This window comes from Rhinolophus ferrumequinum, chromosome 13 (assembly GCF_004115265.2).
Source record: "Rhinolophus ferrumequinum isolate MPI-CBG mRhiFer1 chromosome 13, mRhiFer1_v1.p, whole genome shotgun sequence".
NCBI classification, from domain to species: domain Eukaryota; kingdom Metazoa; phylum Chordata; class Mammalia; order Chiroptera; family Rhinolophidae; genus Rhinolophus; species Rhinolophus ferrumequinum.
This window is the reverse complement of record NC_046296.1, coordinates 45,268,083-45,412,261: the sequence shown is the minus strand read 5'-3', so window position 1 is coordinate 45,412,261 and position 144,179 is coordinate 45,268,083. Positions and strand designations below refer to the sequence as shown.

Genomic DNA, 144,179 nt, shown 5'->3' with positions numbered 1-144,179 from the left:
TTTCTACACTGTTGGCAGGAGTCTGAATTGGTATGATTACTTTGGAAAAAAATAAGCTGAACATTCACATACTTTATAGCTTAGCAGGTCTACCCTACAGAAGCTCTTGTACACATGCCCAAGGGTCATGTGACTCGACTTTTAAGTAGAAGCCCCACCGCAGCTCCTGGCCGGTGTTTATGTTAGGAACATTCACAGCCACAGCATAAAAACAACTGGATCCCAACCCAAGTGGCCTGGGAATAAATAAAAAATTATTCCTATTCACACAGTAAAACGTTATATACAGTAGCAAAAACAATGAACTATATGCCACATGGATGAATCTTAGAAACATAATACTGAGTGAAAAAAAGCAAGTGAAAAGAAGACTGGATATGTATAACACTATTTTTATAAAGCAAACAAAATTAAATAATATATTAGTTGATGTTGTATATATATATGTGCTAACTTATTCTTTAAAACAAGGGGTTTATAGAAATAAAATTCAGAATGCTAGTGACTTCTACGGGTATGCCAGGCACGATGTAAGAAAGAAGCCCCTCAGTTGAAGCAATAATATTGTCCGCGCTTTCTAAGCAATGCTCACAGATATTCCTGTTGTTATTATGCTTCATCATTACCTGTATGATATTCACATTCTTTTGCGTATATCAAGTATTGCACAATAATAATGAAAGGAAAAATCAGGTGGCCGGGCTTTTCTGAGAACACAGGAACAAGACCCTTCCAGTTATTCATGATTCTGCCTGTGTCACAGACACGCCAACATCTAGTGTTAGAGGTAGGTGGGACAGCGAGGTCACGTAGGTCCATCACTAAATTTACAAATGAGGAGACTGAGCCTCTGTGCCCATAGGCAACTGTTCTGTGATCATCTGTCTAGCAGAGCCTGGAGCCAAATCCAGTTATTCTGACACTTCTTCCCTTGGACCAAGTTCCCAGGCCACGCCCTCCAGTCTGGTGGATAATAAAAAGAAAACTCTAACCTTCTTTATCTTTGTGTCTCTGAGACCTGGCAGAAGGCCTGACAATTTGTTGGCCTTCAAATTGTTTGTTAACTGTATATTATGGAATTCTTGATTATCCACAAGGTGTCTCCAAAGTGGCAAAAAGTAGTTTTCTCTCCTGGTTAGATGGTTTTGAACCAAAAAGAAGAAGAAGAAGATTCATTTCCTGGAAGCAAAACAGAAGAAACTATCCATCATTTCATTAATGGGCATTCCCAGAACTCATACATATGGGCACATGGGAGGACAGATCTGAGAGAAGCGGGTAGAGATCTCTGCAGTGGCCATGAGTATATTTTCCAGCTGGTCCCGGCAGGCTAGCCTTGCGTGACTGACTTCTTTTGCTTAAGGTGTAGAACTCAAAAGAAATGAGCCAAGCTCTATGAATATGTCTTTGTTGCCTCTGAGGCGAGAAGTTGTCTGGATCTGTGGTTTGGCTGTGGAAAGAGCAGTGAAAGCACTTTCTCTTCATTATATCTGCATAACAGGTTGGCTGTCCCACATTGTGTTAGTAAGTTCCCGAAAAGGCAAGTGGTTTCCATCTTACTTCATTGATGGCTTCCCTGAACTTCAGGTTTCTCCAGTCTCTGGTTCTGTGTAGTGACAGTCCCCTCAGGTATCATTCTTCCTCCCTTGGTTTTCCCAGACCTTCCCTATCACCACAAGGCTGAGCTAGGATGTTCATTTGTGGGGAATGTGCAGCCAGCCTCCTTTCTGCATCTTCTGCTGGAAGTATGCTCAGCAAAGGCTCTTAAAGCAGAGCTGTGGACTTGACCTCCCTGGAGGGATGCTAGACCTAAGGTCTCTCAATGTGTCCAGGTTTTCCCAGGTACAATTAACAGTGGCCAAGATCTCCGATTTTACCCCAACTCTCTGGAGTGCACTGTGTCGACAGACCACGAATTTCAAGTCCTTCCATCCAGAAACAAACATATCTCTCCCTTTACTCAAGTCTTTTATATCCCTCAATAAAATTTCTTGTTTTCTTCACCAAATCTTGTACATTTCTCAATAACTATATTCACAGGTATATTCTATTTTAGGTAACTTGTGACAAAAATCTGAAAAAAAAACTAACAAATAAAAGAAAAACCAAGATAACAGGCTGCTTCTGCACTGAGACACCTGCTGGCTGCTGGGAGTTCTAATGACGACTTTAGCCAGGATGGCACCATTCACTTTCTGAAAACAAACCACTTCTCTCCCATGAAGAAGCACTACCTTCCTGCAGGTTGTGTGAAGACCAGATGCTCATTTGTAATCTCTGGTTTGTACAGGCCTTCCCCAAGGGTCTGTAGAGAAGGCAGTATTCACCATAGTGGAAGCCTGGGCATGCATGGTTCCCCACACTCTAATTAAATGCCAAGAGCAGGTGTGGCTGATTCAGCTGGTCACTGTCCTTGGCTCAGGCTGCCTTACTTACTGCACATACAAGGGGCTGTGGGCAGATGACAGGAAATGCTTTATTCTCAGCTGAGCCCACTGGGTACCTGTTCTGAGGAATGTCAGCTCCAGCCACAGTTGTATAAGGCCTGATTTATAGGTTATGCGTATGTTCGTATTCTTTGCTAAATTGAGTTTTTAATTTCTAGCACTGTTGCCACGCAGTAGCCTACCCGTCTGTCTCCATGTACCTGCCCCTAAAGAAAGGAGAGTCTGTGAGACGGATCCTTTCAGGGACTTTGCTTCACCTTTGTGCTTACACCTTATTTCTCCCTGTTTGGCCCCAGAAAGATGGCTGGTCAGCCAATGACGAGTCAGATTCCCCGGGGATGGGGTGGGGGACAACTCAAGCCAGTGATATTCATTTTTTTTGCTCTTTTCCTTCTCTCTTCATGTAACATCTTTATATATTACAAAATTATGCAATGGTTTCTTTTGTGTTTTTTCATAGAAACAAGTTGTATTTTCCTGTATCAGTTTTTTGCTTTCTTATTCCAGTTACTTCCCTGTGTTAGTCAACCACTTATGCTAAAAATGGTGACATAAAAGGAAAGGGAAATGACAACTCATAATTCCTTTTCATTTCAGTCCTTCCTTACTCACCAGGAAGCCAAAGATAGAGAGTATAGGCAGAATATGTGCATATCAAGAAGTAAAGTGAAAGCAGCTGAGTTAGTTGTGTGCAGTGTTTCCACTGTTCAGGTAAAAAATAAATTATATGTGCATGTGCATGCTATAAAATATGAATTGTGTAATCTCAATGATTATGTATATGACTTAAATGCTCTTATATTTAATAATTTAAAGCTGGCATGGCATAATATAAAGGTGAAGGGTAAAATGCATGTTAATTAATATTAAATATTAACTTTACCTGGAACATTAAATAGCAAAGAAACATCATGACAAATCAAGAGAGAGAGAGACCACCAGAGAATGGAAAAAGTCTTTATTTTAGGACTTTTAAAGCACTTTTTGCCTGATTTTTGAACAAGGGCCTTGAATTTTCATTTTGCACTGGGCCCAACAAATTAGGTAGCAGCCTTACAAAGGAGATTAGCACTGAAAAGACCTTAAAGATTATCTAGCTCAATCCCTTCATCAGACAAGAAAGATGTGTCCCTGAAAGGAGAAATGACATCTTTTTAGGAAATCAAAAGTGAAGAGCAAGATAGAAGGAACTTCCTCCATCTTCAGACCTTGAGGAATGAACTAGGATTTCACTGAAACACACTAAATCTGCAGGGACCCACACTTCTTTGATTTGTCCCTGTCTAGGTTTGCTAGCGCTCACACCCTCCCCTGATGATCCCCTGGTTCCCAAAGCCAGCCTTATCTCCAGGGTTTGTGGGGAGTGGAACCAAGCTCCCAGCATTCTTTGCAGCTGCTGCATATTTTGGCCCCATCCCCACCATCCTAGAATCTCCTGCTACTCATCACTCACAAATCAACAGCCAGGCAAGAACTTATACCACCACTATAGCCTGCCAGTCCTGGGTGCCTGGGGACGTTCAATGGACATGTTCTATTCTTAAGAACATTTGGCTTCTAATAAATCCACAAAGCCTTTAAAATTTTAGGAAATGCATCGTTAGAGGTGGAATTTAGGGGAGAACAGAGAGTCCTGAATTTGCCTCCCTTGGACAAATTTCTTCCTTCCTATGAAGATAATATGGAAGGGAAAAAGAAGAGAATGCTACAGGGATGATGTAGATGCCTGATCACTGCACTGTACACCTGAAACTGAAGCTGGTCGATAATGAATGTCAACTACAATTTTATATATATATATATATATATATATATATATATACACACACACACACATATATACATATATGTATATATGTATGTATGTATGTATATATGTGTATATATATATTTACAAGAAGTGAGGTTCAGCATTAGGAATAGAGACAGTGGAAATGTAACAGCTGTGTGCGATGTCAGAGGGGTAGTAGATGGGGGGAGTGGGGTTATCACTGTGTGAGGGATTAAATGATAAATGTCTAAGTATTACATTGTTTTGTGCACCTGAAACTAATTTTTTTTAAAAGAGCTGAAAAAAAAAAAAGAAGAGAATGCTAGAACTGAATTGGGAAAGAGGTAATGTCTTTTTCTACTGCTCTGCTAAAATCCTTGCTATGAAGCTTAGAAATGTTGATTTTAAAAGATTTAACAATGTTTTCCAAGGCAACTGACTGAATGACACATATAACAAGAGTTTTTTATCAAATGTCATGTCATCTGATATTCTAGCCAGCACCACACACACACACACACACACACACACACACACACACGCACGCACACACACATGCACACTTTATTTTCCCTTCTTCAGGGAATGAGAAGAAAACGGACACTTTTTCTCAAATTACAGTGAGACAATTTTACCCTCCTTACAGTCGTAGAGCCCAGAGCATTCCCAAAACACAGCAGTGTTTGAAAGGACACCATGGACCATTTCATGATTTTGAACTCTACCCTGCCGTCCCTTCACCTATATTAAAACTCTAGAAGGACATTTTCTTAGAATAACGTTTTCTGGGACTACTTTGTGCTGCCTGAAAAGTACTTCTTTCCGAATGAAATCATTGGCACAGCCCACAGCCAGCTGTGGAATGGTAATGGGATTGGGACTGTGGTTTGGAGTAGGGGGAGAAGGACCTCCCATCCAGGGACCATCACACCCTCTTTCAGCTTTCAGGCTGCTCAAGCTTTCTTGGGGAACGTCCTTTCCAGCCACCAGAACCCCAGGTTTTACATAGCCTCTGGCTTCTGAGCTGTGGGGGCAGCTTCAGCCTCCGTCCCCTAACCCTCTGGCCCTGCCTGGACCCCACCCCTCACACACTGCGCCCCCAACAGATGTTTCACATTGGTTGGATTCTCTCTTTCCACTGGTTCCTGGGTGCTAGATTTTGAGGTTCTCATTTGCTCCCTGAGATGTCTCGCCAGGACTCAGAATTTCAGTCCTCCTGCCCAGTTTTCCTCCTACTCTTGCAAAAACCAGATCCAATGCCCCCACCCAGGCCCTCCTCACCACTCTGAGGCCCGTCCTAGAGCATTGAAGTAAGGTCTGGATTCTAGCACGTGATCTTGCTTTTGTGTTTGCTTCTCCCACTGAATTAGAACTCAGAGACAATGACTTATTTTCCTATGCTACCTTCTTCCACCGAAAGACCTTGTGCAGAACTGGTATATAGGCACACAGTAGGTGTACAGTAACGATTGGCTGTCTACATGAAAAGTTCTCTGCTACAAGCACAGCACTCTTTGTTAACACAGCTGCGAAAGACTCAGTAAACATATGTGGTGGTGACTTGGATTTCTGTTGAATACATGTCTTCCAGTTGTGTCCCCTGAGCCCCTCCTCCGTCACTGCAAGGGCCTTGGGAAGGTTGTCACACTGCTGAGATCTGAAACATCTCATGGGCTGCTTGCCCAGCTGTGGGGCACTAGGGGCTGTTGCTGAGCTTTGAACAAATCTCCTAGGGTTATTTATAATTGAAAATCAGACTCCGAGAGTCCTTAGAGCCATGAAGGAGTTTGTTATTCTCCACCACCACGTGCTTTCCCTCTGTCTTCTTGCCTTGCTCTCTGGCCTGAAATCCTGCCACACTCACAGCAGGCTCTCCAGCTCTCTCAGGCCTCAGAGCACCTGTGCTCGGCAAGAGGCATTTTCCTGCAGGGTTCATTCCAGGAGTCAAGAATCCCAGACCACCCAGCACGCCATACTTACCCTTCTGACTGGGCTAGAGCATCAAAGAGTGAGAATGGTCAGCTGAGGTGGAAACTGGACATGACTGACTGACTTATTCCAGTCTTAGCTCAGCAGGAGCCTACAAAAGTCAGGAGAAGGAATTGAGGCCGCTGTGAGTGTCTTGGTGGGAGCTTAGTCCTGTTTTCAACCCACAGGACCACTTCTCCCTCCGCCCCCCACCTCCTCCACGTTCTTGGCCTGAGCCTTCCCCTCTGCGAACACGGCACATTCTTAGGCCTCTAACGGGCACAAGCCAAGGCCAGGTGAAAAGAAAAAGGAATAATAAGCTGGAGAGCTTGGAAAAGATCTTCGAAGCTAGTGAATGTAAAACTGTTTTAGCTGTACAGCCCTTTCTTCAAAAGAGCCTTACCAGAAAATTCAATGAGCAAAACTGATAAAAACCAGAAAGAACAACCCACACCTGTCCTCTCTGGTTTTGCTTCTACCGGGCCAAGGTGTTTCATTTCACTTTCCTTCCTTAGCTCCCTTCCATCCCAGAGCCCAGCTATGGTGTGCCACCAGGCAGACTTCTCTTGTCCATCTAGGAATGGTGTTTACGGAAAGTTGTAGAAGACAGGCACACTGATGAGTGCAGTAGCCAGAATATCCTTTCTTGAAATTAGTAGAAGCCCAATACAAACAAGCTTAATTAACATGGGGCTTTATTTGAAGGATACTGGAGCATCCACACACATATCTGGGCTCTCAGTGCCTAGAATTGGGCCTCCATGCTGTGAAGACCCCTCTCTCTCTGTCTCTCTTCTCTCTTTACCTCCAGTTGGTTTTATTCTCTCTGACAGAGATGGGTTTTCTCTGTGTGGCTGATAACACAGCCTCTGGAGCCCTAGATTCCCACCCTTCCTTCCAATCTCCCTGAGGTAAGACGCCTTCACCACTAGCTCTTAGAACAATCCTTAGAAAGTCCTCTATGATTGGCCCACATTATGTCATCCCTGAACCAATCTCTGTAGCCCAAGGGACACGTGCCTACCCCATGGCCAAGAGCATGGAGTTTTGGGATTGACAGCCCCTCAGAATCACAAGGACGGGACACTGGGAAAAGTAGTGCCCTTAAGAAAGAGGAGCTCCTGTTAGGTTAAGGATGATGAACAGCACAGGTTCTTAATATTTTGACAAAGACTGTCTTGAAAACAATGCCCTAACCCAAGGGAATGCCCTCATGAGTTCAACTTTAAGAATTAGAGACCAGACAAGGAGAACCTTGCAGAGCCCCTCAGACAACCTACAGAGGGAGCCATCCACACTCTCTCTCTACACAACCAGAGCTAAACCCAAGCATTAGCTGGGAGCATGTGTGTTGCTTTTCCTTTCAAATTTAATTCAACTTGAAAGGCCTCTTCATCTTCTCTTGTGCGAGTGGGCAAGGGAGAGTGTGTTCGTTCAGTGGTGCAATAAATAACCTCTCATTATGAGAAATGTGATGCCTCAGTCCACTAAGCCATTTGGTAACCATAATCTGACATTACAGAAGCTTTTCTTGTGAGACCAGAGATATCTGAGCCACTTCCCTTTTCAAACAACTTCAGCTAATGGCTTTCCCTGCTATTAGTGGAATGAGTCCAAGCTATCTTTGATTTGTGGTCACTTGATTGGGTCCTGAAAGGGGAGGCTTAGCTTTGCCAGGAGGCATAATTGCCTGGGAACATTGCAGAGTGATACAGTTCCTGTGGAGCTGGAGGGACCACGAACTTGGAGAAACTTAACTCCTCTGGGGAGACGAAAATATTCGTAAAGGCTTCTCCCTCCCATGCTCGCCCCTTCTTCACTCTGACAGCTCACTTCAACGCTCTCTGTCTCTCCAATTTTCCTGACGCTGGGAATATTTTCTTAGAAAGGGGGGGAGGGGTGGTCTTCTCGGATCTTACTACACAAAGCCAGAAGCCATTTAGAAGATGACCGAGCGGTACAGCCCGGCTAACAGATCAAACCACCATATTCTTGGGCAAAGCGTCAGTCCTCGCCTGCACCTGAAACTCTGCCTATGAACTTCAAACTGACCCCAGCCGCTATAGCGCGATTAGAGTGGGAGGGCAACACTGTGTGTGCGGATAATAAACAGACCTTTTAACTCATAGGAGGAGAGACACGATTTGGTACAGTGAACTGGCATGGCCACACGCTCCTGGGCTAACCTGTGGGCTGTTTTAGGAGTCTTTGGTACCATTGCATCTAAAAGAGAACGACAGCAGCCCTCAACACTGTGCTAAGCGAGCTTCACAGGTTGGGAGAAAGACCACCAAAGGCCAGCATTGTTTTGACATTGGAAACCTGGCTTCATTCTCAGAATCCTAACAACCAAAGGTTATCTCAGGCTCGGAAGGGACTTTTTCTTTTTAATAAACTTTTGATTTGGGACTAATTTCAGATTCACAGAAAAGTTGCAAATCTAGTACAGAGTTCCCATACCCCCTTCACCCAGTTTCCACTAATGTTAAAATCTCTCATTACTGTGCTGCGTTGGTCAAAATTAGGAAATGAACACTGGTACTGTACCATGAACTAAACTCCAGACATAATGCAGATTTCACCAATTTTTCCACGAATGTTCCAGGATCCCACCTGGCATTTTAGTCATCGTGTCTCCCAGTCTCCTCTGATGTGTCACAATTTTTCCGTCTTCCCTTGTTTATCATGACTTTGACGATTTTGAAGAGTTCTGGTCAGTCATTTCATAGATTATCCCTCAATTTGGGTTGTCTGATGTTGTCTCAGAATAGACCAAGGTTATGGATTTTGAGGAAGAATACCCAGAAGGGAAGTGCCTGGGAGGGATTTTTTTTTTCAAAAAAAAAAGAACAAATAGCTCAGAAGTTACAAACAGACCTGCCTTCAAACCAACTCGTGTTTTGTTTGTTCTATCTGTATTTTGGACAAACTTTGTGCCAATTTAGTGATTTTTTTCAATTCAAATTTCCAACTTCTCTAAAAATATAAAGAGCTGGTGGCTGCAGGCTTCTACAGCAGTCTGAGGCAGCCTCTGAGAAGTTGATTTTCTTATAGCAAAGAGGTGTCTTCTGTGTTTCTATCACAATAGAAATGAACCCAGATGGCCCCATGCTTCAAGAGAAAGAAAGCAAGAGAAGAAATGGGATGAGCTGAATCTCAAGGAAACTGCATTTACCCTCATAACAGGAAAGGGTATGAATGCACACTCTGAAAACTGCATGTGATTCTCGGTGATTATTGTTCACATGACACGGCCCTCACTGCTTATCTGGCAGCAGAAAGGAAGGTTGTGAGTCAAGAGGGAAACCGATTAAAGGGGAGAGGATGAGCAAAGGGATAGGATGGTGGAAGCTTCACCTGCCCTGACTTCCTTCCAAGACCCTTCCCCAGGCCAAATTTATGTCACTACCCAGGGATGGCCCTGTCACTTATCTGGACACAGGCATCCAGTAAGTTCTGCACAGATGGACAGGAATTTCTAATACTGGCAATTCCACCTCAGAAGAGGACGTGCAAGAAGAGCAGAGACAGGGTCTTCCACGTTTTTCGTATCCTCCCTAACTTTCAGGCCTGCCAGAGGCAGTGAGGGTCTGATTTCTCCTCTACGCCCCACCCCTGCTTTCTGTGAGTCAGGCACCCCCTGTCACGTGAGCTAGAATTCTGAGTCCCAGCCTCCCCCACCCCAGGCCAAGTGATGACAGGTTCCTTAGCTTCTCCTCATCTTCATCCTCCTCCCCTTTCCTATCCCACCTCATCACCCCAGCCTCGAAGGCTTTAGGATCTATAGAATGTGACCACACCAGGTTTTGAGGTGGTGACCAAATCAAGTCTCCAAGTCTCTAAGCACCCTACTAATGTGACGAGTCCTACCCAGTGCATCCCAAGAGCAAACCCAAGGAAAAGAGTAAGCATTGGGCCAGGCGTCATAGCTTCTGAATCCAGTGTTGATTCCAGTGCTGTGTGGTGTCAGGCAAATCACCTGGCCCCTCTGAGCCTGAATTATCTCAGCTATCAAATCAGATGACATTTTTACCTGCCTTGCCAATCTCCTGATTTCTATGATGTGTAAAGATGATCAAGCCACTGAATAAGCTTCCTGACTTGCTCCCTTCACTCTCAAGCCTGAGTTATATCCTTCCCTATATGTCTATAGTAGCCCAACTTTCTCCATCAGTGCATTTATGTCACATTCCCTGTTTATTTGTTAATGCTGCATCTGTATTCCTAATAGAATTGCCTTGAGAACAACATACGCCTATTGGAACATAGGGCCTAGTACAGTGATATCTACTGCAGTACTTGGTATAGGGCATGTCAATAAATGTTTGTTGAATGAATAAATTAATCAAGCAAGCAAGAAGATAACACAGTGCATGTAAAAGCGCTTTGTAAACTATTCAGGCTTTATCTAAACATGAAGGGTAGGATTGGTACCTGGCTAGTTCCTGGGTAGCTGACCTAACCTAACCAACCATCCTCTCAGAATGCCTATTACCTGACCCTGTCTCTGGTCAAAGCTGATTGGACCACAGGTTGACACCTGACTTAAATCTGTCAATCTATTGGCTGACAAGCCACCAATCAGACTCTTCCATTCTTTGAACTGTCACAGATATTAAAAAAAAAAAAATCATGAGATAAATGTTTCATGAGATGAAACGTTATGTAGAGCCATGACTGGGGCAGCCACGTTGGTTCATTAAAAGCACCAGAAGCCACCAGAAAGAGAGAGTAGAGAAATAGAGAATATTATTTGTCATAATATTACAAAACACTGAGGAGATGGAGAAATAGAGATGAGAGAGATCATCTGGGCCTTAGAATTGGAGAGGGCAATCTTAGTTCCCAACGTTCCAGTTGCATTTCCAATCTGGCTGTACTTTGTGTCTTGTGCTTGGATGTCTGAGAGATTTTCCCTTGAAATTGTATAATAAATCCCTCTTTGCTTACGCTGTGGGTAGGGTGGAGGTTGGAATATCTGTTTCATATGTCCAAATAATCTCATTTCGGCCTTGAACAAAAAGGACAGTGCCTTATTAACAAGTACAAACTTATCTACTCGGAGACGGAAAAGAACCCCCGTAGGGGCTGAGGCATGGACAGTTATCTGAGGCAGAGATAAGTCAGAGGGCTCTCCTGCAGTCCAGGACAGACACTGAATCCCACAGTTGATGATGGGAATGGAAACTCCCTGAGGAGACTCAAAGAGACTTCTCTCAGATGAGCAGAGGAGGCTGAGCCATAGGCCCAAAAGAGTTCCAAAGAACCAAAGGCTTCAGCCTGGCATGTTATTGCTGGAGCTGAGGGCCAAGAGTTAGTGGCCAGACCAAGAGGCATCCCAGGACCCTCTGTGGAGATTGGTTGACTCATGCAAGAAGGCCAATCTCAGTAAGCAAAAGTGCAAACAAATCTCATGAGCCAAGTGACAAAACCAGGAGAAGGAAAACATAGCTAATTTTGGGCCTGCCAGTGGGATCCTAGTAAGAAACATTCCTCATCCACAAACTGTAAGTAACTCGAATGGTGTTTGTCATAATATTACAAAACACTGCGGAACTTGTGGTTCCTGTAATTTGCCTGCCTCAGAGGAGCTAATGTTTATTAATGTTCTTCTGTAAGAGTCAGACTTTTCAATTTGGTTTGCCAATATTGAAAGTTCTCAGGTTTCTGGAAGAAACTTGAACCAAAAGACTTGAAATAGTCATCACTGTATTGGTTTTATTCGTAATCACAAAGAGTGCTGTAGTAGCTTTCACAAACATCCAAAGTCTTATTCTTTTTCAAATCCTCAAAAGTTAAAAATGATGGAAGAAAATGAGCGTTTATTGAATACCGAACATGTATCAGGCACTGAGCTAGGCCCTTTTACAAGACAGCAGTGAATTTAATCCTTGCAGGACGTCCAAAAATTATTATACTCGTTCACTGAAGAGAAACTGAAATTTAAAGAAATTAAATAGCTTTCCCAAAGTCCCACAGCTAATGTGGAGCCAAATAGATTCTGATCCATGTCTGTCTGTCTCAAATTCCTTGTCTTTCTGTGGCACATATTGTCGATCTGTGACAGGTTTCCCCTGCGACCTTAGGAAGTAAAGAAAAATACTTTGGCTTATTGTTGAGTTCCCACTCCTGACCCCTCAGCTTTATGTGACAGTCATGGGGCAGGAATGAGAGGAAATATTGAAACTCAAATTTTTATTAATATTTTCTTTTTAGACTCATAACATGAATCCATCTGGAATTTAGTTTTGAGTAGCGTGTGGATTAGCGGTCTAGCTTTGTTTTGGTCTTTATAGGTACCCCTGTATACCAGTACAATTAATTTTCTTAAGCATCCTTTTCCCACTGAATTGAAAATATCACTCATTTTGTTTTCCTTTTCACCGTGTGCTCTCCTGACTGTCTTCTTTCCATCTATCTATTCCAGCACCCGTTCCCTACTGTCTGACTCTCGTAGGTTTGTTTAAAGTTTTACTACCTGGTAAAGCAAGTCACTCTTCTTAACTTCTCTCAGATATGGATTCTCCCATAGGAATATTAACATCTTTTAGTGTATTTCCCTCCATCTACTCAAAATAAGCATGTTTATATTAAATATGTATGTTATAGACTATTAATGAGGATTGACATTGTAAATCAATATTATGTTGCAGAAACATAGTTTGTATCTCCATTTATTCAGTCTTGCCTTCTGTCCCTTACCACAACTATTATATACACATGTATGTTATATTATGTATGTTTCCTACCCCTCTCATCAGATTTATTCCTAAGAGTTTCGTAATTTTTGTTTCTATCAAGAATGAGATTTATTTTTATTTTTATTTCTAACTATATATGCTCCTTTAGAAAAGCTATTGACTTTTTTATGTGTATCATATTCAGCCACCTTACCAAATTCTCCTCTTCATTCTAGTAGGTTATTATTCGTCACTAAATTTTGAATGTAGTATATTTTACGTCTGCAAAAAAAAGAGATAAATGACTTGCTTTTTCTCCAACAGTTTACATATTTTATTACCTTATTGCGCTATTTAAAACATCCAAAACTATATACTAAATACTGGAAATAGCAGTCAATACTATTTGTTCTCAATTTTTAAATGGTTTCATTATTTCATAGTTTGATATTGTCATGTTAAAAAGGTTTTATTCTAACCCTGTTTTACATGGAGTTTTTATTAGTAGCTGTTGCTAGATTTTCATCAAATGCCTTTTACCATCAGCCGTTATAATACAGTTTTTTCTCTTTTCATCTAACATAGTAAAATTTTTTGATAAATTTCCAAATCTTGAACTACATTTATGTACCTGAAATAACATGTATTAATTTCCTTTCATTCTTTTTATAATTTTATACTGGATTTTGCTTACTATCAAGTTTTAATATTAATATTATTTGGGCACTATTTTCACCTTTTTCTATGGCCTAGCCTAGTGTAAATAATAATCCGCTACAGTTTCATGGGTGCTGGCACAAAACCCCTGAATCAGAGACAAAAGACAGTTCATTACTCACAGCAATAGCTGAGAGATCAGGATTTTTGTGCTGATTTCCTAAACTTCATTCCCACTAGGCAACGTGAAGAGGACCAGATGACACCTGCACAGACAGTGGTTGGATTACAGGAGAGAAACCCTGAGTTTACAGCACCCAATTATTTTATAATGGTCACTACCCACACCTGCTCTTTGCTCCATAGCGAGACACATTCTCTACCTTCCAAGGTTGTAAGAAACCTTCCCTTAACTCTGCAGGGAACTACTATTTCTATCATTCACCATTGTTTACTATACAAACATCTTTGAAAAGACAGTCCAGAAGAAGGAATAGTCAGTAATTCACTCACAAATGTACAAAAAGGTAAGAAACCCACTGAGAATTATTTCCCAACAATAAAGAGCTAAGGCAAAAAGGTCAAAACATTATTTGTTGTTAATTCTTAGTGCGTATATGAATATTTCCTCTGCATTTTATCATATTCATAGGTGGACCAGAAACAGATGATTGGAAATCACACACACACACACACACACACACACACACACACTCTTCCCAAACAACTCATGGCTAGGATTATCCATGTCTTAATCTTTTTGGTCTTTTTTTAAATAAGTTCAATGGGAGGACTGTTATTTATGCTCTGAAAGCATTGGTCTATGAAATATGTCACGGGCACAGGAAACTCAGTGGTGAGCTAGATAAATATGACCCTGTTCCACAGAACTTACTATCTAGTGGGGAAGATAAATAATTCAACAAAATAATAAGATGTGATTGGCATTCAGATTCACTAGAAATTGATTTAGTCGCCTCCCCTTCCACATCTACTCAACCAATAGCTTTCTGGGAAGCCATCACCAGAGAGTTGGTGAGATTTTCCTGTGTTTGTCCCACAGAGAGTAATAAAACAGGAAGGCCAGGGAAACCATAGTTTAATGAAAGATCCAACAAAATACTGCTTGACGAAAGATGTCTGCTCAGGTAACTCTCTTGTCTCTAGTTCAGATTCTCCTTTCATAAGAAATTCCAGTACCTAGCTTCATATCCCTCAAATGGGTACTGATTGCTTTAAAGCACCCAGAAAGTCTTATATCACATTAAAAAGTCCAAAATTAAAATATTCTCTTGAGGTCTTTGCCCAAAATGCGACACCCCACATCCCTGGTCCTTTCCTCTCTCTTGTCCCTACGATACCATTCTCATGGCGAAAGTAATATGTCACACACACACACAGCATTTGCTTTCTCATCATTTCTAAAATTTCCTCTTATTTTTCCTGAAAGGCTGAGGCTGTAGGAGGGGCAACAACGGCTGAAGCAGAAACAAGATTAGCTAACGAGCATCAGTCTCTTTTACCCATCCTCTCAGCAGCAATAAGAACTCAGCCACAGTTCAATTTAGGCGAACACCTAAATGAAAATTCAGATTTACAGAAAATATTAAATTAACATTAACATTAAATCTGTTGAATAGTCTTTTTGAAAGCATTCAGAGTAGAATTCCTTTACTTCACAAGCTTCCCTCACAACTGTTCCAGAGGAATCTGGCTTTTTCACAGATTTGATACCCTAAAGTCAGATAAGAAATGAGCAAAATGCAAAACCAGCTTCTAGTTCCCTTCCAAAGCTGAACTAAGTGACAGTTTTAATCTGCTACATCTGAAATGCTAGGCTGCTACAAATGATTTTGAAATATGGACTTCATCTGCCCCCTGCTGTATTCTAGGTAAATGACAAGACTTCCTAATTTAGCCTCAGGAGATAGAGCAAATTTGGCCCAGACAAGCATCCCTTTCTAGAATATAAAGGCTAGGTCAAAAGGGATGGCATGTAGCATTGTTGGAATATAGCAGGTACTCAGTGTACCTGTGCTGAATGACTGAACACACAGGTAAGGAAGGTGTGCTCTCATACTCTCTTTGCACAGGTGTAATACCAAAAGCATATAAGCCCAAGAAAGAAAACAATACAAATGTTTTGCAATTCTTAGTTCACAAGAGTTTGAAGTAAATCAGTGGCCATTGGGTATGTCTGACATCCTCTAATAATTCCACGGGGCTAAAAAATGAATAATAAAATTGGAATATTCAGACCTAAGGATAAAAGTGGATTTTCTAAATATTACTGCCAAGAAATAAGTCTTTGAGAGTTTAGGATCTATAAAGCCATGAGGTTAAAACAAACAAACAAACAAAAATATATGTATATATATATACACATATATATATGATTGTCTCCAAAGTGGCAGAACTAGTTGAGATATCATCAAGTTTTCCACATCATCTTTCATCCCTGTCTCCAAAGACCCCTGCTGCTCCCTCCCCTTCCATGACTATCTTTATATCTCTCAAGGATTAGTAGAGGCAATGTTGGGAAAGATAGACCTGGTCTTTAGCTGGGGGTGGATTTATTGAGTATGAAAGAAGCCACGTCAGGGCTAAGATTTCGACGTTTGATTTATCTATGCACCTACCCGGGAGAAGCTTCACTGTGAGTCAACAAAAAAGTACGTGCAAAGCAATTCTAAAGGGAAGAGAATTAATTGCCAATGGATGCGATATAGAAAATGCCCACGACATGTTCCCACCAGGGGAACCTTTTTACCACTTGAAACTGGCAGTCTCTTACACCACAACTCAACAAGCAAATGAAGCAGGGGAATCGGGAGAGAGTGTTTACCAGTTTAGCTGAGGTAATTGATCCTGGGTATCAAGGAATTAATTAGGATTGGCGCTACATGAGACAGGTAGGCAGGAATGTACTGCCCTGTTTAGTGGTGAAAGGTAACAGAGGACTGGAGCAGCCCTGGAGAAGTAGAGGGCCGCCCTGGGCTCTACTCCCTCAGGAATAAAGACTTGGGTCGCTCCACCGGGTAAAGCCAGACGGAGTTGTGGCTGAGGGCACAGGGAACATGGAATGGGTAAATATCAACTAAGGCCTTATTTTTCTCCTTCCTTGGTGAGTTTTGTGTGTAAGTATGTATACGAATTCTCTTTTTTTTCCCCTCTCCCTTCTTCAACTATTCAATATAGCGTCTGTTGATTCAATTTACAATTTATCCATAGTTTACAGGGTATTAAGATGACACTGTGTTTAAATTAAAATGAACATCACACCCAAATCCTGAATTTAGAACTGACTGCAATACACTGAAATTTCAGGCTTCCTCTTTTGAAGAGAGAGTAGCGTATTTTGTAGAAAGGATACTTGCATTGTGTTAGGCAGACTGGAGCTATAAGGATGGAAGGCGGCTGTGTGCTGACGTTGGGCAGCGAGAGGGGAAACATTTGTCCCCATCCCGAATCTTCCAAACACCCTCCCTCACTGATAATTCCCCCAAGTATAAATCCTACTTCCCTCACGTAGAATAACATTGTTTTTGTGGTGGGAAGAAAGGGAGGGTGTCAAGAGGGTTCTTTTATTTGTTGATACTAAAAATGCCCTGATTGATAAAACCTAGAGTGACTCATTCTAGATGTGCAATTCTGAAATGATTAAAACGTAGGGAAAATGGATCACTCTTAACTTTTGAGGAAACAAGTGATATCTAGAGTATGTGCCACACAACAGGGCAACGCCCATGAATAGTCAGTGCAGATTCTCATAGTGGGTGCTCAGGGACCTTGGCTGTAGCATGAAGACATTTATAAGACAACTCGGGAAATTTGGATGCTTACTGGATATTTTATATTGAGTAATATTTTATTCTTTTAGAAGTGATAAGAGTATTGTGATTGCTAAAATTAAGAGTCCTAATGTTTTAGAGATGCACAGTGAGGTATTTATAGTTGAAACGATATAATATCTGAGATTTTCCTCAAAATACTTGAGTTGGGGTGGGGAAAGAGGAATGGGGGTGTGTAGATGAAACCAGATTGGCTATGTGGTGATAATTATTTAAGTTGGGCGAGGGGTACACGGCAGTTCATTATACTATTTTCTCTACTTTCATATTTAAAAATCTTCATAATCATGTCTTTAAACATTCTAGTAAGGGCTTTTTCATTAAGTCCTCATGTGATCTAAACCTGGCACTACACCTGCTAAATCAAGAAAAACACAATCCATAGGTACACACATACACTGACACCACAAACAGTCCAGAGATGAGATCCTGACATTTACTCAACATTATGGCTGTTTGCAGACACCTGAGAGTCAACTTCCACAGGAAATGCCACTGTGGCAAACTGATGGAAGCTCACCTGAGTTCTGCCTCCTTCATTTCTTTCTCCTCCCTCCGCTCCTGCTTCACCCATTCTTCTCCACTACTCTATCGATATTGGCCTTGAAAGATTTGAAAGAGTTTCACTTAATGTATAGACAGTAGGATATCTGCCAAATATTTTAGGTAAGTATAGTTGATGTAAGACTGTTCTTTTCAATATTAATTCATTTTAATCACTTACTTCTCAGGGCCCCTCCAAGTTCGTGACATGGGGATGTTTACATGACTATGTACTGTGGCAGAGAGATATGTAATTATTTCATCTAATAGCTCTATCAAACAACTTAAATATATGTTTAAAAGGAGTGTTTACAGTTCGGACAATTCAGGAATAGGATTGTGTTCTGACTCTACCAGGTACCGTTCTAAGAGCTACAAACATGACAGTGAACAAAGAGAATTCGTGCCCTTTAGAAACCAACGTACTAATACAGGAAGACACATAATAATATGTAAATAAAGAAAATATCAGGTACTGAGAAGAAGATGCTGGAATAGGGTAATCAATAGAGCCACTGGGGCAATGGCAAGAGCTGTTTTAACTAGCATGGTTAGGAGAGGTCTATCTGAGGAGGTAACATTTGAGGTGAGATCTGAACAATAAGAAGGAAGATCTGGTGGAAGAATGTTCCTAGAGGAATAAACAATGAGCACAGAAGCCCTGGAGTAGGCTCAGTGTGTTTAAGGGAAGGGTCAGTGTGGCTGGACTACAGTGAATGAGAGAAAAGGAAGATGAGATCATAGAGAAATGCAAGGGCCACCTTCTCCACCATGGTAAAGAGTCTGAGTTTCACTCTGGTAGCAAGGGAAAATCACTGGAGAATTTGAAGCATCAAAGATGTATGCTTGATTTATTCTTTAGAGTAAGAGCATTCTGGCCACTTTGGAGAAGACGGACAGTAAGAGGGTAAGCAGACCGATTTGGTCTGATGAGAGATGATAGTGTATGAGGCCAGTGTTGGCCCAGGGAGCTACTGGGAAGTCAGTTTCAGGATATGTTCTGAAAGAGAACCAGTGGGTTTAAGTGATGGCTTGAATGTGGGTATGACAGAAAAAGAAGGATCGAAGATTACTCCTAGATTTTTGACTGAGACAAAGAAAGCTCGTGAGTATACTGAATTTGGGCTAAGAATCAGTAGTTCTGTTCTGGCATAAGTTTGAAATGTACATACAAATGGAAATATCATATAGATACAGAAGTCTGGGTGGGAGATATAAATGTAATAGGCATTGGTGTAAAGGTGGTGTTTATGGGTCATCCAACAAAGGACACTGAGTAGGAGAGAGGGATCAGTGAGGTAAGGAAAAAATGAGGGTGTGGTCAAATACATCTAATGCTTCTGAGACTGAGTGAGATATGACGTTGACCTGTAGCTTTGAAGATGTCAGTCTCTTGTGACTCTAATAAGAACTGTTTCTGTAAAGTGATGGAGACAAGCTAGGTTGGAATCAGATCAGGTGAGAAAATAGAGACAGTGTGTATATATAAAACTTTTAGAAATTTTTGCTCCGAAAGGAAACAAAGGAATAGAACTATAGCTGGAAGAGAATAAACCAACCAAGGAAAGTGTTTTGTTTTGTTTGAAGTTGGATGATATTAAGGAATGTCTGTAAGCCAAAAGAAATGATCCAATAGAAGAGAATTTGAAGATGCAGAGAGAGGGATGCAGAGAAAAAGGCTATTTATAGGATCAAAGTCCTCAAGAGGATGGATTCCAGAGCATGCAAGGGAGAGTCAGCATGAGTATGAGCGGGGATGCAATCCATTGTAACTGCGAGGAATACAGAAGCGCATGGGCACACTTGGCGTTGCACCTATAGAACAATGACGCAGGATAAAAGAACTCTTGTCTTATCATGTGCGTTTTTCTCTATGAGTTTATAAGGTGAAAGCATCAGGGCAGAATCTGAGCAGAAAAAGGATTTTAACAATCCAATGAGAAAGAAGCCATAAAATAGCCCCTCAACTTACCAGAGAAATGTGGTAGAGTTGTTTGGCAGAGCTACTTCAGATTTGTGGTAATGCAATTTAAGGTACTTTAGTCAACAGGATTCTGTTCTTTTTTTCTATTCCTCTCTTGGATTATAGGTGCAAGTAATCAGAGGTAGGCTTATAAACAGAGTTGAAGTTTTTCCAGGTGAGTACCACAGAAGGGCCAAGGATATGTATAAAGGAATGGTTGTAGTGCTGACCACTGCATCTAAACTGAGTAAAAAGGGAACTGAGATGGGGTGGGGTGGGGGTGGGGGTGACATGTATGAAAAAGTAGTAGGGCTAAAGGATGAGGTATTGATAAGATTAGAGAATTGCTTGAAAAAGAATACTAGAGTAAATGAGTGAAAAAGATAAAAGTGATAGCTGTCGAAAATCTAGATTTGGAAGGGTATGACATAAGTAGGTGGACATAGAATGGAAAAAATGTCACTGGAGGTGAAAAAAAATTCAAGGGATGGGTCACGGTCATTTATGTGGAGTCAAGGTTGCCAAGAACACCACAGGAGGAGCAAAAGGAAAAAGACGGTAAGCCACGTGTTACGGTGATCAATGAAGGAGGGGAAAGCCACAAGATCAGCGGATTGCTCACAGTTAAGTTGGGATGATGACTCTAAAGAAGCTGTTTTGTCTGTTTAATACCAAAAAATTTTGAAATCAGCAATGGAACCCCAGGACATCCAACACTCTGTTAAGACCAGAAGAACGTAAGATGTGGAAGAAAACCAGCCTTGAGAGGACTGCAGTAGAGACACTCTACCTGGGGAGTGGAAGACGACACCAGGTTTCAGCTAAGGTGAGAAATGAAGAGAAAACACAGAGGGAGATAACGTTTTAGGCCCATTTGCTAATACCAGAAAGTAGATGGTAGAGACCACAGAGGGAGGGGTGGAATGGCAGAGAAGGGTTGAAGATGGAGTTCGAGTAGGTAGTGGTTTTCAGACCCAGGTGTACAAGAGAATCACCATTTTAAAATACTGAGGCAGGGGCCCAGAATACCTGAAACACAATCTCCAGGGTTGCCGGAGGTGCTGTGATCCTTATACACAGAGTTGAGAACCCCCAGATTAAGTGATATACGAAGCAGAATGGAGATAAGTGGCTTAGTTTTCTGATGGTGAATGCGTGAAAGGAGTTGTGAGGCATGATGGGATTGGTCCTAGAAGCACTGTTGGTGAAACAGTATTCTAAAGTACTGTTAAAGAAGGTGGAGGTACAAGACTTCCGGAGGGCAGTGATTCTACTTCTAGGAGTTTAACCTATCTCCTGGTTATTAACAGAGATGTGCATAAAGATGTAGTTAGTTACAAGGTTATCCATTGCTGCATTATTAACACGTCAAAAGTGGAAATGTCAAATATTCAGCATTATGAAATTAGATAATTATAACAAAATTAATGCAGCCATTAAAAAACTTAAAATATGACTTAATATCATGAAAAAAGGCTCACGATATATTAAATTAAAAATACAAGTTAAGAAAACATGCATAGCACAGTACCAAACTCAAATAATATACTTAATTTTACACACTAACACAGGTAACAGACTGGAAGGAAATTTTAAAAATAGATATCAGTGTTCATCTTTGACAAGTTCAAAGAACTAAGGGTGACGGTTTTTATACTTGAAAAAATTTTTGCACTCATTTTATATTGTGGGACAGATTTTTGCAGGGTTTTTTTTGGGGGGTGTAGGGTGCTTATTTTAAAGAAAGGGATTTATAATACAGTCCCAATTCCCACTGTTTACACGTGGAATTTAGGATGTCTGGCCCAATCTGTTTCTAGCGATAGGAGCATGATATGGGCTTTGAAGTATTAAGAAAAATTATCCAAAACTTGGAAATAAGCAAAAGACAGTAGAGTATGTCCTTTCAAAGTCATACTGAGGCATTAACATGCCTGCCAAGGATATCTCTTAATTCAGGGCAGTGGATTACTCAAAATGTAATCCAAAGATTCCTGGGAGTTCCCAAGACACTTGGGCGATCCTGTAAAGTACTCCCTTTCCAAGTAGGTACATAACTGTGTGAGGCCAGATTGTCTTCATATACTTCAACGGAAACAATATGTTGTAACATATGAATGTAGAAACTGATATGAGAATCCAGCTGTCCTCTGATAAGCCAAATAAGTGTTCTATTGGCAAAACTGTAAAACAATGCCTATTCTCAAAATATGTGTATCTGAAGTTATTTCTCATTAAAAATGTTGACATGTATAATGGGGGTTATTTTTAAACTAATATTTAAACATTCTGTTTTAATTTCTAATAACGTAACTATTGATAGACCATTTGAGGTCCTCAGTTTTTAAGTGTAAAGGGGTCCTGAGACCAGAAGTGTGAGACTCGCTGATCTAGGTATGTTTGACTGCTGTTTACTGTAAAGGGCTCAGATCACTCCGCATACTCCTTTCAAAACGACCTTCCTGGTGGATTACATAACTCCTGTCTCCTCCAATTCGCTTTGAACCAGCTTTGCCACCTTATTGGTTTCCTCATTAAGGAGGCGAATAAATTTGGTTAATGTACATTTGTATGATGGTTGTTTTTTTGAAGATTCTACTTTGACAGGAGGTATAATCCCTGCTGATCTATAGATATATAAACTTAGCCCTAAATTTCTTTTCTCTGCATTCAAAGGCGGGTGAAAAAACAAGGAACACTACGAAAAGTCTCATAATTTTTAAACATTTCCCTAATGAAATTAAGTAAGATTGCAATGATCAGCTGTGCCTAACTAGTTTGTTCCTCAAGGAAAGTATTTTCTTTTTCCTTTTTAAAGTAATTTGATTTAATTTACTTAAGTAAACTTAACATTATATTGGTAAACAAAGGAATAAACAAATCCCAAACATACAAAATCTTTGATAATTTAGTTAGGCATTGAAAGCAAGACTATTATACAGATTGCATCATGTCATATATACTGAAGCTTACACAGTTATATTTTATTTTTAAAATGTTCAACGGAAAATCATGTTTAAAATATTAGTCCCCACATGCTTCTATTTTTATACTAATTCTTTCATAGTACACCACCTACTCTAAAGTCTTTAACAAATATAGTTAATGGAATTAGGAACCAATATTCACCACTTTTTTTCATTTATCTTTTTATGTCCTATAGGATATATAAATGTGGGCCCCCCTCAATATTTCCAATGCAAAATAGAGAAACCAAATTCATTCTGTTCTCTGACAAAAGTGTTGAAATTTTTCCTTTTCTCTATAGCAGTAAACTTGAAACCATCTCTGTTCTTCCGTTTTCAAGGAAAGTATTTTAAAGGACAGAATCAGTCCAAAGCTTGTGAAGCTGAGTGGCAGTTTTCAAAGAATGTCTAAGGTTAAAAATGGGGCTGTAAATTTGGGAGACAATATTCACTTTAATATGGAAGAGTATATTTTTCATCTATTGTCAACATCTGTCCTTCCCAACACAGGCTCCACCTTCCTCTCAGGTAAAAAAATGCAACACAAAAATTTCAGCTCTCTGCAGAAAGCTTTCCTAGTCAGAAAGGTATAAAAACAGCAGGAGAAATCCATAATCCTCTTACCTACTAGAAATGTGCCTTTTAAGACATGCACTCCAGGTGATTCTGGTTAAAAAAATAAAACCACATTTTGAGAAACTCTCCCAGATTACTAAGATTACTGCTTAACTGTTTGTTCTCTTCCATTTTTCTAAGGATCATCCATACATGAATCCTTAACATCTAAAAGCCAAGTAAGGCACTTCACAGTCTCACTGGTCTGTCTTCACAACTTTCTCTCCCACCAACCACATCCATCTCTGCCCTACAACCACCCTACATACACTGGAGCCAGAACTGGGCCACCTCTGCGGTCCTCCTTATTGACCCCCTTCCCTCTTCCTTCCTCTGACTGGATAGGACTATTTATTCTTCACAGCAGCGTAATAGGGCATGTGAGATATGCCTACGTGGACTCTAAAGCCAGTAGACCTGGGTTCCAATCCCAGAGGGCATTCCCTTTTGTAGACGGGACAAACCGCCTAAGCATCAGCTGACTCCTCTATTAAAACTAAGGTAAAAGTGCCCACCCCAAGGGTCTTGCACCAGCATTGGCAGCATCTAGTCTAGATGTTAAATGCATTCATTTGAGGGGGGAGAGGTTCTCCTGTAAAACTTTAATTCTTCCCAGAATTCACTGCTCTCTCTTCTGTTCTAAGCAATGGTAGCATTCTTAGAGATACACAAATGAATATAGTAAGAACTTCTCTTACTATACAAGCCTGTGAGTCCAATTCTGAAAGAACTTAAGAGCAGATACTTAAGAAACTGCATCAGATCAAATCAGTAGTTCTAAAGATAATCCAGATCCACAAGGGTAGCCTACTCTCACTCTAGCCATTATTCTTCCAGATATATTTTTGGTTAATGATCATGTTCGTTAGCATTTTGAAGCCAAGGGGAGAAAAATGAAACACTGATATTTAGGAGCCCGCCAAATCACCGTCTAAGTCACCTACAGTAGATGGTCTATGTCTAAGTATGGAAGATGGGTGAAGTTGACCATTCCAGCCTATGTTAAAGTACTTTTTTCATGCATTTATCATGCACAAAAATATTAGGTAAAGTGAAAGATTTAAAAATGCATAAAGTATATATTTTATCTTTCCAAGGAGCTTACTTCAGTTAAAAAACTTAGTGACACACCGATTTTTTTCCAGACAAAACATCAATGACCACCACCCTCCAAAATTCATTTATTCTTTTCAGGAAGCAAAGGATGTAAAATTAAAAGTAGGAACGAGTTGGAAGATAGATGCATTTTTCACAAATATCACCCCCATAAAAGGGATTCAAAGGAATGTCTACCAGAGTTTAGATAAACATTCTCATCCCATCCTCCTAACAACCCGAGATAGATGTTATCTCCCTTTTATATATAAAGAAACTAAGGCTTAGCTGTTGCATAAATGCTTGGCCAAGTTAACAAAGCTTGGAAGTGGTGGTGCTGGGATCAAAGCTCAGTTTTAACTCCAATGTCCATCTCCTTTTCCCAGAATTGAAATTTAAGTATTCTTCCAGTTCTAGGTTACACAAGTTTTTACATAGTCTTCACATTTTGTGACTGGGAAGTCTAAACTGACATTTTGTTGACCTCTTTCTCGCTGTGAGTGGCTATAGATGCATTTTCCTCCAAAATAACTATGTTGTTTACCATATAAATTTATTCCTTAGAAAGCTAAAACATTTTCTGTAACCCACCCTCCTGTCCCTCCCAACCCCACCCCACCCCACCCCATCCCACCCCAGTTATGGACAAGCTTCAGAAAGTAGTTATCAGATTATCAGCCAAATAGAGCTAGTAAATAGAGTCTTAAGACTAGCAAAATTGAAAACACAAATTTTCTATTCCGGTACCTGCTTCTCAAACACTTTCACATTTTATAATCTGATTCTCTCACCAATCCCATTGTAGGGGGGAAATTGTCATTAAAAAAAAAAAAAAGAAAGAAAACTTAGCAATGATCCAAGGTCTAGTGCCCTCTCCTCAAAACCTCATCTACCCTCAGAAGTATCAAAGCAAACATGTGAGCATTAAGGAATTACTTAATGTCCTAGAAAAATGTCCATATGAAGAAAATACCACGTACAGAGTAATCCTATTTTGTGTAAGATAGAAGAGTATCTTACACTTTTATACATATATCGACATGTCAATAAGCACAGGAAAGATTTCAATAGCACACACACCAAATAATAGTTACCTCTGAGGTGTACAATCAAAAGGGCTGGCAAATTGTCACTGCTTGCTTCAACAGAATTTGTTTTTAATGTAATATTATGGGTGATTCTCACCTTCTCTCAGCATTAACGAAGCACGGTTTTCTCCAGCTTTTAGTGGTTTTGAGAATGCAGCCAAGACAGAGTTTTCATCTTGAGTTAGGGACATTACTCGTCTTTGTCTGAAACTTCATCTGATTCAAACCCCTGGGAGGTGTGTGGCAGATAGAGTCCTGGGTTTGCAAGCTTGAGATACTTGAGACATCTTTTTTGGATAAAATAGTTTCCTACCTATCTCACAGGGATGTTGTATGAAAAGTGCTAATATATGTGGAAATGCTTTACTGAGCTACACAAAGGCTGTAATTCCCTAAACCTTTTTATACACACCTTTAGGTATTTCTGACCTGGTCTGCTAGCTTTGACTCTGAGGAGCCCCCATCACAAACCGACAAGAACAGGAGTTTGTATTGCACTCAAGTATGTCAAGGGTAGATCAATTCCTTAGTCTAAACTCCAGCAAACTGCAAATCTGAAGGAAAGGAACAATTCCTAGGACTTGTTCTAAGACTTAGGAAGAAAAAAGTGACAATTCTCTCTCCCCTGTTTGGAGAAGCCCTAATTTAGCTTTGTTTGTCCAGAAGCCAACTGGAAGATTCTTCAAAGTTAAGTTCTATGACAGAGGTTCCAGACTGGATCTAAGTAACAATCATTTAATTAGTAAACCTTGGCCAAGTGAGAAGATGGCTACCAGAAGCACAGCTGCCAGCTCTCCAAGCTGATTTTAATTATCACTCACAACTATGACAAAACAGGGAGAAAAACTTAGGTGCACAGAATCAATTCTGGTCAAAGTATTGGAATTCAGGCCATGAATGAAAAACTGCTGAAACCTAAAAGTATGTGCAACAGATGCAAGCAACCTGTGCTAGCATACCGTGTTTCCCCGAAAATAAGACCTAGACAGACCATCAGCTCTAATGCGTCTTTTGGAGCAAAAAATTAACATAAGACTCGGTATATTATATTATATTATATTAATTATATTATATTATACTATAAGACTAGGTCTTATATTATATTGAAATAAGACTGAGTCATATTAATTTTTGCTCCAAAAGACACATTAGAGCTGATGGTCTGACTGGGTCTTATTTTTGGGGAAACATAGTACAAGCAAAGCAGCTAGTCTAAAAGGCCCAATTCCCTAGTTAAAAGACTATGCAACTGCTTAAAAAGACCTTCTGAAAGGCCATTTTGCATATGTGTATAGGGGATCACTAACCGCAACATCATAGCATTTTCTGAAATTTTATGGTATATTTTTAATAGGTCCTTAACCAAGACAAAATTTTAAAATCCCATAATAATGAAACAATGTAACTAATACTAAAGCACTCACACCTACAGCAAAGGTGAAGTCCCTAGACGTAAAATAACTAAAGCTAGCCCAGCTCAAAGTTCTCTAAAAATATAACCCTTGAAAGTGAAATACTGCTGAGCGTCCATATCCCGGGTTTTGTGGAGGCATTTAGGATTGTTAAGTGCTATGGGACGCGGGCTCCGTGAACCCTAGCGACAGTCTGGGCATGTACTGCGGACAGTCAAGGGGACACTTCCGCTCCAATGTGGGGGTGGTTAGGCTATCACCCCATGTGCTCTGGGGCAAGGATCTGCGGGCACCAGACCAAGCTCAGCCATTGCCTTAGGATCTTCCAGACAGTATAAGGATTTACAAAACTTATTTATAAATAACAGGAGAGTTCCAGTCAAAATGGCGCAGTAGGTAAATGGTGTGCTTACCTTCTGTCACGGCCATATCAAAATTACAACTATAAAAACGGCATCATTGAGAATCACCTAAAATCTTGCTGAACCGAAGCCCTACAACTAAGGACTTGCAAAAGAAGCCACCTCAAAATGGGTAGGATGGGCAGAGACCGGAATGGGCTGGTCCCACACCCACGTTTGACCAATAAAAATCAGGAGGGGTATCTCAGCTGTGGAGGTCCCCCCCAGACGAGCGAGAGGTCCCAGCCTCACCCCAGCCCAGTGTTCCAGTGCCAGGGAGAGGTCTCCATAATTTCTGGTTGTGAAAAGCAGCAGATTGTGACTGAGTGACACAGAGAAGTCCCAGCTGCTCCTCCTAAAAGGACCGCACAAGAACTTATTCATTGGCAGAATCACTGGCTCTGAGCTCCAGCACTGGGGCAGCAGCTGGAAAAGTGGCAGGAACAAACAGTGGGGATCTGAGTTGTCTGGCTTGGGACAGCGGCTGGACAGGCAGCTTTCTGCTGGACGGATGAACTGGCAGAGGCCATTGTTTGAGCCCTCCCTCTCATGCATATGCAGGCAGCCGCCATATCCGAGTCTCAGCAGTTCATTCACCACACCCTGGTGAGCCCCTGACCTGCCCACTTTTCAGGCACACCGAAGCTGCTTCACATGGCTTTTTTATACAAACCACCTGCCTTAGCTCATGCTGCAGAATTACCTAGGGCCTCTCAAAGGTTCTCGGAACCCAGACAAGCAGCACCTGGCTTGAGCATGTCCTGTACCTCTGGCTGAGCAGCCCTAAGCTTGGTACTAGCCACAACCAGCCTTGGTTCACAGCTTGGCCTCTTGAAACACTTACAAGCATGGCACAGGCAGCAGCAATCTGCAGATTTTTTTGTGGCTCCTGCCAGGTAGCCCTGGGTGGGGCACGGGCTGCAGCTGAACTTGATCTGCAGCGGATCCCCTCCAAGGTGGTCCTCGGGCTGGAGCCCCCAGTGGCTAGCTTAGAAACGAGCCAGAGCATCACCGAGCCGCCTCGAAGAACACACCCAAGGGCCAGATTGGGCAGGCACCAGAGCCCTGCTGAAGCAGATCCTGCTCTTTAGGCTCAGCCCCTGCACAACTCCTCCACCTCAGTCACAGCCAGTCCTCATAACCAATGAGCCCAAGGATCAATCTCTCCCATTGATGTGCAAATAGCAATCAAGGCTCAGCTACAAGAAGTTACACGCAACCCACACAAGGGACACATCTGGAGTGCGAGGCTCAGATGATCAGAAAGACTGCGCCAATAAGCCCCACAGCACACCTACTACATAAGGCCACTCTATTAAGACCAGGAGACCTAGCAACCCTCCCTGAGTTTGTTATATAGAAACAAACTCAGGGAAGCAGCCAAAATGGGGAGACAAAGAAACATGTCCCAAATAAAAGAACAAAGCTCCAGAAAAAGAACTAAACAAAAGGGAGACAAGCAAAGTACCAGACGCAGAGTTCCAAACCACTGGTTATAAGGATGCTCAATGATCTCAGGGAGAACTTCACCAAGATATAGAAAACAAAAATAGAGATAAAAAACATAGTTAAGAACCAGTCAGAAATAAAGTATACCATAATGGAAATGAAGAATACATTATAGGGAATCAACAGATTAGATGAAGCAGAGGATTGAAATTAGCAATGTAGAAGATAAGGTAGCAGAAAACACCCAATCAGAAGAGCAAAAAGAAAAAAGGATCCGAAAAGAATCTCAGAATCCAATTGAGGAGAGTTTAAGGGGCTTCTGGGACAACATCAAGTGTACCAACATTCAGATCATAGGGGTACCAGAAGGAGGAGAGAGAGAGCAAGGAATTGGAAACCTATTTGAAGAAACAATGACGTTAAACTTCCCTAACCTGACAAAGGAAATAGATACACAAGCCCAGGAAGCACAGAATCCCAAACAAGATGAATCCAAAGAGGCAAACACCGATACATTGTAATTAAAGTGCCAAAGGTTAAAGACAAAGAGAGAATCTTAAAAGCAGCAAGAGAAAAGCAGTTAGTTACCTACAAGGCTGTCAGCTGATTTCTCAACAGAAACTTTGTAGGCCAGAAGGAATTGGCAAGAAATATTCAAAGTCATGAAAAGTAAGGACCTATCTATCGAAACTATCATTTAGAATCGAAACACAGAATGAGCTTCCCGGAAAAAGCTGAAGGAGTTCACCACCACCAAACCAATATTACAAGGAATCTGAGGGACTTAAGATGAAGAAAAAATCAAAAATATGAATAAAATGGCAATAACTACATATCTGTGAAAAATTACTTTCAATGTGAAGGGATTAAATGCTCCAATTAAGATACGAGGGCTCAATGGATAAGAAAACAAGGCCCACACATATGTTGCCTACAAGAGACGCACTTCAGATCGAAAGTGCATCTTAAAAGTCTCGGTCTTATATTAATTTTTGCTCCAAAAGACACACTAGAATTGATTGCCCGGCTATGTCTTATTTTCAGCGAAACACGGTATACAATGGAATATTACTCAGCCATAAAAAATGAATTTTTTTCCATCTGTGACAACATGGATGGACCTAGAAGGTACTATGCTGAGTGTAGTGAGTCAGACAGCGAAAGACGAATGTCATATTTCACTTATAAGTGGAATCTAAAAAACACAATAAACATGAAACAGAAATCAACTCATCGATAGGGATTAAGTACAAATTGATTGCTACACAGTCATGGGGATGTAGGATATAGCATAAGGAATATAGTCAATAATATTGTAATAACTATGTGTGGTGTCGGACGGGTACTAGATCTATGGGGTGATAGGAAGGTTTGGGGGATGGCGAAAAAGGGGAAGGGATTAAGAAATACAAATTGGTAGCTACAAAATAGTCATGGGTATATAAAGTATAGGGAATATAATCAATAACATGGTAACTATGTATAGTGCCAGGTGAGTACTAGTCAGGGGGATCACTTCCTAAATTATATAAATGTCTAACCATTATGACATACACTTGAAACTAATATAAAATAATATTGAATGTCAACTCTAATTGAAAAATGTAAAAAGGGAGGAAGATCAATATTATGATAGCAAGGTGCAGTGTCAGATGCTTGCTGGACTTACCATGGTGATCACTTCTTTAGCACAGGGAATACAATAAATAATGTGGTAATAACTCTGTATAGTGCTAGGTGTGTACTGCTGAATAACTGATGTACACCTGAAACTAATATAACATTGTATGTTAGCTGTGTTTTAATAAAAACCTTTCAAAACAAAGTGAAATACTGCTATTCTGTTCTACAAATAAATAAGAGTATGTTCACTGAAGCAAGGATGACTAGCTGTCTTCATGAGAAATACATAAGGAATGCTCAACAGCAGGGTCACAAATGGTTGTCCCTTCCACAAAAGTAAATTATTTAATTAGGAAAATAAATCGTTTGCCATTGAGTATTTCTTTTTAAAAACCTACCTTGTAACACAAATGACTAAAATATTGTACCACAAAAAATATACTAACACCAAAGTTATTCAGTCAACAGTTTTGAGTTTGTCTTTAATCCCCTTTTATTGCTTCTTGCTTAACAATGTACAGAATCTTCCAGCTGAAACCTAAGTGCTTTCTTGGAATCCTTTATAGAAGTACATCTTCTCTGGAGAAAACTCACTCTTTCCAACAAGAAATACTAAGAAATCCAACGGTCTAGATTTCACAACTCTTTAGTTAAAAAAAAAAAAAGTAAGCTATGTTTTTAATTTCAGAAAAATTGCTATTATACAACAAACTTTTTATTTTTTCATTCATAAAAACAGTCCACAGCATTCATAAACAGGGTGGTAGAAGAAATAAAAAGACACACTTTTCAGGTGGATTTTTTAAGTTTAAGAACAGATGAGTCGGTAGCAATTTAATACAGATGGAAACAAATACAATCCATATAAAAACAGGAGTTGAAAGGGGGAAAAGAGGTATATCAACCAAAGTAAATTTAGAGCTTTCAGGCATGCAACTCAACATCTGAATTTTCTTCACTTAAAAACCAAACCAGGTGCTTTAATAGGTGTTCAAAAAGAAAGCTACAAAAGTATTGCAAAAATGTTAGCCTTACATATACCACACACATAAAAAGAAAGAAATTAATAAATCCCCAGCTATACCTAGGCTAATCACAAGTTTTCCCTAACAAAGACAGACAAAGAAAAATAACTTTTTACAAGCTTAGCTATGAGGTACAATACCTTAGAGCTCTTACTTGGATGTTTCCTGCTCATGCTCTTTTCAGTATAAACAAATATGATTTATGTAATGAAATACATACTTGAAGAATTCCTTAAAAAAGAATCACAAGTTTCATTGTATATATACAACAAATTTTTAATTATGTACTGAAAATAAATTACAGGAAATAAAAACTTTAAAATGCAACAGAGGACAAAGTCACGATAAACATTCCCATTGGATTCCCTTGGGGGGTGAGATTGCAGTGTTCAAGATAAATATCACAAATATATCAAAAACTTCAAATTGTCTATGCATTCACACACTGACATGAGCCACAAACATTCCTTCACAGGGACTGTACTTATTAGCCTACCACAGAACCAGATTTTGCCATAAACTACAAAACTTTTAATACAAAATTGTTATTTATATATTTATAATTCATATACATGCCCTATCTGTGATTTTAGAAAATAAAAACTACACAATGTACAGACACTCTTAACTCATAGCTGTAGGCAACAATTTTGGATGGAATTTCTCCCCCAATAAAATTAATGGCATATTTTATGTACACGAAGGCTAAACTGCATAATGACAGTTCAGTTTCCCAGATATGCATCTCCTTTTAGGGCAGGTTTATAAATTTGAAAAGGCAAGACAAATGTACACCTCAGAATCACTTTCTTAGCTACAAGAGTTGTCCTGTGATTTCTGTGAAGTTTCTGACACATGCATTTATGTAATACTGGTATTGAAGGCAGTAAAGCAATATATACTTTAAATGTAGTGGCTCAATAAAGGCTTCATTGTCATTCCAATCTGATTCTTGATACAGTGATTCATACCTTCTCCAAAAATTAAAATTTCAATGGGACACTGTGTTAGCGATTCTAAATAGATTTCTTAAAATATATCCCTGAAATATCCTTTTACATAAGACAAATTTCACTAACATTAGATTAAAAAGGAAAAAAAAAAAGAATTAAACATGGCACAAATGTGCATGATAAACTAATGCTCCTTAGCCAATCTTCATGCCTTAGGAGCCGTGAACAGAAATCTTAAAACCAACAAACAATTTTCACACTCTGTGGCAGCCATCTGTGAAGCCAGTTATACTAAACTACTTCTACAGTTGATTGTAAACTTTGGTTTATTTTTATTTGAGTTCTCATTGTACAGCAAGCATGAAAAAAAGGGAGAGTGGAGTCCATGAGGAGATGAACTGTCAGTCTGTCTTTAATCGGGCATGATGAGACACCTGGTCAGTCAGGCCTGCTTTGATAGAGTTTGTTACAGACTGCCTTATGTTTTCCTCCATCAAATTATCACCCAGGGGCTTCAATACCTGTGGTATGAGAAATGTGCAAAACAAATAAAAACATGAGGTAAAAAAAGAGTTACATATAAAAATAGATATAAAAATTCAATTCAAAGCAATGAAGAAAATAACCAGGAATGTGGGAAATAAAAAGACGCTTCTCCCAAAAAATGTTATGATGCTACAAATAATGCAGTTAAGACATTTTAAATGCAACAAAAATCACTTTCCTCTTATTCAAACCATTTACAATTCCTATGAGATGGATGTGCAATTCCATACCCTATATGCAGCATCAAATCTGGTATGTATACAGCATTTATGCAGACCGGCCCAGACGGTCCTGCTTATTGTCCTACATGTATAAGTGTGAACACTTCAGATAGAGAAAAAGTTTAAAATACTGTCTAATTTTTCTTCTTGTTATTGTTGGATGACAGTCTCTGTCGCTGTGCTGATGAAAGAGCACGATGAACCATTCGACGTCTAGTAACTTCAAACAGTTTGGAAAACACCTAAAACATGGAGTGATTTGTTAGGAGAATGACTCAGAGTGCTTGAAGTTAAAAGAGTTTAAGACTACAAGAATTTGAGACTTTGTAGGTTTCTCACCTTCCTGGGACTCCTCTGAAGCAAAAGAAAAGAGAAATGCAAAAAAATTTAGACAAGGTTTGTTGACACAGCACAGATCTTCTCTGACTAGTGACCATCTTACCTCAACTATACTGAAAATAACTTGACACACTTAGTGTCTTCCACTTAATGGTTTTGTAATAATGGAACCTCTAAAATCCTAGAATCAATGCTGCACAGGAGATGACTGATTTTCAGAAGAAGACATCACAAAATTATTGAAATTCATGTTGCAGAAAATCAGTAATAGTCCAAAATTTTAAAGTGGATAATATTTTTTTAAAGTGAGGTTGTGATAGCTTTTAATCCACCTTCTATTAGAAGATATCAAAGGAATATGAAGAGTATGAATTTTGAGATAAAAATTTAACAAATATCCAAACACAAGCTTCCAAATCAGATCTGGACAAATAAGCATTTCTCTAAAGAATATGTACAAAATCCAAATTAATATAGTGTGCGTCACTTTGTAAAATAACAATGACATTATTATAAGAAAAGTCAACATCCAATTAACTTTCTTTAAAAAATGGCTAACTTCATCAGTCTTTGAATTTAAAACCCAAACCAACATGAACTTGCATATTCTACATGGTCAAATAAGCCCAAAACTTCATGGGCCCAGAATGGTATCTGAAAATGCCTATAATGCTGTCCATCAGTAATAAACTGTAGCTTTCATTCTGGTCCTTGACATGATGTTCAAGTATTTCACGATGATCATTTAATGACAACTCCTTAAATGGAATTTTCTGAACACAGGCAATTAATTCCAACACACACAGTTGGCCAATATACAACATGGCTTTCCTTAGTAGATTACTTATCAGGCCCGACTTTTGATTTCTGGTTTGAGGTAAAAGATTATGATGTGAATTCTGGTTGAAGTAAAAGAGCATGATTAAGAGAAGTTAGTTCTGTTTGTAGCACTTTGCTTTGTTCATTAGCATTTCCATAGTACAGAGGTCAAACCAAATTTTTTTGCTGTAAGCAATCCTTCTAGGATTGTTCCTTGTAGTTCGTACAACAGTAAATCACTACTATCTTCACAGAAGACAACGATCACCCGAATACCACCTAATATATAAGCATGCATCGCTTCTTGCCAATATTAGTAAGAAACTTCTTTTGCTTTTCTAAAGCACCGCACTTCTGATCTTCTTTTCCTTACCTTTGTAACTTTCACCGATCTTTTCTTCTCTTAAAGAAAAATAATCCTTAGAGACTTGCCCTGCCCATTGTCTGGTATGGTCAGACCTATGATTAAGAATCTATCTAAAGGATATTACAGATTTAAGCCAATCAAAGCACTCTATAATTACGATTTTAAAGAAAAAACACTCTCCTGTTCATACTTTATATCCAGATTATACATCCAAACAAAACAGAAAACATCCTTTTGACATTCCTCATATAAAGGAAAAGTAGGTGTGCAAATACTGTGTGCAGAGAGGGGACCTCAGGGATGAAATTAGTCACTGAAAAACCAAAAGATAGATACCAACCTGTTCCCATAGTGTTTCAGCAATCTGATCAATCATTGTTCCAATTTCTCTGAACTCCCCAGAGTATTTAACATATGCCCAAGTACAAAGAGAAGTCAGTGCCAACCCCATGACAAGGTTACACAAGACGGCTATAGAGTTCAGGCCGATGAAGCCAGTCAGTCCTGAGATTATATACATAGCAAACATGACTGCAAACAGCGTGGCAGGGGTACGAGCAGCATAGAAGATATTTTTGCCATCATTGTGCTTTATAAAATTTGCATAGGTTTCTTCGATTTCAGCCTCCAGCTGGTCCTGATAACGACGGCAGAATTCATCTCCACCCATTTTTTTTACTGAACGAAACTGTTTAATCGCCACTTCCTTGAGATCCAGGTGTTTTCGCTCCAGATCCGAAGGCGCAATGTAAGGCTTGTCCCCACCACATACCTGTACAGACACGATTACAGTAGGACAGATTACATGCTAGAAATAACTGTCACTCAAAAGCTCCCTTCTCTTCTCATAGTTTTCAGTCTAAAAAAGTCAAACCACTAATGGTTCAGTTTTAAACTTGTTCATAATACCTCACACATAATTATAACCTATTTATTTCTTGTATGTTTAACTGACTCAGGCAAAATAAATTTCCAAATATGACTAATACAAGTAAAGACAAAAAAATTACACTGCAATCTGTACCTGACTTCACTTGACCCATCAATACATCGTAAGAGTACAAAAGACTGCTGGCTAGAGAGTGAGTAAAAGATAACATAAAAAAGGTACTTTGATGTTCAAGTTAGCAAACTCAGCATAGAAATTGCTACTGGCATTGACCTAATGTTATTTACATCAGAAGCTACTAATAACAGCTCAATCATGTGTCAGAAAATATTTCAGTATGGCTTGTATAATAACATACCACTCATATCCTGCACTCTATGTGAATTATTTTCTTACTTTATTGCCAGCAGATATGATAAACAGAAATCAGGGAATGATGTAACATAACAGTACATAAGGAGCACAAATTAGTTCACTTATTTTAAATATAAAAATCTTCTATCTTACTCTAGTGTCAAATTTAAGCTTTATTTACAAACCTGTTCCATACTTTTGCAATAAATCTCTCTTGCTCCTGCTACTGCAGCAAGATTATTAGCTTCAGCTGTTGCCTAAAAAATAAAATATGTACCAATTTTATGCAAAACAATACCTGATGACTCTATAAATTCTGATTAAAACAATAAGTTAATGTACAATGAACAAGTCCGAAAATGAACCAGAGAATATATTACCAATTTCCAGCTCTCCTTTCCAATGGGAGGGAATACCAGTACAAAGGATATAAAAATTGCTTCTAATAGGACTGCCTGCCTAATTTTGCTTTGCTTAGGTTTGTTAAAATGGGTTTGCAGAAAATACCACATATGCTCAGGAAATTACAGAGAATTAAATAGATACCATCCTAAAACATCTCCAGATGTAAAGAATCAAGAATTATCCATATGATTCTCTTTCTCATAATAAGTATTACACAAGAGACATTTTTAAAACCACAAAACAGCTTACTGGGTGAGATTTATGTGAAAATACTGCTTAATCCACTATAAACCTGAGAAATTGCCCAATGTGACAAATCTCTTAAAACATGAACTAGGCTAAAATAACACTGTCCCAAAAAAACATATTTTTTAAAAAGAAAGAACCCATATTCATTAGGAGCAGCTCTAAATCATTAATACCAAGGTAAAATCAGCCTTATTTCAAATAATATACACTGTTAAAGACTCAGAGAACAGAAGAAGCTTGGTTCAGAGAGGCCCATATTAAGCTATCTTCTGCAAAGAAGTTTTCCTACACTTTTCGAACAACTGAAGAGAAGGTACTGAGGATTCTTATTTCTTCTGGTGGTCTATATGTTTGCAAGGTCTGTAATCTATAGTTACAAAACAAATCATATAAAAAGTTCAGACCCATGATATGCTTTGCCTTAAATATCTAAAATGTATTCACATGCAAAGAAGCACCCCATTTCCAGCATTTATCTCTAAAGCAAAGATTTTTCTCCTTCATAAATAAATATATGTACAATGCACACACTACCTGAAGCATGGACTTTGGATGTGGAAGTTCCTCTCCTTGATAAATTTTAATGTAAGCCTAAAAATACAGAAGACTCATTAGATTGACAGGTTATGCAATTTGGCTCTACATCCCCAAAGAAAAAACAATCATCAAATATAAAAATGATTCACACTATTAGAAGGAAAGTCTAGGCTTTAAAAATCATCTACTTTCATGCCAACAAAATTAACCCTAAACTCAATTATTATTAAATGTGTGTTACCAAATAGTGCCCTACAGAAACAATTCTAAATATAATCCCAACTTGCATAAAAGTTGTACCTCATATTTAGAAGTCATATATAAAATGTCATCTACTTTATGAAAAGAAATCCATACTTCTCCCCTACTGCCAAGGTTTCAACTAAATGTTACAAAACATTTTAATTCAGTATTTTACTTTGACCAGTTTAAATTATATTTCAGTTCAAGAAAAAAATTACATAATTGTGATTTAAGAGTAAGATGGCAAGGTGGGAGTTTTTAGTAAGTCCATATAGGAACTTTTCAGCCGAACTTTCTCCTGACTCTAAATTAATTCATAACTAAACAAAGATAGTATGAAAATAACCAAGTGTCCTTAAAATGACCAAAAACACATTCCTGGTTAACTGTATTTTCCCTTCTACCTATCTATAACTACAATGAATAAATATAATCTTCCATAAGGGTCTTGCTCTGGCAATCAAACTATTAAGACTAGAGAAGAGCAGAGGAAAAAACATGTATGAATAATTTACTTGAGCTCAGAAACCAGTTTTGATACTTTTAGCTGCTCTTATCAAGTCCTCAGAACTCTGAGAGAAGGCTTTTGTAAGAATCAAACATGCAGAATTATGATCCCAATACCTATTATCGTTCACAAATGATAGAGCTGTATTACAATAATACGGTAAATGGTTTTTCTTTCCATATGAGAGCTGGAGAACAAGTAGGATAATTCTGTAAACAAATAAAATCACTGTCTAGAAGATACAAGTTGTCTGCTAATCTTAAATACCCTTAAATATCGATACACCCTATTTGAGGCAGAAAAATAAATCATAAATTTTACTCTTTTGCTTTAGATAAGAAACTTCTTGCACATATACATGAGTTTTAAGTCACCTATATTTCTAACTTAGACAGTCATTTAATATAAGAGATTTCCTACCTTAAAGTATTCTACAAGATCTCTACAAGTGACTTTAGATCCACTTATCTCTTTTTCTACCAAATTTTCAGGGGCAAGCAACAATGGAACCAGATTTCGAAGCTCTCGTTTAAAGTCTTCATCAATATCTAGTGGACACGAAATTAGTCAACATATTAGTCAAAAAAAAAAAAAAAGGAAAAGAAGTCCCCATTGGTAAGAGTTCATAAAATTCTGTTTCATGAAATAAGAGTTCACAACATCTATTACTAAAGTAGATTCATTTTAAAAATGTATCCAAACACGTGATTATCTCCTAGAAAAACATACATCCCCCCTCCACTCTACTACCCCATTTCTCCTTATCCCCCAAGAATCCTCTTCACTCAAATAATAAATAAAACAAATTGTGGACTACCCAAACAAATCCCACGTTAAGTATTAACTAACCCACCCTTTTCAGATGGCAAATAATTCATGAAATTGTATTAAATTTTAATACTAGATTTTGTTTTTTCAGCCATACTGTAAATTTCATCAAACCCCAAGCCTTTTACCACCATGCTCTAAATAATCCGAAAACATACACAAAACATTATACTATCACCCCTGAAACAGAGGCTTAAATCTGATTACATCAATAAAATAATTGGTAAAGCTTTTCAGCAGAAAGTAATCAGATGAAACATTGAAATGTTCAGAATTTTTAAGACATTGGTGCTGAGCAGCAGACCACATTAGAAGACATTAATCAATATGCTAGCTGTTTGGGGAAAAAAAAACAATGAAAAACGAGAAAGACCAGAGAGCTTTACAATCACAGCATTAACAATGCATCTAAATGTCTCCAGTACAAGACAGAAAATGTAAGGAATCATGTATTTTTTTTAAAAACTTTCAGCCCCTAAAAAATAAGTTCTGATTTTAGCAAGAATGGGAATTCCCACCTTTCAATCTCCCATCAAAACTAGGATTAGTTGCAACTTTAAGACCAGGATGTGGTAAAAGGAAGCAACCAAGATTTGAGAAACAATTGTGAATGTGCTTCCTTACATTCTGCAGTTCTTCGTGTTGATTTTGTTTTACCTGAGGGCAGAAGGAGACAGAGTGAAGGTGCAAACAGGAGAAAAAAAATTTTAAAAAAACATACACACACTCATATGCATACACACTTCACTCAAATGCTATTCCAGATAGGTGTTTTTTGACAATATAAATTTTTACTCAAGACCCATTTCTGACCATTTTGGTAAGACCCCACTTTGTCTTAACCCAGAAAAGATGTCCATTACCATGTTAGCTGCCAAGGATATGAAAAAATAATAATTAATAATCTCAATAACTAACACCAAAATAACAAGTTGTGATTGTTATTTATAAACCAGATAATAAATTAAGAATTTGCCTTTAAAGTACTTATAATGATGAAGAGAAAAACAAAGTATTAATTTGCCTACAAATAAAAAGGTCAGCGCCTGAGCAAAATAACAAAGTGAAACACTCCAGTGCAGTTCAAAGAACCTTAGAATTTATTAGGATTTTAGCACTCACTCCAAATGATTATTTGTGATTAAATTATGTAGTTATCAGTGTTTTGGGAAGAGGGATTGCTATGTATTTTTGGAAGAAAACCCTAAATTTAGATTTTTAATAACTACTTATCCCAATATACTCTCTCAAAGACTCTTCGCAAAAAATATTCTAAAAACACACATGCAAAACATACACCATTCATAATCAACAAAACCTGGAAACTACCTAAATCTCCATCAAGAGTAGAAAGGAAAAATTGTCTACTCACACAATGGAATACTGCATAGCAATAAGAATAAAAAAAAGCTACATGCAACAATATGGATTAATCTCAGAAACATAATATTGGGCAAAAGAAGCTAGACACAAACAAGTACGTACTGTAATTTCTTTCATAAAAAATACAAAAACAAACAAAGTCTGTCAGAGGTCAGGATAACAGCAGAGGGTTTATGGGGTGGGAAGGGTCAGTGGATGGAGGGTGGTGCTTCTGGGTGCCTCACGACTGTTTGTACAAATTCATCAAGCTGCACACTTATGATTTGAGCACTTTTCTGTATCACTTCAATAAGACATTAAAAAACCTTCTTGTCTTTGCAGTACATAATTCCGAGTTTAGTCTATGACTGATGTGCTTTATGCTAATTTCTTCTAAAGAAACCAGAGAAAACTCTTGATGACTGAAATTATCTCTGACAGCAGGGTCGAGAAATGCCTTTCAAATAATCCAAGAATGAGGAATTGGTTTTAATCTTATTTTAGGAATAGTAAAATTATATTGTACCCCAACTCTTTGAACATGGTTGAAAAACTAAATGCATCATTGCACAGGCAAACAAAATTTTCTTAACCAAAAGACAGAGCCCTCTTACTTATGCGTAAAGGGACCTTTATGTTTCTTTTGTGCATGTGAGTTGGATGCCTGGTATCTGACCTGAGTGTTCCCCAAGTACTTCTATGGGAGGGTGCCTTTAGTAATGTAGGATCATGTTGGTGAGATTATTTCCCAGGAATGTCTGGTGTGGCATATTGCATGAGACTGGAGTCTAGATATTTGGGTTCTAGTCCCAGTTATCAATAATTAGTTAAGTGACCAAAATGCAAGTCATTTTTCTTGGTTCCAGTGTCACTGTATGTACCTAAGACTGAACTAGATGATGTTTAAGATCCCTTTCCTAGCTCTAATGCTGTCATTCTGAGAGAGTATTCCGTGGAGAGAGGGTCTCACATCATCCAAAGCATGCACACCGTATTTATTATCCTGGCTCTCCCAAACGCTCAGAAGCTCAGCTGGGCCAGAAAGAGACATGCACACCATCTATGTAGGTCCAAAAGGTCAGTCTCCTTCAAACTTTTATCCTTTGAATATTGATTTACTGAGGGGGGCAGTTGACTCTGGAGAGAAATATTTGTCCCTTCATTTCTATTTAAGGGCTTTGTCCTCTTTGGCAGGAGTGCTACCAATTTACTTTTCATCAATTATGTATGGAGTCATCTGGGCTACTTGGGATACTCAATTTATTCCAATGACAGAGAATGGTAGTCTACGTAGCAGGGAAGGCAGCCCACTCCTTTACCTGGCTTGATGCTTATGCTCTCTTCTCTAAGAAATGGGGGCTTACCTGCAATCTCTTTTCAAGGAATTGTTTTCCACCTTCCAAACCATATGCATGTTCATAAGGATAACTCCAATCTCGAATCAAAAACATTAATGTCTATACACAGAAAAAAAATCATTTCTTATAAAATTTTACAAAAAAATCACTACTTGAACAATTAAAGCCTCTCTAACTCCCCTAAACAATCTTTATCAAAAGATATAGTAAAAAATGGTTAATATTGTTCATAGCTATATCAAGGGCCTACCTAAACCAACAACACCCCCAACCCCTATACCAAGCAATTGCCTCCATTTGCAAACCTCACTATGTATAAAGCGTCATCACAAGAATACAGAACTTTTTTTTTAATAAACAAAAGGCATATCAGGGCATACACATCACAATTTTAAGTCAAAATTGTATAACTAGAAGACCAACTAACCTAATTTTCACAGAATTTTTTGTTCCTATATCCTTAGGTGTCTCAACCGCAGCCCTGCTGACATTATGGTACTTGTGCATGGCTGCCCTGTGCACTGTTGGATGCTGAACAGCCCTACTGGCACATTAGATGCCAGCAGCATTAACCTCTCCCCACCCCCAAAACTGTGACAGACAAAACTGTCTCCAGACATTGGCAAAAGTCCTCTTAGGGACAGAATTACCCCAGTTCAGAAAAACTAAAATAGGCCAAGTAGAATATATTTCACCCTTATACACAAAAATGAAGCCATAACCTGCCCAAATATTTCATAAAAGTGATCCTTTGAGCCCGATAAGACTGAGGCAGAATCAATGCAAACCCATTCATACTAAAAATCACCAGCAATGCTATCACACAGGAAGGACTTCACACTGACTAGCAAACAGGGTGGAGTCTTTCTCACCTACTGTAACACAACTGACCAAATAGCACTAATGTCAACTGATAAATTAGCTTTGTTCTTTTAATCTGTCATGAAAGGACTCCAAGAAGCAAGCAAAGCTTCTAAAGTAACTCCACCCAGGTTAATTTCTGACTTTATATTCTATACCTAGCATTTAAAAGGAATAAAAACCATGGGGATAGAGGGGTTGGAGAAGGAGGAGAGATATAATAAATTCTGGAACTTTCTATATGAAACCAAAGTAAAGAATAACAGGACTAACCTCAACTTGTAATATACCATAAAAAAGCTAATTTTGAAGTAGTTTATCATGTTAAAAGAAATTTAAGTGACTGTCTTGTTTTGGAATTAAATAACATCTAATTAAGAGAAACATTATTAACCTCTTAATCTAAGTATTAAGCATCAATACATATTCATTTGTTCTATCTCCTATCCTGTGAGCCTACTACTGATAAGTTGGTGATGACATTACCATAAATTAGTATCAACTAAATTAGCATTCAGCTAATTTCACTGAATCTGTTGCTAAAAATGAGTTTACTATAATATCCTCGTGTCTTCAGCTACAAGATGAGGTGGTGTGATAACTTTGCACAGGTAACTTTTAAAAAAATGATAAAATATTTATTTACCTGAAATGGTTTCTGGTAGATTTCTTCCATTGCAAGTCTGCCGTACTCTGTAAATAACTATTAAATCAAGTTATTTAAAATAATGGCCCCAGAGAGATTGAAAGACATCTGTAAAACTGTTCCATATCAGACTACTAGATGTCAGAGCCTTCAAAATCATTTGAAAGGCAAGCATTAATTTTTCTAACTGACTGGGTATATATTAAAATTTAATTAATAATAAGTTTAATAAAAAGTTAAGTCATATCAGTTTGAAATCATACAATATTCAATCTTAGTATAGGCTTCTAGATATAAAGTCAAAATAAAGTAGGAATTAAATTTTCAATACTTTGATATACATTCTTTGAGACGTTCGTACCTGCAAGTGTTGAAGATCATCTTCTTGAATATTCTGAGACAAATTATATACCTGTTAAAACAAAACGTCAAAAAACAAAAATTTTTATTAGCATTTTATTTTCAATACCCAGCTATGTATAACTTTACTTGTGGAAATACTGGCCATTTTATACCTCAGCAGAAATGAATCACTTAGCCACTATCTTAAACAATGGTACAAGAAAAGGATACTTTTTTTTTCCTTAACAGCCAGGATAAAATATTAAGAGGGAAGCAGTGGTGGTAAACTGTAAAAATCATGAATACAAACATATGGAGTGGCAGACGTTAAGAAAAAAAGTGTATTATGTAATTTGCTTTTCTCCTTCTCAAAGTTACTTTAATGTTAATGAAATGGTCACTTTTTTTAAAAAGTGAAGTTTCCACAATTATTTTTCTAAGTCAATGAATGTGAGGAGCATAGCTTTAGAAGATAAATTCCTTCCTGATACAATCACAGTATATACTGGGGGCGCCAAAAAAATGTATACACATGACTTGTATTCATCTTTTGTTACCTGTATATATCGAGTATTACAATTTTAACAGTTTTTTCCTTTCTTAAAATGTGTGTACATTTTTTTGGCACGCTCTATATAGTTATTCAGTGAGGGGCTCGACTACCATCAATTCTAATATGGTTCTCTTTTCAGTTAAGTAAACTCATCAGTCTAAATAATTTAACATGGAAATTTTAATGGCCTGTGGTAATTGAAAAAAAATAACGGTAGGTGGCACTCTTGCCCTTTCCAGAATTTTTAATGAAGCTTTCCAAGGCACAAACACCAGAGCTGATAATGTAAAGACTAAGTACTCTCAAGAAAGGAAAATTGGAGGAAAGATTCACTGGGTCCAGTTCTTGATTCAGGTCTTCAAAAGGTGACCTGGGCCTTCAAAAGTGGGTGTCCACAGATGTCACCTCTACTAAGAAATAACTTACGTCTAAGAAAATAGGGTTATTCCAAAGATAGAACAATTTGTTCTAATAGCAAATAAGTGTTAATCTAGCTGAATCACTAGGTCAAGAATATAAACAGCCAATATAGGTCAACAAAATTAAAATGATATTCTCAGCTGACTAACTCTAAAAAGGGTACTTAAAAAGTAATTAATGACTGAAGTGATAGAACTCTAGATTTAAACTTAAAACCTGAAAGCACAACTAATCTATTTTTACCCACATGGGCCCTAGTTTTTAGAAGAGGTCCAGATCCTTTCATTGTCAAGGCCAGGTTGCAAACAGCAATGAGAGAAGACGATTTGTTTATTTAGACCATTAGTAGTATTTAGCATACTGTGTTGTACTAATAGATGGTCAATAATTATTTGTTGAAAAAAATAAATGACAAGGATCAATTTGTCATTGATCTATCAGCCAGATAGCTTATATAAGGAAGGTGTAAGAAATCTAGCCTCAAAGATCAGGAAGAAAGCAATAAATTAAATATATATACACCGATATACATACATTTAAATTTTTTATTATTTATAGTTTACCAAGTACTTTTTTAAGCAATTATCTCATTTAGAGCTCATATCTGACTGCACACCACAACCACAAGTGAGAAAGGCAAAATAGATAAACCCCTCATTTTATAGATAAGAAAATAGCTGAGTGGCCTTAAGTGGTTGTCCAAACCTACTTCTCCTACTATCCAAAACCAGGCCTCCTACTATCACAAACTTGAATAAACAAAAGAACACCAAGGTACAAGTTTTAGGACAGAGCACTCCCACATTATAATTTAAGGCAAGCCACAGAGCTAGCTGATCTGAAGGGCTATAATGCGATGATATAAACACAAAGACATGGCTTCTGCTTGCCTTAAGAGAACGGCAGTTCTGCCACCTTGTAAGATCAGAGAAAAAGAGGTAGAACAAAATGGAAAAACGAGACTTTGAGAGTCCCCAATCACATCATTTAATTGACAGTGACAGATATCCCAGCTCTACAATAAACAGAAGCCAGGCTGAAAGTACTCTCCTTTTATCTCCTAATATCCCAAACTTCTTTCCACTCTGATAGCTAGATATCTCAAATTGAGCAAGGATGGGAATGGGAACTTAACAGAGACTGGTCATATGTTCCAGAAATTACTGGAAAGCATTACAAAACTTCCAAAACACTGTGACAGTATCACTTATAATCCACCACCAAGAAGAAACATTTCTTAATGTCAGGAAGAGCACATACTTTTTTTTACATTTGCAAATATACTTCTGGATACATCATCACCAGCTGGGCCTAACCATCATACTTCAATAATTCATTTTTCATCCAGAAGTATTAACCACAGATAATCTCAGAAAAAAGAAAGTAAAGAAATTTAAAAAATGAAATGTGTTTTAATTCAGTCAGATTATCAACATTATACAGAAAAGAAATGGCCTACCCTGAAAAGAGTAGAACTTCATTGAACACCAGACACAATTAGATAAGGTATAAAACAAGTGGAAAACAGAAAGGATTTTACCCTTTTCTAAATGAAACAGGTGTTATAAGTCCTTAGTTTATTATAAAAACATCACTTAGGTTTCCAAAGTTAAATATGAATTGATTCTTAATTCTTACTATAATTAATTCTTATAAATTAATATTTAACTCTACCTCCATTAATTCAAATAATCAAGTACTCATTGTCATACACATCAAGTAGAAAACTAATTACTTGGATTTTTTTGTTTGTTTTGTTGGTTGGTTGGTTGGTTGGTTTAGCCAAAAACAAAGATATATTCTACCCCTTACTGTATCTGGCAACCACATGACTAAATTCAATTGAGGATAACATGCAATAATACCTTTTCCTTTTTTAAAAAAAGCATTAGATGCTATGATGAAAAACCAAAGGAACTGGCTATTGGTTTATTGCTTCCTTGGTAAGCATTCAAAGTACAAAATTTCACATTGTGAGCCAGAACAACAAGCATGAAATATAAATGACCAATAAGAAATGTAAATAGCTCTAATTTTATCCTTTTCTTCCTTCAATCAAAAGCCATTTTGAGAAAGAACGGAGGTATTAGGTTTATCTGAACTGATCATGCCAGTCATCTCGTTATCTCACCTGGACGGAGCTGGTCATAGTGCTGAGAGCAAACACTGTTGCACAGTCTTTGATAGTTGACTGGCTATCAAAGGCACCCTGGGTATCCATTAGCAGCACAGCCACCTAGGAATAAAAGTTTAAAATACTTAGTAAAATATTCTCCAATAGTGACTAAAAACATCAAATGTAAAATGATAAATGTCAAAATTAGTAATTAAGTCATGAAAAGTACTCTAAGTGCAATATCTCAAACATTTTGACATAATAATCTATATACCGTGTTTCCTCAAAAATAAGACCTAGCCGAACCATCAGCTCTAATGCATCTTTTGGAGCAAAAATTAATATAAGATCCAGTATTATTTTAATATAATACCAGGTATAATATAATATAACATAATATAATATAATATAATACCAGGTCTTATATTAATTTTTGCTCCAAAAGACGCATTAGAGCTGATGGTCTGGCTGGGTCTTATTTTCAAGGAAACATGGTATGTTAAAGTTATCAGACATTAATAGTTCTATGTTGTTTTGATCTTTAACATCAGAAAATAGCTCAAGAACAAATACGGGAGAAAAACACAGTAAAAAAAGTACAAAGAGAATTTTACTTTTGTTCCATTAGGTCTGTCGATCACAAACACTTCATTCCAGACTTGTATGCCTGTGGTTTCTCTTTCACAACCGCCTCGCCATGTAAAGCCAGTCAATGGTTCATTGTTTCCACCAATCCAACCTTGAGAATCCTGTTAAAGTCAAGCATGAAAGTAAAATAAAACACAAATAATTAAAAACAACAAACAATGTAAGAAATCACCCACTCTTCATTTTACAGATGAGGAAGGTTAAGTGGAGAGAGATAAAATACACTAACATTACACAATTACACAAACAGTTCTAAATCCCATCAGAGGTGGTTTGTCTTAGATGTACTCTCTGCTACGGACCTGAACCTTCTCTATTCTGCTCATATTTTCACTCTGTGTACTTCTAGATATGCTTCCACTTTTCCCCATTTTGGAAAAATTTCCTGTTTTAAAATCATAAAAAATAGATACCATCTATTTTGACATCTCTTATACAGATAAGCAAAACTAAGTTCCAAACAGAATGGCTGTCAAAAACAGCACTGCTCTTTTAGAATATCTTATACTAAAATGTGTTCCCACTGTCTTAATTTTTTAAAAAAATATCGACTTTAAAATAACCACAAGACTTGTCGGGAATCTGATTCAAACCATCCAACTGTAAAAAAAGTATTTTGCAAAACCAAAAGGGAAATCTGAACCCAGAGTGGGTATATGAGATGCTGTTAAATCAGGATCAAGTTGATCGTTGGTGTGATAACGGTATTGCGGTTGTGTTAAAAATAATAATGAGTCCTTATCTGTTAAATACGCAAGTATTTATGGTGAAAAGATATGCCTGGCATTTGCTTAAAAATACTCCAAATATATGGTGATGGAAGGAGAACTGACTCTGGGTAGTGAGCACACAATGTGATATATAGATGATGTATTACAGAATTGTACACCTGAAATCTATGTAATTTTACTAACCACTGTCACCCCAATAAACTTTAATTAAAAAAATAAACTCCAGTGTGGGGGATGAGGGAGAATAAAAGAGCAATGAGGAAAACAGATGAAACAAGATGTTGACAGGTACACTGCGGTTCATTATACTATGCTATTTTGAGGTATGTTTAAAATTTTCCATAATTAAATGTTTTAACTAAAACCACAAGGCTAAATTGCTACAATTAAATGTTATTAAATAACATAAAAGTACATATACCATAAGGTAATATATCTAGAAAATTAAATCTGGGATAAAATAAATGAGCAACTGACAAACATCAAGATCCCTATACTTCAGTACGCTTAAAGCCCACATGCCCTTTACTCAAAGTATTTCATAGGAAAAATTCCTATGTTTCAGAAAGACTTCTAATAAGCTTGGATGTATAGTCCAAAACAGGTAACAAAGCTCAAATCAGGGGTGGAGGAAAGATGTTAGGGTAGGCGCAGTGAGAGATGAAACAATTTATGAAAAGAAGGTATAAGGGAGGGAAAGGTGTGGCCCAGACCATCACCTAATGTGAAGATCAGCTTTACACTTCAAACCATCTATTATAATTATTGTTCCACAGAACTCCCATCCCCAGGAGGTTACCAGTCCTATCAATTACAACATTCTCTTGGAAGCGCTTCTACGGAGGCCCTCATCTCTCTATTGGTCACAGGCTGACACATGGCACAACTCCAGTCACACTACATACTATGCACTTGTGCGTCAGTAGGCACCCTTCACAGGGTCTAGAAAATCAGTGGTACCTAGATAAGCCCAATGGTGGTCCTGCCTCTGAACTGTATTTCGGATGCGCCACATAGATCCCTCTAAACCTCCCTTCCCATAGTCACTTAATTTTCTCAACCAGAAATGGAATCATGCCACTGTCATGCCAAAAAGTCACCCGTGGCTCCCTATAACCTGTAGGACCATCTGAAGAGCCGCTGCATATAATCGACCTTTAATTTACTTTTCCTGTCTCTGCTCCTGATATTCTCTGTCAGTCTCCCCCGTCACCACCACACAACTTCCTGTTTCTCCATACCCAAAAGTCACTACTGCTCTATACATATGTTGTTCAGCATATCAGTATCTATACCTTCGTTCCACCTGTTCTCTGCACAGACTGAGCCAGCAGTCAAGAAACTCCAACTTTTCTGAACTCTTAAAGCATATCACTGACCCCGCAGGTGGCTATCTCTATATAGCTTTGTACTGCAGTTGTGTGAGTCTTCAGCGCACCAGCTGCAAACTCCATCTTTGTTTACCAAATTGCTCCACGAAAGTGCCTTGCTCTCGCATGTGACAATTCATTCCCCAACAATGTCAGAGTTGTATTTAATGAACTAATTATTTGTAAAGGGTCCAACCTACACAAATAATTTTTTAAAACCTACCCTGTTAATCTGTTTTTAGTCTACATTTTACTTATGTTGTTTCTCTATCTCTTCAGTTCCATGAAGAATTGTTTTATTTTTTACTCAGAAAACAGACTAGTGCCTGGCTTGTAGTAGGCAGTCACAATATTTATTCATTAAATTAATACCTTTAAATTTCATTATTAGCTTTTTTTTTTTTTTGATTGCCACTTTTTTTTTTAACAGGACTTTATTGGGAAACAAGTGTGTACTTCCAGGACTTTTTTCCAAGTCAAGTTGTTGTCCTTTCAGTCTTAGTTGTGGAGGGCGCAGCTCAGCTCCAGGTCCAGTTGCCCATTGTTCGTTTCAGGGGGCGCAGCCCACCATCATCCCTTGTGGGAGTCAAACTGGCAACCTTGTGGTTGAGAGAACGCGCTCCAACCAACTGAGCCATCCGGGAGCTCAGCGGCAGCTCAGCTCAAGGTGCCGTGTGTTCAATCTTAGTTGCAGGGGGTGCTGCCCACCATCCCTTGCGGGACTCGAGGAATTGAACTGGCAACCTTGTGGTTGAGAGCCCACTGGTTCATGTGGGAATCGAACTGGCAGCTTTCGGAGTTAGAAGCATGGAACTCCAACCGCCTGAGCCACCGGGCCGGCCCTAAATTTCATTATTAAGCTTCACTGTGTTCCCTTTTGAGCATGGGTAAGAGATACGGAAACAATACGATCCTTTTTATTATTCCTAGAAATAACACAATTACACGGACAGAAAAAATAAATTTTTTAAAGTATAGATTACTGAAATCATAGGCTAGCATGTTTGTTAATCTTACCCTCTCCAAAAGAAACTTTAAAAAAAAATGGTATCTCATTAAAAAAAAAAAAATCTATAGATCATCTCTTCTTATTTACCCTGTAAGGGAAATGTTTAAAAAACACTAAATTGATTAGTCAATAAAAGGATGAAAAGGTAAATCAGAGAAACTAGCTAATCAAAACTAGTAAGTTTTGATATTTCAAAACTTGAAGAAGTCTGCTATTTCTCTAACAATGAATACTAATTAACTTTTATAAAATACATTCACATTCATTCAACAAATATTTATTGAAGCCCTACCATGTGCCAGCTACTGTTCTAGGTTCTAAGGACATAGCAGAGAACAAGAACAAACATTCCTGGGCAGCAGGATGGCTCAGTTGGTTAGAGTGCGAGCTCTTAACAATAGGGCTGCTGGTTCAATTCCCACATGGGATGATGGGCTGCGCCCCCTGCAACTAACAATTGAAAACGGCGACTGGACTTGGAGTTGATCTGTGCCCTCCACAGCTAGACTGAAGAACAACTACTTGACTTGCAGCTGATGGGCCCTGGAGAAACACACTGCTCCCCAATATTCCCCAATAAAAAAATTTTAAAAAAGAATGAACATTCTTGCCACATTCTTGCCCTCAAAGAGCATTCTAGGGAATTCTAGAAGCAGCCTCACTGTAACAGATACTGTTTACTGTCATAAGTTACTAAAAGCAAACCTAGAACTTGAAAAACAGTAATCTGGTATTATTGTGGGGACCAAAAAAGGCCTTAAAAGGTGAAATTCCAAAAATAACCTTATTTCTCCAGTAAAATAAAAAGGGAAAGAGAAGACTGTTATAGAATAAATTTCAATTACAAAGGCAACCGATAATACCTAAAATTTAAATGTAGCCAAATACTATAGTAAATAAACATAAGCTTACTAATGTAATACAACTGCCAACAATAAATAACCCCTATCTACTCTAAATAATAAGAAATTCTTATTTCACCAAAGGAAAGATAACATTCCCTAGAAACAAAGTGAAACAAGAGCTAGGTACACTTTAAACACAGAGCTGGTGGTCCAGCCGGGTCTCATCTCCATGTATCAAAGCACACGGAGCTCCCCGCTTATAGGCCTCCTGACTCCAACAACGGGCAGGCTAGAAAAATAAAGGCCCATCCAGAAGCCATAACAACTCATCACGGCTAGGAGGAAAGAAACAAAAAGTATGAAATTAAAGATCCAAGCAACACTATAATAAAAGAGAGCATTCATAGTTGTGAGGCATTCCCCACAAAAATACCACAGATGAAGAAATTCAGCCTGTATAAAACTAGTACCTAATTCAGGAGGTAGATTATTAACACTCAATACCCAAATTCATGGATAGAATGAGTGGTATACACATTCTGACCACCAAGCAAAATGCAGTGTTTTCATCTGAATATGTATATACTCTGCAAGTCCTAGAACAAATTAAGAAACATTAGACTCTTAAAAACAGTTTGAAACTGCCTAACATCTTACAAATCCCGTTCAACTCTTCCCTTTTGAGACTAGACAAATAGATGCCTAACATGACTAACTTACCAAGCCACAAGCTCAGACAAAGGACAACTCTATTAACTAAGATACACACTAAAAAAGAATAATTTTTTTAACGGTTCTGTTTAAAAGGTGTCCTTGACTTGAAGACATTACTAAGTCAAATGAGCCAGACACAAAATAACACCTATTGCATGATTCTATTTACATGAGGTACCTAAAGTAGTCGAACTCATAGAGACTGAGGGAATGGGGGAGGTGGGGAGTTTAACGGGTACAGACTTTCAGTTTGGAAAGACGGAAACGTTCTGGAATACACTGGGGAAGATGGCCGCACAATAATATGAATACACTTAATGCCACTAAACTATATCCCTAAAAACGGATAAAATCATAAGTTTTGTTATGCATTTTTTAACCACAATTTTTTTCAAAAAGTGTAGTTGAGTGCTACCAGAACAAAAAGGGGAAATACCTCCAGTGATTTAAATAAAGATTTGACATGGAGATTTGACTTGATAGTCTTCTACTGGACACTACAGCTTCAATTATCCCAGGTCAAAATCCAACAATCACTCCCTTCCTCACAAGAAAAAAGCTGACTGAAAATGAATGACTTCTCTTTCTTAGTTCAGAGACTGAGGTCACAGCACAAATTGTCACCCCCAAAATCTGGAGACATGGATGAATACAAAGAATAACAAGTTGGGGCGGACGGGTGGCTTAGTTGGTTAGAGCGCAAGCTCTAGGCAACGGGGCTGCCGGTTCAATTCCCACATGGGCCAGCGAGCCGCGCCCTCCGCAACTAAGACTGAAAGGACAACTTGACTCGGAATAAGTCCCGGAAGCACAAACTGTTCCCTAATAAAAGTCCTGTTCCCCTTCCCCAATAAATTCTTTAAAAAAAAAAAAAAAAAGTTTAATAAAAAAGAAGAATCACAAGCTGAGGTCGTTTACCAGTAACAAGCTGCTAGACCAACTGGTAAGAACACTTAAATGGTAAACTGGACAAACTGCTGGAAGCTGAGAGAAGACTAGTGTGACAGTTAAGAACTCCTGGAGGCTCAATCTTAGAAAGCCCCTACTTTCCTGGGTTTTACCTCTAAATGCTCCCTAAAGTTCTCAAGGTAAAGATATGAGAAAACTTCTCTCAGAACTTCTCTCATTCCCTTCTCTCAGGTAGGGAATGGGCAACAAAAACCATTTTTAAATACAACCAGGAGAGGAAAAGAACCACTTTGAATTATATACACCCAGAGCAGTCCCCATAACAAAGGCCTTCCCTCCAAGGCAAACTACCTTTCCAGAGCTTTATCTGACCCTCGGGAAGGGCACTTCACCAACTGGAATCCCCTCTAGCCTTCCTGTCTCTGTAAGGCGGAGGGGGGTGGGGAGTTAAGAAACACTTCTGAAGATCATTGCCTGGGGACTTAGAACCACTTTAAAAACTGCGATTTAACCATAAAATGACATAATGCTTCCTTTTCCCCACATCTGACCACCACACGAATAGGGATCCAATAGGGATCCAATATGACGATGATGGATTACAACTGGGAAAGCTGCAAGACATAGGTGCTATTTAAGAAGTTCTTAAGGAAACCCAAAGATAATGGGGAATGAGAGGAAACTGAAGTCTCTGGGACCTACAGCTACAGAAAACATTAAACGCAACTCATCTCCTCCCTAGAGTAATATAAAATCTCACACTAAAAGTCTAATTCTTCAGTTCCTATTAACTGATAGTTTGTGTCCGGCTTTCAACAACAACAAAATGACAAGCCATGCCAAGAAGCAGAAAAAAACACACTGATGAGACAAAGCAAGCATCAGAAGCAGACTCAGATGAGATGCAAATTTTGGAATATAAGATAGTAATTTTAATATAACTAGGAATAATATGCTAAGGGCTCTAATGAAAAAAGTAGACAATATGCAAAAACAGGTAATGCAAACAGATGGAAACTCTAAAAAATAATCAAAAGAAAATGCTAGATTTCAAAAACACAGTAATACAAATTAAAAATGCCTTTGATGCACTTACCCACAGACTGGACACACCCAAGAAAGAAACAGTGAACTTGAGGATATGTCAATGAAAACTTCCCCAAATAAAATGCATTAAGAAAGAAGGATAAGAATAACAGAATAGACCATCCAAGAACTGTGGAACAATTACAAAAGGCATCTATAGGTGTAATGGAAATATCAGGAGAAAAGAGAAGGGAATAAAAGAAACATCAGAAGTGATAATGGCTGAGAATTTTCTAAAATTAATGACAGATACCAAACAACAGATCCAAGGTCAGAGAATACCAAAAGGACAAATACCAGAAAATCTACACCAGGCATTATCAGTATAGCTGCAAAATTAACAAAGACAAAAAGGAAATCCTGAAAGAGGACAGAGACAAAAAACACTTCACCTATAGAAGAACAAAGATAAGAATTACTTTGGACTTCTCACCAGAAACCACGCAAACAGGAAGAAAGTGGAGTGAAATATTTAAAGTGCTGAAAGGAAAAAAGCCACCAACCTAAAATTCTGTATCCTGTGAAGTTATCCTACAAACGTGAAGAAGAAAAAAAGACTTCCTCACACAAAAACTGAGGGAGACAGTCACCAGTACACCTGCCTTGCAAGAAATGTTAAAAGTTCTTCAAAGAGAAAGAAAATAATACAAGTTCAGAAACTCAAGACATACATATATAGAGTGTCAGAGAAGGACTAGAAGGTAAAATAAAACCTTTTATTCAACTGTGTGTTCAAAGTACTAATAGCAATAATGTACTGGGTGATTATGGTATATAGATAGGGGAAATGAAACGACAGCAGTGTTGCAAGGGACAGGAAGGATGCCCCGGGAACACTCCATCACAAGGTACCTGTACTAGTATTTTAGAATAGTATTATTCTAAGGTAAACTTAGATTAGTTGTAACTGTATGTTGCAAACCCCAGGACCACTAAAAACAATTTTTAAAGAAGTATAATGGATATAGTCAGAGATGATAGAAGATGAAATCATGTAAAATGCTGAATTAAAGCTATAGATGGCAAAAAAAGAGAACAAGATAAAAAAAAAAGAAACAAAGAACAGGTACAACAAATAAAGTAGATGCAAATGTGGGAGATATTAATCCAACTATATCAATAATCAATTTAGATGTGCATGATCTAAATAAACCAATTAAAAGACAGAAACTGTCACGTAGATTACAAAAAAAAAAGACCCAACTATTTGTTGTCCACAAAAAAAAGTTTAAATAAAGACACATGGGTCAAAGAATAGTCTCAATAGAAATTTTTAAGTATTTTTGAATAAAAGAAAACAAAAATACAACTTATGAAAATGGGTGAAATGCAATAAAAACAGTGCTTAGAGGAGAATAGCATTGGGTGCGCACAGCAGGAAAGAAGGAAGGTCTAAAACCAGTCATCTAAATTTCCACCTTAGCAAACTAGAAATGAACAGCAATATAACTTAAAGCAAGCAGAACTAGAGCAGAAACAAATAAGACTGAAAAGAAGAAAACAGAACATCAATAGGGGGGAAAAAATCAATGAAACCAAAAGCTGGTCCTCTGAAAAGATCAATGAAACTAATTTGAGAGAGAAAAGATGAATTAATAATATTGGAAATCAAAGAGGAGACAAAACTACCAATTCCATGGACACCAAAAAGATAGTAAAGAAATATTAAGAACAACTCTATGCCCACAATTTTGATAACTTAGTTGGACTGGACCAATTCTTTGAAAGACACAAACTAGCAAACACAAATCCCAAAAAAGGAGATCATCTAAACAGGCTATATCTACTAAAGAAATTTAATCAATAATTAATAACCTTCTAAAAAAGACTGAATCAAGCCCAGAGTTTCACCAGTGAATTCTACCAAACACTTAAGGAAGAAATAACACCATTTCTCTATAAGCTCTTCCAGGAAGTAGAAGCAGAGGGACTTCCTAACTCACTCTATGGTATTATCTGAATAACAAAATCAGCTAAAGATATTACAGGTAAGAAAAACTACAGACCAACTTCTCATGAACACAGGTGCAAAAATATTAGCAAATTAAAATCAGCAATGTATAAAAAGAATTATACACCACAACTAATTGGGATTTATTCCAGGATGCAAGGCTGACAATATTTTTTTAAAAAATGAATAACATAATCCATCACATCAACAGGCTAAAGAAAAATCACATGATCATACCAAAAGATGCAAAAAAAAATTTGACAAAATCCAACATCAATTCACAATTTAAAAACAAACAACAAAAAAAACCTCCCAGTACACTAGAAATAGAGAAGAACTTCCTGGCTTCCTGAATTTGATTTTAAAATATCTACCAAAACTTCTACAGCTAACATCATACATAGTGGTGAAAACCCTGATGCTTTCTCCCCTAAAAATCAGGAAAAAGAATGTCTGCTCTTATCACTCAACACTGTGTACTAGAGACACCAGGACAACTAGCCAAGAAAAAGAGAGAAAAGGTACTCAGACTGGAAAAGAAGTAAAACTATCACCCTTTGCAGATGACATGATTCTGTATATAGAAAACTCTAAATAATCCATTAAAAAGCTACTGAAACTAATAAATGAGTTGAACAGGCTGCAGGACACAAGATCAATATACAAAAATCAATTGTATTTCTGCAAATTTCCAATGAACAATCTGAAAATGAAATTAAGAAAACTTCGTTTATAATATCATTAAAAAAATAAATTTAACAAAAGTGTAAAACATTATGCAAACTACAAAACATTTGAGAGAAATTAAAAGATATAAGTAAATGGGGAAAAACCCCATGTTCCTGGATTGGAATATTTAACATTAAGATGGCAATACTCCTCAAATGAACTTTCAGATTCAACCCAATCACCAACAAAATCCCAGTTAACCTCCCATAGAAACTGACAAGCCAAATCTAAAATTCCTATGAAATTTCAAGAATCTAGAACAGACAATCTTGAAATAAGAGGGCTCTCACTTCCTGATTTGAAAACTAGCAACAAAGCAACAGTCATCAAAACAGTCTGGTACTAGCTTAAGAATAGACATATAGATCACTGAAACAGAACTGCGAGTCGAGAAGTAAATGCATACATCTATGACCAGCTAATTTTCAACAAGGGAGCCAAGACCATTCAATGGGGAAAGAATAGTCTTCCCAACAAATGGTCTGGGACATTTGGATAGGCACGTACAAAAGAATGAAGCTAGACCCTTACTTACTTCATACAATTATTATATATACATCATGTATTATTATATATGTATTCATGTATTATTATATACAATTAGTGAATATATTATAAATTATATTAATATAATTATAGCATTATTCATAAGCTGAAAAGTGGAACAACCCAAATGTCCATTAACCAATGAACAAATAAAATCTGGAATGTTATTGTCCTAAAAAGGAATGAGGTACTGATAATGCTACAATATATATGACCCTTTAAAATATGCTAAGTGAAAGAAGCCTGTCACAAAAGACCACATATTATATCATCTCCTATCTTCTTCAGCTAGCGTTCCACCTTTGTAGGTATATAGGTTAATGAAATAAATCCAAAACTATCCCATTGTTATTTCTCCTTTTTTTATCTCCTAGGAAAAGCATGACCCACCACTAAATTAGTAGAGGCACGTTATTCCCAAAAACCAGACGCTGTTTTATACAATTTTCAATTAAGAAAACAATACTACTTATATCTGGAATTCTATATGGAAACCTTATGAATGAAAAGTAATGAAGGCATTTCAACTTACGCGTATAGGCCTCTAACTAGGTGTGTAACCTCACGCAGGCCCTCATAACCTTTCTGTGGCTTCAGTGTCTCCCCCAGAGAGAGGGACTCTGTTAGCTCAGAAACTGCAAATACGTGACACATGTGTGGGCTGCCACTCCCCCTCTGAACAGCCACTACTAATTGATCGCAGATGGAATCAGAAATGGCACCAGGGGTAGAACTTATCTGTCACTACTAGACGTGATCTAAGCTTTCTTCTTCTTCTAACATTCTACTGTCTGTAACCTACTTGGAATCAAATACATTTGCAGTGAACAGCTCAAAACAGATAGATACAATATACGCAAGCTAACTTAAGGAGTTAGAACCTCAAAATGCAGGAATTCTTTACCATCTTTAAAGGTACAATATTCTTTTAAAAGAATTTGCCACTATTTATACATTTCTCTACTTCAGATGTAAAACTCTGGGGAGAAAAAAATCAAGCCCAAATGGAAAAACTTTAAAATACTATTATCTTTCTCAATTTCCTATATATGTACAATAGTGTTCTTTAATATGAACTGCATTCTTGATATACAAGCATAATTAAACATGCCTGAAAAGATCCCTATGAAAATAATTTTTTTGAAAAGCTTCCTGGAAAACCAACTGGGAATGTTTACTTTATTACTTAACTCAAGGCAGATGCATACGCAGTTACAGGTTTACGTAGAACTCATAGAGGTGAACACCCTGACAGATGTTTAGACAATGACATAATTCTGTCAAAGTGTTATTTCTAGCATCTTCACGTGGCTTCTAAAAGTCAAACGCCCCCTGGAAAGCCCTTCCCACTAAGTGCTCCATTCCAAATTTCCAGTTCCTTCTTGGTCCCTATCAAACTCCCACTCCTTCAGACTTTCGAACTGTTAGAAAAACATTCAGATTCAAGTGGAAAAAAAAATGTGCTTTTTTTTTTTTCAGGGAAAAAAAGTCAGTCAGAGAGGAGGAAGGGCCTAACAATTGTCTGCTACCATTAAAAAGTGATAATGTGTCGAGAGAGGAACATTCATTGGCCAAAATAGAAAATAAGTGTTTACTACAGGCCAACTATTGTGATAGGTGCAGGAGAGATGGTAATCAAGATAAGGCCTACTCCCCACAGAGGTTAAACTAGCCAGAAAAAATAAGCAACTAAAGGAGCATCAAAAAAAAAAAAAAAAAAAAGAGTAGTATCAATGAAACACGAGCGGTACCATGAGAGCAGGGAGGACATGACATAGTCTTAGACATCAGGGAAGACCTCCTGTGTAAAGATAAGCCAAAGTACAGCAACATCTGAGAAATAACATGACACACTTGAGGAATTACAAAAACTATAGTATAACTGACAAACAAAGGCAAGAAATGAGGCAAAGAGAACATGGAAGGCCGAGGAAGCCACTGTAAGGAACTGGACTTTATCTCTGAAAATAAGAGTCACGGAAGGTGACTTAATTGAGGAGCATAGGTGTAATTTTGCAAAAGTCTCTATCAGTCTACTTCACCTATTGTAAAGGGGAAGGTGTGAGGAAATAACAGAAAGGGAGAGACGAACCGTACTTCAGAGACTTTAGAGAACACTCAGACATCTTGGATGAGAGCTACAATGCCTGGGACACAGATGCTCCATCACGTGCACTGACAGGTACTATACGCAAAAAGGAATTACGGAAATGAAGAATCAAGAGCTCAAACAAATACACTACTGTCTTAACTGAGAACTATCAAGAACTATATTTTTATAAAATTAAAGATAGAGCTCTTACTGCTTTTTGTCTATTTTTTTAAATAAGATTAGTTGGTTGGTGGTTTCGTGTTTCTAACTGGGTTCAATTTAAAAGACACTATTCACCTTGTTATACATATATCTAAGCATGAAGTCCAGCAGAAATGATTTCCCTTTACGAAAAGCTCCTGCCACGGATACCACTACAATGTTAAGGTCACGAATGTGCTCCTGTAGCAATATCTGCTCCAAAGCTTCTTCATCAAGCTCAAAGTTATGGTCATCTTCATGAGCAAGAACAATCTGTACTGGACATGGTTTCTTCATAACCTCATTAGAGTTTACGAGTTCATCATCTTCATAATTCTCATCTAGAATTAAAAAAAGAAACGTATTTTAATTCCTGCATTACAAACTTATCCTAAAGGGTCACATCTAAAAATAAATTTCAAATAGCTTCCCACACCACCTCTCCACCCGCCTTATGATCACTTGAAAACTGTTACAAGTGATGTTCAAGTACATGTTAGATTTCTCATTCTCTCTATAATAGGATCAAGAACACTGGTAGGATTTCCCACAATATATATACAGATAAGCAGCAACACTAAGTATGGCCTGTATTTCAGTGAAGTCTTTGAGAGCTAAATGTGAACAGTAGCTGTTCCTGAGAACTGCATTATTCTACAACAACTTTTGCTGCTATATGCACACAAAAACTAGTTGGAGGTGGGGGAGGAGGATCAATTTCACCTAACAATTCATATTCCAATTTCCCTTGTAGGCATCACTTAGAAATTACTCCAAGTTACAAAGATTAGAACACATATGAAACGTCAACATTATTTTTCATTCTGAAACTTAAAGGGCTAAGCTAAGGTCCTAGAAGTCTCCAAAAATGACACTTCTGATAAAGCTAATGAGTCCCTAATTAATAAGAGTAACCCAATAGTACAACTTCCCATTTTAAAGCAAAGCACAAGATTAATGACTGTTTCAGTGGAAGACACAAGAATGGTCTGTGAGGCGCAGAGTTATAACTTTGGTTAAAGTTTCATGTGCCTCTGGGGCTCTTTTTAATCAAACACCTCAGCCACCATTTCAAAATTACATAGCTCCCAAAACAGCTACATAAACGCTTCCTTTGTTCACCCAGCACACCAGATAACATTTGCAGAACTTTACTGTTCAGTGATGAAGAAGTAACTATAGAATGTGTAACAGCCGAGACAAATTTTTAAAGCTGAAGTTTCTGTTCTTTTTTTTTTAAAAAAAAAATCTAATAGCTAGTTTTAGAGGCTATGTAGCATGTCTGGCTTTTTTCCTTTCTTGATCCCATGTAGCAAGAAGTAATTCCTGGGGGACTTCTCGTCTCCCACATTTTTAGTATTTATCAACATTTTAAAGAGACTCCCCTTGAGCCTGTCTACTAAGTGTCAGTTTCCAATCTAAGAAACATACAGTACCCACAGTGTTCAATGCAATGGGAGTCCCTCCTCTCCAGGGAGACAGCAGGTCCACTGAACAGTAGGTGGTACATTAGTCAACAGTGTGACAATACCTTATCCAGATTACCACTATTCTCAGAGCAAAGATTACATACCTACATTAACGAATTTTTAATCTCTTCACAGAAAAAAAGTCTAGCTTATTTGATTTGCAGAGCCTTTACCTCCACATCACAAGGCACATTTGACTGTACATAGCAAAAACAACACTAATTCACAATGTGCTGCAAACAGTGAAAAATACAATATAAAGAGCAAGCAATTTCATAAGAGAATCTCTGAACATAAAAGCAATCAGTATTTAATTAAATAGGATATTATTACTGCCTTCTTCAAAGGTATACAGATATAGCTAGGTATGCTATTTGAATGGACAAAAAAGTAAACTTTCCAGGAAAGGAGCAACACGGTTAAATTCCAATTTAATGTATCACTAGATGAATCCAGATAAATAACAAAATAATTTTATTATTTTATTAACCCAATATATCCAACATATTGTCACTTCAACTCATAATCAATACTTCAAAATTAAGATATTTATATTTACATTCTTCTCAGTGTCTTTAAAAGCCACTGTATATTTTATACTTTTAGAACATTTCAATTCAGATACTAAATATTTATCAAAAAACACTGATCACTTAGATTTCATAAAATTTACAGTTGAAAACATAGATTCACATATACAAATTGTTCCAAACATAGTTTTCCAAAAACTGAATCAAATATCAAAATTCATTTTCCATTCATATTTACATCCATACTGAAAAAACTACTTTAGCTTTTCTAAATATAAGTTAACTAAATTTTAAAATTCAGTTCTTTAGTCACACTCTATAGCTCTAAAGATCATTTGAGGATTAGGAACAGAATTTACTGGCACTGAAATTCAGTGAGAAGTATTAAATGCCATTACAAATGCACTGAAGAATTTTCCAATAATGTTACCTGAAAGTTGAGAAGAAATTACTATTCGAGATCACTGTCAATAACACAAAATTTTTCAAAAAGCGAATGCATTAGTAAAACCAATAAAGAAAGAGCAATGCATAATTTCAGAGCAAACTTGACCTAATTGTTAGAATTTCAAACTAGTTCAGCAACAAAGCACTTTAAAAGTGGAAAAGGAATCACTGAAGAAAAACTCTTCTCTAGCATTTGTTATTCAGTTTTAGACCATCAACAAGGAAAACATGAACTAGACAATAACTTAGGATATAATTTTAAGGTCTTTAAAATAATATACCATATTTCCCCCAAAATAAGACTGGGTCTTATATTTTTTGCTCCAAAAGACGCATTAGGGCTTATTTTCATGGGATATCTTATTTTTTCATGTACAACAATCTACATTTACTCATTTATTCATGTACAAAAATCCACATTTATTCAAATACAGTCATGTCATTTTCTGGAACATTGTCATAACTCTCCAAACCTCGAATTCCGGCTTGAATTTCTTGCAACTCCATTTCCTGTAGAACCATTGGCCTCAATCTCTCATGTCCAGCAATGAAGCTCTCCTTAAATGAGCACTTCTTGTCCATGTAGCCTGCTCGTAGTGAACTGGCAACACAGTTGTCAGTGATTTTATCCCATGAATTCTTCACCCAAGTCACGACCTCTTGCAGGCTAGGCTTCACAAGTTTCCACGCTGATTTCTCTCCATTGTATTTTCAATGTAGTCATTGATTTCCATGCGCAAATGGTCCTTGAATGGCTTGTTTACTGCAATATCAAGAGTCTGGAGATAGGCAGTCATTGATGATAGGCAGTCGTTGATTCCGTGCAGGAATCATTATTTGATCTTCTACTCTCTGCAAGGAAGTTCTTCATGTCTTTAGCACAGTGAGTGCTGGCTGAATCCCAGACTAGCAGACCTCTTTGGCCACCTCACAAAACAAGTGGCAGCATTAAATCGACCTACTTCCTTATAACTGCTTGTGTGCACCAGGCTTTTTCGGTTTCAAAAACATAAATGCCTGAAACACGTTCACCTTCTCTTTCTTGCCCTTAGTGATGATTAGAGGTGGGGCTTTCTTTCCATCCAGAAGAACTGCCAAAATACCGGTAACACGTGCACTTTCGTAACCAGTGGAGGGAATGCAGATTGACGAGGCACCCCTCTGATCAACTGTCGTTTGAGATCCTTGGCCCATAAACACTGCAGTTTCATCCGTAGCAATCATGTTGGAGAGCTGGAATTTAGAAAAGTCGATGCTATCAACAAAGGACTTGAATGCAAGTGCACGTTTAATAACTTCACTATCTTCCAGATTGAACAGTGTTGTCGATCTTACGGACAGTTCATATCGCTGAAGGAACCCATCTCATCAGTGTTGTGATGCTCTGAATTCTCCTGGGGGACATTTCTAACTGTGGTACCAATGCAAGGGCAAATGCTTGAATATCAGCCCTGCGCACAACCAAAGCCTTTGCGCTCCCATCAGCAATCCATTCACAGATGATGTCTTCTGACTCAGGAAATAATTGTTGCCGACCTGATCCTCATTTGTGCTTCTTAGCATTTCCCTCCTCCACCTGTTGACTGAGGTTATCGTACTCTGCTTGCCATTTTCGGACCATTCCGAGATCCACCTTCTTCTCTTTGTAGAAAGCCGTAAGATTCTTGCTCTGGGAATCCTCCACGATTCCTTTCTTGTAACTCAACGGAATAGCTCTTTTAGCACTCATCTTGTCTGGGGGTCAAAACAGTATTCTCTTTAAATCTACCATTAAATCAAGTGTTAATTGAAGACTTACAAGACAGGAGTGGCAACAAAAATGATGACAGATAAGAATGATGGTCCACACAAAAGCAACAAAAAATTGCAGGCACCAAAATACAGAAAATGTTTCTTTATTTCACAAAAGTGCATTAAGTACATCCGTTATAACACACGACGTATTGAATTATGAAGATTCATATTAGACACAACCATGTCCATTCATTATCAAGTGCGCACATTATTCGTGCGTTGAGTCTGTACTCCGATTGGTCATTCGGCAATAAGTCTTGAGTTCATCTGTTCACACAGGCATTTACCTCTCGTCCAACGGCGTCTGCTTGGGTATTTACAAGTACTTAATTATAATTTATATTATCATTTATTTGAAGTATGTCAATATTATACACTTGTATTTAATCATATATTATTTTATAATTCAATACGTCCATCGTGTGTTGCAACGGACGTACTAAATGCATCCATCTGGCTAACAATCTTAACTGGGTCTTATTTTTGTGGTAGGGCTTATATTACGAGCATCCTTAAAAATAATGTTACAGCTTATTTTCCAGTTAGGTCTTGTTTTCAGGAAAATACGGTAGACCTCCGATGCTTGCTAAAAGCAAATTCTACCAGGGAAAGGGAATATCCTGACTTGCCGCTTTATTTTGCTCTTAGAAGAGCCTTAGAAGAAGCTCTAAGAAGGCTCAATTAATTCAGCCAACCTAGTTCATGAAAAAAATTCCTCTATGTACAGTGTCAGATACGTATTAGACTTGTTGGGGTTATCACTTTGTGAGAGGTATAAATGCCTAATCATTATGTTGTTTTGTACATCTGAAACTAATAATAAAAGAAAGAAAAATCCTTAAAAGGTTGTATTGGTATTAAGTATATAATCATTAATAAATAACAATATATTTATATGGGATATCTAGTTTATGTTCTTAAGTGTCTGTAAAATATTTGTCCAATTTTTATTTATTTTCAAGATCAAGTATGATATAGAATGAAAGATTTCCTAAAACAAAATCCCAATTAGAAATAACATACTTACAAGAACTAACGATCTGACTTAAGACTGTTTACCCAGGAATTAGTTAAGAAGTATCTAACCAGGTAGTCTTCACTTCCTAAAATTCAGGACTTCAAAAAGGCAGCAATGCACAATGATTAGTAAGACTACTGGGTGAAAAGCTGATGGGACAGATATAAGGGATAGATCAAACCCCTAAGCCCCAATCAATCTTAACATTACAAAGAGACAATCAGACATTTTGTGGCTCCTGAGGTGATGTATCAGGAAGCACAGGACACCACTAATAATGTATTTCTGAAGAAGACATTTTTAAAACGTTAACCTGTTCAAGCCTCTAGATCCAACATCAGGGAAGCAAACATAGGAGACACGTCCCCCTCCATCACAGAGACGGAGTCAGAAAACTCCAGAACACGGGAAATTCCACTGGACAAACAAACCTGAACAAATAAATTGCAAAAGCAAAGGGGAAAAAAAGAGAACCTATAGAAAAAAGATGTACCGTGTTTCCCCTAAAATAAGACCTAACTGGAAAACAAGCCCTAGCATGATTTTTCGGGATGACATCCCCTGAACATAAGCCCTAATGCGTCTTTTGGGGCACAACTTAATGTAAGAACCCGTCTTATTTTTGGGGAAACACGCTAAGAGGCACATCAACCAAATGCACTCCGTGGTCCCTGTTTAAGCAAATCAACTATAAAAATTTTGAAACAATCAGGGAAATATGAACTCTGAATATTTGATATCAAGAACTTATTTTTCTAGTGTGATAATGGTACCATGCTATGTTTTTTAAAATCTTTAATATTTTAAAGACATAAAACACTTATAAAATCCGCTATCTGCTTCAAAATAATCAAGCAGGAGGCTGGCTATGGGAGAATAGATAAAAGAAAGTGGCCATTATATTGACAATCATTGAATCTGGGAGATGTGTCTACCTGGTTCCTTATGTTGTTCTCTTCACTTATGCACATATTTGAAAATTTCCATAACAGGAAGTTTTTTAAGTAGTGAGGCTAATAAAGAGGCTACCCTAAGAAACTCATTATATAATCAGTTGGCCAACTAAAAGAAAACTGAAAAGGTTTCCATTTTATACCTTTTTTAGGTTTAAAAATAAAATCCATTAAACACCTTACAAAGAAAACTTTGAGCCCAGATGGATTCACTGGTGAATTCCACCAAATATTTAAGGAAGAAATTAAACCAATTCTGGGACGGCCTGGTGGCCCAGGTGGTTTGGATTGCTGTGCTCCTGGCACCAAGGTCACCGGTTTGATTCCCGCATGGGCCAGTGAGCTGCGCCCTCTACAGCTAAGATTGTGAATAGCGGCTCTCTCTGGAGCTGGGCTGCCATGAGCAGCCAGAGGTCAGCATGGGCTGCTGAGTGTTGCCGCGGGGCTGCTGTGTGCTGCCAGGAGTGGCCGGTGGCCAGTGTGAGTGGCCGGCAACCATCGTGAACTACCGTGGGCTCTTGTGTGCTGCCATGAGCGGCCAGTGGCCAGGGTGAGTGGCCGGCGGGCCAGCGTGAGAGCTGCTGTGAGCTGCTGTGGGCGGCTGACCGTGGACTGGTAACCAACTGCCTCAGTCGGGGGAGCGCAAGGCTCATAATACCAATGGGCCAGGGACCTGTGTCCTACACAACTAGACTGAGAAACAATGGCTTGAACCAGAGTGGGGGGAAGGGAGGCAGAAAAAAGGGGGGGGGAATTATACCAATTCTACACAGACTCTTACAGAAAAAAGGGAACATTTCCCAATTCATTTTGTGAAGCCAGTATTATCCTAATATCAAAACCAGACAAAGATTACATGAAAACAAAACTACTGACCAACATCCCTCATGACAGACATAAAAATCATTAATCAAAACACAGTATTCAGTATAAAGAACTCCTGCAACTCAGTAAGAACAATTCCATTTTAAAATGGGCAAAAGATTTTAACAGATACTTCAAAGAAGATACATGAATGGTCAATAAGCACATGATAATATACTCAACACCATCAGATGTTAGGGAAATATAAATTACCATAGTACCACAATGAGATACCACTACATACTCACCAGAATAGCTAAAATGTGTAAGACTGACGAAAGAGTTTGTGGGGAACAACTGGCACATACAGTATTTTGGGTAAAAGTATAAAATTATATACCCACTTTGAAAAACTTTTGGGCAATATCCTATATACAAGTTAAACATACACTTATCATACAATCAGCAATCACACTCCTAGGTACTTAAAAGAGAAATTAAATATATGACAACAAAAGCCCTGAACACAAATGTTCACAGCAGCTTTATTCATAATGGCCATAAAGTAGAAACCTAAATGTTCATTTATTGGAAAATTAATACACTGTGTTAAATCCACATAATGGATTACTACATGGCAATGAAAAGAAATAAATTACTGAAATACACAGTCTAAAAAACATTCTACTAAGTGAAAGAAGCCTCACGGAAAATATTGTACTGTGATTCGATCTTAAAAAAAGGCAAATCTACAGTAACAGAAAGCAGATCAGTGATTGCCAGGAGCTGAAGATAAAGGAAGAGAACTGACTAGTATTATGTATGTGTCCCCCAAATTTGTATGTTGCAGCCCTAATCTCCAAGGTGATGGTATTGGAGGTGGTGCCTTTGGGGGATGATTAGGTCCTGAAGGTGGAACCTCACGTGTGGGATTACTATAGTAAGAGACTTGAGAGAGATTCTCTCTCTCTACCATATGAGGATACAGCAAGAAGACAGTCATCTGCAAAACAGGAACAGGGCTCTCACCAGACACCAAATCTGCTGATACCTTGATCTTGGACTTCCCGGTCTCCATAACTGAGAAATACATGTCTGTTTAAGCAATCCAGTCTGTGGTAATGTGTTATAGCAGCCCAAACTAAGACAACTATAAAGGCGTACAAGAGATCTTTGTGAAATGATGGAAATGTTCTTGTGGTGGTGGTGGTGGTGGTTACAAAATTATGCATTTGTCAAAACTCATCAAACTGTACTAAAAAATCAGTGGACTTCATGTAAATTATTTCAGTAAGGCAGATTTTGAAAAAATCAAATCCAACCTACTCCTCTTGACACTTTCATTTGTTAAATGAGAGGATAAAGCAATACAACCAAATTATTAATCATTTTCCAGAAAGAAATATATATTCTAATCACTATTGTCCCCTTGAAGGATAATTGTCCATGAAGGTTATATTCCAATGTGATGAAAAACTGGGGCTGTCTATCAATTCTCACACTATTCAAATTCAATTTAAAATATTATCACTTAACCTGAATTCAGGACCTGCAAAACATAATTTTGAGTGTCTCCAATAGTAACAAATTTACTCCTTTGTGAATGATTTCCTATGAATCCAGTATGTACTTCACCTGTCAAAGTATTTTGCTTAAAAAATGAAAAGGTATTATAAATTTACTAATACTTTTTTCTTAAAGTACTCAAGAGACAGCCTTTTATATTGGGGAGGGATTTTTTTTTTATTCCCCAAGTGTTTTAAGATTAAGCATCAATTAAAGATGCATATGCTCCCTAGACAACATACATGTGTCAAGACATGAGGGCATTCAAGTTCTGGTACAGTAAGGCCTCGCTCAATATTGTTTCATTTAACATCATTTCATTATAATGTTGATGAGGAAAAAAAATATATCCATTCCAGATCGGGGCCACTATGTGGAGTTTGCCCGTTCTCCCCATGTCTGTATGGGCTTTCTCCGGGTATTCGGGTCTCCTCACACGACCCAAAGATGTGAATGTTAGGTGAACTGGCGTGCCTACACTGTCCCAGTCTGACTTGAGTTTGGTTGTTTGTGAGTGTGCCCTGCGATGGAAGGGCATTCTGTCCAGGGTTGGTTCACGCCTTGTGCCCTGAGTTGCCGGGATAAATTCCAGCCACCATCGACCCTGAACCAGAATGAGCAGCTTGGAAAATAATAATCTTGTTTTTATTACTTTTTTAAATGTATATATAGCTCACATCTATTTCAATGTTTAATATTAGAAGTGTTTCTTTAGAAATGTGGTGATGTTTTTGTGACCAGAAATATGCTGTAGGAACTTAACTCATTTATATCAATTAGTCTATGGTGAACGTGGTTTCACTACGTCATTTCACTGCAGTTCCAAGAACCTATCAACATTAAATGAGGACTTATTGTACTTAAAATTAAATCTAATATATCACTCACAGGGGTTTTGGACATTATGCAGCAAAACTCACTCATTTTAAAGATAAGGAAAACACATAACTAGACAGACCACTGTTGAATTGGCCAGGCCTTCTTATTTAGTGTTATTTTCTCCATAGCAGTGCTTCTTATACTTTTTTTAACATGCATATGAATGATCTGAGGATCTTGTTACAATGCGTATTCTGATTCAGTAAATTCAAGATGGTGCCTGAAACTGCACATTTCTAACTCCAAAATATCAACACTGCTGGTCCTCAGAAAATAACCGAGTACCAAGGATCACAATATTTTACAGGTGTTTCATATGTAAATATCATTTTATTTTATTTCATGTAGTTTCTAGGATGTTAGTTTTCACAGAAGAAAAAAGTTCTCAAGCTAAATTATAACCCTACACTGTTCCTAGGAGACTGCTAATACTCTGATACAACAAACCAATCCATTCTAGCTACTGAGGATTCTGAAAACAGGCAGTGTACATACACATCACTACTTTAAAAATGTAAATGTAAAAAAATGTTTTAATATGTTGACACGATATATAGCTAGGGTTGAAAATTACTGGTCTGGAGTCATCAGTCACCTGGGAGAGTTTTATAGCAGTGCTGGGCTTCCCTCCCCATGCCCGACAGATGCAGGCTGGAATAAGAATATTGACAAACACACCAACTTGGACTTCGATCAAATATTTTTTTTTCAAATATTTTTTTGAAGGAGTTATTAGCTAATCATGTACTACAAAAAAAGTTTTAACTATTTGCTACTACAAAATAATGTTAAGAACTTATAAAAAGATTAAAAAGAGAAAAAACAAAAGAAAAAAAAGAACTCATAAAGCTAAACTTATCTCATATAAAATTGGAACCACAGTGCAATGCAAAATAAAAACTTAAAAGACTCCTGAAGAGGGTATTAACAATGTCAGATATCAGATATGTGGGGAAGGAAGAAATTTTACTCTACCCCTCTAGGTTCTTTCTTGTGGTCCAATAATTAAATCAACATGAGAGATTAACAAGAGAAAATAACTAAATTTAATTATATGTTCATTTATCATGTGCCTGAGAGGTTCAGAGACAGAAAGGTAAAATGAGGTATACATGGCATCCTGAGGCAAGGAACGATGCCCTGGGGCTTCAGAGCGGAGGAAGGTCATTGGCAGGATAAAAAGAACAGAAGTTCAGTAAATAGAAGTTTGTCCTGCCCTATAGACAGGTTATAAAATGCTGTCTCTGGTAATAACTCTTATTATGCATGGGCAAGGACTCCAATGTAGATTCTTCTACATAGTTAAGAAGGGGCAGAAGTTTCTCCTGAACCTAAAGGGTCTCGAATGCCTTCAACTTTGGCTCAAAATAATCCTCAGACCAAAGTGGCACATCTTGGGGAGGCCTGTTCTGAATCCCTTCAGACACCTTCCCCCATTAGCTTTGCCACTTTGGCCAACAGGACCATCCTACATCACCACACTTTAAAACTGCTTTTTAAGAGTATATAATGTAGTTCATCTCCTTCCTTCGTTGCTATCAAATCAGAAGCTAAACAAAGTTGTTTTCCTATAAGATTTACATATTATTTTCCACTTGAAATCTACTGTTTCCATAGTAACCAGCACTGATGTTTTAATAGAATTTTTGCTATTCCCATTTAAAGAACTGAGTCATAAAAATGCCTTTATGCAGTTGTCTAAATGGATGAAGAAAAATGTAAAATAGATTACAAATGTATACACTCAAAGTATTTTCCCAAAGCTTAACATCAAATATTAACCAGTTATCTTAGCACACACTTGAATATAAGTGTACTTGGAGATAAAACATTTTCAACCGAAGTAATTTAAATTAGATATTTAAATGAGGTTGGAGTTTATGAAGTCAATTTTGTTGGCTAGTTAAGAGATGCTGAAATGAATAATAGCTCAGAGGACTCTAAGCAACAAGATAGAAATTCAGAAAAATTCTATTAGACCCTGCAACTTAAGAGTCCACAAAAAGGTTCTTCTTTTTTTAATTTATTGGGGAATATTGGGGAACAGTGTGTTTTTTCCAGGACCCAACAGCTCCATGTCAACTCATTGTCTTTCTAGTTGTGGGGGTGTGGCACAGCTCAAGTCAAGTCATAGGGTTTTGTTTTCTGGTTTGTTTGTTTTTTTTCAACCTAGTTGTGGAGAGCACAGCTCACTGGCTCATGTGGGAATCACTGGTGACCTTGGTCTTATGAGCACTGCACTCTAACCACTAAACAAACCGGCCACCCCTCTCTCTTCTCTTCTAAAGGGAAGTCTTGCAGAAAATCTCACCCAAGTCACACAAGGGTCTTGCATCTGCTCGTAAAGTACTTTTTTTTTTTTGGGGGTGGTGGTGGGGATATACTTTTGTTCTGTAGTCCAAACATTTAAAGAATTAAGAATACACAGTACTGAAACTTTTTCAATTTTTAGGTAACTTGTTTACATGCTCGAGGAATTCTTACACATGTGCACAGGAAGAAAAGAGCCAAGGCTCCTTATTCACTGAAGTATTGTTTGTAACTGCAAAAAAAAATTTGGAACCTAAATATCCATGGATAAATAAACCCAGAAATAGAGAACCAAAATTAACGAATAAGATCTAAGTATGCACACATGGATAAACTTCAAAACCGATGTCAAATGGAAAAAAAAAAAGCCAAAAATACATAGGTTTAAGCCACTTACTTAAAAAATGTATTTTTAATTAAGTTTATTGGGGTGACAATGGTTAGTAAAATTATACAGGTTTCAAGTGTACAGTTCGATAATACATCATCTATATATCACATTGTGTGCTCACCACCCAGAGTCAGTTTTCCTTCCATCACCATATATTTGACCCCCTTTACCCTCGTCTACCAATTTTAATACAGCACGATACTAAATATTTTTATGAAAAAAATACAGATATGACTACTTAAAAACCAGGAAATATTTATACCACTTCAAGATAGGTGTATATCTATGGAGGGAGGGAAGATAAAAAGAGAAAGCTGTTGGGAGAACCCTTCAACTGTACAGTAACATTATTTCTCTTTAGAAAAGATGCTAATAAAGATGGTAAATAGTATGTATTAGATGTATAAAATGGATACTTGGGTATCTATTATATTTTTCTGTCATTTTTAAAGTTGGAAGCCATAAAGGGTGACTCAAATCAGTCTACATTTTTGAACGATGCTTATCACTTAAAATAAATCCCTGGTATCTGTTCATCTATTCTTATGAGCAAAAACTGGTAAGTACAGATTACGTGCGGGTTTAAAGGGTTTGACTTTGGGAGAAGTAGACTGATAAACATTTAGTATTTGAGATTTCTAGATCCTTAAAGCTCGGAATTAAACTGGATTTTTTAACAAAAACCAGAATAACCAAAATAATCAAAAATTACAGATCTACATAACTCTTCCTTGACAGATCAACCGGGGAAAAATCTATTTGCTACAGAATGGTCAATTCATCTGTAATTTTAATTATACATGGATCTACACCTGAGTTACACGGTCAATATTTAGCCACAGCCCCACCATAACACAGTGAGAACCACCTGAGTGGATTGTTTAGCGTACATATTCTTGGACCTCACCTCCAGAGCTGATAGAGCTGATCAGGTGTGTGGGATCCAGTAAGCTACATCTGTAACAAACATCCCATTAATAACCACCAAGGTAATTTTGATCCAAGGGATGAAAGGACTACAAGTAGAGGTGAATAAGCCTTTATTCCTTCAATAAATATTCACTGAACACCTACAACATGGTTCTAAGAACTGCAAATTCAGTAGGAAACAAACAAAACAATCCTGCCCTTAGGAGTTCATTACATCCCAACAGCGAGGAAATAGGAAACAAATATATGACATCAGCTGGTGTTAAGTGCTACAGAGAAAAAATAAAGCAGGTTAACAGGGGGTTGGAAGCAGGGGGTGCCATTTTATAAAAGAATGGTCAGTCTAGCAAGGCTTTCTACAAGACATTTGAGCAGAGAACTGAAAGAAGTGGATATCTGGGAAAAGAGGTAAAGACATTATTAGCAACTTTCTGATTCCTGAAAATAAATATGAAATCATTTCAGCTGTTGTACCTTTCACTATAGAAGAAGAAAAAAACACTTATTTAGTTGTGTTACTTAGAGTGCCTACTCTGTGCTAATAACCACATACTATCTCTTTAATCCTCAAAATCACTTCTTGGAGTACCAATGCATTTTCTTGTTTGTATAAAGGAGGACAGTGAGGCTCAGATTAAGCAACTCGCAAGGACATACATTTCGTAAGTAATCAAATAAGGATGCACAGCCAGGTCTCTGTAATAGTCAAAAATCCACCATCTCCCAGCTATGCCAAATGAGCACGTTTGTTGAATAAATTCAAAGCTGAATTTCTATGTGTTCAAGATTTCCAGAAAACTAAAAGTTACCAAAAATACAAGTTGTTAACAAAAAGGAGTATATTTCTCATCTTTGTAACAAATCTTGGCATACGGCTATTTTTCCCTTTACTTCTCCCAAAAATTTCCTTGTCAAAACTTATTTATACAGTCAGTGTATCATTTATACAATCAATCCCCCAACATTTGGGAAACAATTTTTGTTCTTCATAATCTTTCTTGAAGGGCAAGTTTTAAGCTGCAGACTTTTAAAATATAAGATGGAATAAAATTGTATTTGCCCATCTTTGGTAAGATATGCATTGCACATATGCATATATGTAAATAAATGTGCAACACATTGTTTCACATTCGTTGACACAATGCTTGGTACGCCTTAACACAATGCTTGGTATGCCAACTCGTATCATGAATAAGTGAGAAAGGTTCCCCACCCTACGTACTTCAAGCCAGTAATTAGAGAACAAGACACTATTCTAGATACTAGAGAAGTACAATTTGCTAATAATAGTTCTAACTCTCAAGGTTCTAACACAAACAAGCATAAAAGGTCAGTATAAAGAAAGTGCTATATTAGATTATTTAAATGAGGGTTTATTGATGAAGACATCCTGGAGAAGGCTGCATCCATCTGAGATTAAGGCTAATAAGATTAAGGCTAACCTGAAAATTTTAGGCTAAGCGTGCTGGGCATTGTCATGAAGAGAGAAGCCATGGAAAATTTTGAAACAGAGGCGTGATAGGATCAAAGCTGTGTTGCAGAGATAAACTGAAAGTGATGAGTGAGTAAGAAGTGTAATGAGAGTCTAAAAACAGGGAAATTAGATATAAGGCAACTGTAAGAAACTAAGTATAAGGCCAAAGTCAGGAGGTTACAGTAAAAATGGAAAGCAATGCATGCAAGAGCTAGCTAGTTCTTCAACATCCTTCTTTGGACGATGCAACAAATAACACTAAATTATTCCTTATTTCTTATAAGAGACATTCTCTTTTCTCACAAGCATTTAAAGTGACAACGCACTAAATTTCCACTACAAAGTTTTGTTAACACAGGGATCAGGAATCCATCAAACCCAAAGCAGGTTTTCTTGACTCCCCTTTTGGCCCAAAAATTAACTGTATAGTAAGTTAAAACATATTAAACCCATTGAAGAGCTATTGAAATTTGTGATAAACAGGAAAGAAGTCATTTAAAAAAAAAATACACACAAGGACCCAAACTTAAGTTCAGAAAAGGCTTTTCATGACAAATCTCAAACAGGTATCTGCCAAGACCCTGGAAATAAGACACTAAGTTACATTTTGCCACAACTCTACTACCTCATATGACTCATTAAAGCAGCAGATTAAAAAAAGAAAAGTACACACTCAAATCCTAAACTTGGCTCAATACCGGCAAAATTCCTACCAAGAGAGCAGCTGTAAAAAGAAGGGAAAAAATTCCAAAAACAGACAAATAAACATCCTTCCGGCTAGATAAAATGTGACTAATTTGAAAAAAAACAAAAGGCATAAGAAAGTCAAAGGTTCTCACTATACTCTCCTTTCATCCCTTCTCTAGTTTGGCAGTTTTAGAGCACATGTCAGGGTTTCTTGTGGTAGATAAATATACATGCTCAAAAACGGGGGAGGGGAAACACATCACAGTTTTTAACAAGTCACATTTGGCGCTATTCAGTTTTTTCAGGAATTATCCAGTTATTTAAATCATTTCTTTGCTGTACTTGGTTACAGAAAAACAGCCCATATTTCTTTTTTTTTTTTATTTATTAAACATGCTCTAGATGAGGTTTTGTAAAAGGGATCAAATATATAGTGACAGAGGAATTGACTTTGGGTGAACACACAATGTGATATATATGGATGATGTATTACAGAATTGTACACCTGAAACCTATGTAACTTTACTAACAATCGTCACCCCAATAAACTTTAATTAAAAAAAAATACTCTAATGCCATTTGATCTTTAAATTGCTTCTACCTAATTGCTTTTAAATACTTTTTTAAGCATCTCTTTTAGAAAAATTCTTAGAAAGGAGGGACAAATGCTTAAACTACTTCGTAAAAAGCTTACCAACACACTGCCTATCTTTTTTATCTTCAAACATGTGGGACATCCTACACTCTGCTCTCTAAGATCCCCCCCCATTCAAGTTCCTCTTCCATGAAGTCTTCCTGGACAACACTAGCACACAGTAATTTCTACTTCTGAAATTATAAACTTAATGATCAACTTTACTCACAAATATGCCTAAGGTCTATCTGATCTCCATCTACATGAAAGCTTAGAACAGAGGTCTGTTCCACACTTTTCTACAGCAGGTATTCATTACAAGCAACTGAAAAGCCCTTTTATAAGGTAGGTGCTCAATATCTTAATTGATAACATCAAAGGAAAAAAGCTCGTTCTTTGTCTAAGTATGGTCCTCTATCTGCTTGCCCTCCTCCAACGCTTCACTCCCCAAAAGAAAACTAATCCCAGCCCCTTCAAATTCTCCTTTACCCTGAAGAGAAGAGATGATAACTTTCTTTGTATACTCAATACATGCCAAGTACTTTTACGACATTATCTTTTAATCTTAAACTTCTAAAGTAGGTTTTTTTAGTTAAGGAAACTGATGTTTGGTGGTGGTGGCAATTTGAACCCAGCTGCTAAGCTTGGAGCTCCTACCACACTACTGGACAATGAAGCAGATGCCCATCCAGAGGCATTAAAAAGAGACAGGAATAAACAATCGATAATCTCACAAAGAATTTAAAATAGTTTTTAAAAAATTTTTATTAAAAAAAACCCAAAAACTCCAGTAGCATACCTAAAGATTCAGAAGATACTAACACTAAGTTAATAAATTAAAAAGTTGCCAATTTATTTAAGAAAAACTCTCACATGGAACCATTTTAAATGTTTTTAAACATACTATTCCTCCCAAAAAACCCACAAAATTAAAAAGCAAATATGAAAAGAATTTCTTGTATGCAAAAGAGCTTTTACAAAATATAAGAGAAACACTGAGATAGTCAAAGAATACAAAAATGTAGTTAACAGAAAGAATTCACATTCAGTTATATTAAAATTTCAACATCAACTGTAATCAAAGAAATGCAAATGAAACAATAAGATCCCTATTTTTACCTAAGTGCTGCTATTTATTTTAAAATAACACCCACTTGTAAACAAAGATATTTGTAAACAAGCACAAACATAACCCTAATGGGAAACAGAATAAATGGATACAACTTTTTGAAATGGATTTGTTGATGTGTGGCTTCAGTTTTGAAAATGTACATGCCATGCGACCCAGAAATCTAAATTTTAAGACTTTATCTTAAAGGTCAAGATTTATCTACAAAGATACTCAGCCAGCATTATTCACAAGAAATAACCCCATATCCAAAAGGAGGATAAGCTTACTGTATTTTGTGTGTAATGCGCACTTTTTTACCCAAATTTAAGGGAAATTTAAGGGAAAAATAAGGATGTGCATTATACATGAGTAGTACGAATTCGGTATCTATATAAATGTTTTTAATTTTTATTTATGCTTGTGAGTTAAAAATGTAACTCTAGAAATCAATAACAAAACCCATATGCAAAATAATACCCTGGAATACGATAATTGGTTTTGTTGACCTTATGACGAACTTGTGACAACGAAGAGTTCTTGGCCTTCTATGATGCATAAATATCATAAATGTTACTGGTATATAGAATTTCTTGTACCTTGTCTCTGTTTTTATGTTGTGTAATTATTTGTTACATAAAATTTCTTGTCCCATAATATGTTAAAAAATAAATGCTAAAATTCCTTTATAATACAAAGAACAAGTACCTAAAGGTAAACAAATAAAAATTTGAATTAAAACAAAAGATTTTTTTCCCTGAAAGTTTGGGCCAAAAACGTGGGTGTGCATTATACACGAGAGTGCATTATACATGGCAAAATACGGTTAGTAATTAAAAAATCATGTTGCAGAAATTATTTAATCACATAGGGAAATACAATAATGAAATGAGAAAGTAAATTACAGTAAGATTCCAATTTAGGAAAAATGAAATTATGCATTTAGAAAAGGATATAAACTAAAAGATGTATACTAAAATGTTAGCAGTGGTTATCACTAGTTGTTATGATTTTTACTTTCCTTTTTTTATTTTTATTTTTTATTTATTGGGGTGACAATTGTTAGTCCAGTTACATAGATTTCAGGTGTACAGTTCTGTATCACATCATCTATAAATCCCATTGTGTGTTCACCACCCAGAGTCAGTTCTCCTTCCATCACCATATATTTGATCGCCCTTACCCTCATCTCCCACCCCTCCCCCCTTACCCTCTGGTAACCACTAAACTATTGTCTGAGTCTATGAGTTTTTGTTTCTCATTTGTTTGTCTTGTTCTTTTGTTGTTTTTGGTTTATATACCACATGTCAGTGAAATCATATGGTTCTCTGCTTTTTCTGTCTGACTTATTTCGCTTAGTATCATCTCTCAAGATCCATCCAGGTCGTCAAAAATGTTCCTATATCATCTTTTCTTACCGCCGAACAGTATTCCATTGTGTATATATACCACAACTTCTTTATCCATTCATCTATCGAAGGATATTTCGGTTGTTTCCATGTCTTGCCCACCGTAAACAAAGCTGCAATGAACACTGGAGCACACACGTCTTTTTGTATAAATGTTTTCAGATTTTTTGGGTCGATACCCAGGAGAGGGATTGCTGGGTCATATGGTAATTCTATTCGTAATTTTTTGAGGAACCTCCACACTGCCTTCCATAACGGCTGCACCAGTCTGCATTCCCACCAACAGTGTATGAGGGTTCCTTTTTCTCCACAGCCTCTCCAACACTTGTTACTATTTGTCTTGTTGATGATAGCCATTCTGACTGGGGTGAGGTGATATCTCATTGTGGTTTTTATTTGCATTCCTCTGATGATTAGTCACGTTGAGCATTTTTTCATGTCTATTCCTTTTTATTTTATTTGTGTTTTCCAAGGGTCTACAAAGATTTATTGCTTTTCAAACAAAAAAGATTAAAACTTTTACAACCAAGTCTGAATTACCATATTACTCTATTAAGTAAAGAGCTGCAGTCATAAGCCCTGTTCAATCATGAGTATATCTGTAACTTAAAGGCGGTAAATTTCTATCTTAATATCCAGTTGTAAGACTTTCGGCATCAGCTACATCGTTGAACCCTCCTTCCACCTTCTAGCCTACTTTAGAAATTGAGAAACAATATCCAAGTGCACTGCCCTTTTCCTGCAATAAAAAGCCTCTCCTGAACTCTACACAAAAAATTGACATAGCCAATTCATACTGTCTTATCTATTTTAAAATAAAGTGCTAATGAAAAAAAAACAGTTATTTCTGAGATCTGATTAATAACTGTCTTCAAAAACAATGTAAGAGCAAGGGTGATTTTCCTATCAAAATTTCTCTCTGAAATATTCCAAAATCACCCCCCATTCTGATAAAAGTGAACTTAGTCCAACTTTTAATATCTCATAAACCCACTCACTCAAATATGAAAAGAACAGCTTCTTTAGTGTGCCAATTTCACCCCCTTTAAAGACAGTCTTTATGGAAGGCTTAAAGCTTCTAAAGTGCCTTCACAGATTATTATCTATTTAATAAAAAAAATTTTTAAGATCTGTAAGTTTGCGAGGGTAGGTATTAACGACCAGGAAAGAAAAAATATTACTGAGCTAGTATTAAAATCCAAACCTCTAATCTAAATCCATTCTGAAGGTCATAGGAAGTTTATAGAACTCAAAAGTCCTTAGTTAAAATAAGTATATTCTAATCTAATCACTACCCAGGACTTTACTATAAATGATAACATGAAAGGGAAAAAAAAGCTTTTTATGGGATCACGATTAATCAGTACTATGACTCTACTATAAATGATTACATGAAGGGAAAAAGGTTTTTATGGGAGTCACGATTACTGTGGTTTCAAGTCAATCATTTTTTTAGGCATTCTTGTGCATAACAGACCCAAGTTAGATTTCGTATTTACTGTTTGAAAAACCAATACACTCTACTTGGAAATTGCCATGACCTTAACTAAAAAATTAATTCATACTGACTCATGTAATTGACATAATTTCAGAAGGCTATTTTGCCACATGATTAAGTAATTCTCTAAAAACACAAGTTTATTAAAATGAAGACAGCTGAGAAGCATGCTTTTTTTTATCTTATAAAAACTGAACAATGGCCTTTTAAATACCTACTTTACAAGTTAATTTTTATTTCAAAGTCTCATCTTAAGATAACCACACATTATAGTAATAACTATCATCAATAGAATGTTTGCCAATGGGTTAAGCATTTTTATCACATTTAATACAATAACTGTAATCATGAACCCATTATCAGTATTTTACAGATAAAGTTACAAACTAAACCTTTGTTCACATTACAGAAAAAAAAATTAGAAGAGAATTTCTGATTGCAAATATAGACATATAAATAACACTAGTCAAATTAGCACTTCTTACATATGTGCAACTCTTGTCTTACACACAGATTTATAATATACAACTCTTGTGCCCTGTCATCTCATCTGTATCCCACAATAGCCCTGTTATGGGATTATTATCACAACTATATGTGAGGGGTTGCCAGGCTCAGAACTTAAGTCACTCAGCTTTTGATTCCTCAATTCTTTGTCCACTACACACACTAGCTTGTTTTTCTCTGAGTAAAGAAACATTGTCCCCACAATCTAAATATTGTGCAATAAAAAGATAAAATGTATTACTAGAGATCCTAGGTAAGCATCTTTCATCAGTTACCTATTCCACCAACAAATTATTAGAGCTACTGGTTATTTTGATGCCAATCAAAGAAATACAAGTTGCATGAATAATTTTTATTAAGCTTGTACCTTAGCAAGGCAATCCCCTGGATTCCACTGGTACTAGCCAGAAGACTAAAAGCACCGTCAGTCAGAAGTACACACTATCTCCTCGGGAATACAGAGGATGTATAAATTAGTCTTTCATGACTTAACAGTGGTTTGTAACACATATCATCTGCCCATAAAACCAACTAGCTTATAGCCATTTGCTCCAGAGTAGGTAGTGAGGGTGGCTACTTCTGTGTACACATTTCTACAAAAATCTACCCCAAGTTTCAAATATGTGTACACCTAAACACAGAGATATGTTTACCAGTAACTTGAAAAATCATTTGTAAAATAGTTACCTTGGCCTGGCACTTCTGAACACGTCACTCTTCTCAATGTCCACAACAAGCAAAATTGTTCTACTTCTTTACTTCTACATCTACCTTTTCCCTTCCTACTTGAAAATCTCCCACTCTACTTAGTGACTTGTCCCATCTTTACTTTTTAACTGCCCTTCTCATTAGTATGATTTCAGACTTCACTCATTCAACAAAGTTTTATCCAGTCATCTCTAATTACATGTGATAATTTTCAGTGAAGAGAGGGCCCCTACCATCCTCCAAGTCTGGTAAGGAGCAGTAAGAGTGCTTGTAAGTAGTAGTTTCTGTGACTGTAGAAAAGTCCCAATCACTCCCTCCAATGGGAATAACTTCATTCCCTCACAGGAATGTTTTAGGAAATGGAATCAAAGCAAGATGTTTAATGTGCTTTATAAAGTAGCAAGTATTATCTTACTGTCATCATATTTTTCTAGTTTGATGTTTTCCTGCTATACATTTTTAAAGCTATTTTTAAAAAAGCCCTCATTCTTCTGTATGTGGTGAGGAAGAGTAAAGAACAGGAAGAAACGTATATGAGTAAGCAATTCATCGGGGGATCAAGTTCAGTTATTCTATTTTCACAACTATCTTCCTTAAGTTAAATAATGGTCAATAAAGTAAACAACACACCTGGGCTTTCAAACCCCAATGTGGCTACACAATTAGACTACAGTACCACTACATTTTTAAAAAGGGAAAAAAGAAAGCTGTTTCCCGGCGTGGGTGCCTGAGTAAACCTCCTTCTGGAAAGCTGCAAATTACCATTACAAAAAAGTTGAACTTCTATTCCCATCCCTTACATTTCTGGCTCTTAACTTGGGGGAGAGCCTGCCAAAAGGCTTTACTTACAACTGTGTGTCAACAGGTCTTCCAGTTGAGCATAAACAATTTATTTTTAATGTATATTGGTACTAAGTCTCGAAATTTTAAAAATGTCTTGACTTACAGCACCAAAAGGTGACAGTCTGCTGGGTACTCTCAGCAGCTGCTTAATATCAGACACTTGGACAAAGCACAATTTTAGAAAAGTTCTAACAACTTCAAGAAAGCTTTCACTTGTGAATATTCAAAAACTTTACCCTACAGTTAAAAACGCCTGCAGTAAACGAAAACGGAATCCCCAAATAGGCGCATTTGACTTAAAGGCCAGAACCTCATATTGATTTGTGGTTTATTTTCCTTATAATAAATCTCTTTACCGTAAGGTAGCTCCTTCTTCCCCAAATAAAGAATTTAAAAGGATTTCAAAACACTTGACTAAACAGGTTTAATCACATCCACAAATTCCTATCATCTTACAAAGTCATTAAAATGAGTGTTAGGCTTTATAAAGATCCTGTTCCTAAAAAAAAAAAAAAGAAGAAAGAAAAACAAGTAAGCATTTTTCTTCAGAGACACAAAGCATCTTCCTAAGACTGAACTACTGTAGTGGCACCTGACTCACCCCAACTTAGCTCTTCAACTTTACTTATTCAGAAAGCAGAGGGAGACAAAGAGTTTCTAAAATAAGGAGTCCCTATTCATTCACAGCCTGTTTGCTGATTTATAAAACAAATCTTAACAAGTTTATTTGGTTTTTAATGTAATAATGGGTAATCAGCAGGGAGAGGGACTGTTTTAAGCAGTCATTTGATAGAAATGACTATCAAGTGAAGTCTAACTACAGGAAAAGAAAAAAAAAGACTAAAATCTGTGAGCAGCATACAGCATTTAATAAATGCTGAGCCCTATTTATCAAGTCTTAAAAATCACATTTCTTCTCAATGTACCACAGCATAAAAATTTTAATAAACATGCCTGAGTCATAAAGTTATGTTTCCCCTGCTTAGGCAAGTACATAAAACACTTTGAAACTACATCTAATAGTTATCTTAAAACGATAGATGATAGATGGATAGATAGATGAGCATACACACCCCTTAGGGTCCTCGATTAGATAAATTAGATATAGATTGAACAGATTAGACAAATTAGATAGGTAGATAAAAAGCACACACAAGCCTTAGGGTCCAAAAAAACTAAACTAATCCATCAGCACTCCAAAACAATTACTTGCGAGTTCCAACCAGGAGAGAACTAAGGCAAACCCGTATTTCTCCAGTAGTAGTTTTTCCTACGTAAACAGTTCTGTCAAGTGCTTTGTTTGGTAGGCAGTAACAAAACAAGCTTTATTTCCTGTTCTTTTTCCCTTACCTACAGTTTGTCACCACCTCTGACATATGCTCAAGGTCCAAGGGTTACCGTGACTGATGAAGTGTATTTCACGTAAACTTCTCTAGTCAAGTTTGTGTTCAGGGTTAATACTTTATCAAAATGTTTTACATTTCATCTCACAAAATCAGATTGTGGAAGGAGAATTCTGAAAACCCAAGTTCCTATTTAGCGTAGTTAACAAACTCTTACCGATGCCACGGCCGCACTTACTAACCGTAAGTTTTTACTATTTATAAGCCTCTGAAAAACTTGATGTCTTTAAGTACCATCAAACTTCTCAATCAGGATTTCATGCGTTCAATTCACACCACAGTGAAAGATCAAATGCTAAACTCCTAAAAATAGGGGTGTTATCAGTGAGAGGGACACACCACCCTCCGCTGCCAACGCAGAAGAGTCTTCGAGGGGGCAGCGGTTTTCCTTGTACACGTACAGTAAGAACTCAATTCAGCAAAACCCGGGAGCAAAGGGTCAGGTGACTTCACACCACCGACACTTTCGGTCTGATCGGGCCTTAGGGGTCTGAGTGACTAGTAAATGGCTCATGACACCAGTTTGACAACTAAATCTAGACTCGCATCCTAGGCACGCGCAACCCGAGCGGAGGGGTTCGGGCCCCCGACGGCGAGCGCCCGGGCACGGCTCTGGCCTGCGGCCTGCGCTTCTCCCCTGGAAGGTTGTCTGGAGAGCTCTCCGACTTGGCAGCGAGGTGTCCGCTCCCCACCGCGCGCTCCGCGTCCTCCTCCTCTGCGGGGCCCATCGCGTCCTGGTTACCCCTTCCTCCCTTTCCGCGCGAGGCACAGAGGGCAGCAAGCGCCCGCCGGGTGACAGGTCGTCCTGCGGCGTCCGGAGCTCTCCCGGACCGAGCCGCGCCGCCGACCACCCCGCGCCCAGGTCTGCGGCCCGGGCACAAGGCCGCCCCCTCAGGTCGGGGCGGACGCGGCAGCAGCCACGCGGCGGCCGGACAGGGGGCCGGGCCAGGCGCAGAAGCGCGCGCCGCCCGTTCACCCGACAGCTGTGGGAGCCGCGGCCCGCCCTTCCAGGCCGCGCGCGGCGGGAGCACGGGGCACGGCGGGGACTAGGCCCGGCGGCCAGACGCGGCGGCGGGAGGAGAGCTGAGCCCGCCGCGGACTACGACCCCGCCGCCTGCGGCCGGTGCCCGCGAGCGAGCCCGAGCGGCCCGCGTCCTCTCCCCACCCGGGCTCTGCGGCCTCCGCCCCGCCGGCCCGTACCTAACAAGGTCGTGGACGAGACGTGGTTAACCCCGATGCTGGAGTCGCTGGTCTGCCGCCGGCGCCGCAGCCCCTGGTGCGGCGGCTGCCTCCGCGCTACCTCGTCCCCCTCCGCCATCTTGTACCGATTTAAAATTAACTCCCCACTGACGTCAAACGCCGCCGCCGCTTTATCAACCTCCCGGGAGCCGGCGGGGCGCCGGCGGGTCCTAGCACCGCCCTCAGCCCGCTCCTCCCAGGCCGCCCCACGCCCGCCCCTGTTCCGCCCATCTGCGCCGGGGCTCCGCCTCCCCCCGGCCGGCCTGCCCCTCGGTTTTCCTGGCCTTTCACTTGGGGAGGGATCGAAGTGTGCTCCCACTCCCACCGTCTCACACCGCGCCGCCTTGAGCTCAGTACCACATCCCCTTAGCTCTGGGCTGGTCTGTGTAAGCGCAGAAGGGATCTCCAGAGGACCAAATCCCTCCTTCCCATTTCAGTAACCCAATTCTCTTGACGGCTCTTCTCCATAATCTTTGACTCGTGCCCTGCACGTGAGGTCGCTTTCACACTCCTTGCCTTCTGTCTTTTTTATCCCCACCTCCTCCACAGCTATTCCCTTCTTCCCTCCCTACCACCTCCCGCACAAGCCATAGCTGCTTTTCCTCTTGACCTTTCCTCGCGCTAGTCCCTAATGTCGCTTCCCCTCCAGAGACCATCTTATGGTTTGTTTGCAATAGTTCCCATCTACTTATGAGACCCTACCCCTATCTTTTTAACTGTGCATGCTCTTGCCCTCCCGCTCCTAGCATCTTGCAGTGACAAGCCAGAAAGCACTTTAATCAGGAAATGAATTGTATTAGGTTGGTGCAAAAGTAATTGCGGCTTAAAAGGTTAAAAATAATTGCAAAAATCGCAATTATTTTTGCACCAACATCATTGCAGGTCCTTTTCTAGCTGTGATGAACTTTCTTGTAGGGATCCAGTGGCATCCTGTAGAAAGTTCAGGTCACTTTTTAAAATAAATAGCCTCTGGAGACTTCTGTGAAACATGGTCCCTATTCTTTTGGATTTTTACCACATCAGCAGCTGCATTAGAAATTCCTTTTCTCTGGTAAAGACAGGTGTCCAGATGTCAAAAATCACTGTTTTGTCCAGGTCTTCTCACAAGCCTAAATCTCCCAGATTTCATGATCTCTAGAAAAGCATTGGTGTCGTGGAAGCTTGCAGGGTGCCATTCTAGAGGGGGTTTCGTTGGGCTGTCTATTCACCTGTTTTCTGTCTTTATGGAAAGGGATTTGGAGCTCTTCCCGGACTTCCTAACCACCTGCATCCTGATTCGATGCCCTTGGGGCAGCCTAAGCCCCAAGCCATAAGCCTTGCTTGATGTTGGATTTCCTTGCACAATCTCCCTATGTGGCACCTATTTAATATTGTCCAGTCTCTTTTATGCAAGATATCATCTTGGGCATGAGGGAAGATACAAAGATGAGTACTTTTGCCATAAAAAAATAAACTTCCAGTTAAAATTATCAGTTAATTTAGCACTGAGTACACCCCATCAGAGACCCCCCCAGAAAGTTAAAGCTGCACCAATTGGCCTCCTAAATGGTGTCCTTTTTACTTATCCATAGGGATATAGTCCAAGACCCCCAGTGGATGTCTGAAATTGCAGATAGTACCAAACCCTATATATACTATGCTTTTTCCTGTGCATACCTATGATAAAGTTTAATTTATAAATCACGCAGAGTAAGAGATTACAACAATAATAATAAAATAAGATAATTATAACAATATACTGTAATAAAAGTTATGTGAATGGCTTTGGGGCCATTATTAAATAAAATAAGGGTTACTTGAACATAAGCATCTAAACCAGTGTGTGGTATATTACAGAGCCTCAAAAAATATCTGTGGATATGAATGAATGAATGATGAATGAATAAATTAAATAAGTTACACTTTCGATTCTACCACTGATTCACCTAAAGTTTCCAAACCTCAAGGTCCTCATTTTTTACAACTAACTATATAACAGGATTCTTATGCAATCAAATTGAATAATGTATTGATAGTGTTTTCTTGACTGTAAAACAGCTAACATTTATGGACTACTTGTTGTTCCAGGCATTGTTCAAAGTACTTTACATATGTTGTCGTTTAATCCTTACAATAATCCTAAAAGGTAAATGCTATTGTTATTCTCATCTTACAGATGTAGAAACTGAGGTGCCACAAGGTTAAAAAAACTTACTACATGGCAGGACTGGTATTTGAAAGCAGGCAATCTGGGTCCAGAGCTTATGCTTACATCTGTTGTGATTGGTGTTCATCTTATAGACTGTGAATTCCTAGAGGGCAGAATCCATAGTAGGTACTTTGGGATTCTGCCTTTAGTTAGTGTAAATTGTATTAAAAGCTATTTCTGGCAAATAAACAACTTAAAAATTTTTTAATCCTATTAATACATGGGCTAAAGACATTCACAGATAATTCAAAAAAAGTTATAAAAATGGACCTTAAACATATAAAAAATGTTTAGTTTCACTCATAATAAGAAAATGCAAATTAAAATTCAAAAGCTTAAAACAACACTGAGATACTATTTCCCATCCATCGTATTGGCAAAAATTCAAAAGCTTACAATTAAACTCCGTTGGCAAGGATGTGGGGGAAAACAGGCATTCTCATACATTGCATTCTCATTGGGAATGCAAAACGCAATAATCCATAAGGAGAGGAATTTGCCAATATCCAACAAACTGTATTTGCATTTACACTTTGACCTGCCAGTCTCACTTCTGGGCATTAACTCTGAAGATACAACTCCAATAATACAAAAACATACATTTGTACAAGGTTATTCACTGCAGCATTATTTGCAATTGCAAAATATTGGTAACTATCTATATATCCAAACATAGATGATTGGTTAAATACTCATGATGGAGCACTTGGTAGCTGTTAAAAAAAAAAAAAAAAAAAAAAAGGAAGATCTCTACGAACTGATATGGAATAATTTCTAAGAGTTTAAAAAACCAAACTACAAAAGAGCACATATAGCATGCTACCTTTTGTGTGAGAAAGAGAAATAAGAAAACATACATATATCTACTTAACTGTCAAAAAAGAAATTCAGGTTAAACAGAAAATGATAAAGTTAGTTCCCTCCAAGGAATAGGGTGATGTACGATAAGGTAGAAGGAAGACAGAATGGAGTGACACTTCTCTGAATGTACCTTTTTGTACAGTGTTGACTTTGGGGAAAATGGGGGCTCCTGCTGGCCATATTTGAATCGTGTTCTACATGATCAAAAAATAAAATTAAATCAACAGAGTTGGGAAGTGGGTACTAAAACTGAAAGCAAACTAAATAAAGATCTTAACAGTATTTTAAATGAATAACCTAACAACACTGAAGAGGAAAAAAGATAGCCAACAAATCCAAGTAATTTACAGACAGAGGATTGGACTATAAGTATTTCTCAGTCTTGGTCAGGGTGGAGGGAGAACATCAAACAAATCCTGAAGTCTTTTTAGTAAGCTTGTTTTTGTAGCAGCATGGACAAAGCAATTCTGAACCTATTTTAGATGTACTATAGAATTGAACAAGTGAGTAAATATCCTGATACTTTTGAGAACCAGAGTTCTCGATTGAGAAGAAGGGGCATACAAATAATGAAAGGGGGAAGGCAAAATGAACCTTATGGGATGGATTAAATTGGAGATATTGATATGGACCAAATATTTATCAAATATGTATAGGTAAATGTGTGTGTGCGTGTGTACAGATGTATGCATACACAGATATATTGCCCAGCTCTGTCTATAGAAAAGAACTACAAGCAAAGACACCCAGGTAGCAATGATCGTATCTAGTGCCCAGTCCTGGTCTCTAATACCATTCCCTACTAAATAGGAACAGGCGTTCTTAGAGGCTGATTCTAGTGCTGGAGCAGGGTTGGTATAAGATGAGCCAAGAGCATCATCTTTGTGGCAGAAATTAAGGAGGGACTCAAAAATATAGTGGGGCATGTCACAAAGACACATAAGTCAGCTTGAAGGGGCTCCCACTGGTCAAATTTGGAACAATACAATTTGAGCATCAAAACAACTAAGAACAATTATGAATTATAGGTCTTTGGGAAAATAGCATATATGAGTCTATACCAATGATAGATAGATAGATAGATAGATAGATAGATAGATAGATAGATAGATATAGATACAGATGTGAAGGGAGGTCTCTTGTTTACAGTAGAATGCTGAGGGTAGACTGGTAAAAGTGAAGAAAATGCTAGAGCTGGAAAATCATCAATTTGCAACCATGATAACGAATATTGGTTCTGACTAAAATCATCAATGGATGCTAAATCCAGTGGGGAAGAGTTGATGAAGAGCAGAATATTTGCATGTCTTAAAGTTTCTCCCCACATTTGCTTACTAATTACAAGGGGAAAATGGAAACCATACCATGTAGAAATCACACAACACCTTGACTAGGTGACATCATGTGCAGATGGACATCATGTGCCTCCAGGTGTAATGCCCGGAAAGGGACACAACATCACTTATGTAATAATGTAATATTTCAGTCTGAAATGAACCTAACCATGATGGAACCTAAGACAAACCTAAAACAAGAAACATTCTATTTAAAACACACACACACACACACACACACACACACACAAGGGAAACATATTCTTCAAAAACATCAATGTCATAAAAGAAAAAGAAAGGCTATGGAAGTGTTCTAGATCAAAGGAGGCTAAGAGATATGACAACTCACTGCACTTTCTAATTGTAAACTGGATCCTGTACTGGGGAGGGAAATGCTATAAAGGACACTATAGAATCCAATGACAAAACTGGAATATGGATGGTAGATGAAAGTGTCACATCAGTATTATGTTATCTGAAGTTGATAACTGTACTATTGTTATGTATGAGCATATTCTCACTTATGTAAAATGCATACTGGAGTATTTTAGGTGAAAGAGCCAGGATATATGCCACCTTCTCTCAAATGGTTTAGAAAACTTTATCCTAACATTAAAATACAGTGGCAAACTGAAAACAAATCCCAAAATAAATGTACTCGACTTAAAGCCAGAATCTCATTTTAACCGATGGAGCACTAATGAACTTGACCCAATCATTGGCTTCTCTCGGGGGACTCTGCAGGCTCCTCTCATTGATGTCAGAGGTAATCTTTGTAGGATCCTAGACGTGGGTGCATGCGTCTCTAACACAGCCGTGTGTGTCTCATGCTGAGGATTGTGAGCGTCTTGAAAGGCAATTGCTCCATATGGAACATTTCAGGCCGATGGGCTTCCACCTGAGCTTGCTGTTCAATATTCGGTGTCCATTTTTCTCTAGAGCAAAGGACAGCTGTCCCTCATGAATGCAAGAGGGAAATGCCCCTTCCAACCCATGAGCATCCTCAGAGGTAATGACTTGAATTGGGACACGTGATCATCAGTATCGTTTTATGGAAAGAACACCAGCTTCGGGGTTCAGACTCCAGCTCTCCCCCTAGGTTTTATGACCTTGAGAAAGTTGATTAACCTCTCTAACCCTGTTTCCTCCGCTGTAATGGTCTCTTCCTAACATTTTTGTCAAGATGTTTAAAGATAATGTAGACAAAATATTTAGCCCAGTGATTGGTACATGGCAATAAATAATAGCCATCATGATTACTGCTCCAAACAAGTCTAAGAAGACGTTGATGAGCAGGAGCAAATTAAAAATAATAATACCTATTCCTAATTTCATTTAGTCTATAAAATACCTCTATGAAGCAAGGATTATTGCCATCATCAGCCTTTTACAGAAGAAGAAACTGCGGCTTTAAAAGGTTATATCATTTGTCCAAGGCCACATGACAAGTAAATCGAGATTTGCAGTTCTGTCTGCCTCCAGAGTCTATAATCTTAACCGTTTATCTCCAGAAAGCACACTGGTCTTGAGGCTGGGCACTGCACACTCTATAATCGTAAGAACCATTTATGAAGACGATGAAGTAGCTAGAAACAGCCTCTGGGTGTCCAGGAGGTCATTTCAGATAGCTGGAGTGGAGGCCAACACTCAAGTCCAGGACAACGGTCCCCATGAGCACCGTGACTCACACTCATCTAGATGCAATGAGAGCAGCTGTTTGAATGATCGACTACAGTGGAATTCACAGGTATCTCGTAGTCGCTATAATAGTTTAGTGGAGGGAGCAACAAGCATCCCAACCCGTGAACTGAACTCGCTTGAGTACATTTCAAACAGCAGGTAAAAACTGGTTTTTAAATTAAGATCGCTGACAGGAACTCTTTGGGAACTCTGTCCTAGTCTTGAACACTTTTGCAAAAATAATCATGAAGGAGTGAGTGTAGCCACCAGGGCACAGAGAATGTGCTTGTAGCTGGAAGCAAACACTGTCAAGTGCTTTCGACTCTTCTGAGAACAGGGTAGTGAATGATATCCACCCCAGACTACCTCACAGACACACCTACTGTCCTCCCCATGAACCCCCTCCCTCAGGAATGCCTTTGAGGTCAGTGGAAAATCCACACTTCACCGAAGGAACTGCATATTTTAGCCTCTTTTAAGATTAAGACAATATTTACATTGGCTTTATTACATCAACATATTTTATTTGTAACGGGAGAGCAGCCAAATCTTTCTTTCTTTCTCATACCCAAGCCTAATTCCAAACTCCCAAAAGCTGACTGGCTAGCTGACAGACAAAACACACCACGTTGACAATGCCCTTAGATTTAATCGTCCTTGTTGTAACTTCTTAATTCTTGAATTCACTGCCACTAGAGGAGTTTCATCATTATATTTTGATGGTTAAACCTGCACCTCATCGCAAACACTTCCAACAGCTCCAGGCCATTTCTCCCCTCCTTCAATATTCTTGGCTTCTCTCTTCAAATATAAACACTTAGAATGTGATTTCCCTCTATCTATTTCTCACTACAGTTCTTTGCTCAAGTTGAGATAGCGGTGGGTAATGCTACTTTCCCCGATCTGCCTGGCAAATATTTATCTTTCAAGCTTGTCCTGATCACCATCCAAGAAAGTGAGATATTATCATAAGACATAATGAAATGATTGTGCTTTAACACATTATGTTTTGGGGTAATTTGTTATGTACAGCAATAGGTAACCAGAATGCATGCACATGGTGTAATAACAATGTATAAACATATGTGCAATAAAAGTGTAAACAAATACAAAGCAATAACAAACCCTGAATTCAGAATATCACTCATTGCTAATGTTACTTGTTTGCTTCTGCTGTCTAGAACAGTGGTTTTTGTCATTGTGTTATTTTATTTGAAAGTGATACAAATGATAAATGGCATTTGCTTGCAGGACACGTTGCCACAGGCATGCCCAAATATCCATTGGTGACCATTGTAAATTAGACTATTGGCCATGCAGCTCCCATCAGGAGCAGATCCAAGATTTGTGAGGCCAAAGGCATCTACAAATTTGGGGAACTTCTTCAAGAAAGTAAATTATGAATCAAAATTAGACGTTTTATTTATTTATTTAGAGTGAGAATTCACAAATTTCTGAGTATAATATAATATAACACCGGGTCTAATATTAATTTTTGCTCCAAAAGATGCATTAGAGCTGATATCCAACTAGGTCTTATTTTTAGGGAAACACGGTACTTTTGTTCTGGGAGGGAATAGAAACAATGGTATCAGAATTTGATTTTCAAGTCACAGGGGAAGATCCCTGGAATCCACTATTAATACTTACAACAACATCAAACATTGATCAGGTACTTAGACATGTCTGGTAATTCACATTACCATAATAAGATAATGTATACATAAAGGTCGGAACCTTTTCATATGTATATTATAGTACTTTTTTTCAGTTAAGCTTCACAATAACTGTAAAACAGAAATACTATTACTATGTCCATTTTACAACAAGAAACCTGAAGCCAAGAGAAATTAAATAATTTGCCCAGGGCTACCCAGCTTATGAGATAAGGGAGCTAGGCTTTGAACACACGGATACAACTCAGGCGTTCACACTTGGAATGACTAAATTCTGTTTTCCTGGAGCAGCTTGAGGAACTCCAGCTAAATGATACCAATAGCTCCTTGGGGTTGACCTGATTATCCCCTACCACAAGTCTCTTTCATGTCACCAGGTGACATCAATGGCACATAAAGTCATCCCTGCTCCAGTGTATTAAGTGTAGGCTGCTTCTCAAATCCAAAGCCCAAACTGCTTTGGCAGAGGGCATGTGTTGCTGAAGAAGCAGTACACGTCGGGCATCACTCACTGGGCGAAGCTGGCAGCAGCCAACCCTGCCCTCCGTCTTGTACCCATTCTCTGCTGTATGCCAGAAGTCTCTGGGGCCCCTTAAATGCATGCTCACTCCCCACACAACCAGGTGGTACCTATTTTAATCCATGGAAATTCATCCTTAGAAATAACCACGCTTGCTATGCAGCAGCAGGGGTCCAGACTGTAATTCTGACACTGTGATTCTTGAATCCTTGAAAATGTCCTTAACCTTTATGTACTTTCATTTCCGCAACACTGAAGGAGGTGCCGCATGCCACTACCATTTATAGGCTGGTTTGTTTGTCTTTTCTTGGGCAAGTATTCATGATCAATGTACTTCTCTGCCCAGCGTTGCCGTCTCCTCCAACACCTCCCTCCCTTCAGCATCTGCTTTCCTCAGAGCTCTTGAAGACAGAGCCATCTCCTCGCTGGTGCTGACAGTGCCCGTGGAAAGCTAGGATCTGTGCCAAGCATGCAGACTGCTGATGCTTCTAGAACCTCTGGTTCACTGGGTCCCACAGCTGTGAAGACGTCCTGAGATTAGCCTCCAACCATGCTTCTTCATTCTAAGCAGTTCTGCTTGTGCCTAAAGATTCCCAATGTCTCTCCTGAATAAATACTTTGTCGTTTCTTCCTCTCACCTCTTGCTGAGAATGCCTCAGAGTCTCATGAAGCCAATTCCTTTGTTTCTAGTCTCATTCCTCACACCTAGGGTCGCCTGCAGCTTCCAAAAGGATAGTCAGGGAACATATGATATGCCCTCCTCTGCTACTTACCACTCAGGCCCTACTCTCAACTAATGCTACAGGTCCTACCCCTCAAGGGCACTGGATGTTTTTTTGACCAACCCAACACAAAACAATGCTCATTAGTGATAACAACTTGTGCAAAGCTGAAAGGGACTTGAAGGAGAAATGTCCTCACTAGCTGTATTTTGGCCCCAGCTCAATAGGGCAAAATTACCCTGCAACAGATGTTAAAAACAAAAATACTTAAGAATTTTAGCACGGATTAAATATTTTTCTCCTGTTCTTATTTTACATGTGTAAAACAAAAAATATGCATATCATGCAGAAAACAGCATTTTTAAGTTTTAGTTCATGGGCATATTTAAATCTGAAGGTCATGACCAACAGTAACCTATAACCCATATTCGTACTCTTTCCTCATATATGTATTTGTGTTTTCTTTTATTTCATCCTTATCTGATGGTGACTGATAGAATTTATCAAATTCAGGTCAATGAAGAAAAACCATGGGCAGTTCACCATGATTGTAGGTAGGGGATGTGTTCTTTACAAGATAAGCAGGTGATTCCTCACGATAAAAATTGCAATTGTATAAAAGAACTCAGAATCTTTCAGTCTCATATTTTAACAAGGGAAACAATGACAGAGTGGTTTTTCATCATGCTTATGTGAGAACTGAGGAGCTGGTTGCTGTTCTCACATAACCTCCTCTCATGGGGAGGTTGATACATGATACATGGCTATTTTCCAAAATTAAGTCAGGAGAGTTCTAGGAAACCACCAAAATTCCAGGTGCAAACCCATATGCTCTGGGGAGGATGGGAGAAAAAAATAACAGTGGAAAGTCACAAAAAAGGGACAATATAAGATAAAGGAGCTAGTTATATGCAATCAAGAATGGGAGAGACTAAAGGGAAATTTGAGTTATGAAGGTGAGAAAATGCCCATTGTGAAATCAAGAGGGAGGAAAGAGAAATTAGGCAACAAAAGTTCAGGAACCAGAAAAAGGAAAATAAATGGAATGTACAGAATCCCATACGAGTCTGAGGAATCTGTATACACTCATTGAATGATGGTGTTCCCAAGCCCCACAAGCAAAGAAATGAAGACTAAGAAGATCCTGGTTTCTACTCTACCCTCTCCAACGTCCAGTAAAGCAATCTGGCCAGCTATTCCCTCCTGGGCGGCAGGGAAGGGGAGAAGGATGCAAGCAACACAGGTGGGAGGGAAATATAAAGGACAACAGCAGCACATACTCCTAGTGTAATAGAGGAGAGAGTTGGGAGGTGCTGCTGGGGAGACTTGAGAGATAAGTGCAGGGTCTACCGTGCGCTGGGGATCTATGTGGTAGCCTGAGCCTCAAGGGGTCTGCAATGGGCTTGGAAGTAGTGACCATAGATTCTTAGGCATAGATCCTTTGATAATTTAGATCATTGGCAGTTCAGTGAGCATGGGTGATTTAAATCTAAGACTGATTCTCCCGGCAATGTACCTCAGGATATCATGTTGGTGTTGGGTACAAGATGCCAGTTCCCCATAACGCCCAAGATAGCTCTCCTCTCCTGCCAGTGAGACTTTCCGTCACACTTGTAAGCCTTCAGCAGCTTCCTCCACACAGACAGTTGTAACCTGTAGAGGCTTCTTTGAGCATGAAGGGCAACATTAAAACTCATAGGCTGGGTCTACCTTTGGAGGACATATATTCTAAGTGGAATAATAAGTGATCATTTGTTAGGATGCTTTAGGCTGAAAATAACAGAAAACTCAACCAGGAACAGCATCAACACAAAGGAGAATATAGTAGTATTTATGCGTTCAAAGCTAGGATGTTTTCAGGGTTGGTCACTGTTCAATGATATCATTAAGACATCTGTTTTGCTTTATTTTTTCCAGTTTTCTACTTTTCCTTCCTCTATAAGTTGACTTTTGTCCACACCTTTATCATTCATATTTACACACTGGATGCCCAAGTTTTAAATGCCCCATAAAGATGCAACAGTGTGAGCAGAAGAGGGTCTGTTTCCTGCTTTGAATCTCTGCTCATTAGAAGGAAAATTTCCCTTAGACTTTCTCTCAATCTCATTGCTCAGAACTGCTACACATTTCAATATCTAAACTAATCTCTGACAAGGAAAATGGACTTGCTATGATTGATTTAATGTAATTAAAATCCATCTTGCTTTGGGATGGGACCAGCTTACCCTGTGACATATAAGTTGCCTGATATCTGAACAAAGTTGGCATATTATTAGCAAGGAAAGAGGGAAGAGTGGCAAATGGAGAGGCAACCCATAGTGTCTGTCACAGATCAGAACATGGAGCATGACTTCCAAATACACCCTGACCTCCCAGCTCCTCTTCTTCTGTTCCAACAATCCACTTGCCAAGAGGAAAATGAACCCACACCCACGCCCTCAAATTTGGGCATAGCTGAAGTACTGAAGGCACTTCAACAACAGGCCAGGAGCAGCCTGGAAGCCGTGACCCAGTCAAGAATTCTACAATTACCAGAGAAACTAACGTGAATCATAGGCAGCTTATGTTGAAACATGCCACCGATTGAAAGGCATTCGTTACATCATCGGTGGTGATAAAGGACCTGCCAATTCTCAGTAAGTACCAATCTTGTGCTGTTCCTGTCCGTCCCTTGACCTGGGATGTTTACAGAGCTCTTGGCTTTTTATGAGACCTTGTTACATGGTTGAAAATTCTGTTCATCTTATATTGTAAGTATCACATATACTTATAATATAATCCTCAATAACTTGAAGTGATTTGAATAAATTGGGTTTTTCCCACCAGAAAATTGTTTAACCTAGATCTTTGGGAGCTGAATGAGACCTGAAGATTTGTTTTGTTTGATTCTCGCAGAGCTGGCTTGCAAAGTGATTTTATTTCTCATTTTAAATTAATCAAAAACATTTAAAAAACAGGAAATTACACACTTTTTTTTTTTTTTTTTTTTTTTTTTTTTTTTTTTTTTAAATCTGGGTTTCTGGCTTTTCTTGAAAAAAAATCAGATCTGACCACCTGGGTCATACTCCTTGTTATACACCTTAGTCACCATTGTCTGAAGCTGACTAGTGGGTTCTTCTATGGAAGGAAAATAGATTCTCCAGCTTGCCCCAGACCCCATTTCACATTCGTGCTGCCTGCTTGATCCATCCCAAGCATTTGAGCTATGGCTCCTGGCTACCTAATTGATAATACCCATGGAGTTGCCTAATGGACCTGATTTAATAAGCCCAAGAGTCATAGCCAGTTCAATCTGAGATTGAAAAGCAAATATATTTATGAAGAGAGAGACATATATGTATGTGATACATGATCTCACATTAGGAGATCTGAGACATGAGGTTCATCCCCAGTGGAAGAGCATTTTGAAATTCAGCCCTCTTCCCTCTCCCCACAAATCTTGGGAAGCTGGCCAGCCCCGATGGGAGAGAAAGAGGAGAAACTCAAACATCCCATTGTGTTTTTGGTCTAGTCTACAACAATCACTGTCGTGGGAGGCCCCAGAGCACCAGATCTGATTACCTCCTGCTCATGATTTCAGCTTGCAGAACAAGCCTGTTCTCATTAGTGGCTGTATACAATTACTGTCTGATACACTTTTGGGATCCTACCACAATACTCTTCTCAGGGATTTCTCATTTCTTTCACCATCCCCTACAAACCCACACACACACACACACACACACACACACACACACACACACGTTCTATTTTGATATGCCTGATAGCAGTTGGCCCAAATGGACTCTGGAAACTGGCTCAGTTTTATCAGCACTTTATACGTGTTTCTCAAAGTCCATATTTTCCTTCCTTCTTTACTCCCCACTTTATGACCCTGTGCATTAAAACCCGTCTTCCTTGCTGAATGTCAGGTCCAAAACTGAGAGAAAGTGTTGTGGGTGGGGATAGATATTTCATCAATTACTTTCAGTAAGTGTCTAATTCCAAATTAAATCAGAATTGTTCAAGTGTCCTCACTTAACATCTCGGGATCTCAGTCCAGAAATGGCCAATATTTAATATGAACGAACGTGCATATCATAACACAATGCTGCATGTTGAAAGGGGCGATTGAGTACAGATTCTTTAGCTGATGAGATGACAGAAATAGTTCTTAAAAATTAGGACAGATGAAAAAAAAAAAAAATCAGCCAAAAAGGGAACAAAGTATCCTAGAGATTACTGTGGCCTTTGGAGAAATTTCTATCAAACTGGATACAGCCATAGGGAAATCAGGTTAGTGTAATAAGATCAGACATTTTGAGTCCAAAGCACCCCTTCGAGCATGGAAGGACACAAACAATGCTCTCTCCTGACAAGCAGGGTAAGACAGTCTTCTGTCTGTTCTACTTTCTGGTGGAGGAGGTTACCGCCTTTGGAAAATCCTGTTGACAATAGAAGGGTTCATTTTACCTAAAGAGTTTTAGCACTTGGAATGGAGGCTTTAGAGGAACACGAAGGAATTGACCATTTTCTAGAATTCTTCTCTCCTGGTCCTTTCACCACCCTAGGAAGTACCTAAAAATAGAGTGATTAGGTGTGGAACTATTAACAAAGAAATATTCCACAGTCTTTAGTGGGTTTGCCGCCATCATTTAATTCAGCCCAATTCAGTCAGAATTTACTGGATAGCTACTCCGTGCCCAGCACTGTGCTAAGGGCCACAACAACTATGGAAGAGGCCTAGAACAAAAGCTTTGACCTCAAGAAACTTGCCATCTTATTGGGTGGGTTGAACCTATACATATGAAGGAATTAGAGAACAACATAAGAATATAATTGAGCATTAACGAAAGCGAAGCATTTGGAATTCTCATATACCGAGACAAGAGAATAAAGTGGTAAAATCACTTTGGAAAACTCTATGAATATAAGTATATCTTATGATCTAGCGGGGGTACTCCCAGATTTATACCCAACTAAAATACATATATACTTTCACAATGACACATGTATGAGAATAGTCATAGCCCTATTCATCATAGCTCCAAACCAGAAACAACCCAAATGACCATCAATAGTAGAATAGATAGTAGCATATTCAGGCAAAAAGCTACTACAGAGCAGTGAGAAAAGACAAACTACAACTATACGCAATGATGTACATGTGTCTCACCAATATAATGTGGAGCAAAAGGAGCTAGACAAGAAAAGACAACTGCATACTATGTGACTCCATTTGTACGAAGTTCAAAAGCAAGTCAAATCGATCTATTGTGGGAGAACTCAGAATAGTGTTTCCCTTTGTTCAGGGAGGGGAGTTCTTAGAATGAGGGGCAAGAGGGGTGCTGGTAATGATCTATTTCTTGACCTGGGAGCTGATTACATGCGTGTAGTTTACTTTGTGAAAATTCATTACACGCTATATGATTTGCACACTTTCTATGCAATTTGTCAAAAAAAAATCCACATGAGTCACATTCAAGTATTACAGATGCATCAACATTTCCTAAATATTTCTATTAATGGAAGCCCAGAAGAATTGTAGAAATTGACTTCCAACAGTTTTTGAGTGGGACCAGGAATTTCTAGCTTCTGAATTCCCTGTTCTGTCACTGCTTCTCTAGACAATTTCAGAAAAACATTACTTCAAATACCTCTATTTTTTAAAAAAAAAATAGCAAGGTTGGCTTTCGTTCTTTATTCAGCATCTAGTAGATTTGCCTTTAAGGGTGAAATAGGTGAAATTGCCCAGCAGTCAATGCTTTTGTCATTAAACCAAAATGAAAATTTAAGTCCCTCATCAGTTTCATGATAGGTAATGAAATCCTACTGCACACAGACAACGCATTGTTGTTGTTTAAACTTCATCATTATCACTGTGTAATAATTAGCCTGATTATCTGCCGTAAACCTTTACGTGGAGGCCAGGTTCTCTTTTCCCTCCCTATCAGAGGATGGGGAGAGGTGCTTTCTCATTCCTTCTATGGACAAATTCTCTTGCTCTGAGGAGCTAGGAGAAGTAACATGTATTAGGAATATGAGCCAGAATGAAAGGAGAGTTGGTCTTGATGGGAGGAGACCTAATGTGTTACTTATTAGCTAAAAATTTTAAACAATCATCCTATCTCCCTAAATTTCTATTTACTCATTTTTAAAATGGGGCCATAACAATCTCCCTCCTACTGACCTCATTGGTTTGTTTTGAGGTGGAAGCGAGATTATATATGTAAGAGTTTTTTTGAAACTAGAAAGTGCTATACAACTGCAAATTATTATAATTACGTAAAAATGCTATCGGCAAATTCTGTAGGCATCTTTTATTTTATTTTATTTATTTTATTGTGTGTGTGTGTGTGTGTGTGTGCGTGTGTGTGTCTTTGTGGACCACTCCAGGTGATAAGGATGCAGCACAGTGAGCAAGATAAACAAGGTCCCTGTGCTCAAACAGCTTATGTGACAGGAGAAGACAGATAGTAAAAAGGCAAACAAAAAATAAGATGACTTTGACTGATAAAAAAGTGCTGGGAAGAAAACAAAGCAACTCAGTGAGATGGAGAGTGACAAGGAGGTTTCTTTAGGCTGGGTGATCAAGGAAAGCCTCTCTGAGGTGGTGGCATTTGAGCTGTGTTCTGAATGTGACAATAAAGTTCTGGGGAAAGAGTGTTCCAGGTAGAGGGAACAGCAGACGCAAAGGCACTGAAATAGGAGGGAACTTGACACCTATGAGGACCAGGCAGAGAACCAGTATGGCTGGAGGAGGGGGAGAGGCAAGAGGTGGTCAGAAACACAGGCAGGGTCTAGACCACAAAAGACATTGTGGGTCATGCTAAGGGCAGGGCCACCTAGGGAAAGGGTACACATAGAAAGGAGGGCATAAGACTAAGACTTATTTATAGCAGAGGAAGAACTGGCAGCAAAAGAATTTTCTCCCAGGGAAATCACTGTGAAATCATAAAATCAGGCCTTACTTCTGCCTTGCAATATTTTGTATAAACTCCATGCAGGTTTCAGAGGTGGCTTCACTGTGAAGCTCATGAAATGTAAGCTTCAGAGCCACTCACTTGTACGAGGCTCTGCCAAGGCCGTGGTCCACACCACTGTGCATTCTTGTAATCAGATTTTATATTCTTTTTCTTTCAAAGATCTCCCCAATTTTGCACCATAGGCCCCTACATATATCCAAATGCCATTGCAAATTTCTAGAATCAGAGTATCAGCAACAATCAGGACCTGAAGGTTTATAAATATGCCTCCCTTTGATGACGTTGGTGTCCCGTCCAATTTAGGAAGTCTGAGATTACATTTCTATGGGCAGCCCTACTCCCTTCTTCCCTTTTCCGTACTAGACCCTGGAATCATACTTTCTGCAATCTGGCCCCTGCTGAGCTTTCCAACCTCATTCCCCGTGGCTTCTCCAAGCTTTCTCCCTCCTGTGCAAAGCTCTTCCCACTTGTTCCTCTTCTGCCAAAAATCCTCTCTTGGCTCCATATTTTTGCACATGCTGTTCCTCATGACTTGAATGTCCTTCCCCTCTTCTGTCAAACTCTTGCTAAACACTCTGCTCTGTAAAGCTGAAGTCTTCTCGTCCTCCTCCTCTGATTACTGCTCCCATAACAATGTACATCACTGGATTAAGGCACCAATGTCACTGTATTAGAGTTCTCATTTACATGTCTGTCGTCCCCCTGTCATGCACGCCACCCTGGACCAGTGAATTCCTTGAGAACACGTTGTGTTCATCTCCTGCATTCTCCTGCCTCATCCTGCCTCCTGCCCCATCCTGCCCCACCTCCTGCCCCATCCCAGTACCTTGCACAACATCAAGTAGTGAATCAGTGGATGGCAATCTCCCAAATACTTAGTAGGAGACAACACGAGTATTTGAGGAAACTTCTAGTTTTGCCAATGTACCTCCGAGTGCGTCACACATTTATTTTTATTTTATTTTTTATAGACGCATCTGTCCCAGAAAGCCCAATGCCCAGTACATGCTAGATGTTCAATAAGTGATTGTTGACCACACGTGCACCTCCCGATGCAAGGCATGGTTGTGGGCGCTGTTGGAGAGGTCTCCTGTCTGTGGGGGACCTCGCATTCCAGGCAAGGTGGAATACAACAGTTACTACAAACAAAAATAAGTACATAAGTTAATTCCAAAGAGTAGTAAGTGTTACGAAGACCATTTTGGAAGAGCTGTGCGTGGGGGAAAGGAGGACCACGCTGAGGAATAAGTGATGAATGAATCTTGTGACCAGGGGTTGCTCGACAGACAAGAACAAAATTGTCTGGCTCTCTAAGGAAAGGGGCATGGGCTTGGGGAGAAGGCAGATCTGGTTTGGTTGGGCTTGTTGCCCTGAAAAGTCTTCCTGACGTCCTGCACGAGGAGCAAAGCTTTCCCAGAGCAGTCACAGGCCCTTTGTCAGGCCACTGGATCATAGAGCCGGTCTCAGTGTTCACTAAACAAACCAAGTGATTAGCCTGTCAAGATCTAAAGGAGAAAAACAGAAAAACGGAGCATAAATACAAGGCCACCTCTTCAATTGAAGCCACAAACCAGGGCAAGTAAAAGGCTGAATATAAAACAGTCAGAGAGAGTTTTAATAAAAATGAGTTACATAATTTGTGTCTTGCTTGAGACTCAAACAAAGGCGTTCTTATCTCAAGGTTAAAGAAAGGAATTAAGACTAGCAGCAGTTTCCAAGCACTTTTCCTATAGACTTCCTGCCAACACGAGACTCCGCCTTGGGAACTAGGGGTGACAGACGTCTGTACAGCTAGCCATTCCCTTGGGTTAATTGGGATGTCTTCTGGCAAGCTGCGGATCCCTTCTGGAGGTGGAATCATGGGGCTTTCAAAAGTGTTACTATTTCACAAGAGCTGTTCCAGTTGGAAGCAACCTTTGAGACGATAGGGCCAACCCCCTCCTGTTATGGATAAGAAATCCCAGAGGTCATTCAGCCAGTTACTACAGGACAGCGACCAGAACTCCTGATGTCAGGCTAGTGCCACTTCCGCTTCACCACACTGCCTGCACCTTCAGACACATCACAGACCTACAGCCGGCATCTGATGCGAGGGCGGTAGGTGGGGGTATCTGGCACACCCCACCGCAACACACTCACTGAGGCTAGCCCCAACCTCCTCACCTGAAGCCTTCTCCCCCTCCCTTTCCTTTCTCTTCCCTTCTCTTTTTACTTCCCCTTTTAATTCTTCAACCTGCCTACATCTTCAAACCACTGGTGGCACAGAAGGACCTTTAGGCATTGTGTTGTCTTGCTAGTGCCACTGGGAGGTAGTGCCGTCTGGAAACCAAATGTTTCTTTCTCTTTCAACCACCTCTTCTACCTCTCTTCCAACCAAAGCCTTGTCCCATCTGGGGGCCCTTAGCTGGCCCCGCTTTCACCAAGCCTACTACCAGAAAACTGGTCATGTTTAAAGCAGAACCCACCACAAGGTAATTGCATTTTAGTAGGGCATTCTTTAATACCTAACAGCTTTCCATAAGAAACAAATTCTCAACCGTGGATGTACTTGAAGACAGGGCCTTCTGGACCTCCCTCAGACCGTCATTTAGAGGCAGCCCAGTTATGTCAAAAGGGAATCAGAGCTGCCCAACTCCCCGCAGCTCCTCCTTCAGGGAGCAGTAGGCCGTGACCAGTGTCCATCGCCCTGGTCAGGGGCTCTTCCTTCAGTGGAACCTACATTTGTTGTGCTTTGGTGCTATTCTTGTTGGGGACATAAAATATTAGTCATATCCTATGCGTCCTGTACTTTGTTACAGACGAGGGGGAAGAAAAAGGTAAATCCCAAATGCAGCTTAGAAATCCTGACTTACACAAATGAGAAAAGGGCTAGCACTGAACCTGTGCCAATAGGTGAGTGGCTTATAGCTTTAAACCCAGCAGAATGTGATCCAAGCTGCTTCTACGGACGGTGAAGTGGTTCTTTGTTTGGGGGAACTGCTAGGCCAGATTAAACTCGGAGGCAGGCTCTTGCAGGGTTGGTAGGCCCCCAGGGGTATTGGGATTACCCAATCTCTTACTGGAAAGACAGGCAGAACTGGCAGGATCCCTGGAACAGAACAAGACATGGGGAGAGCTTTTTCCCTGCAACACTGCCAGCAGCCCTCAATATTCTGGCTTTAGATCTGGGGACTTTAAACAACAAAATGATAGGTCTGAAATTTATTTTGCCACTCCAAAGAAAAGTGTAAGACTACCCACAGGCTCTAACATTTTTAGAAGTGTTAGTTTTGAATAACTGGCTTCTCCAAAATCCTGGCACATCAGCAAAGCATGCCAGAGAGAATGAAAACTTGTATTTCTGGGGACCAGATCTGCACTGTCCCTTTTGCTTTACTGGGCATCTGTAGTCTTAAATTTGCATCAAAACAAATGGTACCAGCACACAACTTGTTGGCTGTTGCTGGATTGTTTTGCATTTTTCCATCATCCTATTTAGAAAGCAATAAGACCTTTTTCATTCAAAACTTTTAGCTCCCTCCAAGTGAAATGGTCTTTCAGATCCAGCATATTTTGGGATAATGGGTCAGAGAGAAGGCACAGGGTATATGAGAGCACGTGTTTAAATTTCTAGTGTTGTTTTTAGAACAATCCAAGAATCAAGTCTTCCCAGGTTGGCATATTGCTCCCAAAGGGCAAACCTTTACAGTGAGTCAACCAGAAAGCAGGGGTGGTTAAAACAGGGAGAGGGCTACTTCCTCAGTGGCATCCAACGGCTGGACCTGATGACATCTGATTGAACTTCTGGAAACTACCATTCACCTCCACTGAGTGTAGCCATAGGAAAGAGCCACAGAATTGCTCCCTGGTATCTCCTGCATAGATGTCATTAAAAACATTCATCATGCAAGGCCCCCTTTATGAGGCTTCTCAAGAGAAATTTCATTCTGGTCCTAATACCAAGGAGAGGTATACATCTCTTGAACCATTATGCTACCTTCTGGAATTTTGTGCATTCTTGCAAACCATATGTTCTGGGTGGATCCTGCATCAGTGGTTCTATCAGGGCTGTCCTGGGGGAACTGCCTGCCCAGACCCTCAAATTCCAGAAGACACCTCCCAGGGAAAGCCAACCCAGACCCAAACCTTCAAGAAACCTGACCTGAACCCCAAAGCAGATTCCTGGATCTGAGTTTCTGTAGACACATCATTTGTTCAGTAATAAATATTTCATATGACAAATATGTATGTAGTACCTACTATGTGTCAGAGGATACGGCCGTGAACATGACAGGCAAAATTCCTTATTTTTCACACAATTTGCAATCTAGTAAATTTGTCCCGCTGGAGTCACTAGAATTTGCAGATATGCGAATGAAATTAATAGACAGCTAAGGAGGAAACCTCAGAAAAAGACCAGGGGACCAAAATAACAACAACATAAAAAGCTGATCTGAGTTAGAGTGAATAGGAAGGACGGTAGAGAAAGGGAAAGTGTTATATTTCTGTTAGCTGTGTAACCTTGGGCAAGTGATTTAACCTCTGAGTCTCAGTTTCTGCCATCTAAAACATGATGAAACCACAAAGGCTTAGAGCAAGAAATAAGTGAGATAACATTGATTAAGCTCTTAACACGTATTGATAAAGCTCATCAATGTGCTCAATAGACTCTGGCTCTTATCACTTTTATTATCACCCAGGTGTTGATGGAGCCAACAAATGCCAGGTTCTTGGGTCCCAATGTCAGAAATGAACATTGTACCCCATATGAAACTCAGTAAGCAAAGCTTTAGGGAGAGATAGCTAGTGTACCAGGGAACCAGCAAGAAGGAAGGAGCTGGCTGGTTCCTGGTGTTTACTGGCTATTTGGGGAGGGGGAGACGGAGGGAGCCAGGGAGAAGCTGGCGGGCAGTCCCAGATCGTTTCCCTGAGGTCAACAAGCAATGTCTCTATCTCATGGTCAGCAGGTGTCTGTTCAATATCATCCCATTAGAGGGTTTTCTTTCAAGTTGTATAAAAACAAATTTACATGGGCATTTTACAATTTATGGGGTTCTTTTGTGTGTTTTTGTTTTGTTTTACAAACAATGATTGAATTCATGAGAATGGAACGTGCTGGTTATTTTTACAAGTTCTGGTGATTGCATTGCGTTCTCTTCCCTTCTTAGTTATGTACATTCAGGATGTATGCAGCAGGTAGTTAATCAGTGTCTCAGGCTTTTTTACCTTCACATTCCTGACTTTATAGACAAGATGGAGTCTGGTTTTACAATGAAGTCCCTCCTATTATACTTTATACCTATGCTAGCTGACAGGGAGTGCTGAGGAGAGAAAGGCGTTTTTGACCATGTCACCTGTTTCAATCTCATCAGTGTTAGAAAAAGAAATGTGGGGAGAATGGAGGTTCGCTGTTCTGTAAAGGTCATGCCCATGTTATCGCCCGAATTCTTATTATTTCCCATAGAAACTGTTTTTTCCTCTTACACTTTAATAATTTCCAAACACAATTCCTATATGCACCCTCTTTTTAGGTAAGAAGATACCTTTCTTGGTCCATTTTAATTATGAGAGTAGTTCCTATTTTACTCATCTTGGCCAATGTTAGAAAGTTAGCACAGATAGAAAGTCCAGGCCTTCTAACTTACATCCCATGTTTGTGTATTATTTGTTTTGAAGGGAGGAGGAATTCAATTTGTTTTCTTCTTTGTTTCTTTTTGGCAGTATCAAGCAGTGTCACAAGCCACAGACAAAGGTCTAAACAACACACACTCTAATTTTAGAGTTCCTTGCAACTGGCTTTCAGTTGTTACTTCTCTAAAATTCCTGGTCAAATGTCTCATTAAATGTAACATCTAAGTGGCTGTTTGTTGCAGCTCTGAACATAGAATTCTGGGATGCACAAAAACAAAAATTAGGAACGTTCCAAAGATGTGGTTCCTATGTCAGCCTCAGTGAATGACCCAATTCCATTTCCAAGGATTGATCTTCAAATGTACAATCTGGGCAACGAAAACTGCATTTCAGATCAAGATCCTAAAATCCCAAGATCTTGAAAACCCAGTCTCCTCGCTTCCGTGCTTCATCAGACCCATTACCTCCGACCCACATTCTCTGATCCATCCCTTCCCACACCTTCCTGACCCTGAAGAACCTTCTCCAAGACCAACTAGAGTATTGCTCTACAAACAAAGTGGTAAGTGAAAGGGAATACCCACATGACCCGCTCCCATCCCCATCTTCCAGGAGTGGAGATACACTTGAAAAAATGGCCTTACTGTATGACAATCAAGAAAGGCTAGGAGATGATGGAGAAATAGCATGGCACTTATAATTTCTACTCATGCAAAATGAACAGAGACAAGTGACATAAGTAGGAGAGGGACAATTCTCAAGCCCTGATGTCTTTGTTCTCCAAAGACCTTTCAGCACAAATGAGCTGATTATGGCATATCCTCTTTAAGCAAACAGGCCAACCAAGAGCTTATTTCTCTCAACTGGCTGAGTTTGGGTACCTAGGAGTAGAGATCCTGAGGGATTGCGAAACAAACTCTCTGAAAAAAAGGGCTTCTTTCAATGAAGCTGTTCAAATCTTTCAGTGTGTTACTGTCCCAAAATTCAGCAGCACAGCTCAGTCAACAGAAAAGAAGGCAAAGGGGTCAACATAATGCCAATTAAATGACATTCAGTGACCTTCAGGGGATTGGTGGGCCCCTCTAACACAATGCTGGTGAAAACTTGAATGAAAGAAAACCAATGGGCATAAGCTGTAGCTTCTAGGACTTAGAGTTAGCTGCACGGATTGGCAACAGTTTTTGGACAGAAAAAAAATGTTTTTAGAAACCTACTCTATCATTGCTCTGCACCATTAATTCAAGAGACTCCCGCCCTTCTCTTATCTCCTCAGCCTTGTCTCTCATGAACCATTGAGTGGTCATCAACTATTCATTCTTGTACAGTAATAAGGAGGACTGCTCTTGTTTCCTATGATAAAGCCTGTGTTTTCTGTTTTCATGCTGAGCAAGTAGCCATGAGCCTGGGCGATTTATCAATTTATTACTCATGCAAATTTTAGAAGCTTGCAAATTTGAATCAAACCAGAGATATTTGATATTGTACAAACCTAGGAAGCCAGCATAGGAAACTCAGGAGAGAAAACATACCAGGAGTGCCAAAAAAAATGTATACAAGTGGACCCTTTGGTCAACATTGCTCAAGCAGTAGTTCGCCGTAATCAGAAGTGTCTGAAAGCTGGTGGTAACCACTTTGAGCACCTCTTGTAATTGCAGAAGTCAAACGTGACTTGTATTCATCTTTCGTTATCGGTATATATTGAGTATTACAATTTTAATACAGTTTTCTTTTCTTAAAATGTGTATACATTTTTTTGGCACCCTCTGTACATATATCCCCTTTGACTAAATTACTCAAGTTGGCATCACCACATCTCACAGATCAATTGCTCATTTCACCACAATAATGCCTATAGCCACATGACACTTCAGGGAGGGCTTACAAAGCACGTTCTCATTTGTTATCTCCTGACCTCCCAGCAGTCCTCTGCAATGGGCATGCCTGTATCACAGAGCAGGCTCTGGACTATGAGCCAGAATAGGGCTCTAGCTCCAACCACTTCATTGATTGACGTCCTTGGGCAATTTCACTTAAACTCTGAACCTCAGTTTTCTCTTCTGCACAAAGGATCTAAAACACCCAGAGATGGATGAGACTAACAAAACTTTAGCTTCAGGACTTACCACTTCCACAGGCTATGAACCTAATTTTGAATTTAATTTTGTATTCTGTTTCTTAAAATTCCTTACATTGTAACTAGCTTCAAGAACCACAAAACCTAGATCAGTCTCCTAATAATGGTTGCTCATTCTCTTTCCAGGAAGCCAGAATATGACAGGTATCTCTATGGCCTCATGGCTCTGTATGGCTGTGCCAAATGGCCCTTGTTGATCACCATTCATCCCTGTGTAGTAGGTAAACTCATCAGTGCCCACCCTAGATGGCTGTGAAAGCATCACAGCTGGCCCTTCTTCAGAGAATTGCCCTTTGCTGCATGGGAGCCCCTCGTCCTGGAGGTTGCACCACCACTTATCTGGGGTAGCCAACCCATGTCTAATTGAAGGAGAATGGCCCTCTCCCTGTGCCAGAGGTTGGACCCCTGTCTCAAGCTCTGTGGTACAATTAATCCATGCTGTTTGAGATCAGACTATAGCTCAACTCCAGCTGGGATGAAATCCTTGCTTAGCTGCTCCTTCTGTCTCATTCTGCTTCTCTCATTTCCTTTCTCCTAGAGCACTGCCCCACCAAGATAGGTACACCTGAATTCCCACCTGCAGCTCGGCTTCTAGGGTACCCAACCTAAGACATAGAGTGATAAGAGAAGTGTCATTTCCTATGTTATAGCCTGTCTGGTCCATTTTCAAGCACAGTCAAAAAGCCATAAGCCTCCAAGACACTGCAGCTGATGCTCAGGTTACTGCAGAGATGTGCATCTTACCTCATGACCAGCATCCTGTCCCGAGGCCCACCCTGGGACCCGAGCAAAGTCCACAGATTAAGAGTCATAAGTACCTTTAGAATTTGGCAGTGGGAAGGTAAAGGTGGTGATGCTGAGTATTCAATAAAACCCTACACTGTGGCTATCCCATCCCATCCTTGGTGTCTTCTCTAAAACGTTTGTTTTGAATGTTAGGAAGGAGACCAAAAGACGAAAAAAACTGTTCAGTGTCATCATGTCTCTTTTGATCATTGTTGGGAGGCGGGGGGCCCTTTCTACCTGCAGGAGATTTATGACGAGTTCTTTGTCCTAGCTGAATAGCGGAGGAATCCAGGCTCTCCAGTGTTGCCTGTCATTTTAGAGAAAGACAGAGTTTAGGAGTTAGAGAGATATAGAGCCTGTTTCTAACTCACCCCTGACTTGGTTTGTGACTTTAAATGACTTGTCACCTTTTAGCACTCCCATGTGTGGCATGGAAATTTACTTCCAAACCCCACAAGGAGCAAAGACTCTGAGAAGGATCATCATAACAGCAAGACCACTAAGACAGACATAAGACAGACATAATTTTAAATCCTCAAAAAGACACACAAGAAATTCTTCATGAAAGGATATAAATGTGGGGCAGGAAGGAAATATTCATTTCCTAAGTGCTTGCTCCCCCAGACTCTAGGCCCTGAGGGATCTAGAGATAACTCGCCTCTTAGTTCCTTCCATAAAAGAGACTGGTAAGGGCTTTGCAAGCAAATCGTGAAGATCTAGGTCCAAATCCAAGGGCATCATTCCAGAATGTGGCTCCCAGAGGTTGGAAAAGCCCAGTTAGAGGACTGGGGAGCCAATAATCAAGGGCCCAAAGAACTCACCCAGGCAAGGTTCTTGGGGCCCACCATGGAACTCAGCAGAACCATGGACTTTTTGAACCAGCAGCTTTCTGTAGATGTCCTTGGAACTGATCTCAGCACGTGGGCAGCCTGAACTTGAGTGGGGAGCAAAAGAACAGGATTAACTATGTGACCTTGGTCAACTTAGTTGACCTCCATTTCCTTATCTGTAGTAATTCCTCCCTTACTCATCTTTCTAGGCTGGTGTCAGATTCCCTTTGAGGCGATACTGTATGAAACTGCTTTGTAAACTACAAAGTGACAACTGTAAATGTAAGACAATAGTCTCTCCAAATAGATAGGAGATAAAGAAAAAAGAAAGCTCTTCATAATAGGAAGATAGGAGCTGTAAGATCTGTAGGCTCATTCTGCCTGAACTCGGAGCCAACGTGAAACTAGGGTTGCAGTGCATGTGGAGCCTTCCCTGCTGTAGAGAGGGACCTGGAAATAGTCCCATGCCCAGTGTCCAGTGTTCCAGGAAGAATGAATCTGCCTTTGGTTGTCCACAGAAGTGTGGAGCTATAGTCTCCCTTTCACCACATATGGTCCATTTGTCCGGCTATCTTCTGCCATGACTTCTGGTTCCAATTCCCTCTCCAGCTCCCTGTTGGACCACAGCCGATCCCTGAACCCTGGTTCGATTGGGCCCTGTTCATTCTAGTCTCTTCCCTAGGACAGATGGACCGTTGGATAAACGTGTTAGATACACATAATGCACCTAAACTTTCCTTAGAAATCCCACTCTGTGCCTTATCTGCTCAACCAGATAAAACCCCTCACAGGCCAGCCCAGCCTGGATCAGACTCAGCTCCACTTCCCAAGCTTAGTGGTTTGGTCCATCAGTTCTACTCCTGGGGGAGGAGAGAGCCTATAGCCATTTCCATCCAACTATTTCTCCTCCACCCCCAATTTAACATCAGTTGTTGCAACTCTCTCTCCTCCCCATTGGGGGCCCACAGTACTGATAATGATGGTTTTTAATATTTTTCTCTAAAAATATCAGCAAAGCCAAGAAAGGTACAAAAGACTCAAAAGAAATATGAAGCATGTACTTTTAAAGTTTTCATCCTTCAAAGGAAGAATCAAAGATAATTAAAATATAGTGAAGTAGATAAGAAATATATTTACACATTCTTTAGATTATAAATTAGTGTGCTGCTCTGAAAAGCAAAACTTTCTACTTAAACAACTCAGCTGATTAAAATGATAAAGTTATGATTGGCGATTTTATACTGTATAAACTTTGTTGATATGCTAGGTAATCCTCAAATAAGCACAAAAAAGATATTAAGCTATTAGGCCAAAGTGAGATTGCTTTTGTTATCCATCTAACAGTTTAAATATGACATGTGATGACTGGTTTCTTTGCTGGACCAGGCATGAGTGGACTGTGGGTGGCTGAGTGAGAGGGGAGAGTCCCTTGAAATATTATTCCTGAAGCACACACAAGTCATCCTAGAAGCTTCATCTCAAGACCCCCAGTGCCAAACCGGGCTCACTGTAAACCAAGCAGCAATGGTGAGAGGTGGCTTCATGGGCTTGGATTGAACATGTGAGAGGCAACATGGAAAGACATAGGTGGGACCAGAGACAGGAAATTGTCTACTTGGGAGAGGGGCTGGAGCAGCTTTCAATTAAACCTCTGTGGCCTTGGCGTAGCCAGGGAGGGAGCCATTTAGGCATCAAGTGGGCCTGGATATTTCCCTTCCTCCAGGAGCCTATGTGAGAAGGCCAGGTCCCCAGAAGGTGGAGAAAGGCTGAGGACATTTCTGTTTTTGATGCTAACTCACCTGCTGCTCAGCAGCCAATCAGAAAACAGATGACTTTCTCCTCGTCATACCTCATCTCTAAAATTCACCATTCTTGCAAGGATGGGCACAGCCTACCATTTAGAATATCCAAGCAGCTGGAACAGGGATTCACACTTTATTTTGTTTAGTGGGAAGTCTGTCTCTACTTCTTTTATCTGGACTATAAAGTAACATGGTTGACCATTTTGGTCAAGTCTGGTGAATAATGCAGGTAAATACAATTTGGGACTCAAAATTGTACAGGCTGTCTGATATGAGTGTGCGGAGACCCTGACTTGGATGGCTCCCAGGGGTTTTGCTGGAGCTGGTTATTAACCAGGAGAGCAGAAACCATATCTCCTCAGAGGCCAAAGATGACCAATGAGAGAAGAGGAGGAGGGACCCTCATGGGGGTCAAAAGCTAGAATTACCAAATATTGTGCAAAAAAGATTTTAAATAGGAGAGTAGCAAAATTCATTTAACTGTACACTTAAGTGGGTGGATTTCACTCAGAGTTATACTCCAGTAAAGTTGACTTTAAAAGGAAAAAAAAAAAAGAACTGCCGTAAAAGAAAATAGCAGACCTGGATCCTGGGTCCTACCTTTTCTACTTACCACCTTCTATAAACTTTGGGCAAGTCACTTCACCTTAATTCCTTTGGCTTTAGAATGTGGATTATAACTGTTTCTTATTTAAAATACTAGATAAATTGGAAATTGACCTGCCAATGTAAGGTCTTATTAGGCGTATAGGCCCAATTTCCCAAGAATGAACCTCAAATATACTTAACCCCAAAATATATTAAGCAAAAATCACATCTTGGTGTGATGATTCAGAAGGCACTTCAACAAGTGTTTCAGGCTCGTCATAATAACCATTATTTACCTTTGCACCAGAAATGTATGTAATTTCATAAATAGCCTGGAACAATCTAATGAGATTGTCGTCAAAACTGCTTTAAGGTTTCATGAGTTAAATGCATAGTTATAGCTGGAAAGGTTTGTTGCAGCTTTGTAGGTTTAATTGCCATTTGCTGGTCCTGAGTGGGTTTGGAGGCATGTGTGGTCAGTGATTCACACTCAAATCATTGTTTTCAGGCAAGAGAATCAAACATTTGGGCAATTAGCCTTGTAAAATTCTTATTTATAGGGAAGTTACAGAGCCTTTAGGATTAGATTCATCCAAAGAGAATGTTAAAGGCTTTCATTGACTGCATGTCTGAAAATTCCTGTTTACCACAATGACATAGAAACTGCATTCTAGGAAAAACATCAGTCTTCCTCCAGTCTTTCTGGAAGCCACATATTTTGGTGAACATTACTTCAAAGAGAACTGGTCTAGGAGCAGAACAACAGCTGTCCATCAAAGGTATAAATTGAGTCTAGTCTAAAGTCATCCACCATTAGATTTCATTTGTAATTTTGTTCTGAGGTGGAACCAGAGAGAACAGGAGGAAGGCTGTTCTTGGTACAAGGACTGAGCCTTAAATTCTTTAGAGAAATAAAACCAGTTTAGAAGAATTGAATGAATGAGTGGGAAAGGCCTGGAAAGGAGGTTAAGAAATCAAAAATCATGGTGGAGGGGAAGGAGAAGCTACTGGAGGGACTTTGGGAATGAAGGTAACTCCCACACAAAGCTTTTGTAAAAGCTTCCTCGTTGTGGACAGGAAGACAAAAAAGCATCATCTTCCTTTTCAAATTCCAAAAGAAACGTCACGTGTGAAAATCAACATCTGCTTGTGTCTCCTCGGTCCAAATTCAAATATTCAAGTATATCTCTACTTGGTCCTCATTCAAAGCATAAACCAACCTCAATTCATAAGCACATCAACAAGACAGTTAACACTGGACCCCAGAAAAAACAGCCAGCAAGAGCTCTCCCCACAAGATCTATATTTGTGTCATTTGTTTATACAGAGCCCTAAATGTATGCAGTGCTCTGCAGGGGAACATGCCAAGAAAAGAATACAATGGCTGCCCTTTACAAAATATTTTTCTTTTTAGCCCTAGGGAATAGCCAGGGTGGGGACAGAACTATGAAATCTTTGGATCAAAATATATGAAATGAATGGAAGGAAGCCATAGGTATTTGTTACATGTGAGAGGCCTCAGACCTCTCTAAGAAAACAAGCAAGACTTTCCCAAACAATATGCATGAGCAGGTTTTTGCTGTGTGTAGAAACAAGCCTTCAATTATCACACACACATACACACATACACACAACACAGAAAGGAAATTTAAAGGCATTTCGATCAAAGATATCCATTTAAAAAGCAAGTTTCTATCACTGTGGAAGAAGGGGAGGACCAAGTTGGGGGGACAAGTGAGTGTCCTGACCACATATATTATCTCCCTTTCACAGCCAAACAAATAGACTCAAGTTATTTGCCAAGAACTCTCAAGTAATTGGGTTGAGATTTTTACTCTAACACCTCAGTGTTTCAAATTCACTACAGGATAAAACTTCTAATGCATTTTTAAAAATATTTTTTAAAGTTTTGGAATAATTTTAAATTTATAGGAAAATTGCAGACATAGGTCAAAAGGCTCCTGTATAATCTTCGCCCAGCTTCCCCTCATGTTAACATCTTACTTAACCAGGGTACATTTATCAAAACTAAGGCATCGACATTGGTACATTATTATTAACTAAAGACTTTATTCGGATTTTACCAATCTTTCCACTAATATCTTTTTGTCTGTTCCAGGATCCCATATCAAATACAGGAAATGTCACAGGATAGTTATCAAGCATCCTATCTTGGTAAGAGAGGCTGAGACATGCCTCTCAGAAGAGGTGGGACCCTACATGAGCCTGGAGGGGCGTGTGGTAATTTCCGGGCAGACAGGGTTAGGGCAGGCATCTCAGTAATATCTGATATAGTTCAGTGTGTGCGAACTGCCCAAGGAATTTGTAGTTCACACTGGACAAAGGCTGCAAAGCTCGAATTATGGACTCTGAGACCAGAGAGGACCACAAGGTTTAGCATCTCATGCATGAGAGAAGAGCTGTTCCCATGGCCTGAAGTTGCTTTCCCTGCCCTGCACACTGGGAGCAATGCAAAGCCTCGGGACCCAGGCTGATTTCTGCAGCTACTTCTCAAGAAAAAGGAACAAAAAGAATAAATTAAATATTTAGACTTGCCGCTTCTCCGGATTCTCTGTTCTTTGCCTCTCCAGGGGCCACCTTCGCCCAGAGGCTCCATGACTGCTGAAGCAGGTTGTGGCACGAAGCAAACCTCAGCGGGGAGGGAGAAAAGTTGAGCTTTTGTCAGCACTGCCTTGGTACCCTCGGGGGGTGTCCCCGCTCTGACCTTCTCTGCTTTCGAGATCACTGGTCTTTGAGCTGGATTCAGTGCCTAAGGTAGGCTAAGACTGGCATATTAGCATTCCAACTCTATTTAACTTGGAATAAATTCTAGGTTTAGCTCTTTGGCTAGGATAGAATTTTTCCTCTTCCCCCTCCCTTCCCTCTTCCTGCCTCAGAGCCAGGTCTAGGGTGACGCAAGTGAAGGGCATAGAGCGCAAAATGTAAGGAGGCCCGTGCGTGACCTTGAGAATGAGCCCCTCCTTCAGTCCCGCACCCTAGGCCCTTTGCTTGCCTCATCCCAGTCCCAGGCCAGTTACCAACTCCCCACGCCCCTCTCCAGTCCCCCCCACACCCCTCATCACAATGATTAAGCACCTACAAAATAAAAAGGGGTCAACAAAATCCCAAAATGTCTAGCTTCCCCCAAGTTACAACTAATACAGTTTTAAATGTTCCAACTTGCGGCTTTGAAACAGGACTGAATATGAACAGTCCACCTGCCAGCCCCTGGTGAGAGTTCAGAGTCAGCAGATTGGGGCCGTGGAGGTAGCAAATGGAATCCTGGACACAGCCCCTTGGTGGGTGGTCCCAGGTAAGGCACCCACTGCTCTAGCTCATCTACCAAATCTATAAATTAGGGGCTTGGAAAGATGAGACATTCTAGAGTTTCTGAGATTTCTGACTTAGAAATGAAAAACCAGAAAAGGGAAGGAAGTGGGAGAGTAGGCAAGTGGCCCAGAGAGAGCTTACTTGGCAGAAAAGAGCAGAATTTTACTGTTTATTGTTTTACTGTTTATTTCTCTGGCCTGTTGGACACACTGGCCATCGAAGCAGGGCTAACATCTCAGAACTGCCCCCCCAAACACCTCAGTCCTAATTTTCTTATATGAAAAATAAAGGAATTTGAATTACTAAATATTCTCAGCCCTGAGGACACAGCCTCATGAGGGGGCTTTAAAACCAGCTGTGCCTGAGGTGCTTTTTAATTAGTCAGGCCCAGCCATCAGCACTTTTTAAAATTCCTCAGGCAGTTCTAATATGTTGCCACACTTGGGAACCTCTGTGATAGGTGACAGCTAAGATTCCACCTCTGACATTCCACAAGCCTGAGCAATAACAGGAACTGGTTTTTGACGTGGCTTCTCTGGATGAGTAGTCCCATTAAAATGACCATAAGTTTTTTAAAAAGGTTAAGGGCTTCTAATTAAGTCCCTGACCCTCTGGCAGAAGGAAGTTGGGGAAAAGATATATCCATGACCGCAGAGTTAATGAGTAAATTCTCAAGTTGCTCCAGAGGCTCACAGCCACAGTGGCTGCTGAAAAGACCAAGTTAAGTTGCTTCACGTGCTCAGAAGCCAGCCCCAGGACATGGCCGCGTTGCTTTAACGGTTATGCAATTACCCAGCTGCCCCCTAAAGATGTGCAAGACCTTGGGTAATCAGCCGGCAGCTTGACCTCCTGGGAGGACACAGTGCCAAATAAACTAGAGGTCACTGGGTCTGAGAAGGTTGATGGCCAACCTGAGCTGTAAGGAGCAGTAAGTGAACAGGAGACGGCTGTACAATAGCCATTAGGGCCTTAAGTAAACTGGTCACAGACGGGAATGTAACCGAAAGGTCCACAGAAGACTGGGCAACAGTTGATTTCAGGACCAAAGTCCCAGGGCAGAGCTATGTCTAGCCCCTCGCAGCAGATAGTCCCATAGAACAGTCTCTTATCTAGAGCATAGTTTCTATTCCTTTCCTACTTTTCATTACTCTCCTCTGGACTTCCCATGTGTCCTGTGGACACTGAGTGCAGTGACCACCAACTGATGCTTTTGAAGAGACCGCCATCTCAAGGCGTGCTGTGAGGAGTCTTCCGGCAGGGAGAGGAGCAGGGTGGAATTCTCAGCCTCAGCTGCACATTGGATTGAGCTGGTCTGGGGTGGGGCCTGGGCATCAGTATATTTGAATGTGCAACCAAGGGAGAGAAGCATCAGGCTAAGCTGTGCCCGGCTCAGGTGAGAAGGTGGTGGGAGGACTGGGAGGGAGCCATGGCAAGGATCGCAGGGGGGCCACAAAGGAGACGGAAGGAGAGGACCAAGACATGGAGATTTGAGAAGTCTCTAGAAGTCACGTGCTAATGACTGTTAAAGCTAGTGCCATACTGAGTCTCATTCATTCTTTCGTTCACTCACCAGTTACTGACCATGGCTGGGTTCCAGGGCTGTTAAGATGAAGGAGACCCAGTCCCTGCCCTCAGGGAGCACCCCGTCTGGTAGGGGAGACAGACCCATAATATAATTATGTAACAGAAGTTGGTCATGGACTGTATATGTACTTGATCACAAGGGCCCAAGGGGCACCCCAATCTGTGGGTGAGGGGCAGGCTCAACCCACTGCCAAGCACCTTGCGAAGAGGCAGAAGCTAACATATGCATTGAGAGCTTGGAAGGAGGGCCTTGGACCGGGAGAGGAAGGGGCTTCCCGGCCTTTCTGGGCTTGCTCTCTAGAGCCTGTACCCCAAGAAGGCTGGGAAGTAGGTTCATACAGGGGTACTCTACTGAACAACTCCAGGGGGTGCTACTTATGTTGTATTTTATGAAAACACTGCCTTCGAGAGTTGTGCACAAAGTTGACCTTGTCAGTGGTGGTGATGGAAGCTGGCTCTGACCAGGAAGGCCCGTGACAGGAAGGCTGGGGGGGGCCTCTGCCATGTGACAGGAAAGCCCCTATACGGAAACATGGGATCTGGGCCTGGGGGCTCTGAGAGCTTCCATGTCAAGAGGCAGAGGTTTCTCTATTTCCCATCCTATTTCCCTAGAGCCTTCAGTGGAGTAGAATTGACAGATCGTTGGCCACTCCTTGGGCTGGTGTGGTACCCAGACACCAGCATCGTCTGGGGCCAGGGTGCTGTGGCATCCCCAGAACTGCAGCATGGGCAGTGACCAGAGTGATGAGGTCCCATGAGACCTCACCTGAAGACCCACTGGAAGATACTAGATGGCAGGGAACCCAGAAAGGGAACTTGAGGTTCTGCCACTATTTGGTGGGGATTTATAGCCAGTGGGCTTTGGCTGTAACTGTTAACGTGACCTCATTTGTACCCACAATCTATTGAGGACTTGGGGACTGTGGGGGTGGGTTGGCCATGTTCAAGTGACATTTAAGTGCTACGTGAGAAGATAAAGCACTGTGCATGCACAAGTGGAAGCCCAGCGGAGAGGGGTCTCCCGGGGGAAAGTCTCAGGAGAGTCAGGTAATGCCTTTCAGTGATACCCGCTGAGTTGGGTCTTAAAAGGTGAGTGGAGCTCAGCCCAGTGGACTGAGAAAAGCAATCCAGACAGCAGATAGCATGCACATGGGTAGAAGAGTCTTCCATGATCTAGTAACTGTTTGTGGCTGGGACCTGGGATCTGAGGCTGAGAGAGGCATGTGGGCCACATTGGGATGTAAGCTAAGTGTACACCGGCCTAGAAGTGCGGACCTCGTCTTGTAGAAGATGAGCACCCCCAGAGAACTCCAATCAGGATTGCGATGTAATCTGATGGGGAGAAAGGTCTGTCCAGCAGCTACACGGCACTGTTGCCAGGTAGTAGGAAGACCTTGAGGAGATTGAGAAACATTCCTTGCTCCCTGTGCCACATCCTGCTTTTGGAGGAAAGGAAAAGAAAGGTGGATTTCTGTGGAACCACCGACTCCGCACTGTTTCGCCATAGCTGACAGAGGAGTGGGCCACAGTCTCTATTACATTCTCCACTGCTCACTACCATAAAACAAAGGATGCCTTTCAATTTCCAGGCACTGCAAACACCTTACCTTCCTTCCCTCTGATTCAACAAAGCTTTGAACTTCAAGGGTCTGCTTCCCACATGGGAAGTGAGGGCTCGCTGAGTGAGTTTCTCATGCACCACCCACTAGTTCACTTTGACTGTCTTTTGATGGTCAAACCCCTTTCTCTGGACCCCCAGAGTGGTCCCCATCACTGTTCAGGTCAACCTTCTGCTTCCTTCCCCACAAGAAAGCAGCGTGGAGCCCCTGGGCTTGTTGATTCAATGACCATTTCTATACTTTATTTGCTCAGATCAGGGGGGAAAAAAACACACAAAAAAACAAAACTCTTTGACTGTGAGAAGACACAGATATGCAGACACCATGCCTGCTAAAGTGAATGTCAGAGAGAAGCATTATTTATTCAACTGGCTTGATTAGTGAGTGCCAGACAGCTATTAGAACAAAAATCATGTTTTTGGGCGACTGTGTCTATTTATGTCATGGTGAGTCTCCATAAGAGCCCAGATAATGCTTGTTATCTTTACCCACACTAGCCAAATGTTTGGATAAATAAAGATGTTGTATAAAATTCCCTATCTGTCACTTGAACACCAATTGGCACAGCATGGAACACTATTAAATTGTGTTCCATTTTATGGCTGTGTGGTTTATATGGTCAAAGAAAGGATGAGGAGAGGGCTTCCTGGAACTAAGGATCTACACAGGAATTCCTGCTTAACACGCTGCCCTTCTCTTTGCCCCTCTGTGGTGCACACACCAGGTCCTTCCCAAGCTGATGGTTCACTGTACATTAGGTAACCGAATCCTCGAGTGGTTGCTAGAATTGTCCACCTGTAATCAGTGGTTTAATCTAAATAGACCTATCTACACAGGTCAGTGTACATCAGTGAAAGTCTTGGACACCCCAGTCCCACTGGCATCTACTTTCTTAGACTGTCTACCTTTGTTTTCTACCTGGCTCTGACCCCTTGCTCCATTTTTGTATCCAGCCGGATTGAGACCCCTTGGGCTTGGTGTCTTGTTCCTGGGTCCCTGGAGAATATGATCTAATTCTGTTTCTTTGCTTTTGACTGTCAGCACTGGGCTTGCACTAACCCTGAACTTCCCCTGTGACCACACCCCAGCATAGGTATGGGCACCGGTGAGCCCCCCGCTGAGCAAGTTCTATTTTCCCACATGGAGGATTGGACGAAAATGGATGAGTCAGTTGTTACAACCAGAGGACAGTTATTGGGCCCTCCTTGGGCCCTCCCAGGGAGGGTTTAGATATCCAACTACAACACAGAGAACCAAAAGTAGCCAGCCCATTTTACTAGTCAGGCCTCATAGACTAAATGAGCCACGCTAAGATAGAACCTTTTTTTTCTTTTTTAAAGCAGCTGCAGACAAATGGGGCATAAACACCTCCTCTTTATGAGAGATCCTCTATTCATCTGTTTGAGCCTTTATGCATAATTGCCCCTGCTGAGGTAGACTTAGCACCTAGTGGTCACCTTTTTATCTCCCCCCAAATCATTCTCATTTTGAAACTTACGGGCCAATTACTCTTTAGAGGATTTGGGAGGGAGTTGGTTAATTAGTCAGGACCAAACTCAAACTATCCTAAGCAAAGAAAAGATTGTATTAGATGGCTACTGAGGGCATTTATAGCGTTTGAGGAAGAATCAAAGAATCCGATCTTCAGAAAGGCTGGGTGCAGTTGGGCCTCACATACAACTAAAACCAGATGCCCCATCTCTGCCACTCTCTGCTTCTCCCTACAGGAGATCAAGTTCCTATTCCTCTCTGAAGTCCAGCTTTCTCCTCATGGTAGAAAACCCAGCCACCAACAGCTCCTGGCCATTTCATCTTGCAGCTTCATCCACTGGAGAGAGGACCTCTACCCACTCCCTTCTAGTCTGCCATCCTAAATCTTCAGAAGGAGCTCATCAGTCCACTTTGTAACATGACAGCTTCCACTATAGTCCCTTAATGGGGCTAAGGGTATGGCATGGCACGGCATGGCATGACGGCCCCACAAAGAAGGGAACTGCCACAATAGCTCCGAATAAGTGGCTTTATCATTTCATCTTGTTCCTGAGCTCTACGAATCCCTGGCCCACAAAGATGGGAATTGCCACAATTGATAAGAATAAGCCAGGGATTTTATTTCATCTTGTTCCTGAGCTCTATCAATCCCAGCCCCATCTAGCAAAACAAGAATTTCCCTGTTGTGTCCCAGCTATGTCAAAAGACAGAGGCTGCAGTCTGTTTTAGATAATTCACTTGTGGAATCCTTACCAATTATTGGCTTGTAATACAGAGGATCCCTTTTTATCACTATCTAACGGAGAAAAAAATTGAGCTGCTCAGTCTGAAGAGTCTCTGTGTCTTAGACAAAGACATTGTTCTCTATGCTGGATGAGGCCAATCCTTGACAAAGGCAGTATGACAGAGAGGTTAAGCTCAGAGGTTGTGGAGTTAATGAAGGCCTGAGTTCAAATGCCTGCTCCAACATTTATAGCTGTGTGACACAGCCCCGTTTTACCATCTATGAATGAGGACAGTTGATACCCACTTCCTGGTGCTGGCATGATGATGATTTGAGACAATGCATGAAGAGCACCTGGCTTGGTGCCTGGCACACAGAAGGCTTTTCATGACACTGCACAGATTTGGTCTTCAGTAACGTCCCTTTCTAATGTCTTTCCCTGCTGCCACCCCTTGGGGCATCCAGGGCTCTGCCTTCAGCTTTGCTCCCCAATTCTTCCTCCTCCATATGATTTCCTGAAGAATCTTTATAAAATACATTCCCCCATTCTAAGTTAAAATCCTTCCAAGCTCATTAAAACAATCTAAATAAAGTTGAACTCTTTATCATGGACCCCAAGGCAACTCTCAGTTTGGACCCTGTCTACCTCTCCCACCTCACCCTGTCTACTCTGAGCTCTCATCACACTTGCTATTGCCCAGATATGCCATGTTCTTTCACTGCAATGCATGTGCACAAGCTGTCCCTTCTTCCTGCAGTGCCTTTCCCCTGGCTAACTCCACCTCGCCTAGCCAACTGGTTTCCAAGATTTCTGTGATTGGTAGATTCCCAGAAACTTCACTGGCCCCAACCCCCATTCTGAATTAGATGTTTCACCTGCCTCCACATATGCCCGTGCGTGCCTCTCTCAAAGTCCTGTCACACTGTAGTTACTTGTCTCTGCTATTCGATTCTGAGTTTCTTGAGGGTCAGACTGCATTTCCGACACCACACACAAGACCTGGCATAAAAGAGATAGATGTTCAATAAAGTTTGATGCCTGAAACACCAATGACATAATTGTGAAACTATGTGCACTGGAAAGGATGAAGACAAAACACAGTCCTTTTCTCCATGTGTCTAAGTGAGCCAGCTGGGCGTACGAACACTGACCTTGTCCACAACAATCCAATTGGCACTTCTAGCTGCTCCACAGGAAACAGAATCCAGCATTGCGTATAAAATGTTGAATTTGAAAGTTGGAAACGTACCTGCACAGTCTCTACCTCTTATGATTTTGGTCAAAATACTGAACTGTGTTTTCTTTGCCTATAAACAGTGTTTACCGTACTTGGTTATAGAAAACGAATAAGACCATGCCTATAAAATATAAAAGCATCATTGAAATTCCTTCTGTGTGGCATTGTCATGGTTACTGTTAGAAGATGGCGAATAGCCCAATCTCTAAGCCAAGGTTAATCCCGTTGCTAAATATCATGTCATTGTCTGTCACAAGATACGCTGGTCGTCATGTGCGTTTTTTTCTCTTGTTTGGCTACTGCATCTCAAGTAGAGACCTGGGGATACATTTTACACCCCTCATGACTTTCAGACTTTATAGTGTTCACTGGGCCCTAAGTGTGGAACCAAGGTCACACAGCAAAACTCCTACAACGAGCTCGTTTGCACAGCCAGCAAAAAGCAACCCTCAGATTAAATCTAACCTGTCCTTACACAAATTTTTATACTTTCACAGGTCGGCCTCTAGTGAGATGAGTAAGAAAAAGGAAAAGCTGAAATTAACTGAGGGTAAGGGTTGCATTATCTATCTGTAAGGATTGTGTATTGGGTTTTAGCAATACATATATTAAATATTGCTAGGCTTCTTCCTGCTTATAATTATTAACAAGTTGAGAAGCGACTCATGGTAATTATCACCTGGAAATACCACTCGGTGCACAACTCTCAGGGTGAACTAATTCCTAAGGTCGGGTGACACTGAGCAGGAACAGCAAAGTGTGCGGTATATAAAATAATTAATAAGGTAACCATAAGCAACAAGGCCATAAATTCATCATTTGAAATGACCCAGCCTAAGAAGGAGGCACCACAGCCTCATTCGGATTTGCACATTTCTAAACTTTGTTCTGTCACTAATGGTGCAATTTGTAGTCAGTGTCCCCTAAGGTAACCAACACATAGGACCCAGAATGTAAACCTGAGGCAGAGTGGAACTCAGAAAGCCTTCATTCGTTGCACAAACATTTAGGAAGCACTCACTGACTACCTGGCACAGCAGCAAGTCCATTAAGATAAGTTCCTGGCCCGGTGGGGGAGGTAAATGTATAAACCAATGTGATAAGAGCCGGTCCAAGTATTCACAGAGGCCCTACAGGGCCCAGGGAAAGGAGTGGCTATTTCTTACTGGGAACATTGGAAAGGGTAACTTTGAGGACATGGCTTTTAAGCTAAGTCTTGAGAAGCTCCTCTGGCTGAGAAGTGAGGCAAGGTCATTCCAGGTGAAAGAGAAAAGCAAGTGCTGTTGAATTCCTGCTCACCAGGAGCCAAAGTGGGCCCCTCAGGGCGTGGGCCAGGCAAGTTGGCCAAGAACCCCAAAGTCAAGCCAAACAAGGAGTGGGGAGAGCCAGAAAGGAGAGCTGGCCAAGCCCTTTAGAGAGCTGGGCGGTTATTGCCCACACCGTCCAGGTCAGTTGGCAACAGAGTCAAAGTGTCAGAAGCTGGCGGAACAGGAAGCGAGAGGAGACCCAGAAGAGACAGCCGCTCCTGTTCACTGGTATCAGCCATCTGGTGGGTTGGTCTGGTTTAAAAGCGAGGGACCAGAACAGATTAATGTCCAGGCACAGAGATGGGTATTTGGGGACCATTAACAGTCAGCAGAACAGGAGCATGTATTCTTGAGGAAGTGAAGAGGCAGGAGGAAAACCCCGACAGTGGGGCAGGATTTAATCGTGGTAGGTCTTTCCTGTAAGCTGATGAATTCGGGTTTCACCTTGTAGTCAATGGGAACATAGGGTATTTTAAGCTGGGGAGTGACACAGAATTACTTGAAGGGTAGTACACACCCCCCCATTTCACCCCACCCCCCATCTCAGAACACCCTGGATGCTTATTTACAGCAAATAAGCATCATTTTAGCTGCGCCTAGACCTGAATTCATATGAAATGGGGAGATCTAGAAATCTGCATTTTTTAACCTATTTCTCCCTGGTAATTTGGAGGCACACTAGAGTCTGCAAGCAGTCATCTGTTCAAGAGCAGACAGGGCCTGTACTGAAGAGGAGACTAGTAAAGAAACATGGAAGCAAAGAACCTGTCACACAAAGTAGATGCACAGTAAGTGGGACAGATAAATGAATGAATGAAATATAGACCAGTTTTAGAGACTAATGGGATGGAGAGAAGTCACCTCCAAAGTGTGAGGTAGAACCATATGACATTGCCATTTTTGTGGGTCAAAACTGGATGAATACTGGCAATTCATACAGTTCAATTTAATAATGAAATCAATAAAAGCTATGCCCTTATGATATAAGTTTTTTCTATCAGTGTGGTAGTATGTTACTCATTTTTCACAACTGGGGGGAACTCTAAGGGGTGACCGTAGGGACTTTAACTCCCTTCTGTAATCTCTATGTCAGTCTATAGAGGTTTTGAGGAATTGGGGACTGCTCATGGAAAAAAACATGACCACCGAAGGCAGTAATTTACAAGCTTTGTTGAGCAGTGCTTGGACAAGTTTGCATGAGAGGGAAGACTATACAGCGGCTTATGGTGAGGGGACCACTGTCCAGAAGGGGAGGAAGACATGCAGAGAGGGTCTGAGAGAGAGCTTACATATCCAGGTGATGTCACTCAGCGGAGTCTCTGGGTGAGAGAACTCCAAAGGACCATAGCACCTTGGGCCATATAACCACATGGCTCTATCTTATCAATGGCCAGGAGACGCTAGGTGAGCTTTCACTGGTGTGAAAAACAGGCAGGCTCTAAATGGCTAAAAATATCTGCTTGTTTGGGCTATTTTTGAAATAATAGGATGTGTAAAAATTTGAGTTTGGTGTTGGCTGGCTAATGTGTCCAGCCTTCAGTAAAGAAATAATCCATCTAGGGGCCAATACACAGAAGTCACCCTTGGCTCATTTATATAACCCAGTTCTGGCCTGAATGACCCGCGCTCCATTCCTCCCACTTCCCCTGCCCTCCACGATGGGGCAGGAATTCTTCCCTGTTACACTGACTGATACGGTAGCTGGGTTAGCCAATGGGAGACACTGGCAGACATTGGAACACAGGAGAAGCTGGAGTATTTCTCACCCTCGTTACTGTCTTAGGCTGCATTGATAGCGGGGGGCACCTTTGTACTTGAGATGACCCCTGCCTCTCGGCTCTGGGAACTCACCTTCTCCCTTCGATTGTCCCTCCAGCTTACAGATGGTAGTGACACCCAACTATTGCTAGTCTTCCAGTTGTCTCCTTGTCCCCTGGTTGGTTTCTCAGTTTCATCCATCAGCTTTGTAACTAATTCCCCCTATTCAGTTCCCTCTATTTAAATACTCTGGGTGGTTTCTGATTTCCGAGTTGTACGCTGACTGACACAATCTCTTAGTTCTCCCCAGGCCTCCAAATCATGATAATAATAGGGAAAGTCTTTAACAGAGACAACTGATATTTTCACAATCTTACGTAAAATGTGAATAAAGGCATCTGTAAAAAAGCTTTTTCTCTGTTTCTATCTATCTCACAAATACAAGGTAAGGAATAGGATATTAACAGGCTCAAGATAAGGCACCCAGTATGCTCACACTTCCCTGCACCCCTAAGCAATCCTGTGCTGAAATTCTGAAGCCACTCTTCATAGCAACCGTTCTTCATGTTGAGAGGCAGCCCATGATCACACACTTTGGCGCTGCAGGGAAGAGGAGGGTGAGGCCACCAGGGTGGAAGCTGTGAATGAAAAAGAGGTTCTATGGAAAGTAACTTCACAGGGTGATCTTGTCATAAATTTCTTACTGGGAAAGTTGTGGTAGGGAGTCACGCCCAGGCATATAACCTTTTAGTAAATGCTTACCTTTGCCTAAGTAAGCCCTGTCCGTTGTTTTTGTACATCTAGTTTGAACACATCTTTGCAATAAGCATAACCACGCTCAAGAAGACAAGTAATCTTGTTAACTATCCTGTAATCCAATCCCCACCTTGGTTTCTCCCACCTCCATTGTAATCTCCTTGTTTCTCTCCTTACTTTCAAATGCATAAAAAAAACTGCAGAACTGTCATTCTCTGGAGTATCTGAAATCTTGCTTCCCAGCAATTGTCATCAGTTGGGCTCACATAAAATCTTATAAAAATTCTTTATAGGTTTGGACATTTCTTATACTGAAAGAGCTCAGCTCTTCCAGACAATAGTACACCAACAGTTGAGAATTCGGCAATCCTTGGAGAATTCTCTGACTCCTAAACTTGGCCAGCCTTACTTAGTCATCTAATATCCACTTTTGTAGCTTCTTCCTAAGACAAAGAAAAACAGGAAAATCGTCTGTGGTTCCATGGCCAGAGATAACCTCCTGTGAACACTTCGGCATACAAAGTCAGACAATTAATTTTGCAAACTTTCTGTCGTGCAAGTGCACAGTGGAAAGTTCGTGAACTTAATTGTCTGACCCAGTTTTTTATTTTTCCTGTAAGTGTATAATGGTTCTTTTACTTAAACAGGAAATTGCTCTAGAGTCTGATGTTTTTCCCATAGTATGTTGTGAATGTTTTCTATAACTTATGAAAAATCTTCTGCATTATAATTTTTAGTGATGCATAGTGCTCTAGAAGATGAAGATGCCTTACCATTTTATTTATCGATCCCCTTGAATTTCCAATCTTTCCCTGGAATTAACAATGTTTTGGTAAACATCCTTGTTGTGTACACCCTTAATAATGTATAAATGCCTCAAGTGGAAATTCTTGAGCAGAAAGTGCGCACATTTTAATACTTAATGGCAATTACGCCAATAGCTACAGAGAGGTTTCTGTTTTGTTTTGTTTTGAGTTGCTTTTTAAGATTTTGCTTTCTTACCAATGCTAGTACGATACAGAAAAAAACCAGCTAACTTATCACTTCTGGAAAGCAAGGACCTGGGTGTATCTATCTTGGCAGCAGTGTCTATCCACCACAGTCCAATAAATGTTGAATTTGAAAAAAAGATTCACAAGAGTATATTCAACCTCTGTGAATTATTTTCATAAATTAGGGCAGATGACACTCTGTAATGTTTATTCCAGTGGTTTTCACTCTGACTGCACATTAGAATCACCTAGGGAACTTTTCAAAGTTATGGGCTCCTGGACCCCACTAAAAACGATTAAAAGAATCTTGGAAGGAGGCAGGCAGTCCCAGCATCAGTTTATTTCCAAAGCTTCCCAGAGGATTCTAATGTGCAATCTAGGTTAAGAACCGAAAAACGGCAGATAACTGAAAAAGGAAAAGTGGTTTTGTTCCTTCGCCTTAATCATCATAGAGAATATAAAAATCATAGAAATGGGGAAACTCAGCAATTTGGGGACTATATGGACCCAAGGCTGATTTCATAGTATTTCTCTGAGAGCTAGTTTAATATCTTTTAAAGGCGGTATTTTTCCCTCTGCACTCAAAGTGCCAGGCTTTCAAGAAAACCCTATCTTTTTGTTATCCTTATATGGAAACCAGGACACCACAGATGGCAGGAAAATGGATTGTGTCTGCTCAAGTTAGAGCTGCTTTTATTTGCAAGGCATCAAATTCATATTGACTGCAGGGACAGACTAACGCGATTTATTTCAAATAAAAATGGAGGCACCATGGGCTCTGTCTTTGCACATTACCATAAGACAGAGTCTTATCTGTGATCAGGACACACTGGATTGCCAGTCATAGAAACTATTTGCAGTGGCTGCAAGAGGCCACTCTGGTTCTGTGACTAAATGTTGGAGAATCTCCATATGCCCAACTGTCTGAATTTCATAGCAGCAAGGGTTCCCACCCAGAGTCCCACTGCTCCAGATCAGTCAGCAAAATACAAGGGAAGCACCATTTATATTTACTTTTTACCATTAGTGCTTTAATTACATACTCCTACACATACTCTCAAAGCGCAGCATGACATTTTGAAAAGAAAACACAGTAGGCGCAGTCCATTCATTCCTGAAAGAAATCATCTCTAGTGACGCAAAAACAGCCCCAGCCTTGGGCTTTCCAGGATTCCACTTCAGCTCAGCAGTGTGACATCAGCAGGGAGCTTACCTGCTGCCTGAACTGCTCCCAGCTTTTTCCCAAGGCTGGCTTACAGGAAATCCCAGCCCCAGGGGGAAAGGGAGGGCAGAAGACACAGCTCATTTCCCCCACCTGTCAGGCAAAGAGCAGAACTGAGTCCCAGTAGCCTACTACCCCGCTCTGACCTGGGAACGACATTTCAAGAAGGGTCAGTGACGTGGAATGGGCCTCAGAAATCTTCTGGTTCAGAACTCCCAATTTACAGATGAGAAAATGAGACCAGAGGAATAACTGCTTTGCCTAGAATCGTGCAATGACTCAGGGACAGAGTGTAGGATACAGGTCTCCTGATTCTCAGGATCCCTCCCCTTTGCCTGTAAGCTCTCAAGCTTGACTTCACAATAGAATCGCCTAGGGAGCTTTTAAAAACCCTGCCAGGCCCCACCCTCAGAGATCCCGGTTTAATTGACTTGGGGAGGGGCCTGGACAGGGGTATTTTTACAGTTTCCCCCCCTACCGGGTGACGGTCATGTGCACCCAGGCCTGAGTAACAATATAAATATAAATAAGTAACAGCAGTGATTAACGCGGCATGGGAAGGTTGGGGGAGGCAGCATTTGAGTCCGCATTTAAAGGATGAAAAGCAGTTTGCTGAGAGGATAAGACTCAGAATGGTTTTCCAGGGGGGAGGGAACAGCATGTGCAAAGGCCTGAAGGCATGAAACAACACAGCGTATTTGGTATATCAAAAGCAGGGTGCAAGGTGCGTGGGAGCAGTGGCTACCGAGCTAGGGGGGCAGACAGGGGCTGGATCTCAAAGGACCGTATACTATAAGCCTTTGTAAGCACTGGGGATTATCCTGAAACAGTGAACCACTGAGATGTGTCGTGCAGAAAAATGACAGACTTGCATTTTAGGCAAATCACCCTAATGGCAGTGTGGATAATGAACTGGAACGGAGGTAGGGAGGCAGAGAGACCAGTTGAGAGGGAGGCAGAGAAATGATAAGGGCTTGAATGAACCAGGCAGTGGGAAAAGGATTGACAGACAGGTAGGACCTGAATTCTGAATTCTGCCCCTGATTCATTGCATTTCAAAGGTGGAATTGATAGCATGAGGTGGTTGATTGGCCAAGGGGTGACAAGGACAAATTCCAACCAGCTTTCCCTACTCCCCTTCATATACTCTGGACTGCATAACTCCCCACTTTCTTTGATTTTGCTGGTCTCTCAGCCTAGGATGCCGATCCCTCCCTCATCTCCAAATGTCCAAATAGGATACATCTTTTAGGTCTCAAGCCAAGGCTGCTTCCTTTGGAAATCTGGTTTTTACCTAAAGGAAGGAAGGAGTAAAGTTCAGCACGTTCATGCTCCATGTTCTCAAGAGTAATTCACTGCATTTTGCCTCCTGAGAAGTAGTCCTTCTCATCTGTAAGGTAAACTACTATTCCTTCCAAACTCTGTCCTGGGAAGTTGCCCTTGACACCCGTAGACACAGATGGTGTCTCCATAGGATTTTTGGATTCTTCTGTCAGTATTTAGAGGATTGTTCCACGTTGTCAATAATTATTCCTTTGCCCAGGCATTTCCCCCTAGAGTAAAATAAGCTCTTTTGAAAGTCAGGGGCACTGTCTTTTTATTCTGTCTCTTGTCCTAACACATGCACAGAAGAAAGATATTTGATAAAAGTTTGTTGAATGAATGAATGTTGTCGGCTGAGTTCCTGAAATTCAGGGAAATGCTCGATGATGATGACGACGACGATGATGCTTACAGCATGCTTGCCTGGAAGAGGGCACCACAGAGTTAATGTATCAGCATTATTTGGAGCCCAAGGGTGGAGCACTATACCAAGGAACTACACCCATGTAATTTGAACCAGTCTGCAGACCATTTGGAAGACTTTCTAAGACCACAAGACTGGGAACTGAACTTTGAGAACCGCTTCTAGATGTTCTCTCAGAGGACCCTTCAGTCATGGCAGGGAAAGGAAGCCTGCCCTGCCCAGAAAAAGTGAGGCTTTTCTTGTCATTGGGCTATTTTCCCTTGGGCTAGGCCCTCTTCCACCTTCCTCAGATAAGTACCGTGTTTCTCCAAAAATAAGACCTAGCCGGACAATCAACTCTAAAGTGTCTTTTGGAGCAAAAATTAATATAAGACTCGGTCTTATATTATTTAAGACCTGGTATTATATTATATTATACCCAGTATGATATTATATTATATTATATTATATTATATTATATTATATTATATTATATTATATTATATTATATTATATTATATTACATTATATTAACCCGGTCTTATTTTACTATTAGACCAGGTCTTATACTAATTTTTGCTCCAAAAGATTCATTAGAACTGATTGTCCGGCTAGGTCTTATTTTCAGGGAAACACGGTAGTGTCTTCAAGAAGCACCTCCTTCTCCAGGACTTCTGGGTCTTCGCTGGGTGTTTTGAAGAAACTTCTTATTCATTGAACACTTAAGGTGTGCACCCAATTGTTGCTATCTTAATCCTCCCACACAGTTACCTTCTTAAAGTGCTGCAAGATTCATGGGAATTTCAGATGCTACAGCAAATTGAAGGGAAAAATTTAGGCCTCAGTGGTGTCCCCCGGATCCCCTACCACGAGGGAGATATATATATGAGAGCCATTCCAGCTTCCCTTGAGCCACACATCTGGACAAAGAGGTCCAGATCTTTAGTCTGAACTGACAGCTGAAGGATGGGAACTTGACTCGGCATAGCAATCAGATTTCTCTGCTTGAGGGCAGCATTGCCGAAACTAAAAGGAATTAATTTTATCCGGAGCAGTCTCTCTGCACACTTGTCCCCCTGTGGCAATTGTGGTGTTTAGGTTAAGGCTTGTATCCTGGGGCGGAGGGGGTAGTGGAGGAGATGGAGAGAATGATGAGGAAGAGAAGGAAGGGAAGCCCCTCCTACGCACACAAGTTCCGGGAGATTGACCAGGCACTCTGCTGATGCCGGGAAAGAGAACCCCTTCCAAACAGGCCGTATTTCTCCCTGGGAACCTGAGGGTGTGAACAACAAAATTCCCCCAGAGGCTTTTTGGCTCTGCAGCAAGTTCCTGGCTGTTCTCTAGCAACTGCTGCAGATATACAGGTTGGGCCAGGGTAGGGCAGCTGGGGTTGGCCCAGCCCTTCATCTCTCTCAAGACAAGTCCAGACTGGAGGGGCCTCCTTCAGGAGGGCAGCTCTGCTTGGAAATGAGGTCTGGTGGAAAGTCCCAGACAGAAAAGCCTCTCTTCCTGGGAGACTTGTCAGCTTTAAATCACCTAGAGGAAGTGTGGGGGCGGAGGCCCGACCTGATACCCTTAAAGCAGCTACAAGTAAAGGGTATAGTGAAATCATGCTGAGGGCAAGTTTAAAAAAAAGTTAGTCAAATGGAAAATACAACATCCGCATCCCAAGTGTTGCTACAGCACCTGTTGTCCAGAGGGGTGGATGTGCTTTCTCCAGGATAATGCTTGGAAGGCTCCAGAATTTGGTCTCCATCGCACTGCCCAATCTGATACTATTCTTTAAGGCCAGATTCTTTCTAGATCTTAACTTTGACCTCCAGCATTACTGGATTGGGTTCTCAATGTAGACCATTTGAATTTTCAGTGAAAAACATCAATCCTCTCTGGGGATTTTACTTCTTGCACTCTGATTTTAGATGGAGGTTACCTCTGTCTTCCCAGATCTGGCTGTAGAATTTCACTACCACACTCCAGCCCCAGAACATTCAGACTGCCCCCAGAGTCGGGTTTTGGGTGGATCCAAGGTCCCATCCAGCAGGTCACCCCTTTTCTGGGGCGTGGTCCATCCAATAGAAAAGCCATTTGCCAGATGGCCTTAAAGCTCCCCATTAAGTGTTTCCTTCTAGATTGATTTGGAAACACCCATTATGTACTAGACACTTTGCTAGGCCCTGGGAATACAAAAAGTGTAACACTAGAGAGAGGAAGCAGCAAACCAGAAGGTCCTTTTCTCTGTTGAGAGTGGAGGACTGACCATAAAGTGTGACATTGGCTTGTGAGATAGGTTTAACTAGAAACTCTCAAATAGTTTATATCATCAGAGTTTCCCAGGTTTTACTTCCCACTTTCGCTGCAGTTAGTCTTGTAGGTGGTTTTCCCCCAGTGACAACTAAGCCGAACTCTGTTGCAGTTTTCCATCTAGCACAATACACATCTTTGAGCCTGGGAGAGAAGTTGTACGAGAGGAGGGACCGGAGATGGGGAAGGCCAAGGCACCCAGGCATTCCATCTGTAGTTGGCAGTGCCACACCTTGGTTTGTTCACCTGTTCAAAGCCTACCACTGCAGTCTTCATGACCTACCCTCTCCCTGTAGAAGGGGTTAGGAATAACAATTGTGCTAAAACCAGCCTGAGGGGTTTGGTCCACTTTGAAGGGTGGCCACACCAATGCAGGTGAAGGTATCCTGGGCCTTTAAAAGAACGATGCAGGTAGCTCACCTTCCACTGAGCTCAGTGTGGGGCAAGTGTGGTCTCTGCTTCTTAATATGTTTTTGTGCTGCCAGAGTCCAAAGAGTTGGAGGAATTACTGCAGAACAGCTCACTTTCCCATTCCCTCACAGAACACAGCAATGTTGGAGCAAACATCAAAGTCTGAAGAGTCATTATGTTCAGAGTGAGAGTAATAAATAGACATTTTCACTCCCTTCCTTTCCAGTTGGTTTCAGTCCTCAGGTCCTCAGCCCCTGGGTTGGGGCACCTGCTCTGGGCAGTTCCAGAGACCAACAATAGCCATTCAGCAGTAGAGTTTGAACTACAGATTGTTCTCTATGGCTCTTCCTGACGACTGTGTTTGCAGTAATGAAGAGTCAGGCCACCAAGTCCACGTCCTCAGAGCGTGGCCTTAGACCTAGTTGTAAATCTCACTTCTGCCACTACTAGCAATGTGGTCCTGGGCAACTTAATTTCTCCGAGTCTCCGTTTCCTCATCTGTAAAATGAAGTTAACAATAGTACCTATCTCATGGAGTTCATGTGACGATTGAATTACACACATGTGAAGAGTGTAGCACACACGTGGCGCATAATTGGTGCTCAGCCAATGGCCAGTCACTAATGTACTGTTGGTCTGCGATGGGAGGGGCATAATATCCCTTTGACAGCCATTATCTATTAACCAGGACAATTAAGAAAGCAACTATTTTGCCTATTAAAATCCCCACACCTCTTTTCCCTCTATTTAGCCCTTACTTCCTTCTTTCTTCGTTGTCTGCCTTCTACTCCCACAAAATGTAAAGCTCATTGAGGACACAGATTATGACCCAGTGGTCAGCAGAATCTTTCTAGGTGAGCAGATAGTCCATAAATATGTGTGCATGGACGCATGGATTTTTTCCGACTGACTAGTTGAATATGACTTCTGGTGCTTATGGGTATCAGTACCCAGGGAATATAATACATTTGAAGGCTGGGTTGACATGGGTTTAATATTTACTAACATTTTCCCTTGCCTGCCACCTATTTCTTTTGAAGCATAAAATCCAGTCTTTAGATCTGGCTGTTTTGCATGACTGGATTAGGTTGCAGATGAGAATTTTGCAAAGCAAAAAGGATACATCACACCAGTTTGCATCTCAATTTCTATTCCTCTCAAAAGCCTCAGAGACCCCCAGCAATAATCACGTGCAAGGCAAAGAAATAAAGAACTCTGGCTGAGAAGACACTAAATGAGTCTCTGGAACATAGTAAAAGACCTGTCTGAGGGTATACCCTTCCTCTGGATTTCTTTCTGGCCCCTGCCACAGACTCTGAAGAGAACAAGTACTCATCGGGGAGGTTCCTCCTGGATAAGGAGAGAAGACACATTAAAAATCTTGTTTCAAATCACTGCTTGGCACTTTGGATTCATTATATATAGGTCAGATCACGTCTGTGTGCACAGCGGTGGGTACAAAGCTTCACTCCTGATCACAACACGAACCTATAATACAGAGTTTCCACGGCACAGAGTCCCTCAGTGATAAAAATCTGCAAGGCCCAAATAACCAAGGAGTTCTCTTAATCCCCTTTCATCAGCCTTCCAGGGAAGGTCTATTGTGCTTCTCCCCTCTAGTCTCTTAAATCGTAGTGATGATGAGACCTTGGGAAAGGCAGGTGGTTGATAATATGAGTGCATTATTATAGCCCAGCATTGTTGTATGAAAAAGAGGAGTCTGGTTGAGAAGGAAGCAAAAGGTCCAGGCTGGATTATAACGACTCTGAGGACATCAGAATTCCAGGAAAAGAATCCAGAATAGGGCTTTATTTGTTTGTATTTGTTTTAATAATTCTCGAAAAGGTCTCAATGCCACCTGTAGATTTATTGCGTGGGGGAGACAGACTCCACCGATGCCATGATGAGATGTCCCCTCTCATCCGGAGCATCTGACTTCAGTAAAACCTCCAAGCCTGTAACCAAGGCTTTGCCTGCCTGGTGAGCATGACTGGGTCATTGCCATTCCGCTTTTCAAGGGCCACGTCCCCTGGGAAGCCCTGCCCAGCTGGGTGGCCCCATCCAGGGTGGTGGTCCAGGTCACCCCAGAAAGCCCTTAACCTCCACCTGCCAGAACATGAGGCACCCACATAGCCCAGAGTTCCCCTTCAAATATCTCCCCCATCGTCCCCACGATTAGACTTGTGTCTGACAGGTGTTTTCAGTGGGGGAGGACTGGAATCTACGAGCATCGTAAACATCCCTGTAATAGAAATCGATCCCTTTTACCAAGTCCCTCGCCTCCTTCCTGTCCACCCTCTTCCGAGGTCTTCTCCGAGATGCTTACTGAAAGTACAATTTGCTCAGCCCCCTCCATCCCCGGTACTCCCTAGCTCCTGTTCCTGCTCTATTTATCTCCATAGGATGTACTACCTTTGACATAATATACTTTTTATTTGTATGTTTACCATCCCTTTCCACTACATTGTAAGCTCCAAGGAGGCAAGGATTTTTGTCTATTTTATTCACTGTATTCTCAGTACCTAGCACACGTGTGGCACGTAGTAGGCGCTCAATAAACATAGTTTTGGAATCAAGACCTACTGACAGGGAAGGGCTTTGCATTGATTACAGCCTCCAAGCCAACCCTGAACGTGAACCTTGGCCTCTGAGAGAACCAAGTGTCCTTCTCAGAGGGGTGCTGCCCCCTCAGAGGCGTTTTACTGACCACTGTGTTCGTGGGTAGAGTCACTGCCTGGTTAGCAGTCTCAGACTATGTGTATGTTTTCCTTTCTTCTGTTTCTTTCTTAAGTCTAAATTGGTAGAAGAGCCAGACCCTGCTCCCCTCTGCTTTCTTTCTCTCTGTTGGGCTTGCTTCTGGCAAGAAATCTGCAGAAAGAAGTCAGTCCTGGCCTAAAGCTTGATCTCCTGGAAAATGGCTGGCACGCCACATTCTTATTCTCACTGGGAGAGGTGGCTCCAAAAGTCACGGTTCTTAGTTGAACAACAGAAATCCACACTGACAATTCGGCACGTGTTCGTCTTGGCCCCCACCTCTCCAGCCTCCAGCGAGCCTCTCTGAGCTTCCGTCAGCCCTGATTCCCTGACTGCCTTAGCACCCCTGCCACCTGACCCGCCCTGCGCCCACCTGCTTCATTCCACTCCTGTCTGGACCCTGGCCTCATCCTTTCCGCTGGGCTCTCCCAAGAACTCTTCTTAAGAAATCTTGACTCCAAAGTAGGCAAAGCTTCCTTCACACCTAGAGAGAATGGGTGATTGCCCAATATGCTTGAATGCAATAAATGCCAGCAAATTTTATACTTTAAAATAGTTCATTGTATTTAGATGAATCTTACCTCAAAAAAAAAAAGTCCTCTCACCTTAAACCGGTTTTGTTCACTCCATTCTCTTACCTATAGCCATCATCAAAGCCTGGCACTCCCTTGAAAGAATGTTCCATATGTCCTAATGCACCTTATCTCCAGCTTCTTTTGCAACCCTTTCCTATTCTATAAAAGTTCTTAATATGAAGTCCACGAAAATCCCAAAGAAGTCTATGAACTCCCTGAAAATATTTGCAAAACTTTAAACATTGTACATACCATTAAAATGTTTTAAAGGAGGGTGTGATCTCCAAAAACATTAACGTAAAATGCTTCTGTAAAAACAAGAGGGAGAAATTGATGTATATTTGCATATATGTGCACAGAATATATCTAGAGCAGTATTTCTCAAACCTTGGCATGCAGCAGAATCATCAGGAGGGCTCGTTAAGATTTCTGGTCCCCACCCCCAAATTCTTCTTCCATAAGTATGGGGTATGGCCTGAGAATTTGCGTTTTAACAAGTTCCCAGGTGATTATTTTGCTGCTAGTCCAGGGACCACATGGCTTTTGTGAGGTACATAAAAACTTCATATAATTGCTTCCAGGGGAAGGGAAACTTGCTGGTTGGGAGCAAGTGTAGAAGGAATTTTCACTATGCACCTTTTTGTATCTTTTGAATTTCCATGTATGTGAATATATTACCTACTCAGAAACAAACTTGAAAATGAAAAAAAAGAAAAGAAAAATATCACTACGTTAAACCAGCCCTGACACTCATCCAGGTGAGAAGGGAGAGAGACCAGCTTTCTTTACATTCCTAGTGATTTTCAGAAGGTCACCCCTCTCGCGCACGCTCTCTCTCTCTCTCTCTCTCTCTCTCTCTCTCTCTCTCTCTCTCTCTCTGCTTCTCACTGGTATGGTGTGTGTTCACTCTTTGTTATTTTATTCAAATAACCCCTGCTGCTGAGTACCAGCACCCATTTTCACCTTCCAAAAGAAAGCCTACTCCTGTTTACATTTTTGCTCTCATACCCACAGAATTCATTGTTCTCAGAGGCTTTTAGTAGTTATCAAACCATCAATCTCTGGACTTTCCATGTCCTCAACCTTGGGGAACTTCACAAACCCCTCTCCTGTCCAGAGCAGCCCCAGACCACCAAGGACTCATCTCACTGTCAGCGTCTCATAAATTCAGTATTGATCATGGCATTTTCTATGTGATATAACTTTGATCATGATTATATTTTTTAGCTGCTCTCCCCAATTCCAATCTCTGTCATATTAGCACTCAGTTTACTTTTCTTTTTTAAATGAATGATGATGTTTATTATATATTTGACTCTGGTTCAACAGGATGAAATGTTGGTTATCAGATAAAAGGTGTTTCTAAGCAGAACTTCAGATGATGTCATTATTTTATTCACTGATCTTAGATCAAGCTAGTGATAAGACAAAGACTGATAGACAAATCTCATAATAAAGTAAGTATACTCAGATCATAGTCACTTGTTTTCAGCAGTCACTCATCTGGAGGGAGATGTACAAGCAGTACTGAGAAGTGGAGGAAGGAGGGAGACAGTTTCCCTGGGGAGTCCAGAAGTCCCTCCAGATGTGATAATATTCCAAGAAATGAAAGTTCATTCTGTTCTCTGTCCATATGCAGAATCCTTCCCCTTTTGCCATCTAGAAGCTCTCAAGTTTGGAGAATCATTTAGATTCTAAATCATTCTAAATCTCTAAATTTTAGGGACATTCAACCCAAACTTTTGACACTCTAAAAGAAACCCATTAGTAATAAAACCTGTCTAGTTATCTGTAGTGGATACACTTGCTGAATAATATAAGACTGAAGTCATTTGAATATATCTGAAAGTTAGTCAAGCTTCAGAACTCTGCCGTAGTGACTGTGAATGGCAAATCCGAAGTTAGTCCTCCTTGAGCCGAATTTTCAAAATACCCAGGTTTTTGAAATATAGCCTAAGAGAATCAGAAACCTATAAAGTAGTCACAGTTCCATTACTGAGAGTATTAATAGGAATTTGAGTACCAACTATGCAAAGTTTATTACAAAACTAAAATGAAGTTGATCTTAAACACTGAAAATATTCAAAATAAATAACACAGAAGAAGACAGTTGCCATAACAAACTCTCACTTCCAAAAAACAACCTTTCTTTTCTTTTTTTTCTCCTTTCTTCCCTCTCTCCTTTCTTTCCTCCCTCCCTTCCTTCCTTTCTCCCCCGCACCTCACCCTCTCTCTTTCTTTTTGGTGAACACTTCTTTTTCTTGTATAGCTTTGATATTTGAACCAAATTGCATGTGCTCTTTTTTTTTAATTATTTTTTTTCAGTTACAGTTGACATTTGATATTATTTTATATTAGTTTCAGGTGTACAGCATGGTGGTTAGACATTTACATAATTTATGCAGTGATCCCCCAATTAGTCTACTACCCACCTGGCATTATACATAGTGTTGCAACATTACTGACTGTATTCCCTGTGCTGTAGTTTACATCCCATGACTATTTTGTAACTGCTGATTTGTGTTTCTTAATCCCTTCAACCTTTTCACCCAGCTCCTACCCCCCTTCCCTAGCAACCATCAGTGTCTTCTCTGTATCTATGAGTTTGTTTCTATTTCGTTTGTTCATTTTCAATGTATTTTTTTATTGTCTTATTCCACTACTCAAAAATTTTCAATACTTGCCCATCACCTTGGGAGCAAAATATAAATTCATTAACTTGGATTTTGAAGTCCCTTCACAGTCTAGGCCCTAATCTATATTTCCAGGCTAGTTTGTTCGGAAGTATTCTCTAGCCAATTTAATCTACTGGCCACTTGCCACAAACATTGGATACCTCCCCAACTCTGCCACCACCTATCCTTGCAATTCTTCCCACCCTGTCAAAACTCTACCCATTTTCTAAAGTCTATGTCAATATTGGGTACAATTTATTGCTCCTATTGAATTGCATGTTTCTTGAAGACAAATACATTGTCATACATTTCTGTGTTCCTCAGCACTTTCCCCATTATAGGGGAAGGGAAAGAAGTTAGCATATATTGAGTACTTCCTGTGTGCCAGAGACTGAAAATCCTTTTATGAATGGTATTTCATTAAAGCCTAATAGTGACTCTATCCAGTAGGAATTATTATTCTAATCCTTCAGTGATAAACTGGAGCTCAATGGTGTCATTTGCCCAAAGTCACAAAGCTAACAACTGGTAGAGCCAAAATGTGAACCTAAGATATTCCTAATAAATACATTTGAGGAAGAAGGAATGTGTAAAGAATTATTTATGCTCAACAGAAGATAAAAATCACAAAAGAAATAAAATGACTAAAAAAATTCATCAAAAAATTCAGCCTTATCAGTTGTCTAAGAAAATAAAGCAATAATTAAATACTGTTTACCACCAATCAAATTAAAAGTTATTGCATGTCCAATCATATGTTGGCAAGGGTTGGGGAACAGGAACTTTTTGTATGACTGATAGAAGTAAAAATTGGATCATCCCTAGAAGGCAATCTGGTCTTTCACAATGTGCAGAGGCTTTGACTTAATTAATTCCACTTCAGATGATGGGTAAGCAACCTTGTGGGCAATGTATGGGTAATGAAATACAATATGGACTGCAACTATTTTAAAACATGGGGCGTGTCTTATTTTTAAGTGAACAAATAATACTTGCCTTCAATTAAATAAGTAACCCTGGTGACACCATATCAATAAAAAAAAAGTAATTCCACTTCTAGAAATATATCCTAAGATAGCAGCAAAAGATGCATATAAACAATTATAATTAAGGATGTTCATCTTGGTATGAAAAACCAGAACGAAACTCAATGTCCAACAATCAGCATTTATTAAATAGTCTGTGCTCACATCTACCATGGAACCCAGTACAGCAATAAAAAAATCATATCCTATAAAGATATTTAATGACATGGAAATGTGCTAATAATGTATTAAGTAAAAACACAAATCAGGTGACAAAATAGCATTGCAATATGATGCGATATGTTCAGAAGATTGTGAACATAGAATGACTCGAAGGATCTGTTCTGAAATGTTTGATAGAGGTTATCTCTGAGTAGAGTGATTACAGGTGGATTTTTATTTTCATTGGGCTTATCAGTATTTTCAAATTTTCCACACTGAGTGTATGCTACCTTTATAATAAAAAAAAAAAATGGGGGAGGGGGTTTGCATTGATATTAATCATGCTTCCTAGTACGAGAACAAACAAGACCCATCAGATATGAGGTCTTCTGAAGGAGAGCCCTCCGGGACTCTGTCAACTGCCCACCCCTGAGATGCCACACCCTTGAGTTGGGCAAGATTCTGGCAACAGTGGGAAGTACGGGGGTTGGCAGGTTCCATTTCTGCTGCTGCTGCCGCTTATCAGGACTGCACCAAGGGCCTGGGGGAGGCACCAGGGCAGTGCCCCGCCCGTGGCCAGGGCCCCAGCCTGGCCCTTGCAAAGCCTTTCATGTAAGAATCCAACTAAACCAGTGACTGAGGGAGAAACACGGGCGCAGATTCCAAGAGAAGGAGTGGGCATCCTGACTCTGTCTTAGAATAGGGGGTGGTTTGTGGTTAAGCACACCTCCACAGGCGTAGGCGCAGGGCAGGCTTGCGGCCAAGTGAAAGCAGAGCATGTGAGTGAATCATAGGAGTGAAAACAAACAAACAAAACAAGTACAGTAATCAACACAGACTTGAAACACAGTGTAAGTGTTGACAGAGATGGGGGAGGAGATACAGCTTGAATTCAGCTAACTTTGAAAAAGAACCAGTTTTTGCACCAGGGAACTGGTCTTTTGTATGTCTTCTGTAGCCCCCTAGCTCACACAGAGCCACTGTTTAAAAAAGAAAAACAGAGAAACTAACTTTGATTGTAAGAAAATGCCTAATCCAAGAATATACACAAGTCAGCCAGCCAGCTTCTCATGGTGAATTTTTAATATCTTCAAAATCCCTAATGTACTCACAGCCATTTTCTAAGGTAGACTAGCATTGGTATATCGTCCTCAGATTGCAAAAACAAAACAAAACACAGGAATTAAAGAAGTTTCCACAACTCAACCCCATGTTGAAAGATGACTGTATAGAATCTATCATGTTGGTTGGTTTCCTGCTCAAGTAAAGTTCCAAGTCCCAAACTCTGAACTTCCACATGACAATATTTTTTCTGCTGTGGATTGGCAGAAGGAGCACAGGATTTGGAAGAACTACCAGCTACACAACTCTGCAATTCTCCCACTACCATGCAAGTTTGAGTTCCAGCCCCAGAACTCTGAGAGAGGCAATTAACCTCTTGAGCCGTGGTTTTCTTGTGTATAAAGTGGCGTTCACTCCTCCAACAAATCTCTACTGAGCACCTATTATGTGTCCGACACTGTGCTAGGCAGCAGGGACATGCTGATGAGCCAGTTCCCATCCTCACAGGGACTGGCGGACTGTCGCCACAGTCTGTACGCTGCCAAAGTGGTTTTCCCATTTTTGGATTAGTAAAAAAAAAAAAAAAAAAATTTAAAGGGTGTTTTGAAACTTGTGAAAATTATATAAAATTTCAAATGCAGTGTTCACAAATAAAATATTACTGGAACACTGTCCCGTTCATTAGTGGATGTCATGTCTCAGCTGCTTCCATGCTCCAATGGTAGAGCTGAGCAGTTGTGACAGAGTGGATAGCCTACAAATCTGAAAACATTTACTATCTGGGTCTTTACAGAAAAGCAATTTGCTGCCCCTTGGACAAAAGGAGGAAAAACAAGGTAATTACTGTCTCAGAAAAGTTCTGTGAAATTGTTAGGTTGGTGCAAAAGTAACTGCGGTTTTCACAATTATTTTTAACCTTTTAAACCGCAATTACTTTTGCATCAACCTAATAAAAGGGTGGCAGGATGGAATTATTCAAGACGGTTACGAAGGTGAAAATGAAAGTGCTCAATTGCTCTATCTTGCACTTTGTTAACTCTCCTATCTGGAGTGTCTCCAGGTCTCACTGGGCTGTGACCAATCCAATGACACAAACAGGTGTATCCAGACCTTACCTGGTTCCTGCCTCCACCTACGTGATGCAGGCCTTCCAGCCCCACTCAAGTCCCACCAGTGTCCCAGAGTCTGGGAAGGAGACCCATGTGCTCTCAGGCTGACCCCTGGGAATAAACCCATAAACTTGCCAAGGGCGCTGTTTCCATGACGCCACAGTTGTAGAGGCCAACATGGAGTTACACTCCCTGCTCTCCTCATGCTCAGAGAGGTGCTTTGCTGCACAGAGCATAAGGACAATGCCCCCCTCCACTCAGTGTCCCTGGGAGTTTCTTTGGAACCAAAGCAGACAGCTGTGGCCTTTGCCTCCCTGAGGCCCAAAGAAAATGGCTCCTTCATTTCCTTCCTGCCTCTCCCTCTCACTGGCCTGGAAAACAGGGTCAGAGACCAGCACTGCCTTGTATCTGTGCAAAACTTTTCCCTCCACCATCTCTCCCCACTTGTCTTTTCCTTCCCTTCCCCCATGCAAACGATTCACACAATGGGTACCTGTACTGACGAATGACAGCGTGTGTTGTATTTTTGTAATCTGCTGTATAATCTGTATGGTGTCCAGATGGTACTTCCTAATCCACCTACCAGTTGGCCACCCTTATCTTTATCCCACCACAACTGTCTCGCACACAAATACAGAGTCAAGTATTTGTTGATTTGATTTGATGGAACTCAGAGTCCAGCAGCTCAGGTAGTCAACCCCAGACTCCCTAGACCCCTCCCAGTCCCTAGAGGGGACCCAGGCAGGTGTGTTAGTGCATTAGGCCTAGTGGGGGGAAGGAGGCACCATGCAGAGCCGGATCTCAGCCCGCAAAGGAGTCTCCTGTCTCTTGTTGCCTGCGGTACATGCTGGCCTGCCTCGGCCATCAGGTTGTGGCCCTGACGTCCCATCTGGCTCTAGCCCCTGCCCCATGGGCTAAACCTTGTCCCCTGACTCCTCGCCCCAGCAACTCCCACCTGCGCAGGCTCTGATGGGGACCTTCTTCTCTGAAGGTCCAGTTCCCCATTTCTGTGCACCTCCTGCCACAAGGCCGTGTCCCACCAACCAGGACTCATCACAACCATGACTAAACCTTGCCTGAGCCTGCTGTGCCCGCTGGGTCCCACTTGCATGTCCTGGCTGGGCAGCACTTTTCATCATTCCTTTTCTACCCTTGCTTCCTGCCTCCAGTTTTTGAGAAGCATCTTCAGCTATTCTGTTTAGCTCAGAAACACCCCAACTTGTATGAGATTGAGGATTTAACATGAACAACGCTGCTGCCCCAATGGGTTCACTTTGGCCTTTTCCAGATTGGCTTCCTTCTCTGACACACCTGTGCCACCAATGTCCCAGCATATCCCAAGGCCCAAAGCCACTTAACTGGGGTCAGAGCTTGGTTCTAAGCTCTAGCAGAGCAGAACAGAAGGTGGGAAGACAGATGGAAAAGGCAACTATCAACACACATCACACTGTCTCTGGATGAGCTTAGAAACGGGGGTGGGTCCAGCTTAACGGAACCTCAGGCGGTGGGGAAGACAGAGGGTGAAGGAAGGATGCAGACCAGTCCTGCTCCCTCTCCAGCAGGAGAGAGTGGGGAGTTGCATCTTTGGGGAGAGGCAATGCTTACATTCTGTTTCTCTACTTTTAAGAAGACAAGGGAGCAGAGACGAGGGACAGAGGAAAATGTGCACATGGGACTCCCAGGAGATAATCTCCCTGGCTTTTCTTTCCCTACTTGCAAGTGAACGGATGGATCCAATTTTGGGCTGTCTCGCTGTCCCTACTAATCCAGCATATAATGATATTAAATAGATTAAAGCCATGTAATGCGTGCTGTACCTCCAGAACCAGTTTTGCAAGAGTCTATGTTCATTTTAATTCCATTAGCAAACTTGAACTTGCTGACACTAATTTCTGATTCTTGAACACAAAAATGAAAATCACTGCAAAAATGTATGGGGAATTTGTAAACTGTGGTACTCTGTCCCTACAGGAGTGCCCTTAAAAAGCAAGCCACCAGAGGCTGATGATCAGGCATGTTTCAGAACAAGTTCTTTCATTGGGTGGGAAGTTGAAGGGGTGACTTCCAAGGTCCCCTCTAATTCTAAGTTTTTATGACACCAAATTGCAGGCAAGAAAAACCATGTGACAAGAGAGATTTAAAAAAGACTTGACAATGTGTTTTACCCAGAGCAAAGTGAGCTCAAACATTGCAAACCACAGCTGTCCAAGAATGTGTTTGCAAACCAGACAGAATTTAAAATAAACTTCAGCGGGCTAATGATAAACCTTCCCTAAAAAGGTAATCAGATGGTGAGCGACCCAACTTTGGAAGTGGTATTAGGAAAGATTTCTACACCTTACGAAATGCTTTCTTTTATACTTTTAACTCCAAATGGGCCAGCACACTTGTAGAGGAGGGGGGATATCAAAAAATTGAAAGGTTAGGATGATGGCATCCTACTCAGCAGGCAGCCGTGGGAAAACAGCAAGAAACTGAGCATGTGGCAGCAGATCTTAAAAGGAAAGGAAACAGGCTAAATCCTGAGAATGGTGGAGCAGGAACAAAGAGGTACAAAGTGGGCAAGCTAGAGTCCCAGGACCACGTGAGCAGGAGGTCCTGGGGAGAGCAGATAGCTGAACTCACCTCAGCCCCGCTGCTGGTGCCCAGGGCAGGTGGGGAAGGGGCGGGGGCTGGCTTACCTTCCTCCTTTCTGCCTTGAGGCCATTCCGGACTTTTACGGCACCACATTTAAAAAAGATCTCATTCTTTTGGCTCAAA

The 144,179-nt window shown here is 40.0% G+C and overlaps 1 protein-coding gene across 3 annotated transcripts; it reads right to left on the bottom strand.

The window, feature by feature from the left end:
• Positions 1–31,011: 31,011 nt before the first annotated feature.
• On the bottom strand, positions 31,012–114,230 carry ATL2 (atlastin GTPase 2). Of its 3 annotated transcripts, none has more exons than XM_033124710.1 (14): positions 83,864–84,016; positions 59,398–59,642; positions 47,085–47,219; positions 46,486–46,590; positions 43,401–43,451; positions 43,040–43,096; positions 41,539–41,631; positions 39,331–39,469; positions 38,405–38,532; positions 37,231–37,287; positions 36,228–36,299; positions 35,140–35,571; positions 33,614–33,628; positions 31,012–33,516 (listed from the first exon to the last, which is right to left on the bottom strand). In XM_033124710.1, the coding sequence occupies exons 1-14, from the start codon at positions 83,979–83,981 to the stop codon at positions 33,409–33,411; spliced, it is 1,755 nt and encodes a 584-aa protein (XP_032980601.1). In that variant the 5' UTR covers positions 83,982–84,016; the 3' UTR covers positions 31,012–33,408. The 3 variants fall into 3 exon arrangements, with proteins under 3 accessions (XP_032980601.1, XP_032980602.1, XP_032980603.1); XM_033124712.1 differs by lacking the exon at positions 83,864–84,016 and adding an exon at positions 114,155–114,230 and having other exon boundaries at positions 31,821–33,516; XM_033124711.1 differs by lacking the exon at positions 33,614–33,628 and having other exon boundaries at positions 31,813–33,028; positions 83,864–84,014.
• Positions 114,231–144,179: the final 29,949 nt, after the last annotated feature.

Coding starts and splice junctions, on each gene's coding strand:
- ATL2 (XM_033124710.1), bottom strand. CDS start 83,981: ATGGCGGAGGGGGACGAGGTAGCGCGGAGGCAGCCGCCGCACCAGGGG. Junction 47,220..59,397: donor TTAGATATATGTATAACAAG/GTGAATAGTGTC, acceptor TGACTTTAACAG/GATTCTCAAGGTTGGATTGG. Junction 35,572..36,227: donor ATTGCAAAAGTATGGAACAG/GTTTGTAAATAA, acceptor GTGTCTGTACAG/GTATGTGGTGGGGACAAGCC.